The 102,355-nt window shown below is 37.7% G+C and overlaps 1 protein-coding gene across 1 annotated transcript; it reads right to left on the bottom strand.

The window, feature by feature from the left end:
* Positions 1–13,282: 13,282 nt before the first annotated feature.
* Positions 13,283–99,923, bottom strand: LOC136318342 (zinc finger protein 569-like). Its single transcript, XM_066250695.1, has 11 exons — positions 99,854–99,923; positions 97,102–97,155; positions 87,545–87,671; positions 87,143–87,238; positions 83,082–84,271; positions 71,373–71,507; positions 71,098–71,180; positions 46,871–46,928; positions 28,285–28,411; positions 27,877–27,972; positions 13,283–15,398 (listed from the first exon to the last, which is right to left on the bottom strand). The coding sequence occupies exons 2-11, from the start codon at positions 97,108–97,110 to the stop codon at positions 13,579–13,581; spliced, it is 3,741 nt and encodes a 1,246-aa protein (XP_066106792.1). The 5' UTR covers positions 97,111–97,155; positions 99,854–99,923; the 3' UTR covers positions 13,283–13,578.
* Positions 99,924–102,355: the final 2,432 nt, after the last annotated feature.

Below are 102,355 nucleotides of genomic sequence, written 5' to 3'. Positions count from 1 at the left end.
CGCTGCTCCGGCAAGCACTATGATTGTTTATAGCAGGGGTCCCCAAACTTTTTACACAGGGGGCCAGTTCACTGTCCCTCAGACCGTTGGAGGGCCAGACTATAAAAAAAACTATGAACAAATCCCTATGCACACTGCACATATCTTATTTTAAAGTAAAAAAACAAAACAGGAAGAAATACAATATTTAAAATAAAGAACAAGTAAATTTAAATCAACAAACTGACCAGTATTTCAATGGGAACTATGCTCCTCTCACTGACCACCTATGAAAGAGGTGCCCCTTCCAGAAGTGCGGCGGGGGCCAGATAAATGGCCTCAGGGGGCCGCATGTGGCCCGCGGGCTGTAGTTTGGGGACCCCTGGTTTATAGGAAGCAGCTGATCCCTATAGCCATTTTCCCACATGCCTTGGGGGGCACCGGTTGGTCATCTTTTTCTGCACCTGAATCCACTGTAAACTAATTTGACCCGGGCTCTGCTAATTTGCTTGATGAGCAAAGAGACTAATAAATATGATGAGGCTGCAGAGATCTGGGCTCTCAATCCTAGAGGCTGGGAGTCCTCTGTGCTCATCTTTTCTGTATGTTGTATCTTGTGTGTTTTTCTTAAGTCCAGCAGCGCCTTTTGTGCACACCCACAGCTGAGCTGGTCTCTGCACAGGGAGATTCATGTCTTATCGAAAGCTAGGTCTGGTACTTCTGGTCTCTCAAAGCCTTATGTTGTATTTAAAACACTTGGCCTTGGCCAGTTGGCTCAGTGGTAGAGCGTCGGCCTGGCGTGCGGAAGTCCCGGGCTCAATTCCCCGCCAGGGCACACAGGAGAGGCGCCCATCTGCTTCTCCACACCTCCCCCTCTCCTTCCTCTCTGTCTCTCTCTTCCTCTCCCACAGCTGAGGCTCCATTGGAGCAAAAGATGGCCCGGGCGCTGGGGATGGCTCCTTGGCCTCTGCCCCAGGCGCTAGAGTGGCTCTGGTCGCGGCAGAGCGACGCCCCAGATGGGCATAGCATCGCCCCTGGTGAGTGTGCCAGGTGGATCCCGGTCGGGCGCATGCGGGAGTCTGTCTGACTGCCTCCTCGTTTTCTTCGGAAAAATACAAAAAATAAATAAAAAATAAAACACTTATTACAATGACTTTTTTTACATTTAAAATCATTTCTTTGAAACTATACATGCTGTTTGTAACATATTAAAAACTACACAGATGTAGTTTTTATTAGAACTCAGGTGCACACAATTCTATTTTCTCCCCATTTCTAATCTCTCCAAACTCACTGTTCCTTAAGTTTAAGTGTCACAAAAATGCAAATGTCCTTGTTCTTTGTTGCTTTTATTTAATTTACATAAACAAATATTGCACAACAGACATTTTGTAACTTCTTTCACTCAGCACAAACTATGTCTAGTTCTTTTATTTGAAGTGCTCTAATATTTTACCTCATTTTATTTACCCATTGCCTGAGTGATGAATATTAAATTGTCTTTAATACAAGTGTCAAACACGAGCCCTTCAACAACAGAAAAACTAGATTAGGATAAAAAAAATTTGTACATATATCATGGAAATGTGATATTATCTCTGGGTTATGTACACAACAATGGAGTTGTGATATAATAGGTTTATACTTCATTTGACTGAGAACTGCTACACCACTTTTCAGAATAATTGTATATTCCTGTCAGGAGTGTGTAATAGTTTCTCTTTCTCCACACCATTGCTAACACTTGGCATTATCCAACTTTATAACTTTTCACAATCAGATATGTGTCTTGTTTACATTTTATGTATTAAACTATTAAAAAGTTTGAACATTGTTTCTTCAATTTGTTTAACTATCTCGTTTTTTCATTGTGTAAAATGACATCATATCCTTTTTTTATTGAAAGTATTTACATTTTTCTTTTTGATTGATATGGTTTAGTTGTATATTCTAGATCAGTGGTAGTCAACCTGGTCCCTACCTCCCACTAGTGGGCGTTCCAGCTTTCATGGTGGGCGGTAGCGGAGCAACCAAAGTATAAATAAAAAGATAGATTTAACTATAGTAAGTTGTTTTATAAAGATTTATTCTGCCAAACTTAGCAAAAATCTGACATAAAGTCCTTGGTAAGTAATTATTATTATATACTTTAACTTGCTGTAACTCTGCTTTATAAATTTTATAAAGTAAAGTTACTTCCCTACTTTATAAATCACCATTACTGTGGAACTGGTGGGCGGTTAGAAAATTTTACTACTAACAGAGATACAAAAGTGGGCGGTAGGTATAAAAGGTTGACTACCCCTGTTCTAGCTGATAGTCCAGTTAATACACTGCTCACAAAAATTAGGGGATATTTCAAAATGAATATGAAGTGATAAATCCCCTAATTTTTGTGAGCAGTATATTATGTATTAGTTCTAAATGTTGCAAATATTTCACAATGTCATTTTTTCCCTCATACCTTTGGGTTCCTTTGCTTATTAAACTACTTTTGGTAAAGTAAAAACCAATCTTTAAAATTATTTTTTTACCTATAATTTGTGCTTTCTTGAATCTTGTTTTAAGGTCTCCCCAAGTCAGGTCAAAAAATATTCTGCAAGATTTTTTTCTTGTTAGCATTATCTTTCACAGGTTTCGATTCCACCTGGAATCCCTATTTGTATATGGCATAAGGTAGTAAACTACTTTTATTTTTCTCATGTAATGAGCTAGTTTTCTAATATTATATTCTAATAGGTTTTCATAGTCTCACTGATAAAGTGTGTGTCTGTATGTTTTGCTATTCTGATACACTGGTATATGTAAAACTTAGCAACTATTAACTTATTAAAAAGAATCCACATGCCTGACCAGGCAGTGGCTCAGTGAGTAGAGCATCAGACTGGGATGAAGAGGACCCAGGTTTGAAACCCCAAGGTTGTCGGCCTGAGCATGGGCTCACCAGCTTGAGCGCGAGGTCGCTGGCTTGAGCGTGGGATCACAGACATGACCCCATGGTCGCTGGCTTAAGCCCAAAGATCACTGGCTTGACCCCAAGGTTGCTGGCTTAAGCAAGGAATCACTAGCTCTGCTGTAGCCCCCGGTCAAGGCACATATGAGAAAGCAAACAATGCACAACTAAGGTGCCACAACAAATTGTTGCTTCTCATCTCTCTCCCTTCCTGTCTGTCTGTCCCTATTTGTCCCTCACCCTATCTCTCTCTCTGTCACACATACACACAGACACACACGCACACACAGAGTCCACTCAAATGTAACAAAAAATGATTTGACTTTGGGTGATTGGTATACAACATAATCAACAGTTATAATGCTATAAAAATGTTTACCTGAAACCTATGTACACTTATTGATCAATGTCACCATGTTAAATTCAATATTCTAAATAAAAGATATTTTTTAAAAGTCCACACAAAGTTGCCCTCACTTTAGACACCAACTGCAAATTTGAAGGGTTGTCAAAGCTACTTTTTTTAAAAAAACTTGATTTAGAAAATTAACCTTAATAGAGTGACACTGATCAGTAAGAGTACATAAGTTTTAGGTGAGCATTATTCTAGCACAGGGGTCCCCAAACTATGACCCGCGGGCCACATGCGGCCCCTTGAGGCCATTTATCCGTCCCCCGCCGCACTTCTGGAAGGGCACCTCTTTCATTGGTGGTCAGTGAGAGGAGCATAGTTCCCATTGAAATATTGGTCAGTTTGTTGATTTAAATTTACTTGTTCTTTATTTTAAATATTGTATTTGTTCCCATTTTGTTTTTTTACTTTAAAATAAGATATGTGCAGTGTGCATAGGAATTTGTTCATAGTTTTTTTTTATAGTCCAGCCCTCCAACGGTCTGAGGGACAGTGAACTGGCCCCCTGTGTAAAAAGTTTGGGGACCCCTGCTCTAGCATTTGAACTGGTGATTATGTTGTATACCCATCACCCAAAGTTAAATCATTTTCTGTCACCTTATATTGGTCTTTCTTTACACACTTCCCCTACCCCCTACCCTTTCTCCATTCCCCCATGTCCTCTTCCCCCGGGTAACCACTTCACTTATCTATGTCCATAAGTCTCAGGGGTTTTTTGTTTGTTTGTTTTAAGTCTCAGTTTTATATCCAACCTATGTGTGAAATCATGCAGTTCTTAGCTTTCTCTGATTTACTTATTTCATTCAGTATAATGTTCTCAGGGTCCATCCATGTTGTCATAAATGTCACTATGTCATCATTTCTTATGGCTGAGTAGTATTCCATCTTGTTTGTAGAGAACTTATGAATTTGACCCCAAGGGCAAGGGGAAAAAAGGTATAATTTCAATCTTTCTTAATTTCTTAATGTTAGTTTTGTGGCCCAACATATGGTCTATCGTTGCGAATGTTCCATGCAGACTGGAGAAGAATGTATAATCTGACATTTTGGCATGAGGTATCCTATAAAGGTCTATTATGTCCACTTGGTCCAGAGTGTCATTTAAGGCCAATATTTCTGTATTGATTTTTCTGTCTCGATGATCTATCTAAAGCCATCAACGATGTGTTGAAATCTCCAAGTATGGGTGTGTTTTTGTCTGCTCCTAATTTTAGATCAGGTAGCAGATGCATATAGTATATATTAAGATGTGTTATGTCTTCTTGATACAATGTTCCATTTATCATTATGAAATGACCATCTTTGTCTCTGGTTACCTTTGTCTTGAAGTCAGCATTGTCAGATATGAATTTGGCTACACCTGCTTTCCTTTGAATTTTATTTTATTGGAGAATCGTTTTCCAACCTTTCACTCTGAATCTACTTTTATCCTTGCAGCTTAGATGTGTCTCACGCAGGCAGCATATGGTTGGGTTTTGCTTTTTTTTTTTTTTTTTTTGTATTTTTCCGAAGCTGGAAACAGGGAGGCAGTCAGACAGACTCCCGCATGCGCCCAACCGGGATCCACCCGGCATGCCCACCAGGGGGCGATGCTCTGCCCATCTTGGGGCATCGCTCTGCCGCAATCAGAGCCATTCTAGCGCCTGAGGCAGAGGCCATAGAGCCATCCTCAGCGCCCAGGCAAACTTTGCTCCAGTGGAGCCTTGGCTGCGGGAGGGGAAGAGAGAGACAGAAAAGAAGGAGAGGGGGAGGTGTGGAGAAGCAGATGGGCGCTTCTCCTGTGTGCCCTGGCCGGAAATCGAACCTGGGACTCCTGCACGCCAGGCCGACGCTCTACCACTGAGCCAACCAGCCAGGGCCAGGTTTTGCTTTTTGATCCAATTTGCTCTTCTGTGCCTCTTTATTGGTGAGTTCAGTCCATATACATTTAAGGTAATTATTGACATTGAGGATTTCCTATAGCCATTTTATGTTTTCTGGTAGTTCTGTCTTGTTTGGTTTTTCTCTTTTGTGTTTCTGTCAGTTGCTTTTGTTTGGTGGTATTTCATACTTCTTTGTTTTTTTAAAAGTTTTTAGCTGTTTGTTTCAGTAGTGTCTTTTTGTGTGTGTGTGTGTGTGGTTACCATTAAGTTATTAAGAGAAAAATGTTCATATGTATAAGAGTCCTTTGTCTTATGAGGGCTTCTGTGCTATATACTCTTTGCTACTGCAGATCTTGATCCTCTCCCCTTTTATGCTATTGTTGTCACAGATTATCCTTGCTCTTACTATGATCTTGTTGGAGCTTCTACTTTTAATTTTGATTTGTTTTTGTTCTTTGTGTCTGATTGAAGAACCCCCTTGAGTATTTCCTGCAGTGAGGGTTTTCTGGTGATAAATTCCCACAGCCTCTATATCTCTGTAAGAGTTCTTATTTCTCCTTTATATTTGAAAGACAACTTTGATGGATATAATATTCGTGGCTGGTAATTCTTCTCCTTCAGTACTTTCTTTGGGTCCACTTTCTCTGACTTGTAGAGTTTCTACTGAGAAGTCTCATGATAACCTAATAAACTTTCCTTTATATGTTATGTTCTTCTTTCCCTAGTTGCCTTTTTAAATGATTTTGACAATTTTATTATAATGTGCCTTGGAGTAGGTCTGTTTGGTTTGCAGTAACTCAGCATTCTGTTTTCTTCTTGGATTCAAGGCTCTAATTCTTTCCATAGTTTTGGAAAATTCTTATCAATTATTTGTTTGAATAGGCTCTCCATTCCCTTTTCCCTCTCTTCTGAAATACCTATTATTCTTATATTGCACTTTCTGATGGAGTCAAACAATTCTTGTACAGTTCTGTTTTTTTTTTTTAATTTGTGAGTCTCTCTCCTTTTTTCTGGGTAGCATCTCTTGTTGCCTGTCTTTGATGTCACTGATTTTTTTCCTCTATCTGATTTGTTCTATTAATTAAACTTACTACCTCAGTCATCAATTCATGTATTGAGTTTTTCATCTGTTTTTAGTTTCAGTTTCATTGGTGAGGTATTCGTTTTGTTCAGTAATTTGTTTTCTGAGCTCATTAAGTTGCCTATTGGTGTCTTCTTGCATCTCGTTGAGTATTTTCAGGACTTCAATTTTGAATCCTCTATCATTTAACTCTAACGTTTCCATTTTATTGAGATATTTTCTGGAGATTTTTCATTCTTTCTGAACTATATCTCTGTGTTGCGTAGCCATGGTATTCTTCCTTGATGGAATTTGAGAGTGGTATTGTTAAGAACCCTAACAAGAAAACAACTAAAGAAATCAAAAATTAAAATAAAAAATTAAATTAAAATATTAAAAATTAAAATTATGACAAGAAAAACCATGGAAAAAAAGATCAAAAGCAAACAAGAAAATGAAAAAACCACCCACAAAAGATAAGAATAAAAAATATAAAAATTAAAGAAAATGAAATTCAAAAGGGAAAAAGAGAAAGAATACAAAGAAGGAAAAAGGAAAAAATAAAATTTGGTTTGAGAGGTTTCTTCCAGTAGGTGTAGCTATATTACAAGTTTTAGCTCTGTGAATTTCATGGGCTGTCTTCCGCTGAGATGTTGCTGTGGCAATGATGTAGGTGGGGCTGCAGTTGTGTTAGTGGGTGAGGAATGTTTTGAGGACTTTATGACTTCTGCCTTATTGCTTTGGCTTTCTGGCTTTATAGCTCTAGCAATGGCAATCTCAGGCCTCCAGGTTCTCCTTCCCATGTCTGAACAGATCTGGACACTGGATATGGAGCACCTCTGTTCTTTAGGGGAGAGAGTGGCTCTGGAAAGCTAGTTGTGGGTTTTGTCTCGCCACTCTCCCTATTGCAAAGTGAGGAAGGTAGGATCTGTGAGGCCACACTTTAGCTTTCTCTCTCTGCTCAGTGAGGGCTGCAGGCAGACCATGGGAACACTAGCCGTGACCCTTTGCTCTGGCCACTTTGGTGTATCTCCCCTTCTGCCCCTCTGTCTCACTGCTCTTCCCAAAAGGAGACCCAGTCACTTCAGGTTTCCTTTGCCATATCCCTCAAAATTCAAAGAGCCCAAGCTTCCCTCTTCCCCATAGTCCATTAGAGAGAAAAAAAAAAGTCACTCCAGGTTTGTCTCCTCTCCTCTCCAAACCCCACCATGAATGTGTTTTATCTTCAGCTCCCTTTTCACCCCATCCCATCTTTAGTTCATTCGGTGCATGGATCTTTCAGGTGCTCCTGAGAGCCCAGCTTGGGTTTCTTCACTGCATTATAAGTTGTTCAATTTGTTGAAATTCCAAGGGGAGAGATCAGGAGTATCTCTCATGTCACCATTACTCTGATGTAATCTGATTTTATATTTTTAATAAACTGCAGGTTCAACTAAGCTCCTCTTTACTCTTTGTTGAATAAACTTTGAGTGAAGGAAATTTTAAATTGATCAACAATTTTTAAAAATCAAAAAGCTTTAGAGTATATCATGTTTAAGAGCATTTTATTGCCATTTAGAGAAATTTTTAAAACTAACCAAAATGTACAAGGCCAAAAGAATAATTCCTATAATTGTTTCTACTGAAAAACTTCAATGGTATAAAAAACTCTCATCTCATGCCCTGGCCAGATAGCTCAGTTGGTTAGAGCATCAACCGGGAGTGCAGAGGTTGCTGGTTCGATCCCTGGTCAGGACACATTATAGGAACAGATATTCCTGTCTGTCTCTCTCTCCTACTCTCTCCCTTCCTTTCTCTAAAAAAAATCGATTAAAAAAAACAAAACAACCTTTCATCTCAGGCCAAGGTGGTACTTAAAAGATACAGACCCTGTAGGTCAGTCCTTAAACCCAGTTTCCCTAAATTCAGTCATTTATACAAGTACATTAATTTCAGAGCTTCCTATTTATATTGTATTTAATAGTACTATACACAGACTCAACTTCTTATAAAATTAAGTTTAAATGCCAGTTAAGTTCTATTTTAAATACAACTTAACTTTATATAAAAAATAAAAAGGTATAAAGGGGAGGATGTAAGGGTAGAGGGATGGGAGAAAAAGATAAAGGGAATTAAGAGGTACAAACTTCCAGTTATAAAATAAGTCATAGAAATATAATGTACATCATAGGAAATATAGTCAATAATATTATAATTTAGATTCATTGTGATCATTTCTTAAATTATATACATATCTATACATATATATATATGTATGTATATGTATATATATTGAATCACTATGAGCTATGTGCCTGGGTTTCAACTTTTAACAAATCTGGTCCCTGCTCAAAAAAACATAATCCAGCCTGAAGTGGCAGGCATATATCAGAATCACTTGAGGGCTGGTTAAAACTCATTGCTGGAACCCACCACCACTTTCTGATCTGATAAGTAGGTTTGAGGTGGGACCACGAACTTGCATTTCCAATAAGTTCCCAAGGAGCGCCAATAAGCTGGTCCAGCATTCCACTTTGCAAACCATTGCTCCAGAGGATACAGAAAGTGTCTGTGTTTTGCTGTGGACTGTTTGTGCCCCTCCCACAATACTTATGTTGAAATCTTAACCCCGTGTGATAGTATTAGAAGGTAGGGTCTTTGGCAGGTAATTAGGTCATGAGGATGGGAAACATATTAGTGTCTCTGCTCTACATCTTGTGATGATAAAAACTACAAGAGGGGCCCTGGCCGGTTGGCTCAGTGGTTGAGCGTCGGCCTGGCACGCGGGGGACCCCGGTTCGATTCCCGGCCAGGGCACATAGGAGAAGCACCCATTTGCTTCTCCACCCCCCCCCCTTCCTCTCTGTCTCTCTCTTCCCCTCCCGCAGCCAAGGCTCCATTGGAGCAAAGATGGCCCGGGCGCCGGGGATGGCTCCCTTGGCCTCTGCCCCAGGCGCTAGAGTGGCTCTGGTCTCAGCAGAGCAACGCCCCGGAGGGGCAGAGCATCACCCCCTGGTGGGCAGAGCTTCGCTCCTGGTGGGCGTGCCAGGTGGATCCCGGTCGGGCGCATGCGGGAGTCTGACTGTCTCTCCCCGTTTCCAGCTTCAGAAAAATACAAAAAAAAAAACTACAAGAGGGCCATCTATAAACCAGGAAAAGGGCTTTTACAGAAATTTATAATGTTGGCATTCTGAGCTTGGATTTCCAGCCTCCAGAACTGTGAGAAACAAATGTTTTTTGTGGAAAGGCTAAAGGAAGTTCTTTAAGCAGAAGAGAAATGATAAACATGGGATATCAGGAATGAAGAAAGAACAATAAAGAGTAAAAAATATGGGCACATTTGAGATACCATCTCCTGCTGAGTTTCCTAAATTATGTTAGATGGTTTAAGCAAAAATGGCACTGGTATTTGTAGTTCATAAGGTACACAGAGAAATTATTTAAAACCATTATATAATGAAGTGGGGGAAATTAAAGGACATCAGTGTTTAAAAAAGGATTTGAACTGATTAAATGTTGACAAAAGTAGACTGTGATTAAGTTATGTATGTATAAGACCTAGAGCAACTACTAAAAAATCTGTACAAAGAGATGTACTTAAGAACTCTATAAAAAAATCAAAGTAGAATTTTAAAAAATTCTCAAGTAACCAAGAGTAAAAACTAAAAAGTAAAACAGGAAAAACAGGAAACACATGAAACAACCAATAAAATGGCAGACAAATGTTTATAGCAGTTTTATTTGTAATAATCCCAAGTTGAAAACCTAAATGTCATTCAATGGCTGAATAAAGAAACCATGGTATATTATCCATACCATAGGAAATTACTCAGAAAATACCACCCCACCCCCAGAGGAACAAATTATTGTGCCTGGAAAACTGAAATTGATCTCAAAGGAATATGTTGAGTGTAAAAAGCCAACTTCAAAATCTTGTATAGTGTATGATTCCATTTATAGAACTTTTTTTTTAACTGAGAAGAGCGGTGATAGACTCTTGCACGTGCTCTGGCCAGGATCCACCTGGCAACCCCCTTCAGGGGCCGATGTTCTGTCCATCTGGGGCCAGTGCTTGCAACTGAGCTATTTCTGGTGCCTGAGGTGGAAGCTCCATGGAGCTATCCTCAGTCCCCAGGGCTGACACACTCGAATTAATCTACCATGGCTGTGGCAGGGGAAGAGAGAGAGCTAGAGAGAAGGGAAAGGGGAGGGGAGGAGAAGCAGATAGTTGCTTCTCTTGTGTGCCTGACCAGGAATCAAACCTGGGACATCCACACGTTGGATCAACACTCAACCATTGAAGCAACCAGCCAGGGCCATTTATAGAACACTCTTGATATGACAAAATTATAGAGAATGTCAGTTGTTGCCAGGGAATAGAGAGAAGAAAGGATGAATGTGACTACAAAGTAGGATAGAATAAGGGATCTTCGTGGTTTTGGAATTTCTATATTTTGGTGGGGGGAGAAAGTAGAGTGAGGGGAGAGCAGGATGCATCAACTCATTGTAGTTGCTTCTCTTATGCTTCTTGACTGATCAAGACTGGGGTTTTGAACAGATGACCTCAGCATTCCAGGTCAACGCTATATCCACTGTGCCACTACAGGTCAGCCTGGAAGTTCTATATCTTGATTGTGGTGGTAATTACACAAATTTACTTAGAAGATAAAATTATATAGAACTACACAGACACACATAAGTGCATGTAAAACTAGTGAAATATGATAAGGTCTGTGGGCAAAACCCATGTCAAATTTGATACTGCACTATAGTTATGCAGGATGTTACCATTAAGGAAAACGGGAGGTAGGGTATGCCAACTAAATGGTACTATAGGTTATTATTTAAATTCCTACAAATTTATACTTATTTCTAAATAGAAACATTTTTAAAAGTCTCAATAGAAAAAGAAATATGAATGGGCTATTCACAAAAAAAATTTTGAGTAGCAAAAATATAAAACAGCTGTGGTAGTGACCTTTGACATCCACTGGGTCCTTACCTGACATATAAAATCACCAGCATCTGCATCCTCATTTAAGGATTTAGAAACTAAAGAAATCTTTGTTGAGATACACTGAAATTGCTTCTGCTCTGATATGGGTAACTATCCTTGGGCTTGACGTTTTAGAACATTAATCACATTTTATAGTATGCATGGATGGTTGCTTCTTCTCAATCTGAAACAAAGCCAAATGCATTTACTCCCCCCCAATGGAGTCAGTTATCACAAATATTGAGTATTTCTTTTGCTGTTTTACTACTTCTAACTAGCAAAGAAATAGTGTTTAAAATAAAAATTAAATTAAAGAAATCTGGCCTAAAACAAATACTATATACTGCTGATTTTCATTATCCTAATTAACACTATGAGGACACAGTAAGCAAAGCATTATTTTAATTCAGCTTTGGTTTATGTATTAGCAAAGAGAATTTGCTATAAATGTTAGTATCTGATGAAAAATAATCTATTCAAAAATTGTTTCTATAGGTCAGGTTTCCTGCACCTGCACCAACTTGATTCTTTGTTGGAAAAATAAGTAATAAAGGCAAGAAAGAACCCAAAAAGTGCAACACGATTTTGACAACCAAATTTGTTACCACTATCATATTTGCTTTCACTCTTTAAGAAACAGTATAAGTAAATATACTCACTCCAAATCTTTTCCACTTCCTAAAAGTGGAATCCATGGTAATATATGGATCTATGGTCAATATACAATACTATTCTTTGCAGTATTTTATTAAATTTATACAAAATTATATTTATCATGTTTTATATTTACTATATTATACTGTTTTATTATACTTTGCTTTTTAAGATTATATATTGTGATCTATCCATGTAACAATGCCAAACTTGTATTCTCTAAATACTGTATTATCAGAGAAATAATTGCATCACATCAATCTGTCTCTACTAGTGATAATTTATGCCATGTCCTATTTATAGTAACACAAACCATGATACAGGGAACATATTTGCACATGTGTGGGTACCTCAATACACCAAAATAGAATTAATTGTACCATACTGACGTTTTTTTAGAAATCCTAAGGAATATATGCTATTTTCACCATAGCTTTAGAATTTTGCTTTTCATATTCTTAAACTACTTGGATTTTATTTTCACATATGATATAAAGGAGAGAACTAATTTTTTTTTTACAAAGACAGAGAGGGTCAGAGAGAAGGATAGCTAGGGACAGACAGACAGGAACAGAGAGAGATGAGAAGCATCAATCATTGGTTTTTCGTTGTGGCACTTTAGTTGTTCATTGATTGCTTTCTCATATGTGCCTTGACCATGGGGCTAGAACAGACCGAGTAACCCCTTGCTCAAGCCAGCAACCTTGGGTCCAAGCTGGTGAGATTTGCTCAAACCAGATGAGCTCGCGCTCAAGCTGGCAACCTCAGGGTCTCGAACCTGGGTCCTCCGCATCCCAGTCTGACACACTATCCACTGCGCCATCGCCTGGTCAGGCAGAACTAATATTTCTTAATATGAACCTTCCACTATTAAATAAGCCACCCTTTCCAATGACTTCCATAGCACTATCATACACAAAATCCACATATTTGTTCCCTCCAATCCTTAATTTGTTTCCACTTATTTACTCATCAAGAACATATTGTTTAAATGACACCATTTTAAATAAAGTATATGAGATCTAGTAAACTGTATTCTTTTATTTTGTTTTTCCACATTTTTTTCAGCTATTTGTAGTCCTTTACATTCCAATATAAAACTTTGAATCAGTTTGTAAAATTCTTGAAGTATAACTAGTAAAAATTTTGAGTGGAACACTTTTTAAGTACTTTAGAGATTTGTGAAAAAATATTTTTTTTACAATGCCAAGTCTTTTCAGTGTTATTTTTCTAAATTTCAAGGTGTTCTTTTATGCTCTTCAAAATGTTTTATATAACTATGTGTGCTGTTGTAATTCATTGTTATATCTATTCTTATATATTTTATGCTTATACATTTTCTAATTATTTCTCATACAAAACATTATCTTAATAGTTTCTCTTTTAATCCACTCTTTTCTTGATAATACTCAAACATCATGTAGATAAGTTGATAGAAGATATCTTGTTTCAGATTCTAATGAGAATGATGAATAGATGTCTGCTACAGGTTCTTGATGATCAGATTTTCATTATACAATTTGTAACCTTGGTAAGTATTCTCATGTTTCACAAATGTTTGACTTCTTCAAAAGGTTTTCCCATATTCATAGTTTTCTGTTCTAGAATTGATTATATTTATATAATATGCAAGGAGTTGCTAACCCTTCTGAGAGTTTTTTTCATATTCATGGAGTTTTATTTTTAATGAGTATGAATTCTCTGATGTCTAACAAGATGTGACTTTTGGCTGAAAGACTTACTACACTCATTACAATGATACGGCTTCTCACCTGTATGTTTTCTCATATGAAGTGTAAGAGATGAGATCTGAGAGAAGGCTTTTCCACATTTACTGCAGTCAAAGGGTTTCTCACCTGTATGACCTCGTATATGTATAGTAAGGGATGAGCTTTGGGAGAAGGCTTTTCCACATTTATTACATTCATAGGGTTTTTCTCCTGTATGGCCTCTCATGTGTACAATAAGAGAAGTTCGTTGAGAGAAAGCTTTTCCACATTCGTTACATACATAGGGCTTCTCACCTGTATGACTTCTCATATGTAAATTAAGCAATGAACACTGAGAGAAAGATTTCCCACATTTATCACATTCATAAGGCTTTTCCCCTGTGTGACTTCTCAGATGAAGAGTAAGAGATGCAATTTGAGAGAATGCTTTACCACATTTATTACAGTCATAAGGTTTCTCTCCAGTGTGAACTTTCTGATGTGTAATAAAGTTTTGCTTTTGGCTGAAGGCTTTACCGCATTCATTACATTTATATGGTTTCTCTCCAGAATGAATTTTTTCATGTGCAATAAGATTTGATTTTTGGCTAAAGGCTTTGCCACATTCCTTACATATATAAGGTTTTTCTCCAGTGTGAATTCTCTGGTGTCTAACAAGATTTGACATCTGAATAAATGCTTTCCCACATTCGTTACATTCATAAGGTTTCTCTCTAGTATGAATCTTCTGGTGTGTAATGAAGTTTTTCTTGTGGCTGAAAGCTTTTCTACATTCCTTACATTCATAGGGTTTCTCACCAGTGTGACTTCTCACATGTACAGTAAGAGCTGAACTTTGAGAGAAAGATTTTCCACATTCCTTACATTCATAGGGTTTCTCACCTGTATGAATTCTCACATGTATAATAAGCATTGAAAACTGAGAGAAAGCTTTTCCACATTTATCACATTTATAAGGTTTTTCTCCTGTATGACTTCTCATATGAAGAGCAAGGGATGCAATTCGAGGGAAGGCTTTACCACATTCATTACAAGCATAAGGTTTATCCCCAGTATGAACTTTCTGGTGTGTGATGAGGCTTTGCTTCTGGCTGAATCTTTTTCTACACTCATCACATTCATAAGGTTTCTTGCCAGTATGAATTGTTTCATGATCAATGAGATTTGATTTCTGGCTAAAGGACTTCCCACATTCTTTACATGCATGAGGTTTCTCTCCAGTATGAATTTTTTGATGTCTAATGAGATTTGACACTTTAATGAAAATTTTCCCACATTCATTACATTCATAAGATTGTTCCCTACTGTGAATTTTATAATGTTTTAGGAGTTTTTCCTTATGGCTGAAGGTTTCTCTACATTTTTCACATTCATAGGGTTTTTCTCCAGTATGAATTTGCAGGTGTCTGATGAGATCCAAGGTTTGATTAAATCCTTTTCCACAATGGTTACACTTCAAGGGGGTTACTACAAGATGTGATAAGCTATTGCTAGATGATTTTAAAGGTTCATTATATTCACAGTATTCCTTTTTTATAAGGATTCTCTCATTATTATGACAGTCAAAAGTATGTTCTAAACACTCTCCAAATAAGTTATAGTCATTGAGGTTATAGCTAGAAGGAAAAAAGTCTGAGTTGGAAGAAAATGCATAAGAAATTTTCTTATGATATTCACTGACGCTTTCTCCATTCAATGTTTTTACAAACTTATCTTCAAGTGCCAAAAGTCTCTCCTGTATATTCTGCTGGTCATCAATTCTCCGTATTTCTCCTAAAACAGATTGCAAATAAATATTACTTGTAAATTGTCCTAATATTAAGATTTTTAAAAATATGCCATTATATGATTGATCCTTGGCTAAAGGCCTTGCAGCCTACCAGTAAGCAAATTCCAGTTACATATACCTCCTACTTCCTAAACTTTAGAGAATTTAAGGTAAATTGGAGTACAGGCAGACATATATTAATACAAATAGCCCTGGTAGATTTTAAATAGGATCTGAAAAAAATGGATCAACTGTTGGGTAAATAAAAGAGAATAAAAACTTATGAATAAAGATGAAATAATGATAAAGAACAAAGACAAAGTCTTTTATGGTTTAATAACCATAAAACTATTTTGCAGGACTTTATTGAAACACATTCTTAAAAACTGTTTGACATTAATTTTTGAAAAATGAAAAAGACCAAAATAACTGTAAGATATAGAAAACTTATTAAACCAATTTCTACAAAGTAAACAGGAAAACATGAAAACAAATGCCCTAAAAAGAAAAAAATATAAAAAAGACCCAGAGAGACTCACATGGAATTTTAAGAAACATTCATGCTGTGTAAAATGTTATTAAAAAAAAAAGGAATTTCCATTTTGTGTGTGTGTGTGTGTAAAATAAACAATATCAAAACCTGACAAAGATGACAACCAAAAAATCAAATTATATACACATTTCAATTATATCTAAAAATTCTAAATAAAATGTCAAAATAACCCCAAAGAAAAATAAAAGAACCCAGAAACACATTAAATATACTGTACCTGAGCAGATTTTTCCCCAGGAGTATATAAGTATGTTTCAATATTAGAAAAATTTATTTACTATAAGTAAACAGGTCAAAGTGAAAAATCAAGTAATCATTTCAAAGATATTAAAGAGACAATAAAACTTAGCAGTTATTTTCCATTAAAAAAAAACCTTTATATGAATGATGTCAGACAAATGGCAGTGTGAGAGATACTCCTGATCACCTTCCTTGAAATTTCAACAAATTCCAACAAATTGACAACTATAATGCAGAGAACGAATGCCAGCTAGGCTCGCAGCAGTGTCTAAAAGATCCACGCACCAAAGGGACTAAAGGTAAGGTGGGTTTGAAAGGACGGGAAGAAAATAAAATGCACATTCGTGGTGGACTCTGGAAAGGAGAGAAGCCAGAGGACTGAATTTTTCTCTTTCCTTCCTGATCTGAGGGGAAAAGGCACTTTGAGCATAGGTTTTGTTTTGGAGCTGGGAGAAGTGGAGAGACTGAGGGGCAGAGGGGAAGGAGCTGAATTAAGGCCAAGTACAACCAAGAACAAGAAGATGGCCTGGGATCCTGTGGTCTGCCCGCATTGCTGGGTGTACACACACAGCCTGCAGCACTGCCTCAATCTGCTGTGCTTAGCCTGCGGAGTTCAGCCGATGCAGAGCTGGGGTGCGCTCGATCTACGTGAGCTTAGCCAATGAGTTCGGCCAGTGCAGTGCTCAATCTGTGAGTGCTCAGCCCACAGAGTTTGGCCAGCATGGTGCTGAGGCACACTCAATCTGTGTACGCTTAGCCCATGGAATGCAGTATACATGGCATTTAGGCAAGACTGGCTTGCAGAGTACAGCCCCTGCTCGACTCATGGTCTGCACTTTGGGCAGTATCAGAGAGAGAACCAAGGTGCAGCACCCCAACCTCGCAGGTCCCGCCTTGCTCACCTTGCGGGACAAAGAGTGGCTGTGGCAGCTCGCCCACAGCTGACTCTCTGGGACCCCAGAGACAGAGGTGCCCCATGTTTGATCCCCTGGTCTGTTGGAACGTGGAGAGGAGTATCCGGATACCTAAGACAGCCATTGCTAGAGCCATAAAACTGCAAAGTCATAAAGCTGAAACTATAAAGCCCTGACAACAAGCCCTACCCACCAACAGGACAGTAGCCCTGCCTACATCATTATAACAGCAATGCCTAAGCAGAGCTTTGCCCAAGAATCTCACAGAGCTAAAACTTATAGTCCAGCAACACCCACTGGAAAAATAAAAAACTCTCAAAACTAAAAAAGATGTTTTTTCTTTTTCTTGTTTTTTCTTTTCCTTTTCTTTTTCCCATTTAAATTTCATTATCCTTAATTTTTTATTTTTTAGTCTACATTTTTGTTTTATTTTTGATACTTTTTTTTACTTTTTCCTCTTTTATCCTTTTTTTCTCATTTGAACTTTATTTTTCTTCAAATTATATTTTTACTCTTATTTTTTGTGGTGTCTTATTTTTTATTTCATTTTTTTCTTTATTTTCATTTTTTTGTTCTTGCTCTTTGTTCTTTGTAGATTTTTCTACTTATTATTTTTATAACTTTCATTTTTTCACCGTATTTTTTCAATTCTTATTTTTCACTTTTTAGTTGTCTCTTATTACTTATTATCAAAACCACTCTTAAATTCCATGAAGAAAAAATCAAATATGAATACATAAGACAGAGATGTATCGATAGTTCAGATAGATGGAAAACCTTCAGAAAAAGATCTCAATTACATGGAAATCTTGGAGTTAAATGACAGAGAATTGAAAATTAAAGTTCTGAAAACATTCAATGAGATACAAGAAAACACTGACAAGCAAATTAGTAAGCTCAAAAAAAAAGAATTAATGAAGCCCTGGCCAGTTGGTTCAGTGGTAGAGTGTCGGCCCGGCATGTGGTACTCCCGGGTTCAATTCCCAGCCAGAGCACACAGGAGAAGCGCCCATCTGCTTCTCCACCCTTCTTATGCACCTTTCTATCTCTCTCTTTCTCTCCTGCAGCCAAAGCTTCATTGGAGCAAAGTTGGCCCAGGTGCTGAGGATGGCTCCATGGCCTCCTCCTCAGGCGCTAGAATGGCTCAGATTGCAGTAGAGCAACACCCCAGAGGGGCTGAGCGTCACCTCCTGGTGGGCATGCCGGGTGGATCCCGGTAGGGCAATGCGGGAGTCTGTCTGTCTGCTTCCCCTGCCCTGCTTCACACTTCGGAAAAATACAAAAAAAATTAATAAACAAAATGAGTACTTCACCAAGAAGACTAAAACTATAAAAAAGAACCAAAGAAAAATGAACTCAATACATGAACTGAAAAATAAGGTAGGAAGCTTAGCTAATAGACTAGGCCAGATAAAGGAGAGAATTAGTGGTATCAGACAGGCAACTAGAGATACTACAAAGAGAAGAGAGAAGCTCATGAATTAAAAAAAAAAAAAAAAAAAGACAGCCCTACAGGAATTGTCTGTCTCCATCAGAAAGAGCAATATAAAAATAATGGGTATATCAGAAGGAGAAGAGTGAGAAAAGGGAATGGAGAGCCTATTATAACAAATAATTGATGACAATTTCCCAATCCTGTGGAGTTAGACCCTCAAATCCAAGAAATAGAGCACCAAGTTACCTCAACCCAAACAGACCCACTCCTAAGCAATCATAATAAAATTGTCACAAATAAATGACAAAGAAAGAATCTTCACAGCAGCCAGGGTAAAAAAGAATATAACATCGAGGAAGGCCCATTAGGTTATCATCAGATTTCTCAACAGATACACTACAAGCCAGAAGAAAGTAAACCCAAACATTTAAAGTACTGAAAGAGAGAATTACTAGCCAAGAGTACTATATCCATCAAAGCAATCCTTCAAATATGAAGGAGAAATGAAAATGTTTACAGACATAGAGAAATTGAGGTAATTTATCATCAGAAAATCCCTACTGCAAGAAAAACTCAAGGGGGTTATATGACCAGATACAAAGAACAAAATGAATCTAAATTACAAGTAAAAGCTCCAACAAGGTTACAATAAAAACAGAGACAATCTGTGACAACTATGACATAAAAGTGGAGAAGATAAAGATTCTCAGTAGCAAAGGAGGAGGGAGTGCAGAAGCACTCATAAGACGAAGAGCCCTTATACATATGACAAATTTTCTCTTAATAACCTAATGGTAACCACCCACAAAAATGCCACAACTGAAACACATATATTAAAAAAAAAAAGCAGGGAAAAGAAGTATATAATACTACCACACAAAAACAACTAGCATAGCCTGACCGGGCGGTAGCGCAGTGGATAGAGCGTCAGACTGGGATGCAGAGGACCCAGGTTCAAGACCCCGAGGTCGCCAGCTTGAGAACGGGCTCATCTGGTTTGAGCAAAGCTCACCAGCTTGGACCCAAGGTCCCTGGCTTGAGCAAGGGGTTACTCGGTCTGCTGCAGCCCCACGGTCAAAGCACATATGAGAAAGCAATCAATGAACAACTAAGGTGTCGCAACAAAAAACTAATGATTGATGCTTCTCATCTCTCTCTGTTCCTGTCTGTCTGTCCCTATCTATCCCTCTCTCTGATTCTCTATCACTATAAAAAAAAAAAACAACTAGCATAAATACAAAAAAGGAGAACCAAAAGAAACACAGAGCTATGAGAAAACAAAACATAAAATGGCTATAGAAAATCCTCAAGTGTCGATAATTACTGTAAATCTCAATGACCTGAACTCATCAATAAAGAGGAACAGAGTAGCAAATTAAATCAAAAAGCAAAACCCAACAGTATGCTGCCTTCAAAAGAAACATCTAAGTAACTAGAACAATAGTAGATTTGACGTGAAAGGTTGGAAAATGATTATTCAAGAAAACGATACCCAGACAAAAGCAACTACAGCAATGCTAATATCTGACAATGCTGACTTCGAAACAACAAAGGTAACAAGACAAAAAGATGGACATTTTATAATGATAAATGGGACACTCTATCAAGAAGATATTATACTTCTTAACATACTGCAACAATGTAGGGAGAAGCAAAATATATCTACTCAATCAGTGGTCGGCAAATATCAAAAGTACATAAACTATATAGGTAGGTACATTCCTTTATCGAGGTAGCACCCGCACCTGGTATTTTGTGGAAAAGCCACACTCAAGAGGCCAAAGAGCCGCATGTGGCTCACGAGCCACAGTTTGCTGACCAGGGTAAACTGATCTAAAAATAGATACAGACAAAAACAAAATCATACTTGAAGAAATCAACACACTAGTGAATGGGGCTTTAGATAGATCATCCAAACAGAAAATCAATAAAGAAATTGGCCTTAATCAACACAGGGAAAAAATGAACGTAATAGATATTTATAGGACATTACATCCCAAAACACTAGATTATACATTCTTCTCCAGTGTGCATGGAATATTCTCAAGGATAGATCATATGTGGGGTCACAAAACTAACATCAACAAATTCAGGAAGATTGAAATTACACCTAGCATATTTTCTGACCATAAGGCTTTGAAATAAGAATTCAGCTGCAAAAAGAAAGTAAAGAAATTCACAAAAATGTGGTAATTAAGCAGCATACTTCTAAAAAATGAATGGGTCAAAGAAATAAAAACAGAGACCAAAAGATATATATAAACGAAAATGACAACACAACATATAGAAATTTCTGGGATGCAGCAAAAGCATAAATAAGAGGAAAGTTTATATCATTAAAGGCTTATATCAAAAAAACAAGAGAAATCCCAAGTAAATAACCTAATGTTACATCTTAAGGAATTTTAAAAAAAAGGAACAAATGCAACCCAAAGTCAGCAGAAGGAAGGAAATAGTAAAAATTAGAAGAACTAAATACAATAGAGAACAAAAAATATATAGAAAAAATAAATACAACAAAGAGCTGATTCTTTGAAAAGATCAATAAAATCAACAAACCACTGGCTAAACCCAGTAAGGAAAAAAGAGGAAAGACTCATATAAACAAAATCCTAAATGAAAAAGGAGAAAATGCAGACATCATAGATATACAAAGGATCAAACTAGCATATTATGAAAGATTATGTCACCAAATTAAAAAACCTAAAGAAAATCTTAAAATTCCTAGAACTATACAATCTTCCTAGACTGAGTCAAAAAAAGTGAAAAACCTAAAAAGACCTATAAGAAGAAAGAAAATAGAAACAACTATCAAAAACCTCCCAAAAAAACAGAAGTCCAGGACCAGATGGCTATACAAGTGAATTCTAACAAACATTCAAAGAAGATTTGGTACCTATTCTTCTCAAAGTCTTCCAAAAAATAGAAAAAGCAATACTCACTAACACATCTTATGAGACCAACATAACCGTGATACCAAAACCTGGCAAGGACAACACAAAAAAAGAAAACTACAGACCAATATCTCTAATGAATATCTCTAATGAATAGATGCAATATCTCTAATGAATAGATGCAAAAACCAAATACAACAATACATTAAAAAAAATAATACACCATGATCAAATGGGATTTATTCCAGAAGCACAAGGATGGTTCAAAATATAAACCAATCAACATAATACACCACATCAACAAAACAAAGAAAAAAAATCATATGATCCTATCAACAGATGCAGAAAAGGCATTCCATACAATACAACATCCCTTTATGTTGAAAACACGCAATAAAATTGAAATGGAAGGGAAGTACCTCAACATAATAAAGGCCATATATGACAAACCACCAGCCAATAGCATAGTAAATGGTGAAAAAAATGAGAACTTTTCCTCTAAAATTAGGAAGAAAACAAGGCTGCCCACTTTCTCCACTTTTATTCAACCATTGTTCTAGAAGTATTAACCCAAGTGATCAGGCAAGAGAATGAAACAAAAGACATCCATATCAGGAAAGAAGTAAAGATACCACTTTTTGCAGATGGCATGATCTTGTATATAGAAAACCCCTATGACTCCACCAAAAAACTATTAGAAACAATAAATCAATACAGTATAGTCTTAGGACACAAAATCAATAAAAATCTAATGCCTTCCTCTATGCCAGTGATGAAATTTCAGAATATAAACTAAAAAAAAAAAAAAATTCTTTTACAATTGCAACAAAAAAAGTTAAATACCTAATAACAAACCTAACAAATGATGTGCAGGACCTATATACTGAAAACTACAAAACATTATTGAAAGAAATTAAAAAAGACACAATGAAATGGAAAAATATTCCATGTTCATGGATTGGAAGAATCAACATAGTTAAAATGGACATCTTACCTAAGGCAATATACAAATATAATATAATTTTCACCAAAATCCCAATGTCATTTTTAAAAAAATAGAACAAAAAATCACCAGGTTTGTATGGAACCATAAAAAACCTCGACTAGCCAAAGCAATCCTGAGGAAAAAGAATAAAGCTGGAGGTATCAAACTACCTGACTTCAAATTATACTATAGAGCAATAATAATCAAAATAGCATGGTATTGGCAGAAAAACATACATACAGATCAATGGGACAGAATCGAGAGTCCAGAAATAAATCCAAATATATGTGGAGAAATAATCTTCTACAAAGGGGCCAAAAACACACAATGAAGAAAAGAAAGCCTCTTTGATACATGATGCTGGATAAATTGGAAAGCTACATGCAAAAGAATGAAACTTGACTACAGTTTGTCCCTATGCACAAATATTAATTCAAAATGGATCAAAGACCTAAGTATAAGATCTGAAACAATAAATTACATAGAAGAAAACATAGGTGCTAAACCCATAGACCTTGGCCATAGAGAACAATTTATAAATTTGACCCCAAAGGCAAGGGAAGTAAAGGCACAAATAAATGAATGGGACTATATCAAACTGAAAAGCTTCTGCACAGCAAAAGAAACTGATAAGACGAAAAGGCAACCAACTAAATGAGAGATGACAGTTGCAAACAACAGCTCTGATAAACAGTTAATATCCAAAAGAACTCACAAAGCTCAGCAACAAACAAGCAAACAATCCAATTAAAAAATGGGGAGAGGATCTGAACAATTCTCCCAAAAAGACATACAAATGGCCAAGAGATATATGAAAAGATGCCATCTTCACTAGCTATTTGAGAAATGCAAATCAAAACTAAAATGGGATACCACCTCACAAATGTTAAATTGGCTATTATCAACAAGACAAGTAATAACAAGTGTTGGAGAAATAGGAACCCTCATTCATTGCTGGTGGGAATGCAAATTAGTACAACTATTATAGAAGAAAGTTTGGTGCTTCCTCAAAAAATTAAGAATAGAACTACCATATGACCCAGCAATCCTTCTACTGGGTATATACCCCCAAAACTCAAATACATTGGTGTATAAAGACACATGCACCCCCATGTTCACTGTAGCATTATTCACAGTGGTCAAGACATGAAAAAATCAAAGTTTCCTTTGACAGAAGATTGGATAAAGAATTGTAGTACATATATACAATGGAATACTACTCAGCCATAATAAATGATGGCATAGTGACATTTACAGCAATGTGGATGGACCTTAAGAACACTGAACTAAGTGAAATAAATCTGGAAAAGCTAATAAGTCTACATAATTTCTCATGTAGGTGGTATATAAAACTGAAAGTCATGGACATAGATAAAAGTGAAGTGGTTACCAAAGAGAGGGGTGGGCACTGGTGTGGGTCAGGAGAATAAAAAGGGACAAGTATGCGGTGACAGAGAGTGATTTGAGATTGGCTGATGGGTACACAACACAATCAACAGTTCAAATTCTATAGAGATGTTTACCTGAAACCTATGAACTCTTATTGATGAATGTACCCCATTAAATTCAATGTTTTAAATAAGACAAAATGATAAAAAGCAATGACTTACAACCAAGATTACTCTATCCAGCAAAACTATCATATAGAATCAAAGTATGTATAAAGAGCTTCTCAGACAAAAATCAAGAACCAAAACAAAAAATACAGGAGTTCATTACCACCAAACCAGTATTACATGAAATGCTAAAGGTTCATCTTTAAGATGGAGAAGATAAAAAAAAATATGAACATTAAAATGGTAATAAATACACATCTCTCAGCAATTGAATCTAAAAAACAAAGTAATGAACAAGCAGAACAGATCCAGACTCAGATACAGAGAACATTTTGACAGTTGTCAGATGGTAGGGGATTAGGAGCATGGGTGGAAAAGGTCAAGTAAGTACAGATTTGTATTAACAGAATAGTTACAGGGATATAAAGTACTACATAGGGAATATAGTCAACAATATTTTAATAACTGTGTAATGGTGTCAGATGGGTTCAAGATTTAGTGGGATGATTACTTGGTAAGATATATAATGTCTAATCATTGGGGTATAGACCTGAAGTTAATATAATATTGTATGTCAAATATAATTGAAAAAAGTGATTTTTAAAATAAAGTAAAATACAAGAAATCTTTGTATCAATTTAACATTAACAGTTCATACATAGATGCGTGTTATGTTTTTCCTATATCTTTGTGTTTAAAATAGTTTCAAATATTTTTAAATAAAAATGAAAACAAAAAAAATCCCCAAGAAATTTCTAAAAATACAAAATACCACTACTGAAAAAAAAACTTAATAAGTGGATAAGTTAAAAAGGTAAATATAGGCCCTGGCCGGTTGGCTCAGTGGTAGAGCGTCGGCCTGGCGTGCAGAAGTCCCGGGTTCGATTACCGGCCAGGGCACACAGGAGAAGCACCCATCTGCTTCGCCACCCCTCCCCCTCTCCTTCCTCTCTGTCTCTCTCTTCCTCTCCTGCAGTGAGGCTCCATTGGAGCAAAGATGGCCCAGGCGCTGGGGATGGCTCCTTGGCCTCTGCCCCAGGCACTGGAGTGGCTCTGGTCGCAACAGAGCGACGCCCTGGAGGGGCAGAGCATCGCCCCCTGGTGGGCAGAGCGTCGCCCCCTGGTGGGCGTGCCAGGTGGATCTCAGTCGGGCGCATGCGGGATCATGCGCCCGACTGGGATCTGTCTGACTGTCTCTCCCCATTTCCAGCTTCAGAAAAATACAAAAAAAAAAAAAGGTAAATATAAACAGTTGGAGAGAGAATCAGTAAACTGAAAAATATATCCAAACAACTGAGAAGGCAAGACAGACGGGGAAGTAGAAAATAGTAGTAGATAAAAAAATATATATGGAGAAAAAAAGAAAAGGTCTAGAATCTATCTAATAGGAGTCCCAAAGTAGAGTGTAGAGAGAATTAAAGAGAGCCAATATTTGATAATGCTGGCTAAGAAATTTACAGAATTAATAGAAAACATAAATAAGAAGAAAACACTATCAGTAATTTTATATGAACAGATTTGAAAATACAGATGAAATAAATGGTTAAATATAACATATCACCCTGGGACATCAATATGTTATAAGCTTTTATAGATACAGAGGAAACAAATATTTACAGAAATTATGTTGTTCAACTCTTAAAATTAATTTGAAAATCAGTATTAAATGGATAATTTTCTAGAAAAATATAATCTATTATCAAAAATGCCAAGAGATACAAGAGACAGAAAAACAAAACCCCATCTTATAGTTAAAGAAGCTACAGTGGAAAAAGCTGTCAAAGAACCTTCCCTCAATGATCCACAAGGTCCAAAGAGAGTTCAACAGGTAAGATAAACCAATGCTTAAAGCAGGGGTTGGGAACCTATGGCTCATAAGCCAGATGTGGCTCTTTTGATGGCTGCATCTGGCTCACAGACAAATCTTTAATTAAAAAAATAATAACATTAAAAATATAAAACATTCTCATGTATTACAATCCATTCATTTCCTACCGCTCATGTTCATGGTTGCAGGTGGCTGGGGCCAATCACAGCTGTCCTCCGGGACAACACAAAATTTTTATTGGATAATGCGTAACATACACGGGTCATTGTATGATTCTCACGGAATTACATTTTAAAATATGTGGCGTTCATGGCTCTCTCAGCCAAAAAGGTTCCCGACCCCTAACTTAAAGGGATGTATATGCCAGACCCATTACAAGTGTTCCAGAACATGAAGAAAAGCTCCCAAATTTTATTTATGAAACCAGTGTAAAACTGGCTTCAAAGACTGAGAAAGAACACTTCAATTCATAGCAAAAAATGGGAGAAGTCATTACTAAAAATATTTATATATGTAAATAGCATTTACGCATATACATAAAAGAAAAAAATCAGATTATAATTTCCTGTAAGAAAAGATTATTATTTTAACTACATGAACCTTAAAAAACTCAAGGTAGGTAAAAGTATTTCAAAGAGGAATTGTACTTTAAATGACCACTGTGAAAACATACTAGAAAAACATATGATAAAGGGTTCACATTAATATAAGAGTTCATAAAAATTAAGAACTCAACAAGAAAAAGGGCACAAGATACAAACTGTTTTGAAAGAAATATTGATAGATTTTAAACATCAAAAGAGGTGTGCCTGCACTAATAATAAAGGAAATGCAAATTCAAACTATTACAAGTTTATTTTTCACCTATCAATTTAGAGAAGATTTTAAAAATGTCAGTAAAAATAAAAAAAAATCAAAAAAATGTTAGTAGACTATGTTGGCAGAAATTGTTGCTAGAAGTATCAATTGTTAAAATCATCTTGGTGAGAAGAAAGACTTGATAAAAATCAATCAAATTAGAACAACATGTATGTATTTGTATGAATCTATATATGTGTATACATGTATAGATATGTGTGTATACACACCTCACACATATACACACAGAAATACAAGCATATATAAACATGACAAATGTAGTAGAAAATGCAAGCTAACAAATGAAGCACTGTCTTTAAAACATTTTTTGAAGTAAAAGGGTTGTAGACATTACTCAAGTATGGGAGCAAAAGCTAACAATACAGTGGAAAGTATGATTATGGGTACAAAATATAATATTAAGGCATTTATAATGGAAGAAACAAAAGCAAATAGAAATTAAAGAACTATAACTATGTCCCTGGCTGGTTGGCTCAGCAGTAGAGCATAAATTAGCTCAGTGTGTGGAAGTGCCAGGTTTGATTCCTTGTCAAGGCACACAGGAGAAGTGAACATCTGCTTCTCCACCCCTCTCTCTTCTCTCTCTCTCTTCTCCTCCTGTAGTCATTACTCAAATGGTTTGAGTAAGTTGACCCAGGTGCTGAGGATGTCTCCATGGCTTTGCCTCAGGCACTGAAATAGCTCAGTTGCTGAGCAACTAGCAGCAGCCCCAAATGGGCAGAGCATCACCATGTAGGGGGCTTGCCGGGTGGATCCTGGTCAGGTGCATGCAGGAGTCTGTCTCTCTGCATCGCTGCCTCTCACTTATTATTAAAAAAAAAAAAATAAGTATAAATGTTAACATGCTTATTTGAATATCTGAAAAAAAAAAAAGTATCCTATGTGAAAAGGTAGGCAGACACTGAAGATGTCAAAAACATAATGATTATCAAAGTAAAGCTGGAAATGAGTTAGGAAATACTGATGATTAGTATACAGGGGAAAAGGCCAACTGGTTCTTAAAGTTTCTTGGAAGGAAGTTAAAAATCTTATCTAGAAATAACTTAGGTTCATAAAGAATTCACAGCAATCCTCACTGTAAAAGTCTGGTCTTTAGGACAATACCTTTGAAGAACACTTCAGTGGAATCAACTATTCACATTAGAATCAATAAAAAAAGCTGTGGCTCTTCTTCACCTGTCTGGTTCCCTCCCACTAACCTGGACAGTGTCTCCTTAACACTTCTTCCTCTGCCACCCATGGTTCTTTTTCTTGCTCCAACTTGAAAATCACATCAGGTTTGGTGAATGGACAGCCTGTCAAAGGGAAATAACATAAGATTTAAGCATAAACACTAGAACAAAAAATCTTCCAAGAGTTTAGCCTGGCACAGGGAAACCAGGCTTTCTGAAGGACAAGAAAAGTGTGGTTTCTGGGGATGTTACCCCCTGAATCATAACCAAAAAGGACTTTTTGTTTTGAAAGATGCAGCATGCACGTTCACATAAGTAAAGGCTTCTAAAGTACAAACTCACTCTACCACCTAATGGTTCCACACACTTCAGAAAATTGGAAGGGAAAAGCAACTTAACTCCCAGAATTTGGGTTATACAGGAAACTACCCTTACCCACTGTGATTAAGTTGGTATAGTTTTCTAGCATCACATTCCGGTACAGGTTCCTTTGAGCAGGATCCAATTGCTGCCACTCTTCCTGGGTGAAGTCAATAGCCACATCTTTAAATGTCACTGTTCCCTGTAAAAACACACTCCTACTCAATCTGAAATCATCCATTTTAGATGATGTGGACAAAACATATTGAACTATGTTCTCATGGTATGCAGAGGTAACAGATTATAAAAAATTATCTGTTTATTTCTCTTTTTTTATTATTTTTTTAAGTGAGAGGAGGGAAGATAGTGAGACAGATTCCCACATGTGCCCCAACCGGGATCCACCTGGCATCCCCCATCTTGGGCCAATTCTCAAGTAATGAGCTATTTTTAGCACCTGAGGCTGAAACGCTACAACAGAGCTATATCCTCATCACCCAGGGCCATGCTGGAACAAGTGAGCCACTGGCTGCAGGAGGGGAAAAGGAAGGAGAGGGGGAGGGGTGGAGAAGCAGATGGGTGCTTCCCCTGTGTGCCCTGGCCGGGAATCGAACCCGGGACCCCTGCACGCCAGGCCAACACTACCACTGAGCCAACCGGCCAGGGCCCAGTCCTTCTTTTGTAAGTTCCGTCCTCCTTCAAAAAGTGTCCTCCTACATGTCCTCCTTTTTGATATTGGAAGACTAATCTGTAAATAGTCATATTCAATCTATGCATGTGATGTGACATATTTGTATTTGACATGATGATTCGTCAAGGATTAGTGCAGCAAGACGCAATTATGAGACTCATGCGCTCCGCATGGGAGACCTTGAGAGTGTGTGCAATATACTGAGTGCACAAATGGCTTAGTGTACTTCTTACTGAAATATGACACAGCACATACGACATTGTAGACTCATGATTATTTCTTTCTCAGTGAATATTCAATCATAGGTAAGCACAATTCACATTTTATTAATTTATTATCTATTTAATAATTCCCAAATATATAATTTTATTTACAAATGTTTTCCTGAAATTAGAGTTTTAAAGTGGAAATCTAACCCTCACACCATTATCTATTAATAATGCATTTTAATTAAATAGTTGCTGTTGGGCAGATAAAATATTTATATATTATGCTCACTTTGTTAAAGATGGTGCTGCCCACATGGAAGCCCATCACCCAGGTGATTGCTTGGGATGGACGTGATTGTATTAATGTGTGTTGGGGGAGGGCTTTCGCACCAAAAGGTTTTAAAAGGAAGAGAGATCACATTGTTCCAGGAGAAGAGGGATTACATTCTAGGAGGAGCCCATGCTGTAAGAGAACAGAGACACGTGGAGGAGAGGAGAGGCAACCAAGATGGAGGAATGCTGAAGAAGCCAGTTTGTGCAGAGAGAAGGAGATGGGGAACAGCTGTGATGGTGGCCGTGGCTACTGGCTTTACAGTTGCATAAAAGACGTTTTGAAATTAGAAAATGATAAATATACCCAAATGTCACTCCAAATTAGTGATTTTGTTTGATATTTAGTTTCACTAAATGAGTACTTTTTTCTTACAATTATTATTAAAATTAATAGGCATGTAAGCATAATTACAATATAAAATATTACAAGTATTTTTATTATGCATTTATCATATTATAGTGTACTATTGTTGCAATGAATAAAATGTTTCTTTTATTTACAATATTGTTTTCTTCAATTTATTTTTGTCCTCTTTTTCATTGTAAAAAAGTTGGTCACCTTAGTCAAGAGGAAGAGATACAAACTGATGTCAAAAGAAAGAGGAAGAGGAAGAGTGACAAAAACCTCCTGAATCTTCTTCTCCCTCAGCTTTCATTGATGAGAATCAGAAAATTTTTGCAAGAACAAAGGTAAAAGGATTACAGGGAAGAAAGATCAGGTGATAAAGGGAAAGGACTAATCTATTCCTTGTTGACATGGAGAAAGGGCTAATTTCAGTCATTACATTCTTTTTCTTTTGCTAATAACAAGCACAAAGGAAGGAGCAATCTAGAACTCCAGGCTAATTTCCTAAAAGCCTGTTCACATGCATTCCTTTGTGTCTGCACAAAAATCACTCACTCACAAAATTTCTTGGCCTTTGCATCCCAAAGACATTCATATAAGGGCTTTTTAATTAAAGTTCCCCAATCCAAGTCATAGAGGGTTCAAGGTTAGATGGGTGATTCCCTACAAACATAGAGTTATCTCAACCAAAACAGACTTTCTCCAAGGCACAGCATAATAAAATTGTAATAAATCAATGAGAAAGAATCCTTGAAGCAGAGAGGGAAAAGTAGAACATAAAATATAAAGAAAAAATCATTAGGGTATTGTCAGACTTCAGAGCAGAAACTCTACAAGCCAGAATAGAGTGGACCCAAATATGCAAAGTACTGAAAGAGAAAAATTACCATCCAAGAGTACAATATCCATAAAAGATATTCTTCAAATGTAAAGGAGAATTAAAAACTTTTATAGACATACAGAAGCACAGGGAAATTATCACCAGAAAACCCCAACTGCAGGAAATACTAAAGGGGGTTATCTTGCCAGATAAAAAGAACAAAACAAAACTATAAATAAAATCTCCAACAAAATCACAATAAAAACTAGGATAATATGTGACAAAAATAACATAAAAGAGGAGAGGATAAAGATCAGCAATAGCAAAGAAGGATGGAGTGCAGAAACACTCATAAGATAATGAGCTCTTGTAAATATGACCATTTTTCTCTTCATGACTTAATGGTAACCATCCACAAAATAGCCACTACTAAAATATGGAGCTTAAAACAATGAGAAACAAGGGAAGGAAGGAAGTGTTGTAAAGTACTACAATCCGCGGGTTACATAGAGACACCAAGGCAGGACACAGAAGAAATTTTAAGAGGAGATTTATTAATAAGCTGGCTACATATGACTTACACGGGGTATAGCTAACCCAAATCGTGCAGACTCGAATATAGCTCTGAGGCTAGTTATATAGACATGATCACATACAGGTTGGGGGGTAAGAGGGGGAGCATGATACAAGTCATTTACTGATAAGCTTACATTTATCTTTAGGATCTATTAAAAGGAAAAAACATTCCTATACATTAACTACAAAATAACACAGTAGTGATAAATGTTTTACATACCCAACACAGTAGTGGTAAATGTCGTTTTACATATTAAAGAAATTCCAAATCTTCAAGTGTCCACTCCCCCATCCCTGTAGATACAGTTTAGGATAAGGAGATTGCCTTTGATAAAAGTGTTGGGGCTAGCTTATTAGGAAAACCCAATAAGGTAGTCCCCTCTTGTTTTAGTTTACAAGTTTTATATATATAAAGAATTTCAAAAGGGATGATTATTAGAAAGAATATAAAATGTTACAGAATGCACGTTTTTCAAGCAAAGGGGAGTAGGCTCCTGATCTCTTTGTCTAGAGGTGCACATCACTCTCAGGACTAATCAGTGTAGGATATGTAAACATTGTCTCCTAAAGGATCTTATTGAAGGGAAAGGAAGTTTTCAAATACTAACTTTTGCCCCTTTAATCTCTTTCTCTGGGGTTTTTTTTTTCTATTCAGAAAGGAGGGGTAAGGGGGCCTGACTCTTCCTTTTAAAATACTAGTGTTAACAATTTTTTACAATTCTTTGGCACCTTATTACATATGGAATACCACCATACAAAAACAACTGACAGAAAACAAAAAAGAAAAACCAAAAGAGACACAGAGCTATTAGAAAGCAATACATAAAATGCCTATAGGAAATCCTCATGTGTCAAAAATTACCCTCCATGTAAACAGACTGAACTCACCAATAAAGAGGCACAGAAGAGCATATTGGATCAAAAAGCAAAACCCACTATAAACTGCCTTCAAGAAACACATCTAAAATACAAGGACAAGAGCAGATTCAATGTGAAAGATTGAAAACAATTCTCCAAACAAATATCCAAAGAAAAGCAGGTGTAGCCATATTCGTATCTGCCAGTGCTGACTTCAAGACAACAAAGTTAATCAGAGAAAAGGTGGACATTTCATAATGATAAAGAGGATATTATACCAAGAAGAAATAACACTTCATAATATATATATATGCACCAAACCAGGGAGCACCAAAATAGTATATAAGACATCTACAAACTGATCTAAAAGTAGAAGCAGACAAAAACATAATCATACTTGGAGATGTCAATACACCATTGACAAATTTAGATAAATCATTCAAACAAAAATGGAATAAAAAAAATCCAGCCTTGGATGACGTCAGAGTAATGGCGGAGTAGGAAGCGATACCGATAAATCTCCCCCAAAACTCAACAAGATCTTCAACCAGAAACAGAAAAACCTATACTTGGAGCTTCCAGATTCTTCGCAATACACCCAAAGGTATGAATGAGTGAAAAATTGGCTAAATATATAACCAAACCCCGAAGGAAATAGGGAGTAAGAAATGCTCCGCCTTCCTCACTAACCTAAACAGGGCGGCTTTCTCTGGTAACTGTGAATATAGAAACTGAGGCGGGCAAAGGGGGTGAATAGATCCAGGCCGCCGCAGCAAAAACGGCCGAACCAGGCTGTGGCTCAGAGATCCAAGCCGAGGAAAATCTGATCCTGTGGCAACCCGGGCAATACAAGCTAACACTCGCGCCAAACCCAAACAAAGAAAGACAAGCGGAGCGGCCATTTTACCCGGTCTCCTGGTCGGTGCGCAGTTAGTGGAAGAGAGATTTCTTCCTAAGCCGCGGAAGTGGGTGCCCGTGTTGCCCCACGGAGAGGCGGGGTCAGAGGCCTTTCTGTGGGCTGAGGGCAGAGTCTCTGGGCAGCCCCAGCGCCCTGGGAAAGCCACGCACGGGAGGGAGTGAGAACTAATCCCAACGGTGGAGATTTTCCGTGCTGGAGGCTGTTTCACTCAGAGGGAACCGCGGCCGGCCTCATATCCTGGTTTGCGCGCGCAGATAAGGAGTGAGCGATTCCTCCTAGTGCCTCGGCAGGGAGCGCCCGTGTTATCGCACAGAGGGGCAGAGTCAGGGGCCTTTGTGTGGGCCAAAGCGGAATCTCGAGCCGCCCCAGCGCCTTGCAAAAGCCGCGCACGGGGACGGAGCGAGACTCAATTCCAACGCTGCAACTTTTCCCTGCGGTTGGGGGTTTCACTCAGAGCATGAGACTGCTGGCCGGATATCCTGGTTGCAGACAGTGAGTGAGAGTTTCCTCCAAGCGCCCCGGAAGTGGGCGCCCGCTTGTGTTACCGGATAGAGTGGCAGAGCCAGAGGTCTTCGAGTGGGCGGAAAGCCCGCCTGATTATGCTAGCAGCTCTGACTGACTGAGCCTTACCCAGAGCCCTGTGCTGAGTGGAAATAGAGTGGGGAGTTGCCAGCAATTTGAGCCTCTTACTATCCAGGCAGAGGCAGCAGCAACCCCATACCTGGACTATCAGGCTACTAATTGAGGAAGGAAAGACTAGGAGAAAGGCTCCAGGAACACGGACTCTCTCACTGTCGGAGCCTATAAATGCTAATGAGCCTCGACTCCCAACGAGAATAAAGCACAATACATGACATTGCCATAGAGACTTATCAACTGCAAACCTCTACCTGAGCGTGCCAAAGGGGCAGAACCCGGGGTACAGAGTCACCGACCAGGAAGAGGGAGAGAAAAGAAAAAGCAAGAAGATAACCTCTCAAAATCAAGAATAATCTGCAGACTTTATAACCTATCCCATTTTATTATATTTGTTCGTTTGTTTCTCTTATCTTCATTCTTGAGACTTTTTTTTCCTCCTCCAATTTGGCCGATTAACTCTCTACCGGTCTTACTCTCTCCTCTCCTTGAACTACACTACCCATAAGTGTTACATCTCCCATTATCATTTCTCTTCTCTTCCTTTCTCTCTATGAGGGTTGCACTCCAAAACCCTTAACTCTCTCTCTCTCTCTCCTTTCTTTTTTCTTCTTTTAGTGGTTCCCTCTTTTTTTCTCTCTCTCTCTTTCTTTTCTCCCTCTATATTAGTTTCTTCCTTTCTCCTTTACATCTCCTCTCATTCAAACCTCAATAACAAACAAATTATCTTATCTGGGACTCAAACCTATGTTTGTGGCATTTTGGGGGGTTTTTACTTCACCTTTTTAACTCACTAGCAGTGCTCCCATCCCTGGCTCTCCATATTATCTAGTTCTTGTTCCACTAAGTACAATAGTAAGTTTTTAATTTGTCCCCCCATTTTTCCATTTTCCTCTTATTCCTCTCATCATAACTCTTAGAAAACCAACACCTAAAAGCAAATCATTTTATTCTTGACCCAAATTTTTTCCTTATTTGCTTTTTGTGGGTCCATACGCTCTTTTTTTTTTTATTTTTTTTCCTTTTTTTTTTTTTTTTCTTTCTCTCTTTTTTGCCCCTTTATTACTTTTCCCCAATTCAGGCCCTCCATCACAGGCATTGTTTGTTATAACTCACAGTCCTCCACAAGATTTTCTCAAGAAAGAGGGGAGAGGAGAGGAGAGGAAAAAAAGAGGGGGGGAATAATTTCCTTTTTTAAAAATTTTTTATTTTATTTTATTTTTCTTTATTTCATTATTAATTTTTTTTAAAAAAAACAACTCTTTTCAATTTGTTATTTTTTTATTTTTTTTAACTTTTTATTCTTTATTAAATCTCATTAATACTATCAACAAAACCACCCTCAGATGCCATTAAGGAAGAGAAAATCGAATATCATGGATACAAAAGAAAGAGAGGTAACACAGCTAGATGAGGAAAAATCTATGGAGAAAAAATTTAATATATTGGAAACCTTGGAGCTAAATGACAGAGAATTCAAGATAGAAATCCTAAAAATCCTCCGAGATATACAAGAAAACACAGAAAGGCAATATAGGGAGCTCAGAAAACAACTCCATGAACACAAAGAATATATGTCCAAGGAAATTGAAACTATAAAAACAAATCAAACAGAGATGAAAAACTCAATTCACGAGCTGAAAAACGAAGTAACAAGCTTAGCTAATAGAACAGGTCAGATAGAAGAGAGGATTAGTGAAATAGAAGACAAGCAACTTGAGGCACAACAGAGAGAAGAAGAAAGAGACTCAAAAATTAAAAAAAATGAGATAGCCCTACAAGAATTATCTGACTCCATCAAAAAGAATAACATAAGAATAATAGGTATATCAGAGGGAGAAGAGAGAGAAAATGGAATGGAGAACATACTTAAACAAATAATTGATGAGAACTTCCCAAGCCTGTGGAAAGAACTAAAGCCTCAAGTTCAAGAAGCAAACAGAACTCCAAGTTTTCTTAACCCCAACAAACCTACTCCAAGGCATATCATAATGAAATTGACACAAACCAACAGCAAAGAAAAAATTCTCAAGGCAGCCAGGGAAAAGAAGAATACAACATATAAAGGAAGGCCCATTAGATTATCATCAGATTTCTCAGCAGAAACTCTACAAGCTAGAAGAGAGTGGACCCCAATATTTAAAGTCCTGAAAGAGAGGAACTTTCAGCCACGAATACTATACCCATCAAAGCTATCCTTCAAATACGAAGGAGAAATAAAAACATTCACAGATACAGAAAAGATGAGGGAATTTATCATCAGAAAACCCCCACTCCAGGAATTACTAAAGGGGGTTCTCCAATCAGATACAAAGAACAAAAAAAAACAGAGCCACAAGTAAAAGCTCCAAGAAGAACACAATAAAACCAAATTTAAACTGTGACAACAACAAAAAGAAAGAGGGGGAGAAGACGGAGATTAACAGTAGCAGAGGACGATGGAGTGCAAAAGTACTCACAAAATAGTTCGCTACAATGAACAGGGTAGGGACCCTTTTCATTACTCAAAGGTAACCACCATTGAAAAAACCACCACAGAAGCACATGAGATAAAAAAGATAGCAACAGAGGAAAGATGTATGGAATACAACCAAATAAAAACAAAAGATAGAAAAACGAAAGAGAAGGATCAAACAAGACACGAAACTAACAGAAAGCAAGATATAAAATGGCAATAGGGAACTCACAAGTATCAATAATTACACTAAATGTAAACGGATTAAACTCACCAATAAAAAGGCACAGAGTAGCAGAATGGATTAAAAAAGAAAATCCAACTGTATGCTGCCTACAGGAAACTCATCTAAGTAACAAGGATAAAAACAAATTCAAAGTGAAAGGCTGGAAAACAATACTCCAAGCAAATAACATCCAAAAAAAAGCAGGTGTAGCAATACTCATATCGGATAATGCTGACTACAAGACAGGAAAAGTACTCAGAGACAAAAATGGCCATTTCATAATGGCTAAGGGGACACTGAATCAAGAAGACATAACAATTCTTAATATATATGCACCAAACCAAGGAGCACCAAAATATATAAGACAGCTACTTATTGATCTTAAAACAAAAACTGACAAAAATACAATCATACTTGGAGACCTCAATACACCGCTGACGGCTCTAGATCGGTCATCCAAACAGAGAATCAACAAAGACATAGTGGCCTTAAACAAAACACTAGAGCACCTGGATATGATAGACATCTACAGGACATTTCATCCCAAAGTGACTGAGTATACATTTTTCTCCAGTGTACATGGATCATTCTCAAGAATTGACCATATGTTGGGCCACAAAAACAACATCAGCAAATTCAGAAAAATCGAAGTTGTACCAAGCATATTTTCTGATCATAAAGCCTTGAAACTAGAATTCAACTGCAAAAAAGAGGAAAAAAATCCCACAAAAATGTGGAAACTAAACAACATACTTTTAAAAAATGAATGGGTCAAAGAAGAAATAAGTGCAGAGATCAAAAGATATATACAGACTAATGAAAATGACAATACGACATATCAGAATCTATGGGATGCAGCAAAAGCAGTGATAAGAGGGAAGTTCATATCGCTTCAGGCATATATGAACAAACAAGAGAGAGCCCAAGTGAACCACTTAACTTCCCACCTTAAGGAACTAGAAAAAGAAGAACAAAGACAACCCAAAACCAGCCGAAGAAAGGAGATAATAAAAATCAGAGCAGAAATAAATGAATTAGAGAACAGAAAAACTATAGAAAAAATTAATAGAACAAGGAGCTGGTTCTTTGAAAAGATCAACAAAATTGACAAACCCTTGGCAAGACTTACCAAGGAAAAAAGAGAAAGAACTCATATAAACAAAATCCAAAATGAAAAAGGAGAAATCACCACGGACACCGTAGATATACAAAGAATTATTGTAGAATACTATGAAAAACTTTATGCCACTAAATTCAACAACCTAGAAGAAATGGATAAATTCCTAGAACAATACAACCTTCCTAGACTGAGTCAAGAAGAAGCAGAAAGCCTAAACAGACCTATCAGTAGAGAAGAAATAGAAAAAACCATTAAAAACCTCCCCAAAAATAAAAGTCCAGGCCCTGACGGCTATACCAGCGAATTTTATCAAACATTCAAAGAAGACTTGGTTCCTATTCTACTCAAAGTCTTCCAAAAAATTGAAGAAGAAGCAATACTTCCAAACACATTTTATGAGGCCAACATAACCCTCATACCAAAACCAGGCAAGGATGGCACAAAAAAAGAAAACTACAGACCAATATCTCTAATGAATACAGATGCTAAAATACTAAACAAAATACTAGCAAATCGAATACAACAACATATTAAAAAAATAATACATCATGATCAAGTGGGATTCATCCCAGAATCTCAAGGATGGTTCAACATACGTAAAACGGTTAATGTAATACACCATATCAACAAAACAAAGAACAAAAACCACATGATCTTATCAATAGACGCAGAAAAGGCTTTCGATAAAATACAACACAATTTTATGTTTAAGACTCTCAACAAAATGGGTATAGAAGGAAAATATCTCAACATGATAAAGGCCATATATGATAAACCATCAGCTAACATCATATTAAATGGCACTAAACTTAAGGCTTTCCCCCTTAAATCAGGAACAAGACAGGGTTGTCCACTCTCTCCACTCTTATTTAATGTGGTACTAGAGGTTCTAGCCAGAGCAATCAGACAAGACAAAGAAATAAAAGGCATCCATGTCGGAAAAGAAGAAGTAAAGGTATCACTTTTTGCAGATGATATGATCCTATACATCGAAAACCCCAAAGAATCCACAAAAAGACTACTAGAAACAATAAGCCAATACAGTAAGGTCGCAGGATACAAAATTAACATACAGAAGTCAATAGCCTTTCTATATGCCAACAATGAAACAACTGAGAAGGAACTCAAAAGAATAATCCCCTTCACGATTGCAACAAAAAAAATAAAATACTTAGGAATAAACATAACAAAGAATGTAAAGGACTTATATAATGAAAACTATAAACCATTGTTAAGGGAAATTGAAAAAGATATAATGAGATGGAAGAATATACCTTGTTCTTGGCTAGGAAGAATAAATATAATCAAGATGGCTATATTACCCAAAGCAATATACAAATTTAATGCAATTCCCATCAAAATTCCAATGACATTTTTTAAAGAAATAGAGCAAAAAATCATCAGATTTATATGGAACTATAAAAAACCCCAAATAGCCAAAGCAATCCTAAAGAAAAAGAATGAAGCTGGGGGCATAACAATACCTGACTTCAAACTCTATTATAGGGCCATGACAATCAAAACAGCATGGTATTGGCAGAAAAATAGACACTCAGACCAATGGAACAGAATAGAAAGTCCAGAAATAAAACCACATATATATAGTCAAATAATTTTTGATAAAGGGGCCAACAACACACAATGGAGAAAAGAAAGCCTCTTCAATAAATGGTGCTGGGAAAACTGGAAAGCCACATGCAAAAGAATGAAACTGGACTACAGTCTCTCCCCCTGTACAAAAATTAACTCAAAATGGATCAAAGATCTAAACATAAGACCTGAAACAATTAAGTACATAGAAGAAGACATAGGTACTCAACTCATGGACCTGGGTTTTAAAGAGCATTTTATGAATTTGACTCCAATGGCAAGAGAAGTGAAGGCAAAAATTAATGAATGGGACTACATCAGACTAAGAAGTTTTTGCTCAGCAAGGGAAACTGATAACAAAATAAACAGAAAGCCAACTAAATGGGAAATGATATTTTCAAACAACAGCTCAGATAAGGGCCTAATATCCAAAATATACAAAGAACTCATAAAACTCAACAACAAACAAACAAACAATCCAATAAAAAAATGGGAAGAGGATATGAATAGACACTTCTCCCAGGAAGAAATACAAATGGCCAACAGATATATGAAAAGATGCTCATCTTCTTTAGCTATTAGAGAAATGCAAATCAAAACGGCAATGAGATACCACCTCACACCTGTTCGATTAGCTGTTATTGGCAAGTCAGGTAATAGCAAATGTTGGAGAGGCTGTGGAGAAAAAGGAACCCTCATACACTGTTGGTGGGAATGTAAAGTAGTACAACCATTATGGAAGAAAGTATGGTGGTTCCTCAAAAAACTGAAAATAGAACTACCTTATGACCCAGCAATCCCTCTACTGGGTATATATCCCCAAAACTCAGAAACATTGATACGTAAAGACACATGCAGCCCCATGTTTATTGCAGCATTGTTCACAGTGGCCAGGACATGGAAACAACCAAAAAGCCCATCAATAGATGACTGGATAAAGAAGATGTGGCACATATACACTATGGAATACTACTCAGCCATAAGAAATGATGACATCGGAACATTTACAGCAAAATGGTGGGATCTTGATAACATGATACGAAGCGAAATAAGTAAATCAGAAAAAAACAGGAACTGTATTATTCCATACGTAGGTGGGACATAATACTGAAACTAAGAGACATTGATAAGAGTGTGGTGGTTACGGGGGGGAGGGGGGAATGGGAGAGGGATAGGGGGTGGGAGGGGCACAAAGAAAACAAGATAGAAGGTGACAGAGGACAATCTGACTTTGGGTGGTGGGTATGCAACATAATTGAACGACAAGATAACCTGGACTTGTTATCTTTGAATATATGTATCCTGATTTATTGATGTCACCCCATTAAAAATATAAAATTATAAAAAAAAAAAAAAAAAAAAAAATCCAGCCTTAAATGACATTCTGAACCAAACAGACATAATAGACATTTCCTGCCCAAAAATTACATTGTATATTCTTCTCCAGTGTGCATGGAACATTCTCAAGGATAGACCATATGTTGGGTCACAAAACTAACATCAACAAATTCAGGAACATTGAAATTATACCAACCATATTTTTTCACCATAAGGCTTTGAAACTAGAATTCAACTGCAAAAAAGAAGTAAGCAAACCCACAAAAATGTGAAAATTAAACAACATACTTCTAAAAAAGAAGAAATAAAAGTAGAGATCAAAAGTTAAATACAGACAAACGAAAATGACAACACGATGTATCAAACTTTCTGGGATGCAGTGAAAGCAGTAATAAGAGGGAAGTTTATATCATTACAGACGTATATCCAGAAACAAGAGAGATCCCAAGTAAACAAGTTAACATCACATCTTAAGGAATTATAAAAAGAAAAGTAAAGGCAACCCAAAATCAGCAGAATGAAGGAAATAGTACAAATTAGAGCAGAAATAAATGAAAGAGAACAGAAGAACTAGAGAAATAAGTAATTCAACAAAGAGCTGGTTCCTTGAAAAGATCAATAAAATTCATAAACCTCTGGCTAGACTCACTAAGGAAAAAAGAAAAAGGTCTCATATAAACAAAATCCAAAATGAAAGAGGTAAAATTACCACAGATAGCATAGATATACAAAGGATCATTGTAGAATAGTATGAAAAATTATATACCACCAAATTCAACAATCTAGAAGAAATGGATAAATTCCTAGAACTATACAATCTTCCTAGACTGAGTCACAAAGAAGAGGAAAGCCTAAATAGACCTTAAGTGAGGAGCCCTGAGGAGCCACTGCACCACCTCACCCACAAGTGTTGTAAAGTACCAAAAGCACAGAATTAATATTAATATTTTAAGAGGCTTGAAGAACATTTTATTAATTTGGGTTAAGGTGTGCAGAGAAATTTTGAGAATAATCTCTGTACTGTGTGATTGGCATAAAACCAGGATGGCCCTTGGCATTGTATTGTAAATGCAAAGGGAAGGAAAACATGGATTCACTGACCTTCCAGTACACCTGTGGGGAAAGGGGTGAATGGCTAGCCAGGTGCAGGAAGAGAAAAGCCAAAATAAACCTTTTCTTATAGTAATGAGCCATTTTCAGGAAACTACCTCTCCCATGTGAATGCATGTGGTTAATGTGTGTGACTCTGGACAAAGAGATGGCGGATAAACATTAGAAAATATAGGAATGCCTCTTAATATGTAAGAGGCATCTTTCTACCATTGTGTTGACTTATAAATTTTGTTTTCTCCAAAATGATGTATGGCTTGCAAATTGAACATGGTCCTATCATGTTAAAGGGCATATGACTATAACCAATAGTGGTAAAGGGCACCTAACTGCAATTTTTGCTTCTGTACTTCCCACTTGCAAAACTATAAAAACTGCCCTGGCTGGTTGGCTCAGTGGTAGAGTGTCGGCCTAGCGTGCGGAGGACCCAGGTTCGATTCCCGGCCAGGGCACACAGGAGAAGCGTCCATTTGCTTCTCCACCCCTCCGCGGCGCTTTCCTCTCTGTCTCTCTCTTCCCCTCCCGCAGCCAAGGCTCCATTGGAGCAAAGATGGCCCGGGTGCTGGGGATGGCTCTGTGGCCTCTGCCTCAGGTGCTAGAGTGGCTCTGGTCGCAACATGGCGACGCCCAGAGTGGGCAGAGCATCGCTTCCTGGTGGGCAGAGCGTCGCCCCTGGTGGGCGTGCCGGGTGGATCCTGGTCGGGCGCATGCGGGAGTCTGTCTGACTGTCTCTCCCTGTTTCCAGCTTCAGAAAAATGAAAAAAAAAAAAAAAAAACTATAAAAACTAGGTAGAACAAAGGGCCAGTGCGCTCTCCCTCAGATTTCTGTCAGAGTTGCCGCCACTTGGCCAAGCTAGACAATAAAGCTTTGGTGTGGAGTCGACGGATTTTGTTCGTGTCTTCAATGTTTCGAGTCCCTCTGAATTAGGCTTAACATTAAGCAGTGAGAAAATAGAAACAACTATCAACCCCCCCACCAAAAAAATGTCCAGGACCATACAGCTACACTAGTGATTTCTACCAAACAGTCATAGAAGAGGTGTTCCTATTCTTCTGAAAGTCCTCCAAAAAATAAAGAAAAAGCACTACCTCCTAACATATTTTATGAGGCCAACATAACCCTCATAACAAAACCTGGAAAAGACACTACAAGAAAATAAAACTACAGGCCCTGGCCAGTTGGCTCAGTGGTGGAGCGTCAGCCTGGCATGCAGAGGTCCCGGGTTCGATTCCCAGCCAGGGCATACAGGAGAAGCGCCCGTCTGCTTCTCCACCCCTTCCCCTCTCCTTCCTCTCTGTCTCTCTCTTCCCCTCCCACAGCGAGGCTCCATTGGAGCAAAGATGGCCCAGGCGCTGGGGATGGCTCCTTGGCCTCTGCCCCGGGCGCTAGAGTGGCTCTGGTTGCGACGGAGCGACGCCCCGGAGGGGCAGAGCGTCGCCACCTGGTGGGCGTGCCAGGTGGATCCCGGTCGGGTGCGTGCGGGAGTCTGTCTGACTGTCTATCCCCGTTTCCAGCTTCAGAAAAATACAAAAATACAAAAAAAAAAACTACATACTAATATCTCTAATGAATACAGAAGCAAAAATTCTAAATAAAATACTATCAAATACAGCAATGCATTAAAAAAAATAATATATCACGACGAAGTGGAATTTATTCCAGGAGCACAAGGATGGCTCAACATATGAAAATCGATACATTATACATCATATCACAAAACAAAGAACAAAAGTCATATGATCATATCAATAGATGCAGAGAAGGCATTTGATAAGATATAGCATCCCTTTATGTTTAAAACACTCAATAAAATGGGTACATAAGGAAAATACCTCAATATAATAAAGGCCATAAATGACAATCCATAAGCTAACATCATACTAAATGGTGAAAAAATGAAAACTTTTCCTCTAAAATCAGGAACAAGACAAGGCTGCCCTATCTCTCCACTCTTATTGAACATAGTTCTAGAAGTCTTCTCCAGAGCAATCAGGCAAGAGAAAGAAATAAAAGGCATCCATATTGGAAAAGTAAAAGTTTCACTTTTTGCAGATGACATGCTCCTGTATATAGAAAACCCCAAAGACTCCACAGAAAGACTATTAGAAACAATAAACCAGTACAGTGAAGTCACAGGATACAAATTCAAAAGTCTATTGCTTTCCTATATGACAATAATGAAACTTCAGAACACTAACTCAAAAAAATAATCCCTTTTACAGTTGCAAAGAAAAAAATACCTAAAAGAAATTTAACAAAGAATGTAAAGGATTTATACACTGAAAACTACAAAAAATTATTAAAGAAAATTTAAAAAGATACAATGAAATGAAAAAATATTCTATGTTCATGGATAGGAAGGTTCAACATAGTTAAAATGGTCATATTACCCAAAGCAATATACAAACTTAATGCAATTCCCATTAAAACTCCAATGTCATTTTATAGAGCAGGGGTCGGGGACCTTTTTGGCTGAGAGAGCTATGAACGCCACATATTTTAAAATTTAATTCCGTGAGAGTGATACAACGGCCCATGTACGTTAAGTATTACCCAATAAAAATTTGGTGTTGTCCCAGAGGACAGCTGTGATTGGCTCCAGCCACCCACAACCATGAACATGAGCGGTAGGAAATGAATGGATTGTAATACATGAGAATATTTTATATTTTTAACGTTATTATTTTTTTCATTAAAGATTTGTCTGCGAGCCAGATGCAGCCATCAAAAGAGCTACATCTGGCTCACGAGCCATAGGTTCCCGACCCTTGTTATAGAGAAATGGAACAGAAAATCACCAGATTTGTATAGAACCATAAAAAAATCCAAATAGCCAAACCAATTCTGAGGAAAAGAATGAAGCCAGAGGTATCACACTACCTGACTTCAAATTATACTACAGAACCGTGATAATGAGAACAGCATGGAATTGACAGAAAAAACTGACACACAGACCACTGGAATAAAATTGAGAGTCCAGAAATAAAACCATATAGGAGCCCAAACCACACAATGCAGAAAAGAAGGCCCCTTCAATAAATAGTGCTTGAAAAACTGGAAAGTTACCTGACCAAGCAGTGGCACAGCAGATAGAGCATTAGGCTGGAATGTAGAGGACCCAGGTTCAAAACCCCAAATTTGCCAGCTTGAGTGCAGACTCATCCAGATTGAACATGGAGTCACTGGCTTGAGCCTGGGATTGTAGACATGTAGACATGCCCTCATGTTGCTGGTTTGAGCTCAAAGGTCGCTGGCTTGAAGCCCAAGGTCACTGTCGTGAGCCCAAAGTTGCTGGCTTGAGCAAGGGGTCACTTGCTCTGCTGTCGCCACTGCCCCCCCTCCCGCACCCAGTCAAGGCACATATGAAAAAGCAATCAATAAACAACTAAGGTGCCACAACCAAGAATTGGTGCTCCTCATCTCTCTCCCTTCTGTCTGTCTGTCTCTATCTGTCCCTTGCTGTGTCTATCTCTTTCAGACACACACACACATACACACACACACAAAATTGAAAAGTCATGTGCAAAAGAATGAAACTTGACTACGGTTTGTCTTCCTGCATAAAAATTAATTTAAAATGGATCAAAGACCTAAATATAAGACCTGAAACAATAAATTACATAGAATAAAACATAGGCACTAAACTCATGGACTTTGGCTGTAGAAAATAATTTATGCATTTGGCCGGAAGTAAAGGGACAAATAAATGAATGGGAGTATATCAAACTCAAAAGCTTCTGCACAGCAAAAGAGACTGGCAACAAAACAAATAGCCAACAAAATGGGAGATGATATTTGCAAACAACAGATCTGATTAGGAGTTAACATCCAAAATATATAAAGAACTTACAAAGCTCAGATACATACAAGCAAACAATCCAATTAAAAAATGGGGAGAGGACCTTAACAGACACTTCTCCCATGAAGACATACAAATGGCCAACAGATATATGAAGAGATGCTCATCCTCACTCGTTATTAAAGAAATGCAAATCAAAACTACAGTGAGAAACCACCTCACACCAGTTAGATTCCCTATGAGCAATAAGGCAGGTAACAACAAGTGTTGGAGAGACTAGGAAAAAAAGGAATCCTCATTCACTGTTGGTGGGAATGTAAATTAGTACAACCATTGTGGAAGAAAGTATGGTGGTTCCTCAAAAAATTAAGAACAGAATGACCATATGACCCAGCAATCCCTCTACTAGGTATCTACCCCAAAACCTCGAAAACAAAACCTCAGCACAGAGGGCGGGGGGGGGGGGGGGGGGGGGGATAAGAGAAAGAAAGAGAAAGAGAGAGAGAAAGAGAGAGAAGGGGGAGGGGTGGAGAAGCAGATGGGCACTTCTCCTGTGTGCCCTGATCAGGAATAGAACCCAGGACACCCAAGCTGATGCTCTACCACTGAGCCAACTGGCCAGGGTCACAATCTGATATTTATATTATATATATTTGTGTACCCAACATCAGGTCAAAATATAGAATATTTTAGTACTCCAGAAGATTCCTCATGCTCTTTCCCAGTAAATACCCCCTTCAAGGGTAATCACTATTCTGGTTTCTATATCGAGTTTCGTTTTACAACTTTTCAAACTTCACATAAATGAAACCTTATAGAATATACTCTTATTTCTGGCTTCTCTTACTGCACATTTTTGTGAGATTTAACTACTATATGTTGTTTTGAGTAGCAGTAATCTTCTATTTGTTTTATTATTGTGTAGTTTTCCATTACATGCAATACTATAATTTACCCTTTTTTCTGATAATCTTCATTTCTGTTTTTTCCAATGTTGGGCTATTTTAACATATATTCTTCATTTTATCATTGATAAAAACACCATTCAAAAAAGCTGGGTTTAGCCCTGGCCATGTGGCTAAGTGGATGGAGTGTCATCCTTGCATGCCAAGGTCACAGGTTCAATGCCTGGTCAGGGCACAAGAAGCAACAAATGGATTCACAACTAAATGAAACAACTAAGTGGAATAAGTTGACTCTTCTCACTCTCTCCCTCTTTCCTTTCCCATCTTTCAAATAAATAGAAAAAGTTTTTTTTTAAAAGCTGGGTTTATCAACTACAAGAGGTCACACTATAATGTACTCATTGACCTAGGTACCAATGGAAAGCTTACTTCTACTTAGAAATGTTCTTTTTATCCTTATGTACAATGCAAATTATGTAATGAATTTGTTCAGGTTTGTTATACCTCTAATAATGTAATTCAAAATTGAAGCCCAACTTTAATCTCTCTGAATGAACATTTTTCTGCATAACCATATTTTAATTTTTTCCTGGTTTTAATCTTCCAACTCTATTTCCTCTGAAAATATGTTTTATCTATGTAAGATTTTCCAATTTAGTGTATAGATTGCTGCAATCCTCATTAACTACACTATAAAGCAGGGAAAAAAATATACTATTTAAAATTTACCTGGGACTCAGTCATTTCCTCTTCTTTCTGGGAATGGACAGAACCTAAGAAGGCAAAGCTGGAGAACAGAATAAAAGCCATTAGACCAGGATTGCTTTGTGGTTTCAGAAACATGCACCCACAAAAAATTAAGGTAACGCTGCAGCAAAGTGATATTTGGGTCCATCGGGAAGGCCAAGAATATTCATATGACAGAGGTGCTAATAAGGACAAGGGTGAGTGATATGATCATGGGGAGCTTAAGTATATGGTGAAAATGAATAAGAGTACATACATGGAATAAGAGATGCAAAGGAATGGAAATGAACTGGAGCTGCCCCGTGAATTTATTCATAGTTCTGTATCAGAGAATAACCAGTTCACATGGACCTAGCTAGCTTCATAAAAACATAACCAAGAAAATAATAAAACTAACAAAAACCTAAGGGATTTTATTGCATTGACACATTTAAAAAGAAATATTAAAGTACCAATTAAATGGGAATTTAACCAAAATGGCTACATAATTATCTTTCTAGAAAGGAGTGGAAAGTTTGTGTATGAGAGTGAAGTGTGTCAGAGATATTGGTGGTGGCAAGTTATTATTTTCTACAGTTAAATAAAAAATCTAAAAAATGTTACAAAATAGCAGGGTAAACTAATAATTTAGAAAAATGGAGTAAAAATGAGGAGTTACACTTACAAAATTTTCTCTCTGGGAATAGAAATTAGGAATGGAGAGAAAAGGAACAGGGTATAGTTTTATAAGTCTAGTAGCACTATTTGATTTTTTAAAACAAATTCACATATTATTTTCCCAAAATACAAATTTAATTGATAAAACATACACCACTGCAATAGATTCAAGCAATACTAGTGTATAAGGAACTCTGTGGATGTCCTCCCCACCCCCATGCACAGCCCCTTTCCCAGTTTTCATTTGATTGAGGATAATTTATCTGTTATTTTACTATCCTGCTTTGTTTTTACTTTTTCTTTGGTTGTTTTTGGCTTGTTCTAATTGATTTTGTTATTCATTTGGGGTTTTTTCCTAAAGGATCTTTTAGAAAAAACTTTAGGCCAGGTGAATTATAGTGAGAAAGAACAGCAATCTGGGAGCAAAGAGATTTGCTTTTTAGTCTTCTCTACCACTAATAAGCACTGTGACTCTGGGAACCCCACTTTCCTAGAACCATTATAATCAACTTTTAAGAGGACAGCAGAGTAAGATGGTATCTCAGTAATTCCCCTACACCAACATTGTGAAATTCTGTAAAAAAAAAAAAAAAAAAAAAATTGATACCTTGCTAAAGAAGAAGAACCAGCATATTCCTAAAGGCCAGATGTGGCAGATAGGACGACTACCTAAAAATGACCATTGTCCTCACTTTATTCTTTGAAAACGAGACCTCAATTTATCACGGTGGCAACATACCTTCTCCAAGCAATAAATGAGTCATGATCTAGGTCATTGAAGGCAATCCTATTCCCCTTTGCCAGTTACTCACTTTCCCAGCACCCACCCCCTCACAGCTAAGAGTGACTATGTGACACAGTACTGGCCAGTACAAGTTAACATAATGCTTATGGGGAAGGAGGAGTATGGAAAATTTTCTGTTTCCTGGTTTAGTGAAAGAGTAAGAGATGTCCAACTACAGAAACAAGATTCAGACAATTCCTAAGATATATTTATAAGTTAAAGATGCAATACAAGTCCTCTATTGGGGGAGAGGGGTTATATTTTACAAAATTACCTGGGTTTCTTCCACATCACCTTCAATGAAGTTATGTCATACATTTGCAGTACAATTAAATGTATTTCTCATATTCTGCATTCTATTTTTGTTCTACCTGCAACCTCATTAATAACTACAAAGAGACTGCTATAAATTTGATTAGGATTGTGTTTAATCTATCAATCAAATTGAAGAGAAATGAAAACAAGTCTTCCAATCCAAGAATGTAATGTATTTTCTATTTATTTTTTCTTTCATCACAGTTTTTTCCCCATTAGCACACAGTGCCTACACATATTTTATGAAATTTATTTTTTTTTTTATTTATTCATTTTGAGAGAGGAGAGAGAGGAGAGAGAGGGAGAGAGAGAGAGAAGGGGGAAGGAGCTGGAAGCATCAACTCCCATTTGTGCCTTGACCAGGCAAGCCCAGGGTTTTGAACCGGCAACCTCAGTGTTTCCAGGTTGACGCCTTATCCACTGAGCCACCACAGGTCAGGCGTGAAATTTATTTTTAAGTATTTAATATGGGGCAATGCTAAAAAGTGACATTTTAAATTTTATTTCAAATTCCAATTGTTCATTGCTGGAATATAAAAATGATTGATAGCTCTAGGAGATTTTTGTAGATTCTTTGGGGTTTTCTACTTAATTATGTTGTCTAGAAATAGACATTTTTTTCTTCTAATTTGTATGCTTTTTATGTCTTTCTCTTGCTTTATTGCATTGGCTAGTACTTCCAATACAATGGTGAATAATGCTGGTATCAGAGGACATCTTAGCCTTGTTCCCGGTCTTAGAAGTAAAGCATTCATTATCTCACCTTTAACAACAATGTGAGCTCTATGGTTTTTTGTTGATGTTGTTTTGGTTTTGTTTGTTTTGTTTTTAAGATGGCTTTTATTAAAGGATGTACCCTTTTATTTCTAGCTTGTGAGAACTATTTTTTATGAATAAATGTTGAATTTTGTCAGGTGAGTTTTTTGCATCTATTGTGATGACAATGTGATTATTCTCTACTCTCCTAATATGGTGAATTATAGTAACTGGTTTTCCAATAATAAACTTTAAATTTATCTTGTATTCCCAAGATGAACCCATTTGGTTATAACATATTATGTTTTGTATATTGCTCTATTCAAATTTTTAAGATTTTATTTACTGACTTTAGAGGAGTGAGATAGAGAGAAAGGCAGTAGGGGAGGAGCAGGTATGTGCCTTGACTGGGCAAGCCCAGGGTGTCAAACCCAGGGTGTCAACCTCAGCATTCCAGGTTAAAGCTGTATCCACTGTGCAAACACAGGTCAGGCACAGATTCAATTTTTTAAGTCAATGTTGAGAATTTTTGTTTCTACGTGCATGATAAATATTGGTTTGTAGGTTTCTTTTCTTATGAAGTCTTTGTCTAGTTTTGGTATCAGGGTAAAGCTGGCTTCATAAAAGGAGGAAAGTGTTCCTCCTTTTCTATTTTCAGGAAGAGCTTATCAGGAATTTCTGTCATTCTTCCTTAGATGGTTGCTGTTTAAACTGTGAAATTATCTGAGCATGAAGTTTCCTTTGCAGAAGGCTTTCTTTTTTAAAATTTAGATATCACTAACATATAACATTATATTAGTTTAGGTACACAACATGATCAGATATTTGTATATACATTGGGAAGTAATCTAGTTAACATTCATCACCTTAGATAGCTGCAAAATTTTTTTTTGTAATGAGAATTTCTAAGTTCTCTCTTAGCAACTTCCAAATATGCAATATGGTATTAACTATAGCCGCCATGCTGTACAATACATCTCCACGACTTACTTATTTTATAATAAACTTTGTACCTATTGACCCACTTCATCCATTTCTCTCTTACATACACATCACCGCTGGCAACTACCAATCTGTTCTCTGTATCATTGAACTTGATATTTTTGTGGGGCATTTTTGCTTTTTTTGGGGGGGGGGATTTCACATATAAGTGAGATCATATAGTACTTGTCTTTCTCTGAGTTATTTCACTTAGTTTAATGCCCTCAAGGTTCACCTATGTGATTGCAAATGGCAAGATTGTTTTTTATGGATAAATAAAATCACATTGTATAAATATACCACATTTTAAAAACCCACTCATCCATCAGTGGACACATAAGATTGTTTTCATCCTGGCAACTGTAAATAATGCTGCAGTAAACATGAGCTGCAAATATCTTTTGGAGTTACTATTATATGTATTTTCATTTCCTTTGGATAGCCAGAAGTGGAATTGCTGGATCACGTAGTAGTTCTATTTTTAATTTGTTGAGGAATCTCCATACTGTTTTCCATAGTGGCTTAAACAATTTACATTTCTACCAACAGTGCATAAGGATTCCCTTTTCTCCACATTTTCGCTAACATTTGTTATTTCTTGTGTTTCTGATAATAGTCATTCTAAGGGGTGTAAGGTGGTATCTCATTGTGGTTTTCATTTGCATTTCCTGATGATTACTGATGGTGAGCACCCTTTTGTGTACTTGTTCAACTGTTTGTCTTCAAAAAAATGTCTATTTAGATTTCCTGACCATTTTTAACTTGGATTGTTTTTTGCTATTGAGCTGTATGAGTTTTTTATATATTTTGGATATTAACTCATCAGATATATGATTTGCAAATGTTTTCTCCCATTTAGTCAGATGCCTTTTCATTTTGTTGATGGTTTCCTTTGCTATGCAGAAGCTTTTTTTTAGTTTGATATACTCCAATTTGGGGTTTTTTTTTCTTTTGGTGTCATAGGTTTTAACCAAAATTTCATTTATAGATATATAACTATTCAGGTTATATCTTATTGAGTAAATTTTGGTAGTTTGTGTCTTTCAAAAATTTAGTCCCTTCATCTCAGCTATAGAATACATGGGCATAGAGTTATTTGTAGTATTCCTTTATTATCCTTTTAAGATCTGTTGAGTGAGTGTGATGCCCCATCTTCCAACCGTAATATTGGCAATTTGTGTCTTATCTCTTTTTTTCCAAGGTCAGTCTGTCTAGAGCAGGGGTCTCAAACTCGCGGCCCGCCGAACAATTTTGTGCGGCCCGCAGACTAATCCACGAAGTTCAAAATATTTTGGATAAAATTAAGTAAGCCTAGGGGCCTACTTGTATTTTTCATTTCTCTAGCATCCTAGCTAGATATTAGCTTAGTTAACAGCAGTTGTGATGCGAACTACAGTTTCTGGTCGTTTTGTGACACTGAGTAAACTGCATGTACGATTGTGCTTGTTGTACTGATTTTTTTTTGTTTTCAACTGCAGTGAGAAAAGTGTTGCGTAACAGTTGCCTTTTGTAGACCTAGTGCGGCCCGCCGAATGGCTGTGATCTTGCTCTGCGGCCCACATGCTGAGTTGAGTTTGAGACCCCTGGTCTAGAGGCTCAAAATTTCATTGATCTTTACCAAAAACCAGTTTTTGGCTCATCCATTTTTCTCTGTCATTGTTATGATCTTCAATTTTATTGAATTCTGCATTAATCTTTAATATCCTCTTCTTTTTGTTTTCTTTGGGTTTAATATGCTCTTTTTTTCTCTAGTTTCTTAAAGCAGAAGTTAGAACTAAGTCAAGCTTTTTAGTTTATATTTATAGCATTTAGTGCTGTGAATTTCCTTCTATGTACTGATTTAGCTGGATCCCACATATTGTGATGTTGCATTTTCAATAAAAGTCATTTTAATTTCCTGTGAGATTTCCTCTTGACCCAAGGGCTTTAGAAGTGTGTTATTTAATTTCCATGTATTTGAAGACTACCCAGATATCTTTCACTTTTTGGTTTCTACTTTTATTCTGCTATGGTCTGAGAATATACTTTAAATAACATGTATTGCTTTGAAATTACTAACCATAAATTTGTTTTATGGTTCAGAGTATGATCTATCTTGATGAATGTTCGTTGGCACTGCTGTTGTAAGGTAGATTGTTCTATAAATGTCATTAACTTTTTTTTTTAGGTTGAGAGTAGGGGAGATAGTGAGGCAGACTCCTGCATGTGCCCTCATAGAGATCCACCTGGCAACCCAATCTGGGGCCAATACTTGTGTATGGAGCAATTTTAGCACCTGAGGCTGATGTGCTGCAACAGAGCTATCCTCAGTGCTCGGGTCACGCTCAAACCAATCAAGCCACTGGCTGCAGGAGGGGAAGAGGGAGAAAAGGGGGAGAAATGAGGGGAAAGCAGATAGCTGCTTCTCCTGTGTGCCCTGACCAGGAATCGAACCCATAACGTCCAAATGCTGGGCCAAAGTTCTACCCACTAAGCCACCAGCCAGGGCTATCATTAACATTTAAACTCTGAAAAACTGACATTGAGCACTTAAATGTTGGTTAAATGTTTTTCAGGTGTTCAATAATCTTACTGATTTTCTACCTCCTTTTTTTGATTACTGAGAGAAGCTTTGAAGTCCCCAGCTATAATTGTATATTTGTCTATTTCCCCTTTCAACTTTATCAATTTTTGCTTCACATATTTTGGAGCACATTTAGAAATAATTATTTCTTATGATTATTAAGAATCACCCCTTAAAGGGCCCACCCCTTTATCATTATATAATGTGTCTCTTCACCTCTAAAATATTCCTTGTTCTATTGTCTACTTGTCTAATATTAAAATTGCAACCATATTTGTTTTGGTATTTCTGTGATATATTTTTCTCCATCATTTATTTTTAGTGTATTATAATATTTAAAATAGACTTTTTGTAAATAGCATTTAGGGAATCTTATCCAATGTGATAAACTCCATTTTTATCTTTTAATTGGTGTGTTTAAATCAATCACATTTAAAATAATTATTGATATAGTTGGACTAACATCTTTTGTCTTCTTAGCTGTTTTCTATTTGCTCCATTTGTTCTGTTTTTTCACCTGTCCCCTTGGCTTAGTTAATTGGACAATTTTTATTATTTGTTTTATCTCTATTGATTTCTTATTTAGACCTCTGAATAGGTTAGTGGTTTCCCTAGATTTTACAGAATCCATTTCCCCTCATCTAAGTCTAGCTTTAAATAATTTTTGTAGTACAGAAACTTACTACAATATATTCCAAATCCCTCCCTCCAATACTTTGTACTAGAGTTGTCATATACTTTACTTTTAGTTATGCCATAAACATACAATATTTACTTTAGACAATCATTTTCCTTTTAGAGAAATTAAAAATAAATGAATTTTATTTACCTTTATTTATTCCAATTCCAATGTTCATTTCTTTGTGTAGATCCAACTTTGAGTAATATCATATTCCTTCTCCCTACAGAATTTCCTTTAGCATTTCCTGCAGAAGAGGCCTGCTAGTGATGGTTTCTGTCTGAAAAAGTCTTTATTCTTCATTTTTGAAGACTATTTTTGCATGGTATAGAATCCTGGATTGACACCATTTTTTCTTTCATAGTACTTTAAAATTTGTCTCGATTGTCTTCTTGCTTGCATAGTAACTGATAAGAAGTCTGCTGTGTATGATTCTTTTTTTTTTTTTTTTTTTGTATTTTTCTGAAGCTGGAAACGGGGAGAGACAGTCAGACAGACTCCCGCATGCACCCGACTGGGATCCACCCGGCACGCCCACCAGGGGCGACGCTCTGCCCACCAGGGGGCGATGCTCTGCCCCTCCAGGGTGTCGCGACCAGAGCCACTCTAGCACCTGGGGCAGAGGCCAAGGAGCCATCCCCAGCGCCCGGGCCATCTTTGCTCCAATGGAGCCTCGGCTGCGGGAGGGGAAGAGAGAGACAGAGAGGAAGGAGGGGGGGTGGAGAAGCAAATGGGTGCTTCTCCTACGTGCCCTGGTCAGGAATCGAACCCGGGTCCCCCGCACGCCAGGCTGACGCTACCTCTGAGCCAACTGGCCAGGGCCCTGTGTATGATTCTTATCCTTGCTCTTCAGTAGGTAATGTTTATTTTCCTCATTTTCCAATTTTTTCCTTATCTTTGTTTTTCAGCAGCTTATATCTGATATGCCTAAATGTAGTTTTTGTTTTTGTTTGCATTTATCTTGCTTGGTGGTCTCTCAGATTTTTGGATCTGTGGTTTGATGTCATTAATTTTGGAAGAGTATCAGCCATTACTTACTTAAACATATTTTCTTCCTCATTCTCTCTTCTCTGGGATTCCACTTAATACAGAGAAGAGACTTTTGATATTGCCCATACCTCTTGGATGCTCTATTCTGGTATTTCTCACCCTTTCTTTTTGCCATTGTGTTTCAGTATACCTAATTTCTATTGATCTATGGAAAATTATTTCCCCAGCTGTCCAATCTACTAATGAGTCTGTTATACAAATTCCTCATCTGTTACTCTGATTTTGGTTTCTATCATTTTTTATTCTTTTGTATATTTTCCATCTCTCTCCTGAAATTACCCATCTGATCCATTATCGTTGTTAAATTTCTATTGAGTTGTTCCGATGTCTACATCATATCTAAGTCTGGTTCTGATGATTGTTTTGTCTCTTTAAAGTGCTTTTTCTTTTTTTTAATTTTTGTACTATTCATTGGTTTTAGTGAGAGAAGGAGAGAGAGAGAGAGAGAGAGAGAGAGAGAGAGACAGGAACACCGATCTGTTCCTCTATGTGCCCTGACCAGGGACTGAACTGGCAAACTCTGCACGTTGGGATGATGCTCTGACCAACTGAGCTATTTAGCCAGGGCCTAAGTGGTTTTATTCCTTGCCTTCCCATATACTTCATAATTTTCGTTGAAAGCTGGACATTGTGATATAGACACAGATATAAAGTTAAATACTTATGTTTAGCAATGAGCATGCCTTTACTTCTGCTAGGTTTTTAATGTAGGGGGTTATGCTAATACAGTCAGCAGTTAGGTGAGTTTTGAGGTTTGTTTTGTCATTGCTATAGTTACTCTGGGTGCATCAAAAATTTCAAATTCTTCTAAAGATACCTATGTTTAAGGTATGGGTTGGTTTGCCATCCTTCTTTACTCAAAGTAAAGTATATTTACTCAAAGTATATTTCTCCCTTGGCTTTGGTTATTCCACTTATGCTGCCTGAGAGAGAATCTCTCTTGCAGGACTCCCAGCTATATTCCACTGTTATTTTAATTTAATACATGTCTGTCTAATAGGGGAGGGTAGGTATAGAAAAGTGGTCTCTCTGTTCTTACTAAGCCTAAACCTTTCACAGGCACTATGTCCCTGTAGTGTTAGTCCTTCCCCATTCCCAAAGGTACTGCTTTTTTTTTTTCAGATCCCTTTTCTAAACAGCAATAAGTTTCCACCAGTGCCCTAAAGCAACAATTTTTGTTGTTTTTCATTGTGTCAATTAAAGTTTTTGTTCTGTAGGGAAGATGGGTCTGGTCTGTTGTTCCCTTTTCCCAGCCAGCACCATAAGGAAGATATCTCAGGATTCTCCCCCAACTTCTCTATGAGCTCCTGGTGGGATTCCTGAAGGAAAAGCCTAAAAGAGATGAAAAATTCCCCAAATTTGCAACTCCCTCAGTGGTTCTACACTCTTCCTAGCCAACTTTTGGTCTTTGATAATTTTTTTTAAAGTTTAGCTTTATCTTCTTACTGGATTATATGGCATCTGGAAGTGTCCATCCCAATTGAGTCAAAAGCTCAAGTACTGCTACACCCAAAGGTGTCTGCTTTCCCTCACATTTTAGATGACTTGGTAGCCCTGTGACCTAATTTCTCTGATGGATCAAAAAAAAAAGTGTTAATTTGTAGCTTATCTAGTTTTTTCCTTTTAATAATGGATGCAATGCTCTTTGTAGCTCTCTAGGTCCCTGAGTAGTAACCCAAAGTCCCTCCATTGCAATAAACTTTTGAGAAGTAGTATGCTTAGAAAGCACAAAACAAAAGTCCCTCAGCTTATTTTGGAATGGAGCTCAAAAATACCTCCCACATGAAGTTAGGATTAAGATTCTATCTTAAAGTTAATTAGCTATGTTGGAATAAAAAGAAGTGGAGAGGTGTTATAGGCAAATCAGTAGCAACTGGAAAGTCTTCAGGGGAAAAAATAATATATTAGAGTAATTGAAAGTTAAACAAACTGGGGGAAAACTTTAGAAATAAATTCTCAGACTAGATGTTCTGTCCAAAGCAAATGTTATTTTTCATCCCCCTTTACAAAGAACTTACTGTGAGGTATATTAATTTGTAGTTTCTAAACTACTATGTATAATATCCTCCTGAAATGAGCTATGATACAGTTCAAATGTACCTAACAACTTGTGCACTACTTCTTCATCAATCATCATCATCATCATCATCACCATCACTTCTGCTGGTTTTAATCTAAATTTTTCCCAACACCCTGAAATCACTAACATCCCTACTCCTGGATGCATTTTCCAAAGCAATTCTCTAGATAGCCTGAGCTAACATATACACTGGTAATATGGTTCCATGGTGGATACTGAATATTTTCTTTCCACCACCACCCCAACTCTTCCTTAGTCTCTTCTCCACTACTCCCATGTATCTCTGGATTCCAGGCCCTACCACCCCATTTGGAAACATACGTTTAAATCACAGGGTCAGGGAAAGGGGGCACATTTATAACTGTGTGCCTTTCTTAAAAGACAGAACACTTGCTACCTTAAAAGTCACTGCATATCATTTTCCCTACTTGGAAACTATCTCCTGATAGCTGACCAGCTCTTTCATTAGACCAGTATCATCTTATTCTTGAGGAGATAAAATTACTTTAATCTTTGATTGGGATATCCCCCTAGCTGGATCTATCATACTTCCATATACATGAGCGTAAGTTACCCAACTTGTGGCATTTATCACTCTGCCATAGTTTATGTTTATTTGTTGTCTCCCTAGGACTGTGAACCACTTATGGCAGGCGCTGCTCAGATGGCTTCTTTATGGCCTGGCACAATAACTTAAACAGAAAAAGGTGCAGTAGAATATAAAGTAACTAAGATTAATATGTTGAGGGCTCTAATGGAAAAAGTAGGAGAATTAAAAGTGAAATGTAAGTGGAAAGAATCAAAAGAAATGCTAGCAATCCAAAAAACATTAACAGGAATGAAGAATGCCTTCAATGACCTCATTGGTAGACTCAACATGGTTGTGGAAACAATCAGTGAACTTGAAGATAGATCAATAGAGACTTCCCAAACCAAAATGCAAAAAAAAGAAAAAACAATAGAAAGCAAAATATGGGGGCAGGGTGGGAGGAGGCTGGGCAAGGGAGGTGGCAGTATAGAGCAAAAAAGAACAAGAACAAAAAAAACCCCCAGGGACACACAACAGTGTGGTGACTGCCAGGAGGGAGGCTGGTGAAGAAGGGTATGGAGGCATAAAGAGTGATGGATGAAGATTTGACTGGGGGAGGGGGGATAGACACACAATACCATGTATATAGATGTGTTGTAGAATTGGGTATCTGAAACTGGTATAATTATGTTAACTAGTGTTGCCCTAATAAAGTCAATAAAATTTTTAAAGTAAAATAGAACATCCAAACTATGAGACAATATAATATATCCACAACTATCAATATAATACCAAAAGAACAAAGCAAGACCAGAAGAAATATTTTAAGTAACAAGAGCTATGAATCTTCTAAATTAATGACAAACATCAGAACATACATCCATCGTGTTCAAAGAACACCAAGCAAAATAAACCACAAATAAAAACTACATAAAGGCATTCCATACAGAAACTGAAGATTAATACAAAGAAAGAAGAGAAAAACCTTCAAAGAAGCAAGAGAAAAATAACACCTTACCTATAAAGCAACAAGGATAAGAATTACAGCAGAATTTTCATCAAAAACTATATAAACAAGAAGAGAATGAATGGTGTGATATATTGAGAGTGTGAAAAAAATAAGAAACCTACCAATCAAGGAATATCTATCCAAGCCTGACAAAGTGGTGGTGCAGTGGGTAGAGTGTCAACCTGGGACACTGAGAATCCAGGTTCAAAACCCCAAGGTTTCTGGCATGAGCACAGGCTCATCCAGCTTGAGCACAGCCTCACCAGTGTGAGCATAGGGTTGCTGGCTGGAGTGTGGGATCATAGACATAACCCCATCGTCGCTGGCTTGAAGCCCAAGGTCACTGGCTTGAGCCCAAAGTTGCTGGCTTGATCAAGGGGTCACTGGCTCAGCTAGAGTTCCCTAGTCAAGGCTCATATGAGAAACAATCAATGAACAACTAAAGTGACGCTACTACAAGTTGATGCTTCTCATCCCTCTTCCTTCCTGTCTCTCTCTCTCTCTCTCTCTCTCTCTCTCTCTCTCTCTCTCCCCCTCTCTCTCCTTCTCTCTCTCCCATGCTTAAAAAAAATTATCTAGGAAAATGAACCTTCAAAAGTAAAGAAGTAAAGACGTTTTCAAATGAACAAGAACTGAGGTAACTCATCACCAGTAGACTTACCTTGCAAGAAATGTTAAAAGAGAAGAAAATTATATAGGTCAGAAACTTGAATTTACATAAAGAAAAGAAGAGCATCAGAGAAATTATAATCAAAGTAAAATCCTCTTGTTCAAACAAAACCCATGTAAGAGCCTAATCAAGAAAATTCATTCAATTTATTGAAAGTCCTAAAACTGATTCTAAATAAATATTATACTTAAAAATAAAAAATTCAGCATGGTAAAGGTGCTATTTTCCCAATATTATCTATAAAATTAATAAAATTCTAATCACAGTTCTCAAAAGGTTTTCTAATCAACTTGTCAAGCCAATCTTCATATTTACTTAAATGAATGAGCTGAAAAAAAGTGAGAGAAAAATGACATGAATAGTAAACTACAACTTAAACTTATCTAAAAGAGGTGACATGAATATATAAACACAAAAAATATTTTATATTTAAAAAATAGAGTATAACCCCCAAAGCTAAAAAAAAAAGTTAAAAGTTACTAATAGAAGCAGAGAAGAAACAAGGTGGTAGATATACAATAGACTAAAAACATTATTTCATTTTGTTTTGTATATACTTTAACATACTTGTTCTACATATTTGACCTTCCAACCATCTAAATGTTTTACATAATTATAAAAAAATTAAAAAATATAAAAACAAAAGCTAAACCTAAAAATCAAAAGTAAAATAAAACAAATGAACCTAATCATATATCACATTTGTGGCTTAACCACACAGAGAAATTAGTTCTTGTTACTTTAAAACAAAATAATTGGACTGTAATTCTATAGAGGGATATACCCTAAGGACAAACAGATCTATAAAGAAATATAAAATTATTTGAAGTAGAAATATTGTAAATATTGATAATATTGAAACTGCCTTATTTAGATCTATAGGTGAACGGATGGATAGATGAGCAAACAAAAAACAAAAATAAAACCAAAGCAAAAGTTTTATAATTTTAAATTTTTTAATGGAAATAGCAGTTTGAATTCATGAAGCCTATTTGGGTTAAGAATATATTTCCTGCCTGACCTGTGGTGGTGTAGTGGATAAAGCATTGACCTGGAAATGCTGAGGTCGCCGGTTCGAAACCCTGGGCTTGCCTGGTTAAGGCACATATGGGAGTTGATGCTTCCAGCTCCTCCCCCCTTCTATCTCTCCTCTCTAAAAACGAACAAATAAATAAAAAATAAAAAATAAATAAAAATTAAATAAAAATTAAAAAAATATATTTCCTGCTACAACATTAATGAATCCTGAAAATATCAAAAGAAAGAAGTCAGTCAACAAAAGACTACATATTCTATGATTTCACCTATATGAAATGTCTGGCCCTGGCTGGATGGCTCAGTTGGTTAGACCATAGTTCCAAAGCACAGAGGTTGCCGGTTCAATCATAATCAGGGCACATACAGGAACTGATTGATGATAGGAGACTACAAGTAGCAAAGCTCTTGTAGCTTGAGGCTTAGCAAAAGGCTAAATTCTCCCCCCCAAGCCTACATATCAGCATTGAAGCTGAGTATTTACACTCATCCCATCCCCCCACTTCACTTGCTTGCCTAAGTTGCTAGAAGCAATTTACATGCTCTTCCTCTACCCCTTGTTTGTTCTGATGTTTGGTTAATTTCATTTATGCAGGGTGGAGGGTTTCTGCACTTGCTGAATTCTTGGGTTGCCTTGGAGATTTATGACTCTGTATTGAAGACTTCCTTACTAGCATATGACTATATAATAAAGCAAACTAGAGGCTGTTTTGTTCTATTTTGCCATCAGCTTGCAGAGGCGTCAGGATTCCATCCTATTTCTCTTTAAGTTTATTGTCCTCATTCTGCATCGTTCTCCCTCAGGACCTGGAATTACTGGTTGAGTTGGTTCATGGAAAGTGGCACCCAAACAGGGACCTGGAAACGAGAAAACTAAACTAAAGTCAGGTGACGGAACTCTCCAAGTGTGCACAATGAGTAAAGTTTTTGGAGAGAGCATAGTCAGGAATAAGAAATTATGGGACAGTTAGGGTCAATAGAAAGGGGCCTTTTCTTTTTCTACAAATATTTTTATTTAAGGAGTCTAAGGATGACTTGGGAGATAATGAGGGTGTCACAGCTATGGCCGCCTTAACCTTGATGCCTCCTACACCCTCTGCTCCTTCTTATGCTCAACTTTCTGCTCTTCCTTACCCTTATCAGGTTGCTCCCAGGGTCTTTGTCTCAGACCTTTGGAGATTCCTGTTCCAACAAGCTTTAGATCAGGCTTGAGATATAGGGGATTACATCAGGATATGCACTGATATTGGGCTTTCATACATGCAAGGTCTGACTATTGCCTCAGTGCTTCAGGGAGGACTCCAGGACAATACTTTGATATATGGCAGAACAAACGAGAGGAGGATGGTCAGGGAAGTACTTCTGCCAGTGGATCTTGTTTCCAATGTGGGGGTTTAGGACATTTTGCTAGAAATTGCCGTACTCCCCCCAGATATCAGTCTCAGCCTCCCTTCAAGGGCAGCCAGCTCCTAAAGCTCCTGACCTCTGCCCACGCTGTAGGGAAGGGAAACACTGGGCAAATGAATGTAGATCTACGTATACATATATTGTCCAGGGGCAGGCAATTCAGGGAAATTGACAACAGGGCCCTGCCCAGCTCCATCAAATTAGTTCGGTACTCAGCTAATACTGAGGTAGAGAAATCTCAGCATAGTCAATCTGAGGTTAACAGCAGCTATACAATTTGAGAATGGATAGGAGACTTGGGTATTAGAAAAGTTACAGCTTTTCCTGTTATGATCTGATTTTCTTTAATGTTTTAGCTACAGTCCTCTATACTATCATTTTGTTTCTTTCCTATTCTTTGCCTGGAATTTAGAGGGGGGACTCCTGATGGATCTGATAACAGAATTTCCCAGCAGTTGCCGAGGTTTTTTTATTCAGGGAAGTTTTTTTTAGTCCCATCCATTGTCAGTCCCTCTGTCAGAAAATGCCCTGAGATCAGGCAGGTATCTTTCTAGTCTGGTTGTGCTCTGAAATCCCGGGTTTCTCTCTGGTTTGTCTGGTTCTTGTTTCTGTTTAGTTTTTGTGTGATGTTCTCTAAAATGTGATTTTTTAAGGCCTGAATTAAGTTCTTGCACAGAAAAATTGGAAATGCCAGCTCTAATATTGAGAAAAATAAAATAAGTATCATCCTATATTTTTTTCCTTTAAAATTGGAATTTGTAAAGAGCACTCATTTAAATTTAAATAGAATGGAATGTGGATCCTAAAGACTTGCTAATTTGGTTGGTGCTTTATAAGGGGTGTTCAACTTAGGTATTAGGATTAATCAAAGTTATGTGTTATACTTGTATTTCTGTGCTGTAAATTGTCTTGTGTGTAAAGCTGTACTTAAGTAGATGAAACAAAGGAATTAAGCAAAATTAAGCAGGGCCCTGATAAGTCATTTCAAGAATTTGTCTCAAGCTGCTTCAGGAAGTTGGCTGTTTGTCAAGCAACATCCTGCAAAAGGAGCCCCGAGGAAATTGGGAATTTGGCACCTCAGATGCCCTGAAATAGACTTACCAATACAAAAGACTTTTAGATACAGGAGCTGATGTATCTGTTATTGCTGAGCAACACTGACCTTCTTCCTAGCCCACTTATGCAGCAGTCACCCAGCTAGGAGGCTTAGGGCAAAGTAAATTTCCCTAACAAAGCTCTAAGTTTTTTTTGGGGGGGGGGTTACAATGGGAAGATAACAAAAGTCATACTGGATTTTTTCAGCCTTATGTGCTCTCTAGATTGCCTTTTGGTCAACAGAAATGTTTTGAAAGGTATGGAAGCGTTACTTATAAAAGCATTTACTATATTTTGTCAGACTTTTGGAATTGACCTAAGGACAAGTATTCCTTGCAATTCTCAGGGCCAAGATATTGTAAAGCATGCCCAGCAAACACTTAAAGGTCAATTATAAAAAATAAAAAAGGGGGAGTCATACCCTGGAATTCCTGCAAATCTTCTTTATCATTCTTTCTACTTAAAAACATTTTTTTTGAATATTGATGTACAGGGCCATTCAGTGGCTGAGAGACTCTGGAACACAACAAGGAAAGCCTTCCTTTAAGTACAATGGAAGGACCTGCTCACAGGAATGAGGCAAAGGCCAGACCCTATTCTCCTGTGGGGCAGAGGATATGTGTTTTTCCTAAGTGTACTAAGGCTCCTTGGTGGGTTCCTGAAAGTTTGGTAAGACACCATGAATCAGGAAGAGAGACTCACCCATAAGAGCAATTATATAAGATTTATTCTACTTTAAAATTTTTTTGAATATTTCCTCCTCAGAACTTGTGGCAAATGAAAGGCATTTTATACCAGCCGAGCATTGGCCTAAGTCTCTCATGTTATACTGGGATATATTAACTGGCCCTAAGTGGCAAAATTCAATCAAATTACTGACTTGGGGGCAAGGGTATGTTCCAGTTTTGTCATCAACAGGTCCTCTTTGAATGCCAGCAAAGAACAAGTAACGTGAAACTTCATCATAGATTGACATCAATCAGCCCCTAGCAAGCAATCTGGTTCCAGAGATCCAGAATGTCCATTAAGCTTAAAGCAAAAGTTTAATGTGCTGGGAGCAGTGGTCATGGGACCTGAAACCCAGCTACAGAGAGTGAGAATGTGACAACAGTTCCAGTGCCATGAGGACTTTTCCTGAGTGTGACTCCTGCTCCTTGTGACAGTTCTCAATGGGACTGAAGTGGGGTTGGGTTGCATCTACAGGGAATGTGGAACTGTGATGGTGTCAGCATGGACTTGCATTAACATATTAAGGACATTCAAAACAGCAAAGACTCTATTATAAATCCTGCTGTATTGACTAAGAATTTCTTGATAATCTAAAAGGCTTTAATCCTTTTAATGTATTAGGACACTTGTTTGGATATCTGTTAGCATGGGCAGTATTAATTTTGTATTTATTCTGTATTTTTCCAGACTGCCTCCAAATTGGAATCTGGGAAACTGGGAAATCAGATGAGTGAAAATCTCAGCACACAAATTAAAAAGAAAAAAGGAAAGGAGGATATGTGGGAGACTACAAGTAGCAAAGCTCTTGTAGTTCCAGGTTTAGGAAAAGGCTGTTCTCCCCCACACACACACACACTTCTACATATTGGCATTGAAGCTGAGTATTTGCACTCATCCCATCCCCCCACTTCACTTGCTTAAGTTGCTAGAAGCAATTTACATGCCCTTCCTCTCACCCCATTTGTTCTGATGTTGGTTAATTTCAGTTATGCAAGGTGGAGGGTTTCTACACTTGGGAGAATTCTTGGGTTGCCTTGGAGATTTATGACTTTGTATCGAAGACTTCCTTATTTGCATATGGCTACATAATAAAGCAAACCTGGGCTGTTTTGCTCTGTCTTGCCATCAGCTTGCAGAGGCCTCAGGATTCCATCCTATCTCTCTCTTTTTTTTTTTTTTTTTTTTTTTTTTTTTTGCATTTTTCTGAAGCTGGAAACAGGGAGAGACAGTCAGACAGACTCCCGCATGCGCCCGACCGGGATCCACCCGGCACGCCCACCAGGGGCGACGCTCTGTCCACCAGGGGGCGATGCTCTGCCCATCCTGGGCGTCGCCATGTTGCGACCCTCCTGGGTGTCGCCATGTTGCGACCAGAGCCACTCTAGCGCCTGGGGCAGAGGCCACAGAGCCATCCCCAGCGCCCGGGCCATCTTTGCTCCAATGGAGCCTTGGCTGCGGGAGGGGAAGAGAGAGACAGAGAGGAAGGCGCGGCGGATGGTTGGAGAAGCAAATGGGCGCTTCTCCTATGTGCCCTGGCCGGGAATCGAACCCGGGTCCTCCACACGCTAGGCCGACGCTCTACCGCTGAGCCAACCGGCCAGGGCTCTCTCTTTAAATTTATTTTCTTCATTCCACATTGTTCTCCCTCAGGACCTGAAATTACTAGCAGCGCTGATTTGCCACAATCAATGTTCTTGTTTCTTTCTCTCTTTGGCCCTTCCTTTCTGTCTCAACTCAATAAACATTTTTTAAAAAGCCTTTCCTTATTTAAAAAATGTCTAGAATAGACAAATTTATAGACAGAAAACAGATTAGTGGTTGATTAAACAGGAACAAGGAAGGAGCATATATGAGTTTGACTGCTAATGGGTATATTTCTTTTAGGGGGCACAAAAATGCTCTAAAATTACATTATAGCAATGGGTGCACAAACTTGTAAGTATATTTATTTTAAAGAAACATTACTTGTACACTTCAAATGGGTAAAATGTATAGTATGTAAATTATATTCCAATGAAGCTATTAAAATTTTTTTTAAATATATTTCCTAGCTCTGTCAACTCTCCCCCCCCAATAAAAGGTCTAGAAACAATGACCATTTCATGACAATAAGTACTGTAACTGTGGTCTCAAAATACCATTTCCCAATAAAAAGGATTCGGGTCACCATACTGAGATGCCTGATTCCATGCCTAGGGACAGAAATGTTTAAAATGATTCTGAAATAACCTGTCATACCAGAAATGTAGTATACTATCAAAGATTTCTAGGGATGTGTTATAAATTACTCAGAAGCCATCTTAAAGAAATAACCAAAGATGAGAATATTTGAGCTTCAAAAAGAAACTAATTACAATGGTTTGAAACATACCAAATGTGTTATGATCCCTGTGTATATAATAGTAATAAGAATAAGAACAAACTCTTGGGAGATTCTAGAGAACCAATTCGATACCCTGAAAACCTAAAGAAAAGAATAAATTTTTTCTGCCTTTCCTATACAAACTGTACTTCCAGTTAACCAAACTTGATGAGGGAAAATCTTTCTTTAGAAAAAGATTCCAGATAGTAAATGAAGAAGGAATGATAGAATTCACATATTACCATTTTGTAACCACTACTGCAATATAGCTAATAATCAACCATGTTTTCTAAAACCAGTATGGTGGTAAAAATAGGGACTGTCCTATTTTAAATATATTTGATGTCTGAAGGGGAAAATATCCTTCACCTCACTTTCTCTAGTACTTCAACCCAACAGTCTTTCAACCCCATCAGGAAATTCCATTACTTCATTCTACCAATTTTTCACTGTTCAGTCAGTCGACATGATCAAATCTTGTTACCTCAGACTCCCTTGCCTCTTTCTCACATTATTCATACCTCATGAAACCGACACTGCTTACATCCAAATTCCTTCCTACCCCCTCTCAGCAGGCATCCCACCAGAGCAGGAACCAACAAGCCCCTTAGTGTTAGCACATTGTTAACTGTTAACTATCTTATTCCTGCCTATGTAAAAGAAGTATTCATTTTTACTCACCAAATCCATTTGATGTAATCCCTTTATGGCTTCCCCTTTGATTCTAATGCATAAAATAAGTGGTAAAATCACCACTTTCTAGAGCATTTTTTCAATCCATTGAGACTTTGCCTACTAGCAGTTGTCGACAATTTGGCTCAAATAAACTCATAAAAAATTCTTACAGGTTTGAAAATTTCTTGACAATTACTTCTCATCATTTTCGCTTCTCTGGCCCAGGTCATCAACATTTTCTCCCTAGATTATGCAATAGTTTCTGAACTGGTCTCTCTGCTTCTGCCCTTTCTCCATTCTTCCTTCCACAGTACTCTAATTAGAGCAGCCAAAGCAATCAGTATATACAGTGTGTCCGTAAAATCATGGTGCACTTTTGACCGGTCACAGGAAAGCAACAAAAGACGATAGAAATGTGAAATCTGCACCAAATAAAAGGAAAACTCTCCCAGTTTCATACCTATTCAGTGCAGTTCGATGTGGGCTCACGCACAGATTTTTTAGGGCTCCTTAGGTAGCTATCCCGTATAGCCTCTTCAGACTCGTCACTGACTGATGGCCTACCAGAACGGGGTTTCTCCACCAAACTGCCAGTTTTCTTCCACTGCTTATCCCACCGAGTAATGTTATTCCTATGTGGTGGCGCTTCGTTATTAAACACGCCGATATTCACATTGCACTTTGGTCACGGATTCGAATTTAGCGAGCCACAAAACACACTGAACTTTCCTCTGTACCGTCCACATCTCGACTGGCATGGCCTTGGGCTGCTTCGCGATGCTACATCATCATCTGCGCATGCGCACATGCTGCCACATCATCCTACAGAAACTGGGAGGGTTTTCCTTTTATTTGGTGCAGATTTCACATTTCTATTGTCTTTTGTTGCTTTTCTGTGACCAAAGTGCACCATGACTTTATGGACACACTGTATATACAATGAATACTACTCAGCCATAAGAAATGACAACATAGTATCATTTATGACAATATGGATGAACCTTGAGAACATTAAACCGAGTGAAATAAGTAAATCAGAAAAAACTAAAAACTGTATGATTTTACACATAGGTGGGATACAAAACTGAGACTCATGGACACAGGTAAGAGTGCAGTGGTCATCAGGGGGAGGAAGATGCAAGGGAGGGGGAAGGGGTCTTAGGGGAAGTGTGTAAAGAGGGATAAATATAAGGGATGGAAAATGATCTGATTTTGGGTGATGGATATACAACATAATCGACTATTCAAATGATGTAGTGATGTTTAATTGAAATCTATGTACACCTGTTGATCAATATCACCTTATTAAATTTAATTTTCTAAATAAAATAAAAGTTAGTCTGACCGGGCGGTGGCGCAGTGGATAGAGCCTTGAACTGGGATGCAGAGGACTCAGGTTCAAGACTCCGAGGTCGCCAGCTTGAGCGTTGGCTCATTTGGTTAGAGTAAAGCTCACCAGCTTGGACCCAAGGTCGCTGGCTCGAGCAAGGGGTTACTCGATCTGCTATAGCCCCACGGTCAAGGCACATATGAGAAAGCAATCAATGAATAACTAAGGTGTCGCAACGAAAAACTGATGATTGATGCTTCTCATCTCTCTCCGTTCCTGTCTGTCTGTCCCTATCTATCCCTCTCTCTCTCTCTCTGTGTCTCTGTAAAAAAAAAAAAAAAAAGTTATATGCAGATAATATCACTTCCATCAAAGTCTCTAACACAGCAGTTCTCAATCTGTGGGTCGCGACCCCGACGGGGGTCGATGGACCAAAACACAAGGGTCGCCTCAAGCCATCAGAAATACATCTTTTATTTAAAAATGTATCGTATAATAAATATGTATTTTCCAATGGCTTGAGGCGACCCTGTGTTTTAGTCGTTCGACCCCCATCGGGGTCGCAACCCACAGGTTGAGAACCACTGCTCTAACAGGTTCCCATCTTATTTAGATTAAAAGCCACAATATTAACATGAGGCCCAACTTGATCTATTCACCCTCCCTCCCTCCACTTATCATTTTTCTCTCATCTTTCACCACTCACCCTATCATTTGCTCTATTTCAGCCACCCCAGTCTTCACTGTAACTGGCATCTTACCACCTCAGAGCTTTATGACTGTTACCTCTGCCTTGGAAAACCTTCCCCCGATTATATACATAACTAGCTCCTTTATTTCCATTATATCTTTATTTTTACATTTTAGGATTCCTTCCCTGGCTACCCCATCTAAAACTCCAACTCCCATTCCTAATTCTATTTTATTTTCCTGCTTTATTTTTTTCTCTTGGCATTTTTCACTATTTAATGTATATTATATTTAAATTACCTCATTTATTATCTGGCCCCCAACAATGTAAGTACCATGAGAGCAGGCCGTCTGTCTCTTTTGTTCAATGCTATAGCCCAAGCATTTAGAATTATTCCTGATCCACAGACAGTGGTGGGATCCAGCCGGTTCGCATCAGTTTGGCAGAACCGATACCTAAGTTTTGTTGAGTTAGGCTAACCAGTTGTTAAAATGGCACTTGTAATCAAGGTTCTCTCTAAGGTGGGTGCCTGAGCAGCCGTCCAATGTGGAAATCACAAATTTGCATTCCTTACTCTTTTTTAATGTCCATCCGCACAACAGCATATTTTAAGCGCCCATAGTAATGTTCATTCTGTCCAAAGGTGGAAAAAAATGCAAATGAGGATGCCAATCAAGAAACAATATGGAAATATCTTAAATAACAATTTTATTGTTTTTTGTCAGGTATTACTTAATATTTTTAATTAATATTTTAAAATTTTCTTATAACTTAATCTAGTTTTGTGTACCTCTTTTATTGTTCTTAAGTATTAAATGAATGAAATAATAAACTACCTTTCAGTATATCGTGTTTTTATACTTAAAATGGTCACTGGGGCAGAGAACTGGTTGTTAAATTATCTGAATCCCACCACTGCCCACAGACAGCATTCAATAAATGTTAGAGTAAATGAATGAATGAATCCTTAATACATGAAGAACTCTGGACAAGAAATTTGAGAATAAAACACCACTTTAGAAAACACAAAAGTTATAAAAATATTTTTTAAATGCTTGCCTTCAGTAGTAATCAAATAACTGCAAATTAAAGAAATTATTTTACATCTATAAGGTTAACAAAGATTACTAATATTTGTATCGGGGGCCTTTAGCCTGCATATTTGGAACAGGTGCTAGAATTTGACATTTGGTTTGACTTATCCATAATTTTGGAGACTATAAACTAAGAAAGCATATGAAATATTATGCATTATCTTTTTATGTGGAAAAATACTTAACAGATATATGGGTAGAGTAAAAATAGGTTTAAATAAAACTCTTTTTACTTTAGGTTTGAAAAGGCTTGAGATATTTTTCTAATGGTTCTTAGCAGGCTGCTTTTAGTCCAGGAGGCTAAGAGGAATATCATAAAAACCTGTTCTTGTAAGATGTTAAGGCTGAAACAAATTTGAGTAAGAAGTGTTTGTGGAAAGCCTGTTCTCTCAGAGTGTCCCTCCTGGTTCTTCATTCCAGAAAGCTTCCTCCACACCCAAATCGGTATCTGAAATTTCAGTGATTTTCCATTTATTACTCAGACTATTCAATGAAAATAGGCAAGTGGATCTAGCGTGTCAATAAAGACTAGTGACACTGCAGCTCTAATTTGCTTCTGATGCTACTGTCTGGATCAAGTCAACATGGTATTGTCATTATGTAGAGCTGATCTTTGATACTTAAAACTGAGGGATACTGCAAATATTTCATGGCCCTCTCACCAATGCAGACCCTCTGCACTACAGTACACTCTGAGCTGTGAGAGCAGGACCACTTCCTGCCTTGTTCTCTACTGTATCCCCAGGGCCCCCCAAAATGCCTGTCACGTGCAATGTGGTAAAATGCCTAAGCTACCTGAATGACAAGCACACAATCACTGCCTGTGGCATCCAATTTTGAGAACTCAAAACCCAAACGAGACTCTAGGAAGCCTAAACCCAGAATTTACTGTATCATGCATGCTTCCAGCATTTATTCAATTTTTATTAAGATTGCTGATATTAATGATAGTCATTGTTTTCAAGGGTGTGTGAATACCTTACACAATGCCAATAATACTGCAGGTTATTGGAATCTTAGAGAAGAATAACTGGATAGATTTAGGAAGCCTTTAATGAGAGCATACATTTTGACCCATTAGTTACACATCTAGAGCCTGTACCACCCCCACAACCCCAGAATTAGCAAAGTGCACTATTATCAGCCAGCAGCTTTCTGTATATTCATTGTAATTGAGGGCGGAGAGTGGGGAAAGGGAGAATAAAGTTAGCATGCCACAAAACAACATAGCTAATAAACGAAAATAAAATTTTAAATAAACAAACATTAAAGTGTTAAGGCTATTGACATCTCACATGAAAACATATTTCCATACCATAACCGAAGGGTTGAAACACTGGTACAGTCTCACAAATCTACACACACAACTGTACTCTACCTTTCATCTACGAAATTTCTCATTCACTCACGATCGCACAAGCAGAAACGCTCGTTCGCACGTTCATATTGAAACATAAAAGGAAAAAGCATATTCACAAAAATCGCTTAAACACACGATCCCACGGCCACACTCAGTCACAAACCGTTGTCTTGCAAATACAGTAACATCACGCCACACGCTATCTTTAACACGCCACTCTCGCGACTTTAGGGAGCCACCCGTACAGGGGCAGCCCGGCCGGGCGTCCTGCCCCAGCAACACAGGCTCGGGTCCGCGGGCCCCACTCCCACCCAGCACAAAGAGTCCGGGACTCAGCTCGCAGGCTCCCCAGACTCACCACCGAGACCGTGGACACAGGCCCCAATTCCACGTCTCAACGCCGCCCAAGTGGCACAACGGGTGAGGGCTGAGGTAGGAACATCATTAGGGTCACTGCGGTCGGAGACTGAGTGCAGCACAAGCCTAGGGCCCTCAGACACAGGACAACACTTCCCAGAGACCCCCGCGGCTCACCTGGGCGGTACTGTTTTTCCTGCTTGCAAATAGTGTTGGTAATTAGCCCTGGCGTTTAAGGGGCCCGGATTTGCGGGAGAGGCTCAGTTTAAGTTTTACGGACACGGCTTCCCTTGATCCCAGCAGGCGGAGTCCGTGGGAGTGCAACTTGGTGTTGAGAAGAATCTGAAAGGGTTCGTAACCTTTCTGCAGCGGACTACATTTCCCAGAGGCCTCCGCGGCCCAACCACATTTCTGCAGAAAAGTGACTTTAGCTAGATTTCGGATTCCTGGGGTTATGGTTCCTGGTCCAGTAGGGAAGCAGCGCTCCCTCACTTTAGTTCTGTCAAGTGTGAGCTCCACCCTGGCCTAGTCTTCAGCGGGATGGTGATGGGGAAAAAAATCAGGCACGCTGGCGAAAGGAGGTCGGTCAGTCTGAGTCTCGAGCTTCAGGCAGCAATCAGAAAAGGGAGGTAGCTGCTTTGTGCGACTGTGGTTGGAAATTTTGGCCATGGATCTTGTGGTAGGAAGGCTGTGAGGTCGAGAGATTATGATTATCTAGTGATTTTGAGGGTCTTGCGAATTTACAACCATTCGTGTGATCATCGTTGAGTAGTTTCTTGTGACCCTTTGATTTTGACCCTGCAGTTTTGTGAAACAGTCTATGTGTCAATTCATTGCGTTTCTGGCCGTCCCTTGTTATAATATTGAAACTTACAATTTTAAGTGAGTAAACCAGAGTCACCAAAATATTATATGGGAAAAATTATAGAGATTTGTGATTCTGTATTAACGAAACACCCATGTTACCTTCAGTGTGTGTTATAGGGACAGAGGTGATACAGGTAATTTAGAAACTGAAATGGGAAAAATGACCCTCAGGTCTGGATGTCTGTCGCTATGAAAACCAGTTACATGACAGGTGCTGGTGAGAAGGAAAGAGGTTTATTTAAGTGCCCGCCACTTGACAGAGGATGGAGGAACTCCTGTCCTCAAAAACCTATCTCTCCCTTTTGGTGCAGGCAGGGGTTTATACTGTATATGGAAGGAGAAGGGGACAGGAGATAAGTAAAACTAGAACAAAGGCATCAAAAGGAGTGTTTGAGAGCTCTTTGCTGAAAGGCGTTAGCACAGTTTGTTCAGGAAAGTGGACGAAGGTCCCATATCTCTTGGAACTGGTATATCTGAAAGCCAGAATTTGTCTCTTTGGTTGTCATAGGACTGAAGCTAGTGAGTAACTTATAAACTTAGGATTTTTATTTCATGTCAAGTGTCCACAGATTCCCACGGTCAGGTTGGCTTTTTGGGTGAGCACAAATCAGAATTGCAAGCCTCAGTGTGGTGGGAGTAAGGAGAAGGGTGAGAAGTTATTCTTATGCTTCTTACTTGAATGTTAACCTTTGATGCACATCAGCCAGAGAAGAGCAGGCCTTTTAAATGTGATAAGAGCTTAGCCAGAAATGAAAATGCAGGATTGATTATATACATTTGATTTGTTACAGAATGCATAACTATGATTACCTAAACTAATAATATTGGATCAAGGTTATGAGAGCAACAAACCATATTTAACATTTTACAAAAATCTTTTAAGCTTACTTTGTTGGTACATTCCTATTTAGCTTTATTTTATGGTTAGTCAAACTAATATCAGTAAATCAGTAATAAAGCATATGTATTCCCAGTTACAAGAGGACTTGTTGAAGAAGTTAATGACAGTGAATTATCAAATGAAAGTTTATGTCAAGAATTCATAGTCTTATCAACAGGATTGTAAAGTGTAAGTGGGCTACTAGAGAAGTAACCAAGAGCAAAACCCTAAGAATCTAGCAAACCAGCCTATATGTCACACCTGCCCTAAAGACCTGAATGCTGAAAAAAGTTTCAGCATTTCATATGGGTTCCACTCTGACTTCAGACTAAAAAGAAACAATTGACAATAAAAGTTGAAGACTTACCAGAATAATTTTAAAGTAGACACTAAAATGGAGAAAATATCTGTGAAAACACTAGTCTACCTTTTATAATATGTTGACAAAGACAATAAAATATTAGAGACTACTGTGGACAATTTCCACCAGGGGTGAGGACGACGGAGACGCAGAGCCTGACTCCGGGGACCAGGTTCAGTGATCTAGATCCGCTTTATTCAGGAAGTAAGCTAGCTTATATACACAGGTTCAGCCTATAGGGTGTTACAGCGTGTCCTTCATAGCCAATGGCTGAAAATATCAAGGAGCTGCGTGGTTGGCACTGAGTCACTTCCTTATAGTGGGTGAGCTCCCTCCTGGGTTGTGCCTAGGAGGGTTTCAGGTGCTGGAGTGTTCTCACAGCATTGCATCAGCCGCAGCTGTTAGGAATGCGCTCTGCACTCTACCTACAGACTACAGCACGCTAAACATCAAGAACTTGTAGTCCTTGAAGTTTATCAGAAACTTCTGGCTCATAAGCTTACTTTGTGGCTACACAAAGCCCAAAAGACTATGTTATATCTAGAATGAAGTAGAAGTCCTTCTTTCACTAGATGATAATCAGCACTGTTTCAATGTGAATCTTGTCCCAATGAAACACTATGTAGAGAGAACAATCCTCCAAATAATTTTTGTTTATTTATGTCTTATTTCATTTACATATGTTTACCAACAGTAAACATTTTTCTGTCTACTGTAAGAATTCTTTTCTAATTGTTTTGTAATAGATAAGAAAAGAACAATTGTTTGTTCTATGTCTCTCTAGTTTCCTGATTTTATTTTTTACACTTGTAAAATTGATTTTCTTCTTTTATTTTTGGTAAGCTTTGCTTTATGTATTGATATTTTGAAGCTCTTATTGGATGATACAATTTTTTTTATTTTTTTTTTATTTATTCATTTTAGAGAGGAGAGGGAGAGACAGAGACAGAGAGAAGAGAAACAGATAGAGAGAAGGGGGAAGGAGCTGGAAGCATCAACTCCCATATGTGCCTTGACCAGGCAAGCCCAGGGTTTCGAACCGGCGACCTCAGCATTTCCAGGTCGACGCTTTATCCACTGCGCCACCATAGGTCAGGCTGGATGATACAGTTTTAGAGTTAAATAATAGCTCCCTGTTGGATTGATCTAACAGGAAATTATGGAATTTACTCTTTATTTATACTATTGCTTTTTAAAAGTTTTTATTAATTTTAATTTATTGTGTTAACATGGATTCAACTGTCCCACTCAATATAACACCCCCCACCCTTGTGTCCCCCTTTACACCCGTTTACCCCCCCACCCCCTAACTCCATCCCCACCTTTGGTCTGGGAGTTGTTGGCCTGTTATCTGTATCTCTGTGTTATGTATATATAATTTCACTAATCCCTTCACCTTCTCTGATCCCATCCCCTCCTCCCCCTTCCCTATGACAGCTCTCTGCTCCCACCTCTGCCTTTATTCCATTCCTTATTTCACTTTATTCATTAGATTCCACATATAAGTGAGATCACATTGTATTTGTCTTTCTCGGCCTGGCTTACTTCACTTAGCAAAATAATCTCCAGGTCCATCCATGCCATCACAAAAGGTAAGATTTCCTTCTTTTTCATGGCCGCGTAGTATTCCATCATGTATATGTACCACAGCTTTTTAATCTACTCGTCCACTGACATACGCTTGGGCTGTTTCCAGATCTTGGCTATTGCAAACAATGCTAAAATAAACATGAGAATGCATACCTTCTTCTGAATCAGTGATTTTGTATTCTTAGGATACATTCCTAAATGTGTGATAGCTGGGTCAAAAGGCAGTCCCATTTTAAATTTTTTGAGGAAACTTCATACTGTTTAACACAATGGTGGCACAAGATTATATTCCTACCAGCAGTGCAGAAGAGTTCCCTTTTCTCCACACCCTTGCCAACACTTATTGTGTGTTGTTTTATTAATGAGCGCCATTCTGACAGGTGTGAGGTGGTATCTCATTGTGGATTTAATTTGCATTTCTCTGATGATTAGTGACGAACATTTTTTCATGTGCCTATTAGCCATCTGTATGTCCTCTTTAGGGAAGAGCCTATTCAAGTCCTTTGCCCATTTTTAAATTGGATTGTTTACCTTCCTGGAGTTGAGTTTTAGAAGTTCTTTATAAATTTTGGTTATTAACCCCTTATCAGATGTATTGGAGAATATGTTCTCCCATTGTGTCGGTTGTCTTTTTATTTTCTTAATGGTGTCTTTTGTTGTGCAAAAGGTTTTTAGTTTAATATAGTCTCATTTGTTTATTTGGTCCTTTATTTCATTTGCCCATGGAGATAAATTGGCAAAAATATTGCTACTGGAGATATCAGAGAGTTTACTGCCTATGTTTTCTTCCAAGATGTTTATGGTTCCACGACTTACATTTAAGTCTTTTATGCATTTTGAGTTTACTTTTGTGAATGGTATAAGGTGATGGTCTAGTTTCATTTTTTTTGCATGTACCTTTCCAGTTCTCCCAACACCATTTATTAAAGAGACTGTCTTTACTCCACTGTATGCTCTTATGTCCTTTGTCAAATATCAATTGACCATAAAGGCGTGAGTATATTTCTGACTTCTCTGTTCTGTTCCATTGATCTATATACCTGTTCTTATGCCAGTACCAAGATGTTTTGATTACTATGGTCATGTAGTATAACTTGATATCAGGAATTGTGACACCTCCCACTTTATTCTTCATGTTCAAGATTGCTGAGGCTATTCGTGTTCTTTTTTGGTTCCATATAAATTCTTGGAATATTTGTTCTATGTCTTTGAAATATGCCTTTGGTATTTTAATAGGAATTGCATTTAATCTATAGATTGCTTTGTGTAATATAGACATAATAATGATGTTTATTCTTCCTATCCATGAACACAGTATATGCTTTCACTTGATTGTGTCTTCCTTGATTTCTTTGTTCAATGTCATAATTTTCTGAGTACAAGTCTTTTACCTCCTTGGTTAAATTTACTCCTAGGTACTTTATTTTATTTTGTTACAATAGTGAAGGTGATTGTTTCTTTAATTTCTCTTTCAGACAGTTTATTGTTGGTATATAAAAATGCCACTGATTTCTGAATATTAATTCTATATTCTGCCATCTTGCTGAATTCAATTATCAGGTCTAGTAGTTTTTAGACTGAGACTTTATGGTTTTCTATGTACAATGTCCTGTCATCAGCAAATAATGATAGTTTTACTTCTTTTCCAATTTGGATGTCTTTTATTTCTTCTTCTTGTCTGATTGCTGTGGCTAGGACTTCCAGAACTATGTTAAATAAGAGTAGTGAAAGGGGGCACCTCTGTCTTGTTCCTGATCTCAAGGGGATTGCTTTTAATTTTTCTCCATTAAGTATGATGTTGGCTGTCGGTTTGTCATAGATGGCCTTTATTATGTTGAGGTATGTTCCTTCTATTCCAACTTTGCTGAGAGTTTTGACCATAAATGGGTGCTGGATTTTATCAAAAGCTTTTTCTGCATCTATTGATATAATCATGTGATTTTTGTCCTTCCTTTTATGTGATGAATCACATTGATTGATTTATAAATATTGTACCAGCCTTGCCTCCCAAGAATAAACCCCACTTAATTGTGATGTATGACTTTTTTAATGTTACGGATATGCGTTTGCTACTTATTTTGTTTTGACAAATTTTCGCATCTTTATTCATAATGGGTCTTCTTTCTTTGTAGTGTATTTACCTGATTTTGTAATGAGGATAATTCTTCGCCTCATAAAAGGAGCTTTGAAGGTCCTTCGCTCCTCCTTGAATTTTTTGAAATAGCTTGAGAAGGACAGGTGTTAGCTTGTCTTTGAATATCTGGTAAAAATTCGCCTGTTGAGCCATCCAGTCCAGGACCTTTTGTTGTTAGGAAGTTCTTTGATCAGTGTTACAATTTCATTTTGTTGTGCATTGTCTGTTTAGGTTTTCTGATTCTTCCAGATTGAGTCTTGAAAGACTATATGTTTCTAGGAATTTATCCATTTCATGTAGGTTGCCCAATTTTTTGGCATATAGATCTTCATAGTATTTTCTTAAAATGCTCTATCTGCAATGTCAGTTGTTATTTCTCCATTTTCATTTTTAATTTTATTTATTTGAGTCTTCTCTTTTTTTCTTGATGAGTCTGGGGTAAAGGCTTGTCAATCTTGTTTACCTTTTCAAAGAACCAGCTGTTAGTTTCATTGATCATTTGTATTGCTTTTTTAGCTTCTATGTCATTTATTTCCGCTCTGATCTTTATTATTTCCTTCTTTCTACTTCCTCTGGGCTTTATTTGTTGTTCTTTTTCTAGTTCTTTTAGATGCAGGGTTAAGTTGTTTATTTGAGCTTTTTCTTGCTTCTTAAGGTATACCTGTAATGCTATGAAGTTCCCTCTGACTGGTTTTGCTGTGTCTTATAAATCTTGAGTTGTTATATATTCATTTTCATTTGTTTCAAGAAAATTTATTTCTTCCTTGAACTCGTTGTTAACCCATTTGTTATTTAATAACATGCTATTTAGCTTCCAAGTATTTGAATATTTTTCAATTTTTCTATTGTAGTGATTTCTAGTTTCATGCCATTGTCATCAGAGAAGATGCTTGATATGATTTCAGTATTCTTAAATTTATTGAGACTTGTTTTGTGTCCTAACATGTGGTCTATCCTAGAGAATGTATCATAAGCACTTGAAAGGAATGTGTATTCTGCTGCTTTAAGTGAAAGGTTCCGAATATATCTATTAAATCTGGTTGATCTAGTTTGTCATTTAAGGCCGCTGTTTCTTTGTTAATTTTCTGTCTGGAGGATCCATCCATTGATTTTAGTGGGGTCTTAAAATCCCCTACTATTATAGTATTGCTATCAATCTCACCCTTTATATCCATCAAAATCTGCTTTATATATTTAGGTGCTCCTATTTACAATGGTTATATCCTCCTGTTGGATTGCTCCCTTTATCATTATGTAGTGACCTTTTCCGTTTTTCTATATAGCCTTTGTTTAAAAGCTATTTTGTCAGATATAAGTATTGCTACCCCAGCTTTTTTTTTTTTCTCCATTTGCATGAAATACTTTCTTTCATTCCTTTACTTTCAGTCTATGTTATCTTTTGTTCTGAGGTGGCTACCTTGTAGACAACATATGTACAGGTCCTGTTTTTTTATCCATGCAGCTACCCTATATCTTTCGATTGACGCATTTAATCCATTATTATTGATATGTGTTTATTTATTGCCATCTTATACTTTAAATCCACAATCCTCTTTTTCTAGATTTTTTTTCCTTTGCTCTTTTTACAGCAGGCCCCTTAACATTTATTGCGGTACTAGTTTGGTTGTAATGAATTCCTTGAGCTTTTTGTTTTGTTTTGTTTTGGGGTTTTTGTTTTTTGGGTTTTTTTGGTCTGAGAAGCTTTTTATTTCTCCTTCGATTTTAAATGATAGCCTTGCTGGATAAAGAAATCTTGGTTGTAGGTTCTTTTTTTGCATCACTTTGAATATTTCTTGCCAATCCCTTCTTGCCTCAAGTGTTTCTGTTGAGAAGTCAGATGTCATCCTTATGGGGGCTCTTCTGTAGGTAATTACCTGCTTTTCTCTTGCAGCTTTTAGTATTCTTTCTTTGTCTCTTAACTTTGGCACTTTAATTATGTTGTATCTTGGCCTCCTTGGGTTTCTCTTTAGTGGGACTCTTTATGCTTCTTGAACTTGTGTGACTTTTTCCTTCATCAATTTATGTAAGTTTTCAGCTATGATTTCTTCAAACAGGTTCTCTATCCCCTGTTCATTCTCTTCTCTTTCAAGAACAGTATGATTGGTATGTTGTTTCTCTTCATGTTGTCACTGACTCTCTTTAGTTAGTTCAGTCTTTTTGAGTCTCTTTTCTTTCTGCTGCAATTCAAATTTATAAAATATATCCATTTCTCTCAGATACTGCAAAGAAAAAAGGCTGCCTCTAGAAGATATTAGAACTTGATAACATATTTTCACTTGTAGTGCTTTAGTTGTTCTTTTTTTTAATTATTTTTATTAAGTGAGAGGCAGGGAGGCAGAGAGGCAGACTCTCCCATGTGCCTCAACTGGGACCCACCACGCAAGTCCACTACAGGTGATGCTCTGGGGCCTTGCTCTGTTGCTTGGCAACCACACTATTTTAGCACCTGAGGCAAATCCATAGTGTCATCCTCAGCATCCAAGGCTAACTTTGCTTCAACCATTCAAGCCATGGCTACAGGACAGGGGAAGAAAGTTGTGGGGGGAGGATTGGAGAAGTAGATAGTTGCTTCCCCTGTGTGCCCTGACCAGGAAGCAAACCCAGGACTTCTACATGCCAGGCCAACACTACCACTGAGCCAACTGGCCAGGGCTGTGCTTTAGTTATTTGAACTCTAGAAATTCCTTGTGAATTATCTGCCTTGTGTTGTATTCCAACAATCCTTCCTTCAAAATCTATTTGGGTTCTGAATTCTGATACTAAAAAATACTGTTACCTAAATCAATTTGATTTCCAAGATGCAGAAAGTAGCAAGTTTGAATAAATATCCATAACATTTGTCCCTAAATTTAGATTATGGTATTCATTTTCTTTGTACATAGATTGATTTGGTAATTTATAACATTACATTTTTCACAAATGATTCTAGACATACAGTTGACCATTAAATAAGGCTGGGATTAGGGGCCCCAACATTCCTACAGTCAGAAATCTTCATATAACTTTTGACCCCCTCCCCAAATGTAACTACATTTGGCCCTTCAAATCTGCAGATTCAACCAACTGTGGATCACAAATCTATTGGGAATTCTCAACCAGCTGTTAGGATTCCACAGTTGTGAATGCAAAAACACTGTTTTCATCCCACAGTTGGCTGAATCTGCAGGTTCAAAAACTATGGATACAAAGCATTGACTGTATTTATTGAAAACAATCTGCGTATATAAGTGAACCCACACAGTTCAAACCTGTGTTGTTCAAAGGTCAACTGTATTATCCTTTATGTGTTCTCCAAGAAAGTTTTAACATTAGAATTAGGATAAATTCATAAAAATAGGTAACTTGCTACCTCATATCTCAGTCTGTGTCCTAGAAGAGTTCCTATAATACTTCATAGATTTTACCTATAAATATATGTAGTCTTCTTTAGGAGCCATGAGACATTAATGTATTTTTTGGTCAAATTCTACAACACTCCTTTTTAAGGGAAATATTAAGATTTTACAATTGTCAATTTAATTTCTTTATAAAAACACATTTTGCTCAGATTTTCAGATATATTATAAAAATGTCTATAGTACTTTTAAGTTTTTTAAAAATTTTATTTATTTATTCATTTTAGAGAGGATAGGGAGAGACAGAGAGAGAGAAGGGGGAGAGGAGCTGGAAGCATCAACTCCCATATGTGCCTTGACCAGGCAAGCCCAGGGTTTCGAACCGGCAACCTCAGCATTTCCAGGTCAACGCTTTATCCACTGCGCCACCACGGGTCAGGCACTTTTAAGTTTTTTAATTGAAATAAGATTTATATTATTATATCCACCCTTTTAAAATATGCTGTTCAGTAGTTTTAGTATATTCAGTTATGCAACCTACAACACTAATCCCGAACACTTTCATCAGTAAAAAAGATACACATCTTTTAAATTTAAGTTATTTCAATTTCTCACTCATACCGTGTCATCCTTACTTCCCCACATGAATCAGTAAAGTTTGTCTTTTATTTTCAGTCAAATAATAAAATTTTCTATTTTAGATTACTTATTTCACTTTTTCTCAATTTTATAAGTAACAATGCCTTTGTCTACCCATGTTTTAGATTTTATTTTTGCTTGTTTTAGTTCCTTGGGTTTTTATTTATCAATGACCTTTCTAGTATTTGAATATATATCTGCATATTGGGTTATAAAACTTTCAATAGAACTTTGCCACTCATAGGTTTTTCATTAGGGTTCTCATATGCATTCACATTTAACTAATGTGTACATGAAGGACTTAGTTCCTATTAATCAAAGGGGGCACTCAATTAATACTGATATTTGATAGCTGCTTTTTTTTTCTGAAGTGAGAAGTAGGGAGGCAGAGAGACTCCTACATGCACCCAACTGGGATCCCCTGGCAAGCCCACTAGGGGGCAATGCTCCATTGCAACCAGAGCCATTCTAGCACCTGAAGTGAAGGCCATGGAGCCATCGTCAGCATCCGGGCCAACTAGCTCCAGTGGAGCCTTGGCTGCAGGAGGGGAAGAGAGAGATAGAGAGAAAAGAGAAAGGGAAAAGTGGAGAAACAAATGGGTGCTTCTCCTGTGTGCTCTGGCCAGGAATCAAATACGGGAGTTCCACATGCTGGGCTGATGCTCTACCACTGAGCTAACCTACCAGGGCCCATTTGATAGCTATCTTACTGTCAACTCTGGTCAAGTAATTTCGCCTGAACATTTTCTGCTTTGGGAGGAACTAATTACTGGAAATATTCTTATCTCATCCTAATTCTTAACAGCTGTGCTTTCAAATACTCATCATTATACCCACAGGCCTTCTGATTAGTATTCATCTTTGTGCAGCAAGCATAAAGGATGAAATCTGAATAAATACTACTCATACATACTTTTTTTTCCTTCTAAAATTCCATGCTTAGTAAGCATAATGAGTAAAACTTTCTTATCTACATTATACTCACTTCTCTTTTTTCATTACAAATTCTTTGAGTTATACAAAGGTAAATAACATGGTTAAAATTCTTCCCACAAATAATAAGATAATTATAAAAATTAGTTTATCAATGATAATAATGGAAAACTTTTACTATGTGATAGAAATGGTTCCAATACTTGAAATTTATTCATTCATTGAATCCTCACAACAAACCCATACAACATAATTATATTTACTATGTACAAAATAAAACACCACTAACATTTAAAAGTAAAAAAAAAAAAAAAAAAAAAGAATAACCTGGAAGGATAGAGAAAACTTTGATATTATGGTTAATTACTTTCCTAGTATGAGATTGGTATTAAGGTCAATAAAAAAGAACATAACAGTTTACAAGGAGGAGATATGGATAATTTCAGTAACTAAAATACATGTTTAAAAGAAAAAGCAAGCATACAAAGATCAATTTTGAATCATATTAATCAGGGCAGATTTTATAACTGTGAACAATTTAGATGCAACCATAACATGAATAATAAAGTAATTTTGAAAAAATTCATTAAATATGTCATTAAAAATAATAAAAATCTACATTTACTGAAATGGAATCAGATTCTTTGGCATGATAAAAACGGGTAAAGATACAATATACATACCATGACTACCCTTTCTTTAAAGACAAAGTCTGGTAGGATGTGTTCTACAAATTTGAAAGTAGTCATCTACAGTTAGTATGATCACAAATAATATTTGCCTTTTAGTTTCTGGTTTTCTGTTTTATAAGAAAATTTAAATTTGTGAAACAAAATGATTATACTGTGTTAATTAGTATACTTTCTATAGAAAATTTTAAAAATACAAGGTCACACAATTTAAACAATGTGATATTGATGTAAGCACAAATATGTAGATCAAAAATGAAAAAGCTCTAAAATACAAGCAAATATAAAAAAATAAAACATTAACATCAAGAAGGTAGAACAAAATAATGGGAAAGAAAAGAACTACTGAACATCTGTAATTAATATAAGATTGGGGAGGGCAGGTGGGTAAATGTCAATTTAGAATCTGAATTTGTAACATAGGGTGAAATACATTTGGATTAAATACATATATATATAATAAAAAACAAAAATAGCAAAAGATGGTAATTTCAAACATTATTAATTTTTGTTTAAAATATTAGTAAGGTGACAAGAGTTTTTAACTTTTATTATTAATCAGTATGAATTCCCTGATGACGAATGAGATCTGACCCACTAATAAATGCCTTCCCACATTCTCTACAGTTAAAGGGCTTTTCACCAGTATGAATTCTCAGATGTCGAGTAAGGTTTGAGCACTTATTAAAGGCCTTTCCACATTCATTACACTCATATGGCTTTTCATCTGTATGAATCCTCTGATGTTGAAAAAGTTGTGAGTTCTGAGTAAAGGCTTTCCCACATTCAAGACATTCAAAGGGCTTCTCACCAGCATGAATCCTCTGATGTTGACGAAGTTGCGAGCTCTGAGTAAAAGCCTTCCCACATTCCTTACAATCATATGGTTTCTCCCCTGTGTGAATTCTCTGATGATTAGTAAGTGCTGAGCCACTACTGAAGGCCTTCCCACATTCCCTGCACTCATAGGGTTTCTCACCAGTATGAATTCTCTGATGCTGAACAAGCTTTGAGCTCTGTGTAAAAGCTTTGCCACATTCCTTACATTCATAGGGTTTCTCACCTGTATGAATTCTTGCATGTTGAAAAAGTTGTGAGCTCTTAGTAAAGGCTTTCCTACATACTTTACATTCATATGGTTTTTCACCAGTGTGAATTCTCTGATGGTCAATAAGATTTGAGCAATAACTAAAGGCCTTCCCACATTCCTTACATTCATAGGGTTTCTTACCAGTATGAATTCTCTGATGCTGAGAAAGGTATGAGCTACAACTGAAGGCCTTTCCACATTCGTTACATTCAAAGGGTTTTTCACCAGTATGAATTTTCAAATGTCGAGTAACATGCGAGCCACAACTAAAGAATTTCCCACACTCCTTACATTCGTAAGATTTTTCACCATTATGAATTCTCTGATGTTGAATAAATTGTGAATTCTGACTAAAGACTTTTCCACATTTCTTACATTCATAGGGTTTCTCTTCATTATTAATTACTTGATGGAGAGTAAAGAATGTCTGTTGAATAAATGTGGGCATGTATCCATGAGTAAATATTTCTTGACCGAAATGTCCATTTTGATATCCCAGTTGTCTTTCAAGGTGGCTTCCATATTCCAAAATATCTCTAAAATTGGAGTACTCAAGGCCATACTTTCTAAGTCCCATTATCTCCCTCTGGCATGATTCTATTTCATAAACTTCCTTCTTTAGAGATAGTAACTTGGTTTCACACATTGACTCCAGATCTGAAAGAAAATAAAATGGTAAATGTTCTTTCCACCCCATTTGTGAAAAGTAAAACTTTTATGATAAAAATGGAAAAATTAAAGTGAAAATATCTGGTAGTAAATGACATATAGTTCTCAAGTATATCTGTGTAATATGAAAGAAATGTATAGAAAGTAGTGAGGTACAGGCATGTACCCCATAATGACATTTTAGTCAACTACAGACCACAAATTCAATGGTGGTCTGTGCTATAAGTATATAATGGAACAGAAAAATTCCTGTTGCCTAGTGATGTCCTGGCTGTTCTAAGGTTGTAGTGCAACAACATCACTCACATGTTCTAGATAAAGCCAGTATAAACAAACCTACTGCACTGCCAGCTGTATGAAAGTATAGCTCACACAATTACAGTAGTAAGCTATGCCATCTGGGTTTGTGTAAATATACTCTCTATGATGTTCAGATGGCAATGAAATGACCCAATGATGACTTTCTCAGATATATCCCTATTGTTAAGTGGTGCATGATTGTATAATGCAGAAAGCAGAATAAAGAATATACTGGATGAAATATGAAAGAGACTACAGAGGGTAAGCCACATAGGGGAATAGCCCAAGATAAGTCTAAGTTATTGAACTATATTTTACTTTAATGTGAATAGCAGATAGGGAAGACTCAAAATATATTATGTGCTGGGGATTAAGTGAAAATATTGTTTGCCTTGGAATTCTGTGATGCTAACCTTAGATGAGAGACACTTGTAGCTCATGTCCCGCTACAATGACTGAGAGGAGTGGCCGCTAAAGTTTAAGACACAGAAAATAACAAAGTGCAAAATACTACAATGGAAAGATGATAGGAACTAGAAGTGGACTGATGAGCTGAGTCCCGACTCTGTAACTCATATGTTCCTAAGCAACTATTTAACCATTCTAAATCCCCATTTCTTTAGCTGTGGAAGGGAGGTGACCATTAACTCATAATTACTGGAAGGGTGAGGAAAAATGTTTGTAATTATCTTTGAACAAAGTATTCAGTATTTGACAGATATCATTATGAAATAATTTCTTACCAAAAAAGAAATTTTAAGCGAATTAAATGGTTTGATGATGTCAAAGTGGGGCCTATTATGACAATCTCTAGCCAAAAACAGAGAATTCATTCCAGCATAATCTTTTTTTCTCCTACCTCTATCTTTCAGATACTTTCATCTACTTAAGCCTCTGAGTAACTTTTAAAACTGCCCGCCCTTCTATCACCATGACAGTGCCCTCTTCCAAACCAGAATCATCTCTTATTCAGACCACTAAAGTAGCCTCCTAACCCAGTCCTCCCACCAAGTCTCACATTCTTTAATCTATTCAGGAACCAAAATGACATTTGGCTTGCCTTCTACCACACAAAATCCGTACTCCTCATGACTGGCAAAGGCTGAATAATGTGGTTCCTGCTTGTCTCTCCAACCTGGACTCACATTCCACTCTCACTTGCTCATGGGGTGCAACATCGGCTGTTTTTTCAGTACTTCAAACACAGCAAGCTTTCTCCTCCTAGAAGGGCCTTCAAAGGGCTTCGTCCCTCTGCCTCTTTATTAAAACATTAAACAGTAAGACCTAGCAGTGAGCCTAGCAGTACAGTAGTAATTATAGTGATGAGCATAAATCATAATTCAATGTCGATTTCCATTAATGTCAAAGTCATAGAACGAACACTACTGTGGTCTGCTGCATACACCATAATTGGAAGAAATGCTAAATTTCACTTAGCGGTTACTAAATATAAAGATGCATATTTTCCCCTTCTCATCCAAGTTCATGAACTCCTTAAATTCTATTCCAAGAAATCAAAAATTAGAGTGATCCTTTAAAAATATGATGTCACTCCTCTGCTCAAATAATCTCGTTCAGAATAAAATGTTTTTAAACCTACCTCATTCAGAATAGAATTCAAAGTCCATACCTAGGTCTACAAGCCCTCGATCACCTGCAGGCACACTCTCCCTTCCACCTGCACCTAGCACACAAACACTCAAATCCTGCTAGCTTGCTGATCTCTCTCACACATTTCCTCTTTGCTCATTCTGCTCCAGCTACAATGTCAGGAGCCCAAATGCTGGCAGCTATAATGAAGCTACTGGGAAGGGAGAAGCAGTGTAGATACATGCATGTGTACACATACACACATGTATCTTACTTGGGGAGTAGTAACAGAAAACATTTAGATGAGTCTAAGGGAAAGGATAGCTAGTAAGGAACTGAATTTTAAATATGGATAATAGTTTTCTTAGGAGGGGAAGTGAAGGGCACCTTCTACTTGAAATTAAGTGGTATAATGAAGGGTAATAATAGTAAGTGAGGGAAGGAAAGAGACCATTTGTGAACTCATGCTAAAAGAACTTAAGTTTTTCTCACATAACTAGGGTTTTGATAGTAAGTTTCAAGATAATATTTTTATTTTTTTTTTATTTTTAGGTGAGAGGAGGGGAGATAGTGAGGCAGACTCACTCCTCTGCCCCAAACAGGATCTATCTAGCAATCCCATCTGAAGCCGATGCTTGAGTACTAAGCTATTTTTAGTGCCTGAGGCTGACATGCTCCAACTGAGCTATCCTCAGTGTCCAGGGCCTCACTTGAACCAATCAAGCCTCTGGCTATGGGAGGGGAAGAGGGAGAGGGAAGGGAAGAAGGAGGGGAGGGAGGAACAGATGGCCACTTCTCCTGTGTGCCCTAACCAGGAATTGAACCCAGGACATCCATATGCTGGACCAATACTTTATCCACTGAGCCACCAGCCAGGGCCAAGATAACACCTTGATGATACTGTTTCTTCACTGATTAGCTGAGTTATTACCTGTAACGCCCTGCTTTGTTTAATCGTTTCTCACTCACCTGAACACAGGCCTCTTGTCAGCTCTCTGCCAACCATCCAGGGCTCTTTCCCTTGTTCCAATAAAGAGATAACTTGAGGCTTAGGTATGTAAAGTCCTGTTCATAAGAAAATATATATCACATGGTTATGCTTGGGTAAATCAGATCCATAAATAAGATCCAGTCCCTTGATGATCAAAAAAGAGATGCCAGAAACAGCCAAAGAAAGAAGATGAAGCTTCAGCCATAGCCAATTGGAGCTTCACATTTCACACTCTTCCTCTTCATTTCAGCTCCAACCATTTATTTGGGAACACGGAGCAGAAATTCAGCTGGTAACTCAAAAAGCAGCTGAGAAATTCACTATGGAAGAAAAAGACATTCCAGAGGAGAATTCTAAATTACTGGTATAGATGACCTTACCCATCGACAGCAGATTGCTATAGTTCTCCAGCATCACATCTCTGTATAAGTCCCTCTGATCTGGGTCCAGGCATTCCCACTCCTCCTGAGAGAAATCTATAGCCACATCCCTGAACATCACTGATTCCTGAAACAATAAACATATGTGTTCTTGTGTAATAAAAGAAATACTTCAGACTATTGTGCTTGTATGTAGAGTGAAGCAAATGAGCAATTATAATGGTGTCACTAACAACCTGAATCTTTGGATCTCAAAAATAGAAGCAAAAGTAGTAAGTTTATTTTACTTTTATCAAAAACAAAGAAACAAAGCACATAAAAATTACAACAAATTACAGGACAACCATCATCAGAACTGCCTGAAACCTAGCTGAATTGAAGTCCTGTAACTAGGGATTTAAAGCAGCTACACTGAGACTGGTAAAAGGGGTGGAGAAGAGTAACTAATAGGTCTGACACCCATGTTAGTGGATAAAAATCAGAGTTGATATCTCGGCTACAGAAGTCCCCCTGAGTAGCAAGGGGTCCCAGCCCCACACCAGGCCCCCCAGCTCAGGGTCCAGTACCAGGAAGACAAGTCCTCATAAATTCTGGCTGTAAAAACCAGTGCGGAATGTAGCTGAGTGAGACAGAGGGCTGCTAGAGTCCCAGGCAGTTGCTCTTAAATGGCCTGCCAATGGTCTTACTCTGGTTCACTCGCTCTGTGCTCCAGCATCTTGAAAGCCACCAGGGACTTATAGAGAGGAACTGAATTGTTTGGAATCAAGACGAAAGCTGCAGGGGTAACTTACTACCAGAAAGAAGTGCTGACAGAAGTCATTGTTTCTTTTCTGAGCCTCGGCCCAACAAAGCAAGCAGGTGGGCACCATTTCTGAATCTCTATCAACCTGACTCACACTGTTTGCCCTGCCCTGCTGATTCCCTGAGGCCCTGTCCCACCCACTTGCAGTCCCAACCAAGCTGTTTCCAGTGCCTTTTCCATACAAAATGTCTAGTCTTGGCTCACACTTCAGAATTCCCTAAAATCTCTCCAACAAGCAGCATCTGGCTTTAGCATGCCCTGTACCTACCTCCTGCTAAGTGGCCCCAGACCTGGCATTAGCAGCACCAGGTTTGATTCCCAGCTTGGCCTCACCTGTGTACCTCCAAGCCCAGCATAGCAGCAGCCACTCAGAGACTGCTTTGTAGCTCATGCCAGGTAGCCCAGGGCAGAATATAGGTAAGGTAGTAGCTGACCTTGGTCTGCACCTCCCAGGAGGCCCAGAGCCAGCACACCCAGTGGATATAGCTACAGACCATGTTGAAGCACCATCCAACCACCTCCTGAAGGACACACTCAAGGGGCAGAGTCAGTGGGCACCAGAGCTCCGCTAAAGTAAGTCCTGCTCTCTGGGGTGGGCCCTTGCACAACTGATTGTACACAGTGGTTGTGGTTGCAGCCAGTCCTTGCAGCCAGTCAGCCTGGGAGTTGATGTGTAACAGCAATCAAGGGTCATCAGGGTGTGCACAGCCCACAGGGGTGGAGGAAAAGGAATGGGTGTACCTGGAATGCCCAGTTTGGGTGAATGGGGAGGCTGGGCCATTGGACCCCATAGGATACTTACTTTATTAGGCCATTCTGCCAAGCACAGGAGATACAGGAACCTACCTAATATATACCATGTTTCCATGAAAGTAATACAGTGTCTTTTATTAATTTTTGCTCCTAAAGACATGCTAGGTCTTACTTTCAGGGGATGTCTTATTTTTCCATGAACAAGAATTCACATTTATTGTTGAACAAAAAATCAACATTTATTAATATACTGTAGTCATGTCATCACAAACATCAGCATAACCAGCCAAACTGAATTCCATCAAGAATTTCTTGTGACTCTATTTCCATGTACAACAAACTACCCTGTTTCCCTGAAAATAAGACAGTGTCTTATATTAATTTTTGCTCCTAAAGACGTGCTAGGTCTTATTTTCAGGGGAGGCCTTATATTTCTAAGCTTGAAAAAAATTGCACTAGGTCTTATTTTCATGGAAACAGGACAGAAACAAACATAGGGAGGCTACCAAAATGAGAAGACAAAGAAACATGTCCCAAATGAAAAAACAGAACAAAATTCAAGAAAAAATAAAGAGCCTGATCGGTGGTGACACAGTAGATAAAAGCATCAACCTGGAATGCTGAGGTTGTCGATTCAAAACCCTGGGCTTGCCTGGTCAAGGCACATATAGGAGTTGATGCTTCCTGCTCTCCACCCCTCTTCTCTCTCTCTCTTTCTCTCTCTCTCTCTCTCTCTCTCTCTCCCCTAAGAAATGAATTAAAAAATATCTTAAAAAAGGAAAAATAAGTAAATAAAATGAATACAAGCAATCAGCTAGATGCAGAGTCCAAAGCACTGGTTGTAAGATGCTCAATGAATTTAATGAATACAACCCATAAAAAAAGTAAGAAATAAAGGATACATTAGTTGAAATGAAGAAGAATTTACAGGGACTCAACAGTAGAGAGATTAAGCTAAGAATCAAATCATCAATTTGGAATATAAGGAAGCAGAATACACCCACTCAGAACAGCAAAAAGAAAAAAAGAAATCCAAAAAAATGAAGGTGGTAAAAAGGAGCCTCTGGAACAACTTCAAATGTAGCAACATTCGCATAAGTGGGCATGCCAGGAGGAGAGAGAGCACGAAGCTGAAAACCTATTGAAAAAAGTGACGGAAAACTTCCCTAACCTGGTGAAGGAAGATAAATCCAGGAAGTGCAGAAAAAATGAACCCTAAGAGGGTTCATTGTGTGGACAAAGACACATCATAATTAAAATTCAAAAGGTTAAAAGATAAAGAGAGAATCTTAGAAGCAAGAGAAAAGCAGTTAGTTACTTATAAGGGAGCTCCCATAAGACTGTCAACCGATTTCCCAACAGAAACTTTTCAGGCCAGAACGGATAGGCATGGAATATTTAAAGTGATAAAAAGCAAGATCCCACAACCAAGATTACTCTACCCAGCAAAGCTATAATTTAGAATCAAAGGACATATAGAGAGCTTCCCAGACAAGAAAAAGCTAAAGGAGTTCATTACCACCAGACCAGTCTTACATGAAATGTTAAAGCATCTTTCTTAAAAAGAAGAACAAAAAGATAAAAAAATATGAAAAAGAAAATGTAAATTACTACATTTATCTAACAACAATTGAATCTAAGAAATAAAAGAAATGAACAAGTAGAACAGAAATACTCATAGATGCAGAGAACATTTTGGTGGTTTTCCAGAAGGGAGGGGTGTTGGGGGAATGAGAGGAAGGGTGAAAAGGGTGAAGGAATTAAGAAGTACAAATTGGTTGTTACAAAACAGTCATGGGGATGTAAAGTACACCATAGAAAATATAGTTAATAATATTCTAGTAACTATTTATAGTGTCAGATGATTATAAGATTTATTGGGATGATCACTTATTAAGTTATATTATGTCTAGTCACTATAGCATACACCTGAAACTATTACAATAATATTGTATGTCAAGTGATATTGAAAATTAAAAAATAATTTAAATAAAAAAATTAAAAGAAACCAACTGGTCGTGCTTCAGCACTTTTTAATGACCCTTGTTTGTCACATTTCCATACATTTTAAAAGGCAGGCAAAAGCAAACCCCTTTGGATAGATTTGTATTCAAAAGTCCTGCAAGTGAAAGTGCCGAAAGTGCAGCCAAAAAAGGCAAAAACAGGTGCTGATTAAATGAAAAATACGTAATGTTAAGCTTAGGTTAAGTTTAAAGTTAAGAAAATGCATTTTTTTTACAATTAAGTTTTTGTGGTTTCATTTTAAGTAAAGAAAGTGCAGTTTTAGTTTTTGTTTAAAGAAAATGCAGTTTTAGTTTACATTTAGTGTTAAGAAAGTGCATTTTTAGTTTACGTGTCTACAGTGCCTGCATCCCTTCCTCCCTCCCTCCTCCTCCACCATTCACCTCCGTTAGCCGCACTCATCTGTCTCCAAGGTAAGAATACAGTACTAAATAACACTTTTTTCTTTTATTTCATATATTTTGTTATGCATTGGTAAAGTCTACATTTGTGTTTCTTAATTAAAAACATGTCTTTTTTCATTATTTAGGATGGTTTGGGAATGTTTCACAGGGCTGGAACGGATTAAATCTGTTTCAGTTATTTTAAATGGGAGAGATTTGTTTGATATACGAGTTGACTGACTTATGAGCTCGGTTAAAGAACGAATTAAACTCATATCTCAAGGTACCACTGTATCATACAACCCAGTAATTCCACTTCTGGGTATTTATCAAAAGAAACCAAAAACATTAATTTGAAAAGATATATGTGGCCCCTGTGCTCACTGCAATATTATGTACAATAGCCAAGATTTGGAGACAACCTCCACTGATAGATGAATGGAGAACGGTGATGTGGTGTATGTACACACACACACACTGGAACATTACACAGCACTAAAAAAAGAATGAACTCTTGCCATTAGTGATAACATGGATGGATCCAGAGAGTATTATGCTAAGTGAAATAGGTCAGGCATAGAAAGACAGATACAGGTTTCACTTATAAGTGGAATCTAAGAACAGACAAACAAAGCAAAAACAGACTCACAGAAACAGAGACCAAAGGGATGGTTACAGTAAGGAAGGGGACAAGGGGATGGGAGAAAAGTAGAAGAGGAATATGGTCAATGATATTGTGATAAGTTTAGATGGTGATAGATAATTACTAGAATTAGTGGGCTGTTCACATGCTAAGGTATTAAAATGTTGAATCACTCCATTTATATATGGAACTAATATAACCAATATAGATTATATACAAACTATACTTAATTTTAAAAAAGGTCTAGACACTAGCAATAAGCATTTTTGCTTATTGTAGTCTTTTTTTTTTCTTTTCCAAGTGAGAGGAGGGGAGATAGACAGATTCCTTGCCATATGCACTGTGATGGGGATCCACCCAGTAACCCCATGTGGTATCAATGCTCTGCCCATCTGATGCCATGCTTGCAACAGAACTATTTTTAACACCTGAGGAGGAGGCTCCATGGAACTGTTCTCAGTGCCCTGGCTGATGTACTCAAACCATTTGAGCCATGGCTGTTGGAGGAGAAAAGAGAGAGAGAGAGAGAGAGAGAGAGAGAGAGAGAGAAAGGGGAGGGGGGAGGGTTGGAGAAGCAGACAATCATTTCTCCTGTGTGCCCTGACCAGGAATTAAACCCAGGACATCCACATGTGGGGCCGATGCTCTACTACTGAGCAAACCAGCCAGGGCCTAGAATGTATCCTTTAAGTACCATATTTAAATAAAGGGAACCAAGTTTCTTTGGGAAAAAGAGATGATTTCAGAATTGACCTAGAAATAAAAAGATAAGTTTGAATGTTCTGCTCTATCAGAAAGCAAGAGAAATGTCAAAATCTATTAGAAGTAGGTTTAAAGGACTCGGAAGTCAATCTGAAGAGCCTCTCACTGGCCAAAAACTGATAGAACTTGGGGATCAAATGTAATGGACTGATCAGATCAAAAATGTTTAAATCCGCCTGACCGGGCGGTGGCGCAGTGGATAGAGTGTCGGACTGGGATGCGGAGTACCCAGGATTGAGACCCCGAGGTGCCAAGCTTGAGTGCAGGCTCATCTGGTTTGAGCAAAGCTCACCAGCTTGGACCCAAGGTCGCTGGCTTGAGCAAGGGGTTACTCAGTCTGCTGAAGGTCCCTGGTCAAGGCACATATGAGAAAGCAATCAGTGAACAACTAAAGTATCGCAACAAAAAACTAATGATGGATGCTTCTCATCTCTCTCCGTTCCTGTCTGTCCCTATCTATCCCTCTCTCTGACTCTCTGTCTCTGTAAAAAAAAAAAAAAAAGGCCCTGGCCGGTTGGCTCAGTGGTAGAGCGTCGGCCTGGCATGCAGGAGTCCCGGGTTCGATCAGGGCACACAGGTGTCTACGGCCATACCACCCTGAACGCGCCCGATCTCGTCTGATCTCGGAAGCTAAGCAGGGTCGGGCCTGGTTAGTACTTGGATGGGAGGGCACACAGGAGAGGTGCCCATCTGCTTCTCCACCTCTCCCCCTCTCCTTCCTCTCTGTCTCTTTCTTCCCCTCCCGCAGCCAAGGCTCCACTGGAGCAAAGTTTGCCTGGGCACTGAAGATGGCTCTGTGGCCTCTGCCTCAGGCGCTAGAATGGCTCTGATTGTGGCAGAGCATCACCCCCTGGTGGGCATGCCGGGTGGATCCCTGTGGGGCGCATGCGGGAGTCTGTCTGACTGCCTCCCCATTTCCAGCTTCAGGGAAACAACAACAAAAAAAGTTTAAATCCATGAGCTCACCAACAATACTAAACAAAAAAAGGTCACTTTTGCAGGATTCTAAGAAATAAACTCATTAAAAGAAACTGATAAAAAAGGGAAAAAATCAAATGTTTCCTATATGAACTGTCTTCAGGGTAACCAAACAGTTGATAAGGAGTTTATTTTACAGATAGTATTCCACCTAAGCTATGAAAAGGAATGACAAAATTAAAATCATTTTGCAACCTTCAACAAATTAAGGATTGTAGACAATAATTTTCCATGGTTGGCTAATATTACAAAAGGAAAGAGAAGCAGTTATAATGTGCTTCCTAATGAAACTATACATCACTACCCATGAAATAGTCTTCACAAAAAATTCAGCTGAATCTGATAAAGCTTCAAGTCCTAAAGACCAATTTATAGAAAACATTGAAATGATACCACAGAAATGCAATCAGTAGAGTAGACAAATAAATCAATATTTTTTCTTTTCAAACAACAAAATTAAAAATAAATGCCCTGGCCGGTTGGCTCAGCAGTAGAGCGTCGGCCTAGCGTGCGGAAGACCCGGGTTCGATTCCCGGCCAGAGCACACAGGAGAAGCGCCCATTTGCTTCTCCACCCCTCCGCCGCGCTTTCCTCTCTGTCTCTCTCTTCCCCTCCCGCAGCCAAGGCTCCATTGGAGCAAAGATGGCCCGGGCGCTGGGGATGGCTCTGTGGCCTCTGCCCAGGCGCTAGAGTGGCTCTGGTCGCAACATGGCGACGCCCAGGATGGGCAGAGCATCGCCCCCTGGTGGGCAGAGCATCGCCCCATGGTGGGCATGCCGGGTGGATCCCAGTCGGGTGCATGCGGGAGTCTGTCTGACTGTCTCTCCCTGTTTCCAGCTTCAGAAAAATGAAAAAAATAAAAAAAAAAATAAAAATAAAAAATAAACTGCACAGGAAGAAAAGAGATGAAAAGGGTACCCTACAAATAAAGAGACTTAAGAAATAATCAACCACTATGCACAGTCCTTATCTATATTCTAATTCAAATAAGTGATTTAAAAATTAGAGAATGGAAATTTGAACACTATCGATGATATTAATACATTATTTTTAACTTTTTTAGATATAATATGGCATAATGGTTCTTTTTTAAAACAATAATCCTTATCTTTTAGAGATATTGTATATAGTAATTTGTATTTGCTTCAAAATGATCTCATGTGTGGGCGTGAAGGTAGGGGAGTTTGCGTAGAAAAAACAGGTAGTGGTAGATATGAAACAAGATTGAATCTGAGTTGATAATCATTGAAGCTGAATGGAGAATAAATGGTAGTTCATAAGACAGCTTTTCTGTGCCTAGACTTTATTATAATAAAAGTTTTTAAAGGCTAGATAGTAGAGAGTAGTGACAATAGAATGTTTTTAAGGTCCTAATCAAGTAAAGCATTGATTTAAACAAAATTGTGATATAATGCTGTTGTGTAGAAAGGAAGCAGAGAGTCTGATATGACAAATCTAAATTCACACATACCTTTGAAAGAAAAAATTAGAAAATGTTTAAATATTTATTAATCAAGAAATACCAGTTTAGCGATATTAACTTAAAATATGGACAAATTCCATTGGAATCAGCTAAAAGAGATGAGGGTGTCTCCCTTTAGGGAGTAAGATGAAATAATTGGTCAGAGCACTACTATTTTTTTTTTAAGCAAGAGAGAGAAAGAGGGGAGGGGACAGACAGGGAGGGAGAGAAATAAGAAGCATCAACTCATAGTTACAACACCTTAGTTGTTCACTGACTGCATTCTCACATGTGCCTTGACCAGGGGCTCCAGCCTAACCAGTGACCCCCTTGCTCAAGCCAGCAACCTTGAGCTCAAGCCAGTGACCAAGGGGTCATGTCTATAATCCCACGCTCAAGCCAGTGACCCTGTGCTCAAGCTGGATAAGCCCACACTTAAGCCAGTGACCCTGCGCTCAAGCTGGATAAGCCCATGCTCAAGCCAGTGACCTCAGGGTTTTGAACCTGGGTCCTCAGCGTCCGTAGCCAATGCTCTATCCATTGCATCACTGCCTGATCAGGCAAGAGGTCCACTCTTAACAGTCCTAAATTTTTTCCCTGGCCAGATAGATCATTGGTTGGAGCATCATCCTGAAGCACAGAGGTTGCCCATTTGACCCCTGGTCAGGGCACATACAGGAATAGATAAATGTTCCTCTGTTTCCCATCCTCTTGTGTTAAAATCAGTAAATAAAAATTAAAGAAAATACTCCTTGAATTTTTAACATGTAAAATTTTGACAAATACATTTTATTTTTTTTAATATTTAAATTTTTTATTTATTTATTTGAGTGAGAGAGAAAGAGAGAAAGAGAGAGAGAGAGGAACATCAATCCGCTCCTGTATGTGCCCTGACCAGGGATCGAACGAGCAACTTCTGTGCTTCGGGACGACACTTCAGCTAACTGAGCTACCCAGCCAGGGTGACAAATGCCTATTAAAACAGTAATATCTCTAAAACAGCATCTCACTTAAGTTTCTCATAAACTCTAGCTCACAATTGTGCCTTACTATAAAAATAACTTCCTATTAAAACAAATTCTTTAATAATTATTTTTCTGATGGTATGATCTCAACAATTCATAAATTGGCTGAACTCCCTATAATCATCTATCACCCCTATATTTATTTCTGAGATAAAGAAAACTGGGTCATATAACTTTTATTCATATAAAAATGTCTTGCAACCCACAATTCCCTTTCAACCTACGTGTTCTAAAGATTTGCAGAACTCTTGTCATCAGCTACTAATTCCATAATCCCCCAAGCCTCTAAATCAGGAGAGCTTTCACCAATCTACCATCTTCCCTCCTATCTTACTGGAGCATACTGATCTGTAGAGATAATCTTTTCCATGCTTGTTCCCAGCAATTCATACTTCCACCTGAAACAAATCACCGTCCGGACAGGACAAGTTCATTCTACAAACCTCCTCTTGTTTCCTTTAACAGAGTGCACTTCCTCTCCATCACAGTCCCTGGGAGAGGGCTGAGAAAAGGATGCTCAATTATTTACTGAATCAAAATATCAATCCTGGGTGAAAAGAAGAGGGGCACTTAGGAATGGAATAGGATTATGTGGCTAGAATGAAAGGAAATGGGGACCAGGATCCTGAAGGAGGACCCTGAAGGAAAGCAAATGCTCGCATGCCCTTAAATTATTTTAAAGACTTCTTTAAAAGAACACTGTCAAGAAGGTAAGAAAATAACTCACCTGGGCCATGGCTTTCAGTATTGCAGATTATCGGTCCTCCTCAGAGCCATTCTCCTGAAAAAGAATAGTGTTCTGAGAAGGCAGGCCTGGAGAAGCAAAGAAATACTCTAGAAACCATATGGGCCTTACAACTCTAAGAATGAACAGATAGAACTATCTCTACTTCCCTTGGTCTTCTGATACTGTTACGATAGTCAGGGAGCATGAGGGAGTCTCCCCCACTGACCAAGATGGTTGCAGTGATAGATTCTTATACTCGAAGTGCCAAAAGCTAGAAAGATGAATGGACAGGGTTCAAGTGTGCCATAAGCTAGCAACATGAATGAAAAGGGCCTGTGTACTCCAAAATCTAGAAACATAAATGGATGGGGCCAGAGCACCTCCAAACTAGCAAGATAATTGGATAGGAAAAAGCCCTCCCCTCTCTATTCATGTAAGAGCCATGAGCTTGAGCAGTACAGCGAGGTGGTCTTTAAGATGGGAGTCCACCATTCTCCCAGGTCATGACACCTAAATAACCTCTTTCCTTTTGCACCAACGCCTGTCGTGATTTTGACTTTGTTGTAGTAGGAAGACGAACCTGCATTTGTGTGTTTGGTTACAGTTTTGGTGACTCCTCCAGGACAGTGTAGACCTTGCTAGGTCCTGGAGAGCTCAGGCGGAGGTCGCAGCTGCCTATGGCTGGCCAACCCAAGGAGAGTAACTGTAGGGGCTTATTAGCAATGCCAGCAGCTTTTCTCCAGGAATTTCCCTGTAAGGCATCAGCCACCTAAAAGGGTTGGCTGGTGAGATGAACTGGGTTTCTGGGGAACAGAGAGACTACAAGACTGGGTAGGTCCTCTATCCATGCCCCTTGGGTTTTGTGCCACATAGGCATCATGCAGCTTGGATTTTGTATCACTTGGGTCCACTTAGGACCATGTGTGGTACCAGTTGGCAGGCTATTCCTGCCACTTGAGCTTTGTACCAGTTGGGTCTGGTTAGGACCACTGTGGTACCAGTTGGTAGGCAATCCCTACAACTTGGGCTTCATGCCACTTGGGGTTTGTACCATTTGGGTCTGGTTAAGACCACTTGCAATATCAGTTAAAAGGAAATAAGATGCTAAGACTAATGGAATGATGGATCCAAGTTTTGTTCACATACTCTCACTTCGTCTGGGCTCTTCCTGTGGTTATGGTTTGGGGTTTGTAATTTTGTGCCATCAAGGGTCGTTCTGTTTCAATTCCTGAAGGGAGTCCATTGGGCTGAATTTTAAAAGAAGCAGTATTTTCCTAACATATTTTATGAGGCCCACATAACCCTCATATCAAAACCTGGCAAGGACAACACAGAAAAAGAAAAGTATAGACCAATATCTCTGATGAATACAGATGCAAAAATTCAAAACAAAATACTAGCAAATCAATTACAACAACACATTAAAAAAATAATACATCACGATCAAGTGGGATTCATTCCAGGAACACAAGGATGGTTCAACATACGGAAATCGATCAATGTAATACACCACTTCAACAAAACAAACAAAAATCATATGATCCTACTATCAACAGATGTAGAAAAGACATTTGATAAGATACAACACCCCATTATGTTTAAAACACTCAATAAAATGGGTAGAGAAGGAAAGTAGTTCACCATAATAAAGGCCATATATGATAAACCATCAGTTAATATCCTACTAATTGGTGAAAAACTGAAAGCTTTTCCTCTAAAATCAGGAACCAGACAAGGCTGCCCACTCTCTTCACTCTTATTCAACATAGTGCTGGAAGTTTTAGCCAGAGCAATCAGGCAAAAGAAAGAAATAAAAAGCATTATTATCAGAAAAGAAGTAGAGGTATCACTTTTTGCAGATGACATGATTCTATATAGAGAAAACCCCAAAGACTCCACCAAAAAACTATTAGAAACAATAAATCAATACAGTAAAGTCTCAGCATACAAAATCAATATCCAAAAGTCTATTGCTTTTCTATACACCAATGATGAAACTTCAGAAAATAAACTAAAAAAAAAAAATTTCGTTTTACAATTGCAACAAAAAAATAAATAAAATACCTAGAAATGAAGTTAACAAATGATGTGAAGGACCTATATACTGAAAACTACAAACCATCATTGAAATAAATTGAAAAGACACAATGAAATGGAAAAATATTCCATGATCAGAGATTGGAAATATCAACATAGTTAAAATGGCCAGAGCAATATACAAATTTAATTCAATCCCCATCAAAATCTCAATGTCATTTCTTAAAGAAATAGAACAAAAAAATCATCAGATTCGTATGGAACCATGAAAAACCTCAAATAGCCAAAGCAATCCTGAAAAAAAAGAATGAAGATGGAGGTATCACACTGACTACAGAGCCATGATAATCAAAACAGGATGATATTAGCAGAAAATCAGACGTACAGAACTATGGAACAGAACAAAGAGCCCAGAAATAAAACCACATACATATGGACAAATCATCTAATACAAAGGAGCCAAAAATACACAATGGAGAAAAGAAAGCCTCTTGAGTAAATGGTGCTGAGAAAACTGGAAAGCCACAGGCAAACAGATGAAACTTGACTATAGTTTGTCCCCTTGCACAAAAAGAAACTCAAATGGATCAAAGACCTAAATACAGTGTGTCCATAAAGTCATGGTGCACTTTTGACCAGTCACAGGAAAGCAACAAAAGACCATAGAAATGTGAAATCTACACCAAATAAAAGGAAAACTCTCCCAATTTCATACCTATTCAGTGCAGTTCGATGTGGGCTCACACACAGATTTTTTAGGGCTCCTTAGGTAGCTATCCCGTATAACCTCTACAGACTCGTCACTGACTGATGGCCTACCAGAACGGGGTTTCTCCACCAAACTGCCGGTTTTCTTCAACTGCTTATCCCACCGAGTAATGTTATTCCTATGTGGTGGCGCTTCGTTATAAACGCGCTGATATTCACGTTGCACTTTGGTAACGGATTCGAATTTAGAGAGCCACAGAACACACTGAACTTTCCTCTGTACTGTCCACATCTTGACTGGCATGGCCGTGGGCTGCTCCGCTGTATACACGGTGTTACGTCATCATCTGCGCATGCGCACATGCTGCCCCATCATCCTACAGAAACTGGGAGGGTTTTCCTTTTATTTGGTGCAGATTTCACATTTCTATCGTCTTTTGTTGCTTTCCTGTAACTGGTCAAAAGTGCACCATGACTTTACGGACACACTGTATAAGATCTGAAAGAATAAATTGCATAGAAGAAAACATAAGATACTGAAACCGTGGACCTTGGCCATAGAGAACAACTTACGCATTTCATTCCAAAGGCAAGGGAAGTAAAGGGACAAATAAACGAATGGGACTATATCAAACTAAAAAGCTGCTGCACAGAAAAGAAAAGAAAAAAAGACAACAAAACAAACAGCCAACTAAATGGGAGATGATATTTGCAAACAACAGCTCAGAAAAAGGGTTCATATCCAAAATATATAAAGTATCACAAAGCTCAGCAACAAACAAACAAGAATTCCAACTAAAAAATGGGGAGAGGACCTGAACAGATGCTACTCCCAAGAAAACATATAAATAGCCAACAAATATATGAAATAATGCAAATCTTCACTAGGAATTTGAGAAATGCTAATCCAAACTACAATGAGATACCACCTCACACCAATTAGATGGGCTATTATCAAGACAGGTGATAAGTGTTGGAGAGGCTGTGGAGAAAAAGGAACCCACATTCACTGCTGGTGGGAATGTATGGTACATAAAGACACATGCACCCCATATTCATTGCAGCACTGTTCACAGTGGCCAAGCACGGAAACAACCAGTGTCCTTCAATAGAGGACTGAGAAAATAAGATGAGGTTCATATAAACAATGGTATGCTACTCAGCCCTAACAAATGATGACATATTGCCATTTACAACAACATGGATGGACCTTAAGAACATTATACTGAGTGAAATAAGTAAATCAGAAAAAGCTAAGAACTGTATGATTTCACAGATAGGTGGGATATAAATTGAGACTCATATACATGTATAAAAATGAAGTGGTTACCAGGAAAAGGGACAGAGGGGAACAGTGGGGGAGGATTAGGGAGTAAAGAGGGACAAATATATGGTGATGGAAAATCATTTGATTTTGGGTGAAGGGTAAACAATATAATCAACAGTTCAAATACCACAGAAATATTTACCTGAAAACTATGTTCTCGTATTAATCAATGTCACCCTGTTAAATTTAATTTTTTAAGTAAAATAAAAAAAAAACTTACATGTACAATGAAGTATAAAAAGGGATTCAGCATAATGATTACCAGCTAAAGTTGTAATGATCTTATATTGTGCAATTAAGTCCCAGCTACCAACCAAGAACACATTGAGAACTCATCCCGAAAGGTAGTTATCAGCATTTTTTTCCTCAAATTAAAGTTGGTATTTTGCATTCTATGTCCTTTTTTTCTTTAAATTTTTCTACAGGTTTATCAATTTTATTAATCACCAAAATAAACTTCAGGCTTTGTTAATTTATTTCCTCTGGCTTTGTTAATTTTCTCTACTGTACATTCACTTTATCTTCTAATATACATAAATATTTATTTGAGCTCTTATTTTCTATTTTTTTATTTTTGGAGTTTGAGTACACTTTTCAACTACTTGAAATGAAAACATAGATCATTAATTTTTCAGCATTCTTCTTTACCAACTAATGCATTTACATCTACATATTTTCTTCAGTGCCAGCTTTAGCAACACTTTGATATTTTCATTATTGCTCAGTTAAAAATATTTTTATTTTCCACTGCAATTTCTTCTTTGATTCACGATATTTATAAATACATTGCTTAAATCCAAATATTGGAATAGTTCTAATTATGTTTTTGTTACTGACTTCTAGCTGAATTTCACTATGATAAAAAAAACATATAGTATTATTTCAACCCTCTGAAATTCCCTTTATGGTTCAAATATAATTAATTTGGATAAATGTCTCATGTGCACCTGAAAATAATATATACTGCAGTTGTAAAGAACACAGTTTTATGTATATCAGTGGGTCAAGTCTGTCAATCACATTGTTCCAATATTATATATTTTACTGGGTTTATATTGATTTTTTTATCAGTTATTGAGAAAAGTGCTAAAATTTCCCACTACAATTGTGATTTGTCTACTACTTCTTTTAGTTCTGTCAAATATATTTGAAGTCAATGAAGGTATATATATTTAGAACTGT

The sequence above is a fragment of the Saccopteryx bilineata genome, unplaced genomic scaffold (assembly GCF_036850765.1).
Source record: "Saccopteryx bilineata isolate mSacBil1 unplaced genomic scaffold, mSacBil1_pri_phased_curated manual_scaffold_48, whole genome shotgun sequence".
Lineage (NCBI taxonomy): Eukaryota > Metazoa > Chordata > Mammalia > Chiroptera > Emballonuridae > Saccopteryx > Saccopteryx bilineata.
This window is presented reverse-complemented; position numbering and strand designations above follow the sequence as displayed.

Bases quoted from the DNA above. Each gene is read 5' to 3' on its own strand.
- LOC136318342 (XM_066250695.1), bottom strand. The intron at 87,239-87,544 runs GTAAGGTCATCT...TCTTATGAACAG, and splicing joins TAGCAATCTGCTGTCGATGG to GACTTTACATACCTAAGCCT. The intron at 71,508-83,081 runs TAATAATAAAAG...ACTTTTCTGCAG, and splicing joins ATCAGGGAATTCATACTGAT to AAATGTGGTTGGGCCGCGGA.